We start from the raw sequence: 144,179 nt of genomic DNA on the forward strand, positions 1-144,179 counted from the left end.
TTCAAGCCAGCGACCTTTGGGCTCAAGCCAGAAACCATGAGGCCATGTGTATGATCCCACGCTCAAGCTCATGACTCTGTGCTCAGCTGGTGAACCATACTCAAGCTGGTGACCTCAGGTTTTGAATCTGGGTCCTCAGCATCCCAGGTCAATGCTGTATCCACTGCACCACCACCTGGTCAGGCTGAACTTGACAGTTTTGAAGAGGACGGATCAGGCAGGTATCTTATAGAATGTCCCTCAGTTTGTGTTAATGATATTTTTTATCATGATTGGAACACAGTTATTTTTAAAAAAACCTATAAAACACCATAGAAATGACATACACTTTTTGATTCATATCATACATAACATGAACATGACTTACCTCTGCCGATGTTAACCTTGATCACGTGGTTAATGATGTTTCAGTTTAATATTTTTTCCTTTCCAGTATGTATTCATTTTATAATAAAATAACTAATGACATATTTTTGAAGGTAGAGAAAATGATTCCAAGGACCAAATGGATCCCTGAAGATTCGTGGTTTCCTAACCTGTCCAGAGCCTTTTCCAGGAGGGTCAGACACTAAAAATGTTATTTTCCAGAGAACAGAGGAATATGGCTTACTGGAAATTTTTTTATTTACTTTTCTGACAAAATTAAATTTCACTATTTCACTTGTATCATTCCTGTACTTCTCAGGAATATAGGACTTGCTTTATTGTAGCAGTTTCAGTAGTAATGGAAAAAGAAAGTTTCCATTTTGTTTTATAGCAACCTAAAAGAGGATGACTTTAACTTAATTCTTGGAAGTTGCTTGAAAGTAGTGTTCTATTAGGATCCTAGACCACAGCTGGGCTGAATGTACCTTTACATTTAGGGTAGGGTATCATAGAATGTTCTGTTACCTCTACAACTGAAATGACATAACAAGGCCTTAAAGTAGTTGAAGGGTTTTTTTTGTTTTTTTTTGAAGTAGTTGAAGTTTTAATTTAAATAATTAATGGCTGTGTGTGGAAACTGCCCTGCTTTGCTAAAGAAATACAGAAAAGTAGCATTATTCCTTGAACACTGCAATTTTTAATCTCAATCACAAAGAGAAATGATCGGGGGGTTTTAACCTCCAAAATACTGTATAGTATTTAAAAATATAAGCTTGTTCTGGATACATTATTTATTATATGTGTAGGCCCATAATGTTACTGTGACTTAAATTTCTCATCTGTAAAAATAATAAAAACATAGCACCTACTTTATAGAATGAGGAATACTGTCTTCCTTTTGAAATGACCCTTTTATTATTATGAATGTGCCCCTTTATCTCCAGTAACACTTCCTGCCTTAGAGTACTTTGACATTTATATAACCATGACAACTTTGTTTTTATTGTTAGTGTTTGCATGGTATATTTTCCACCCTTTAAGTTTCAGTTTATCTGTATCCTTATATGTAAAATGTCCCTTGGAAATTTAGTTCATTTATATTAATGTAACTAATGATATAGTTGCATGTAAGCTTACCACTTTGTTATTGTGTTCATTTGTCCATTTGTCTATTGTTTCTATTCTTTTCCTTTCTTATTTTGGATTAATCAAATTTCTCATGATTATTACTCCATTTTGAGTCCTCAATTAGCATGTTTTTTATACAATTTTCTATTGTTTTAACAGGTTTTTCTAGAGCAATATTTCTCAACTAGATGCAATTTTGGTACTCAGGAACATCTGGAAATGTTCAAAGGTATTTTTGGTTCCCATAGCATAGAACGATGTGTCCTCTTTGCATCATATCATCATACTGGGAGTGGGTAATATCAACATGACTTATCTTTGCTGATGTTAACTGTCAAAGTTTGGGGGAAGAGCAGCTAGTGGTTACTGGCCAGGGATACTGTTAAACATCTTGTAACATATTAGAGCACCCCCCATAACAAGAGTTATCAAGTCTAAAAAGTCCTTAGTGACAAGGTTGAGAAATCATGCTCCAGAGGGTTAAATTAGTACTTTACCACTTCATGATAAATGCAAAAATTGTTCAAAAGTAAAGCTACATATAGCTCTGGCCAGATAGCTCAGTTGGTCAGGGCATTGTCCTGAAGTATAGAGGTTGCTGGTTCAATTCCTGGTTGGGGCACTTGCAGGAACAGAAAGATGTTCCTATATCTCTCTCTCTCTCCCTCTATTTCCCTTCCTATCTCTCTCTTTAAAATCAATAAAATAAACATTAAAAAAAGTAAACTCCAGTTATCAGCCTCTATCCTTGGTAATATTATTATATATTTCAATTCTATATACATTATAACTCCACAAGGCAATGATATTATTGCTAATTTAAATAACAAACTTTTATATTTACTCACATATGTACTTCTTTTGGTGCTCTTCATTGCTTTCTGCAGTTATGTTCTTCAGAGTAGTATCATTGTCTTTTCTCTTAAAAATTTTTTTTTAATTTATGGAGGTACAGATTTCAGGTGTGCAGCAACTCAATAAGACATCTGCAAATTGCATCATGTGCCCATCACCCTAAGCAAAGGCTCTTTCTGTCCTCATTTTTACCCCGTTTTTCACCTCCACCTACCCCCCTTCCCTCTGGGTATCACACAACAACAAAAATTATTGTCTGTGTTCATGTACACACACACACACACACACACACACACACACACACACACACACACGGGTTTATTTTGGCTTAATTCCTTCACCTTCTTTCATGCAGTATCTCAGGCACCTTCCCTTGACAGCTGTTAGTCTGTTCCATGTGCCCATATCTCTGTTTCTATTTTGTTTGTCAGTTTATTTTGTTCATTCGATTCCACATATAAGTGAGATCATATAGTATTTGTCTTTCTCTGACTAGCGTATTTCACAGCATAGTAATCTCCAGGTCCTTCTATTATGTTGCAAAACCTAAGATTTCCTTATTTTTTTTCAGCTGAGTAGTATTCCATTGTGTAAAGGTACCACAGCTTTTTTACCCACTCATCTACCGATAGGCACTTAGGCTGTTTCCAGATTTAGGCTATTGTAAGTAACACTGCAAAGAACATGGGAGTGCATATATTCTTACAAATAATGTTTTAGGATTCATAGAATAGATTTCCAGAAGTGGGATCACTGGGTCATAAGGCAGTTACATTTTTAATTTATTTATTTTTATTAAGTAAGAGGCAAGGAGGCAGATAGACTCCCCGACTGGAATCAACCTGGCAAGCCCCCTAACAGGAGATGCTCTGCCCATCTGGGTGCTGCTCCATTGCTTGACAACCAAGCTATTTTAGCACCTGAGGCTAGGCCATGGAGCCACCCTCAGTGCCCCAGGACAACTTGCTCTAACCACTTAAAGCAATGGCTGTGGGAGTGGAAAGGAGAGAGAAGGCAGAAAGGGGAGGGGTAGGGAAGCAAGTAGTAGCCTCTCCTGTGTGCCTTGAATGGGAGTTGAACCCGGGACTTCCACATGCCTGGCCGACACTGTACTGCTAAACCAACTGGCCAGGGCCCCATTGTTAAACTTTTGAGTAAACTCCATACTGTTTTCTTTCTTTTCTTTTCTTTTTTCTTTTTTTTTTTTTTTTTTTGTATTTTTCTGAAGCTGGAAACAGGGAGGCAGTCAGACAGACTCCCGCATACACCTGACTGGGATCCACCCGGCACGCCCACCAGTGGACCATGCTCTGCCCTTCCAGGGCGTCGCTCTGTCGCGACCAGAGCCACTCTAGCGCCTGGGGCAGAGGCCGAGGAGCCATCCCCAGCGCCCGGGCCATCTTTTCCTCCAATGGAGCCTTGGCTGCGGGAGGGGAAGAGAGAGACAGAGAGGAAGGAGAGGGGGAGGGGTGGAGAAGCAGATGGGTGCCTCTCCTGTGTGCCCTGGCCGGGAATTGAACCCGGGACCTCCACACGCCAGGCTGATGCTCTACTACTGAGCCAACCGGCCAGGGCTCCATACTGTTTTCAATCAGTGGCTGCACCAGTCTGCATTCCCACTAACAGTGCACGAGGGTTCCTTTTCTCTACATCCTCTCCAACATGTGTTGTTGATTTACTGATAAAAGCCATTTTGGCAGGTGTGAGGTGGTATCTCATTGTGGTTTTACTTTGCATTTCTTTGATTAGTGATGTTGAGCATTTTTTCATATGCCTCCACAGTAGTATCATTTTCTTTAGCCAAAAGGAATTAGTATTTTTTTTTTACATTGCAGTTCTTCTGGCTAGGAATTCTCACAACTCGTGTTTGTTTCAACATTTTATTTACCCTTAGTTTTTAAAGAATATTTCACTGATCATAGAATTATAGAGTGGCAGTTTTATAGTATTTTAAAGATGTGACTAGATTATATCTTGGCATCCATGGTCTGTGTTGTGTGGAAGGGTATGCTATTAGTTTTATTTTTTTGCTTCTGTGAAGACATTTTGCCTTTTTCACCCTCTGGCTGCTTTTGGATTTTTCCCTTTATCCTGGATTCATAAGTTGGACTATGGTGTACGTAGGTATGGTTTTGTAGTGTTTATCCTGCTTGTGATTCTTGGATCTATGGGTAGATATCTTTCATCACTTTTGAGAAATTATTAGCCATTACCTTCTTCAAAAACTTTCTCCCCCTCATTCTCTTGCTCTTCTCTTTCTGTGGTTCTAACTACATATATATTAAATCGACCAACAATGTACCAAGTATTTTTATGTTTTTTTCCTCTTCTTTTTATTATTGTTTTTCAGTCTCTGTTTCAGTTTGGATAGTCTCTCATTTTAGAGAGAGAGAGAGAGAGAGAGAGAGAGAGAGGGAGAGGGAAGCATCAATTCTTTGTTGTGGCACCTTAGTTGTTCACTGATTACTTTCTCATATGTGCCTTCACTGGGGGGACTCTACCTGAGCCAGTGACCCCTTGCTCAAGTCAGCCACCTTTGGGTCATGTCTATGATCCTACACTCAAGCTGGTGAGCCCTTGCTCAAGCTGGTGAGCCCTTGCTCAAGCTGGTGAGCCCTTGCTCAAGCTGACAACCTTAGGCTTTTGAACCTGGATCCTCAGCATCCCAAGCCAATATTCTATCCACTGTACCACTGCATGGTTAGGCTGGATAGTTTCTATTAAATGTCTTTGATTTTTACCTTCCCTCTCTTCTGCTGTGTTCAATCTCCAAGTAAACCCATTAAAAGAATTATTTTTTTAAAATTGAGGTGAAATTCACAAACATTAAAGTAATTAAAATGTAAACTTCAGTGGCATTTAGTACACTCACAATGTTGTACAACCAGCACCTCTTATTTCAAAACATGTTCATGACCTCAAAAGAAAACTCCATACCCATTAATAAACAACTCCCTATTTTTGCCTCCTCCTAGAACCTAGTAACCATCAATTTTCATTCTGTCACTATGGATTTACTTATTCTGGATATTTCATATAAGTGTAATCAAACAATATGACCTTTTGTGCCAGGCTTCTTTTAATTAGCACAATGTGTTCAGGTACAACCACATTGTGGCAGGTATGACTACATCCAACATCTAGATCACCAGTGGGTGTTTTTTTTACTATTTTTCCTTTTGCTTATACCTTGTATTTTCCTGTTTTTTTTTTTTATGTCTCCTAATTTTTTGTATGCTGAACATTGTGTATAATGTGACCACAGTCTGATGCCATGTTTTTTCTTCCTAGAGGAAACTGAGTAAGGAGCTAATCATCTCAAACCAATTAAGGATTGAACTAGGTTGGCACTGGGTTGTTCCTATAGTCCCACTCAGCTCTAACTAAAAGTCTGAAGGAAAAAATTTAAAAACAGATCTTTCCCTTTTAGTAAGGGACCTTTCTCTAACTAGACTTTGTTTCCTATAAATCTGGAGCAAAAAACAACAACAACAAAAAACAAATAAATAAAACAAAAATGCTAATCTTTGTAGACTGGCTCTAAGTTGGGGAACTTTGTCACTACTTAGCCAGGACATTTATGATTCTTCCTCAGTCTTTATTTCCTATTTGAAAAAAAAAAATCAGCTGAAATTGAAGACTTTGGGTCTCTGAAGTCTTTCCCGAACATGTGTTTAGCCCTCAGCATGCATATATCCTTCTAGGTCCCTCAATATGCAGAAGCTTCTCAGATTATTGTCCTCTAGTGCCTTCTTCCCAAGCCTCTTTGCAGTCTTTTCAGTTTGTTTGATAATTGTACTCTGTTTACCCTTACCTCAAGTAACTACAGCTACTATATGATTTTAAATGTTTCAAAAATTGCCACCCAATATAAAAATCACAATGAGATAAAATCTCACACCCTAGCCCTGGCCGGTTGGCTCAGTGGTAGAGCGTCGGCCTGGCGTGCAGAAGTCCCGGGTTCAATTCCTGGCCAGGGCACACAGGAGAAGCGCCCATTTGCTTCTCCACCCCTCCCCCTCTCCTTCCTCTCTGTCTCTCTCTTCCCCTCCCGCAGCGAGGCTCCATTGGAGCAAAGATGGCCCGGGCGCTGGGGATGGCTCCTTGGCCACTGCCCCGGGTGCTAGAGTGGCTCTGGTCGCAGCGGAGCGACGCCCCGGAGGGGCAGAGCGTCGCCCCCTGGTGGGCAGAGCGTCGCCCCCTGGTGGGCATGCCGGGTGGATCCCCGTCGGGCGCATGCGGGAGTCTGTCTGACTGTCTCTCCCCGTTTCCAGCTTCAGAAAAATACAAAAAAAAAAAAAAAAAAAAAAAAAAAAATCTCACACCCATTAGGTTGGCTCCTATTAAAAAAAGAAAAAAGTGTTGGCAAGGAAGTAGAGAAAATGGATCCATAATACACTGTCAGTGGGAATGTAAATGGTACAGCCATGATGGCAAATATTTTGTTGATTTCTCAAAAAAATTAAAAAATATCATTGTAAGCCCTGCCAGGTAGCTCTTAGAGCATTTTCCTGATACATCAAAGTTGTGGGTTCAATCCCAGGTCAGGGCATTTACAAGAATCAACCAATGAATGCATAAATGAGTGGAACAACAAATAAACGTTTCTCTTTCTCTCTAAAATCAATCAATCAATAAAAATGTTCTTATTTGAAAAAGAAAGTATTACCATATAATTCATGCCATTCCTCTTTTGGGAATATAACCATCAACATTTTAAACAGTGCCTAGAAGAGATATTTGTACACTTGTGTTCACAGCAGCATTATTCACAGTAGCTAAATAGCGGAAGCAGTGCAAGCATCCATTGATGAATGGATAAATATAATATGATATACACATACAATGGAATACTATTCAGTCTTTAGAAAGCAAGGGAATTCTGATATCTGCTAAACATTGGATGAACTTGAGGACATTATACTAATGAAATCAGCTAGTCAAAAAGTCACATACTGTATGATTCCACTTATAGGAGGTACATATAGTAGTCAAAATCATACAGATGGAAAGTAGAATGGTAGTTGCTAGTATTTATAGTCTCAGTCTTGCAAGAGAAAGAGATCTGAACATGGATGGTGGTAATGGTCCCACAACAGTATGAATGTACTTAATACCACTTAATTGTGTACTTAAAATGGTTAAGATGTCAAATTTTATATTATTTGTACTTTACCACAAAAAGAAAAAAAAATTTGGGGAAAAAATCACTGCCCAGGCCATTCAGTCTTGAGATAAGTTTGGGGTGGAAGAGCAAAACCAAGTCAAGTCCCTGCACTGACCCCGGAGGGAGCCAGCAGGCAGGTCCCATGCAGAACCATAACCATTCGAGAACAAGGTCTGTATTGCCTCCTCTGACACCAGTAAGCCGGCCGTTCCATGACTGTCACTGCCCCGTTGATTGGAGGATGGTGGGCAGAAAAGTAAAAATGCCGTAAAAAACTCAGCAGCCCCTTTCTTCATTAAGCACTACCTTGGTTATTATTTTTTTTTAACATTTTTAAGGCTTTACTTATTCATTTTAGAGAGAAGAGAGAGAGAGAGAAAGGGGGAGAAGCAGGAAGCATCGACTCCCACATGTGCCTTGACCTGACCAGGCAAGCCTGGGGTTTCAAACTGGTGACCTCAGTGTTCCAGGTCGACGCTTCATCCACTGTGCCACAGCAGGTCAGGCTTAAGTGTTTTTTTGTTTGTTTGTTTTTAAACTAGATTCCAGAGTTCCGACGGAGTTGATTTTGAGAGGCTTTGCCGGTTCATCATTGCATTAGTGGAGAGAACCTTTGACTTTCCCCACTCCTCCATTTTCAGTGACAGCACTCTCAGGGGTTTGCTTTTCTTTGTAACTAATATGGAAATTTATTAAAGGGTTTTGAACCAATTAGTTACAGAATAAAGTTAAAAATTTTAAAAGATGCCTTTCTATGATCTTTGGAGAATGGATTGTAGAGAGGCAAGAGTGGAAGAAAGGCCACCAGTTAGAAGGCTTATGTAGTAGTTAATTCAACTATGAACTGTTCTAGGGTAGACCGAATTAGTAGTCAAGTTGGGAGGAAAAAAGTGGGTGATTCTTGGTATACTGTTGAAGATTACTGCTACACAATCTCTGGGATTGTTTATGGGTATATGTAGAAATTAAGAAGGAGAGAGGAATAAAGACCATAATTAGAAATTGGGTAGTAGAGCCATTTACTGATGAGAAAAAGACTAGAAAACTGATGGGCTGAAGGAGGTAATTATTCGTCTTTTATTTTGAACATGTTTCACTCGAAAAGGACTTGGACATTCCGGGGGCTCTGGCAGGGAGTCAACTGGATGTAGAATCTGGAGCTCAGCAGAAAGGTCTGAGCTAGAAATAAACAGCAGGTTTAGTGATCATAAGCCTATAGATAGTAAAGTCGTGAAACTAGATGTGAGCTTTAAAGGAGAGTCAAGTGAGAAAAACCAGACTAGGGAGGGAGCCGTGGGGCACTGTGACATTTAAAGAAGCAGAGAAGCCATAAAGGACACTGGAAATTTATCAGTGAAGTAGAAAGAAAAGCAAAATTACAGTGTTACAGAAGTCAAGAAAATAGTGTTTCAGGAAAAAAAAAAAGCAGTAAACTGCACTGAATGCAGCTAAAGAATCGAGATATATGAGGACAGAGAAATTACCATTGCTTTGGCAAGATGGGGTGGGGGCTGTTCCAGAAGACCTTGTTATGAGCCTTACTGAAGTAGATTCAGGAGAAAACAGAGGTGGAGACAATGACAATAGAGAATTTTAAGAAATTGCGCTGTGGTGAATAGAGAAATGCAGCAATACTTTGATGGGAATATGAAGGTCATCAAGGTTTGTTTTTTTTTAATAAAAGGGACATACTAGGACATTTTTATCTACTAATGGAAATGACAGATTGGTGGTGAAAGGAGTACACTGCCTATGTCAAGTCTTTGAGAAAGTAGGGGACTAGAATCCAAAGCACAAATGAAGGGAATAGCCTTTGATAGGAAAAAGAACACTGCATTCATTGTAGTAATAATCTAATATTTATTGAGGTATTACAATGTGACAGATAATATTCAAAATGCCTTATAGGAATTTGTTTAATTCTTCGACAATCCTGTGAGTTAAATACTATTATTGTCCTATTCACATTAAAACAGGGAAAAATAAAACAAACAAATGAGAAACCCTACAAGGCATAGCAAGTTCATATAACCTACTCAAGGTCATACAGCTAGTGAATGGTCAAGTCAGGATTAGAGCACTGACAGTATGGCATTAGATCCCATACCCTTAACCACTCAGGATCGGTGCAGTAAATGGAGGAAGACAGAATGTAGGCACAAATGTAAGTAAATGGTAGATTTGGGGTTAAAAAGATGAGGAAGTTCTCATCTTATTGCTTTTATTATCTCAATTAAATGTGAAGCGCCTGACCAGGTGGTGGCACAGTGGATAGAGTGTCAGACTGGGATACAGAGAACCCAGATTCGAAACCCCTAGGTCAACAGCTTGAGCGTGGGCTCACCCAGCTTGAGCACGGGATCATACGCATGACTCCATGGTCGCTGGCTTAAAGCCCAAGGTCACTGGCTTGAGCCCAAGGTTACTGGCTTGAGCAAGGGGTCACTCGGTCTGCTGGAGCCCCCCTCCCCCAGTCAAGGCAATTTGAGAAAGCAATCAATGAGCAACTAAGGAGCCGCAACGAAGAATTGATGCTTCTCATCTCTCCCTTCTTGCCTTGTCTGTCCCTCACTCTGTCACAAAAATAAATAAACAAATAAATAAATGTGAAGCAAAGTCCTCATCAATATCTACAGATCAGTCCCATTTCCTTTTTTAATTGAATTTATTGGGGCACCTTTGGTTAATAAAATTATATAGGTTTCAAGTGTGCAATTCTATAATGAATTCTCTATATTGTATTGTGTTCACCATCCAAAGTCATCTCTTTCCCTCACCATTTATCCCTTTACCCTCTTCTACCTCTTCTCACACTCCTTTCCCTCTTGTAATCACCATATTGCTGTCTTTGTCCCTGAGTTGCTTTTGTTTTTTTGCTTAATGCCTTTACCCAGCTCCCCTCCACCTCCCTCTTCTCTAACAGCTGTCAGTCTGTTTTCTATATCTATGCATCTGTTTCTATTTTGTTCGTTTACTTTATTCATTAGATTCCACATATAAGTGAAATCGTATGGTATTTGTCTTTCTCTGACTGGCTTATTTCACTTAGCATAATATTCTCCAGGTCCATCCATGCTGTCACAATGTCTCATTTCCTTTAATGTGAACATATTTTTTGTATGGTTGTACCACAATTTAATTACTTAAATAACCAGTCCCTATTGATGAACTTTTCAGTCGTTTCTAGGTTTTTGCTATTACAATGCTGTAATGAATATTCCTGTGTATATTTCTTTGAGTATATCTGTATAATGAATTTCTGGAAGTAGATTTTTTAGACTTTACAATTAAATTTTTAATAGATATTGCCAAATTGTCCTACCAAAAGGTTATACTTACTTATACTCCCACCTACTTTGTCTGAATGTCTATCTTCCATATCCTTGGAAACATCTGGCATCATCAACCATTATACAGTGGTACCTTGAGATATGAACAGACCAACATACAATTTTTTTTTATATTTTTTTAAGATATGAGCTGCGACTCGGTCCATATTTTTGTTTGAGACCCAAGCAAAATTCCGAGATATGAGTCGTGAGGAAGTGATTTCTACAAGTAAAATTAAAGACATGCTGGCAATGTGGGAGAAGCTTTCAAGTTTCATTGAAAAGAAACACCCAGAAAAAGTTTCAACTGGGCGTGCTATAGCACTTTTCAATGACAGTTGTTTGTCACATATCTGTAACATTTTAAAAGGCAAGCAAAAGCAAACCTCTTTGGATAGATTTTTATTCAAAAGTCCTGCAAGTGAACGTGCCTAAAGTGCAGCCTAAAAGGCAAAAACAGGTGATGATTAAATGAAAAATATGTAATGTTAAGCTTAGGTTAAGTTTAAAGTTAAAAAAATGCATTTTTTTACAATTAAGTTTTTTTGGTTTTATTTTAAGTAAAGAAAATGCAATTTTAGTTTACATTTAGTGTTAAGAAAGTGAAATTTTAATTTATATGTCTACAGTGCCTGCATCCCTTCCTCCCTCCCTCCTCCTCCACCATTCACCTCCGTTAGCTGCACTCGTCTGTCTCCAAGGTAAGAATACAGTACTAAATAACACCTTTTTCTTTTATTTCATATATTTTTGTTATGCATTGGTAAAGTATACATGTGTGTTTCTTAATTAAAAACATGTCTTTTTTCATAATTTAGGATGGTTTGGGGATGTTTCACAGGGCTGGAATGTATTAAATCTATTTCAGTTATTTTAAATGGGACAAACGTGTTTGATATACAAGTGGACTGACTTACAAGCTTGGTTACAGAACGAATTAAACTCGTATCTCAAGGTACCACTGTATCTGATATTCTGTAAGGATATATAAAGGTAACACCTAGTGCCCAGACCTTGGTTTCTAAATACCATTTTCCAATAAAACGAACTAGAGGTCCATGTAGAATGACTGAGTCTAGCACCGGGGTAGGGAAAACATAAGATTATCCTGGAAGACCTTGTGGTACCAGAAAATAAGTAGCCAAAACATGGATAAGTCAAAATTACAGAGAATCTCCTAATGGGCAAAGGTGGAACAATTTGAACAACAAAATAGTGACGAAATTGGGTTATGTCATAGAATAGAAAATCATTATTAGGTAAATGCCATAGTAGTAACTGTCATGACAGAGAACCACTGATGAATGCCAAAATTAGCGGTTAAAAGTATGATTAGAAACAGAATATTTCAGTGGTCTCACTATCTTCCTACAAGATATTTATTATAAAGAAGAAAATTGTAACCTTACAGTGAAGAGACATAGCAGACAACCTTAAGAAAGTGACAATGAAGATTAACATCACCAGTATTAAGACGTATCAGCAAGTACCTCTTGATATTATGCACTAAAATGGCACATTGCTTCTGCAGTCTTCTTACCAAAAATGCGTAGCCTTAATCTAATTACAGCAAAACATTCGACAAACCCCAATTTTGCACATTCTACAAAATAAGATGGTACTCTTCAAGACTGACAGGGTCATCAAAGACATAGATTGAGAACCATCACAGATAGAGATGGAATAAGGACACATGATAACAAAATGCAGTGTGGGATCCTGGATCTGATCCTAAAAAGATCTAACCACTATACTATACACCTGAAATTAATACAAAAATACTGAATGTGAACTGTATTTATAAATAAATAGATAAATAGATTCCAAATTTAGATCATAAAAAGACATTAGTGGGGCAAATGGAAAAATCAAATAAGGTAAATTAGTTAACACTACTATATCAATATTATTTTCCTGGTTTTGATGATTGTACTATGGTTATGTAAGATGCTAACATTAGGTGAAGTTGGGTGAAGGACATATGTGAATGTTTTTACTATTTCTGTGACTTTTAAGAGGGCTAGTTGTCCTAATGTGTATTACTACTTTGAGCATTTTTTCTTAGCTTATCAGTCATGTATATTTCAGTTTCTATAAATGTTCATTTACCTATTTGCCTACTTTTTTTCTTTACACATGTCTATTGGCCATGTGTATGGTTTTTTGTTTTTTTTTTTTTTGTTGTTGTATTTTTCTGAAGTGAGAAGCTGGGAGGCAGACAGACTCCCACATGCACCTGACCAGGATCCACCCGGCATGCCCACCAGGGGGCGATGCTCTGTCCATCTGGGGTATTGCTCTGCTGTGACCAGAGCCATCCTCAGCACCAGAGGTGGAGTCCATGGAGCCATCCTTAGTGCCTGGGCCAACATTGCTCCAATGGAGCCTTGGCTGTGGGAAGGGAAGAGAGAGATAGAGAGAAAGGAGAGGGGGAAGTATGGAGAAGGAGATGGGAGCTTTTCCTGTGTGCCCTGACCAAGAATCTAACCTGGGACTTCCACACGCCGGGCCGATGCTCTACCACTGAGCCAACTGGCCAGGGCTTCATTTACCTACCTTTTTATTTGATTATTGACTTTTGTATACAGGGCTCCTCGGGTTAGGACAGTCTTAACATATGTTTCGAGTTTACAATGCTCACTCCCATAAAAACTTAAAAAAACTGAGACATGAGTGTTTTGTCTAATGCTGTTAGCATCGTACTTATGGACTACATGGGCAAACTAGTTTGGTTGTGTGTGGTGAAAGAATACACAGTATTCTTTTTCTGTGGCTTAGATGTGTTTTTATGCTCTAGATTATAATTTTACAACTGTACTAGGATAGGTAAGTGACTTAGGCTAGGGTGTATTTTGACTTACACCAAAATTCGGGTTACGTCACTGTTGTAGAAATGGAACTGTGTCATAACCTGAGGACCCCCTGTATTAAGAAGACTGTATACATTTTATGCTAAGGACACAATCTTGTGTGTAGCAAATTATTTTTCTGTTTCTGCTGATTTTTTTAAAACGTAGGTTTGTGTGCATATGTGCTTATAAGATGATTTTAACTGACAACTCCTGCTGACCTGTGGGCAGAAAGTAAGGAAGAGTAGCCATGTGGCTTTAAGTCTTCAAAAGTAATCAAAAGACCACTGAACAGGTACAATGCATTATGGAAATAACTTTGAGAAACTTTCTTTTCTCCAATAAAAATTACATTTATTTTAAATTTTATATACAGTAATTCATCCTTTTTGGTGTACAGTCATAGAAGTTTTGACAAATGCATACACTCAAGTAATTATAATCAAGATACAGAAAATTCCATTATTAGAACAAATTCCTTGTATTACCAATTTGTAATCAATCTCCCATTTTTCACTTCTGACATCCACTGATTTGTTGTGTTCCTATAGTTTTCATTTCCAGAATATATAAATGCAATCAAACATTGCATTTGAGTTTGGCTTCTTTTACTTAGCAAAATGCATCTGACATTCATTCAAGTTGTTGCATGTATCAGTGTTCATCATAGTTTTTATTGCTTAGTAGGATTCCATTGTAGGGTAATCCCACAGTTTATGCACCAATTGAGGACCACCCTTCATTTCTCTTTTCCTCTACTGTTAGTGGTCATAGAACTAGCAAAGGGCAGAGGTGAGAGTTTCTACCATACGGAATAAATTCCTTCTGAAAAGTCCAAGTTAGAAGTATGTCCTGGGTAACATGTATGAGAGGTTATAACAAGATAACTTATTTCTTGTCCCTTAAACTATATTTAAAATTGGAGATTTAATCGTAAGTGAGCAGTATATCAAAGGAATAGGATTGTCCTGAGTATAGTTAGATGATATCCTCAGAACAGGCCTGAAAAATATTCTGGAAGCTGTCATTGGCGGAATATTTTAAAAAAAGCCCAAAACAAACAAAAAAACTCCTTTCAATTAAAAAAAATGTTAAAATTAGTAAAAAAGATCACCCCAAACTACAACACTAAAAAAATTGCATAAAGCAAAAGTCTCCCGTCAACCCATCCAATTCCACCTCTAAAAGGAATACAATTTGGTATGTATATTTCCCAGCTTTTCCCTAAATTTATTTAGAAATATCTATATATACATATACCATATGTACAAATGTTTTTGTTTATAAATGTATTCACATTATACAGTTAACTTTTGAATAATGTGGGAGTTAAAGGCACCAACACCCCACAGTCAGAAATCCACATATAACTGATTCCCCAGAAACCCTGTTGCTCGCCATCTGTGAGGGACTGGTTCCAGAACCCCCTGCAAATACTAACATCCGTGGATACTTAAAATAAATAAATAAACAAACAAATAAATAAATAATCTGCAGATGCTCAAGTCCCATATATAAAATGATGCAGATCAATGCATATGTAGTCAGCCCTCTGCTTCCACAGACTCCCAACCACAGATCAAAACATTACATGTATTTATTGATAAAAAAAATCCATGTATAAATGAACCTGCAGAGTTCAAATCAAACCCATGTTGTTTAAGGATCAACTCTACATATTTCTTGCTTTTTAACTTGATATAAAATCCTGGACATCATACAGTTCAGAATGTATTCAGATATACCCCACCATTTTAATGGCTGTATAGTATTCCATTAAAATGGATATTTGAGAATTTATTCATCCATTCTCCTACTGATGGCATTTGGGTTATATTCGATTTCTTTTTTTGTGACTTTTAGATATAATTCATATACCTTAAATTTTACCCATTTAAAGTTTATAATCGTGGTTTGTAGTATATTCAGATTTGTACAATTATCACCAGTCAATTTTAGAACATTTTCATCAACCTCTGAAGAAGACACATTTCAGCTATCACTCCCAGCCCAAACAATCACAAATACATTCTCTGTCTCTATATTTGCCAATATTGGAAACTTCATATAAATGGAATCAAGTGATACATAGTCTTTTGTAAATGTTATTTAATTTAGCATGGTTTCAGGGTTTTTCCATGTTGTAGCATATACAATAAGTATTACCTCCTTTTAGTTTTTGGAAGTTTGTGAAGAATCTGTATTAATTATTCTTTAGTGTCTACTAGATTTGATCTGAGAAGTTATTTGAACCTGGGCTTTTCTCCATGGTATTTAAAAAAATTACTAATTAACCACTTTATTTCCTACAAGTCCTTTTATATTTTTTTCATTGGTTTCAGAAGTTTGTGTATTATATTTATTGGCATACAATTAATCACAATGTTCCTTCATAATCTTTTTTTATTTCTGTAAGGTTGGTAGTAATGTTCCTCCTCTATTTGTGATTCTAATAATTTGGGTTTTCATTTTTTCCTGGTCAAACTAGCAAAAGGTTTGTCACTTCGTTGAGCTTTTTATACAACCAATTTTGGTTTCATTGACTTTACTGTTTTTCTATTCTCCACATCTTTTAATCAAAAAATTTTTTTCCTTCTGTTTGCTCTATGTTTACTTTGTTCCTCTTTATCCAGTGTCGGAAGGTAAAGTGAGGTTACTGATATGTGATCTTTTTAAAATATAGGCAATTTTTTAACTATTACTTTAGGTGCAGCCCATAAGTCTTGTCATGTTGAATCTTCATTTATTATTTCAAAAGATTTCCTAATTTCCCTTGTGATTTCTTCTTTTAACTACTGGTCATTCAAAAGTTTGTTTAATTCATATTTGTATGTTTTCCAACTTTCTGTTATTGATTTCTAGTTTCAGTCCATGTGGTCAGAAAACATACTTTGCATGATTGCAGACCACTTAAATTCAATTCTGAAAATGTTACATGCACATTAGAGAAGAATGTGTATTCTGCTTTTGTTGGGTGAAGTTTTCTATACATCTCTTGAAGGTCTACATGAATTATGGCATTTTTCAAGTTTTCTAATTCCTTGTTTATCTTTTGTCCAGTTATTCTATTATTAAAAATTGGGTACGAAATTCCCCAACTCTTACTGTAGACTTGTATATTTCTCCCATTATTTAGTTCAGTTTCTGATTCATGTATTTTGGTGCTCTATTGTTAAGCGCATACATATTTATAATTGTTATATCTTTCTGATGTACTAATTCTTTTATCATAAGATGTCACTCTTTATCTCTAGTGGCAGTCTTTGTTTAAAGTCTATTTTGTCTGATATTAGTAGGGTCATTCCAGGTTTCTTAGTTTCCATTTGCCTGATATTTCTTTCTATCCTTTTACCTTTACTCTGTACCTTTAGCATAGAGGTAGATCTTGTTTATTTTTTTCTCCAGTTTGATAATCTCTACTTTTTTATTGCATTGTTTAACCCTTTGAGTAGTGAGGGTTTTTTTCATGCTCTCTAACCCCTGAGAGTTTTTTTTCAAAGAATGAAATTAGTTCCAGTTATAGTTTTATTAACTTAAAATCATGTTTGTTTGATAACCAATTTATGGAAACCAGAACATACATCTGCCTTTTTTTAATGTTGCCTTATACATTTTTAAAATAAATTTTTTGTACAATTGTACTCTGGATGGTCAGGAGGCACAAGGACGTACATGAACGTTTGTACTTCTCAAAAGGTTAATCCATTCATATTTTACTGTTACTATTCATTTAGGACTGCCGTTTTACTGTTTGTTTTCTATGTTACAGTTTTTGTTTTTGTTTCTCCATTTCTCATTAACATTTAAGTTTTTCTAATGCAACATTTAAATTTTTTTTCTCTTTTTTGTTTTTCAATTGAATTAATTGGAGTGACATTGGTTAATAAAATTGTATGTTTCAAGTGTACAATTCTATAATACACCATCCATACACTGTATCCTGTGTTCTCTACCCCAAACCAAGTATCCTTCCATCACCATTTATCCCGCTTGACTTTCTCCTACCTCCACCCTCACCTTTATAATCACCACACTGTTGTCTGTGTCTATGAGGCTTTTTCTTTGCTTAATCCCTTCACTTTTTTCACCCAGCCCCGAACCCACTACTTCCCCTCTGACAGCTGTCAGTCTGTTCTCTGTACCTGTGAGTCTGTTTCTATTTTGGCTGTTAGTTTATTTTGTTCATTAGATTCCACAAACAAATGAAATCGTATGGTTCTTGTCTTTTCTCTGACTGGCTTATTTCACTTAGCATAATACTCTGCAGGTTCATTCATACTGTCACAAAAGGTAAAATTTCCTTCCTTTTTACAACTGAGGAGTATTCCATTGTGTAAATGCACCATACCTTTTTTATCCACTCAGCTACTGATGGGTACTGCTGCTTTCAAATCTTGGTTGTTGTAAATAATGCTGCAATGAACATAGGGGTGCATATATTCCTCGAATTAATGTTTCAGGTTGCTTTGAATATATTCCCAGAAGTGGAATTGCTGGGTCATAAGGCAGTTCCATTTTTAAATTTTTGAGGAAACGCCACACTATTCTCCATGATGGCTGCACCAGTCTGCATTTTCACCAGCAGTACACGAGGGCTCCTTTTCCCTATATTCTCATCAACACTTGTTTGTTGATTTATTGATGCTAGCATTATGACAGGTGTTAGGTGATAGCTCATTGTGGTTTTAATTTACATTTGATGATTAGTGACATTAAACATGTTTCCATATGTCTATTGGCCATCTGTATGTCCTTTTTGGAGAACTGTCTATTCAGGTCCTTTGCCTATTTTTTAATTGGATTGTTGTTTTGTTTTTTGGTGGTGTTTTTTGGGGGGGGAGTGTTGAGTTTTATAAATTCTTTACAAATTTTTGATATTAAGCCCTTACCAGATGTATCAGTGAGTATGTTCTCCTAGTCAGTAGATTGTCTTCTCATTTTGTTGATGGTTTCCTTTGCTGTGCAAACTTTTTATTTTGATATAGTCCCATTTGGTTTTTTTGTTTGTTTGTTTTGTTTTCCTTGCCTGAGGTGATATATCATAAAAAATATTGCTACAAGAAATGTCTAAGATTTTACTGCCTATGTTTTCTCCTATGATTTTAAAGGTATTAAGTCTAACATTTAACTCTTTAATCCATCTTGAGTTTATTCTTGCATATGTAAGAGGGTGGTCTAGTTTCATTTAACATTTAAATTTCTTTAATAATATTTTAAATTATTTCCTTAGTGGTTACTTTAAGGCTTACCATGCATATCTAAACTGAATTGGCTTCATATATATTGTAATTCAAAAGAAATATAAAAACCTTATTCCTATATAAACCTATTCCATTCCCCACTTGTTTATGATATTATTGCTATATATATAATTTCTACATGCTATAAATCCAACAGTACATTGTTATGATTATCACTTAACATAATTTTATGTCTTTTAAAGAAGCTAGAGAGAAAGGCAGAGTAAGTATATATTTATAGCATTTTAGCATTAACTTTATTCTCATCTCTTCCAGTGGATTTGAGTTACCATATGGACTTACATCTTTAGTCCAATGCAATTTTGTTTCTACCCACCTTCTTTGTCCTGTTGTGGACAAATATATTAGTATCATATGTGGTAGGTTCCAAAATGCAACTATTATATACAAACTGTTTTATAAAATTTATTTTTAAATCAGTTTAAAAATGCATTTCAACTGTCTTTTATAATTAACTTGACCTGTGCTAGTTTTTTTTGGATGTGTAGATTCAAATTATTGTTTGAGATCACTTGCTTTCCACCTGAAGAACTTCCTTTATATTTCCTGTAAATCAGGTGTTCCAATAACAAATTCAGTTTTTTTGATTTTGTGTCAATATCCTTATATTCATTTTTGAAAAATAGCTTTAATGGATATGAGATTCTATACTGACGGGTATTTTTTTTTAACACTTTGGATATGTTATCCCCCTGCCATCTCCATTGTTTCTAATGAGAAGTTAGCTGTTAATCTTGTTGGGGGTCCACTGAAAGTAATGCTTCGTTTTTCTCATGTTGCTTCCAAGACCTTCTATCTTTGTATTTTAGCACTTTTACTATAATGTATCTGTGCATTTCTTCTTGTTTATCTTGCTTGGGGTTTACTGAGATTCTCGATGTGTAGATAATGTTTCTCAACAAATATGGGATGTATTAGAATACTTTTTCTGCTCTTTCTCATCTCTTTTTCTGGTACTCCCATGGCAAGTATGTTGGAGTACTTAATGGTTCCATAGACTGTTCAATTTTTTTCATTCTTTTTTTTTCTTTCTTTTTTCTTCTACCTGGATAATATCATCTCATTTAATTCTCACAACTCAATGAGGTAAGTAGTATTATTATCAGATTAAGTGACTTGCCAAGGTCATGGAGTGGTAAGTGTGACTGTGAAGTTCAAACATAGGCCTGAGTCCAAAGTTCATACTTCCTCCTCTATACCATATTGTCTTTCTGGTCTCTAGAAACTATAAACAAACAACTGGGGAAGTTGGGATTGGCTGCGTCTCTTCTAGAGAACCCTTTCTTCCAGTCTCCCCTTTAGTAATTTTGTCCTAGTATGTTCCTCTTCTAAAATACATACACCTAATACATAGCATATAGTGGATGCTTATTTGATTTTTATTGCTTTGAATTCAATGATTACTCAACAGTAGCTAAATTAAATGACCAGGTAAACATCACTAGTTATATCTAGATGCTTTCATTAGAAAAATATATGGCTTTTTGAAGACACGGATGACGCAACGAGATGTATTCATTCAATACATGTACTGACTTATGAAACTACCTACTGTTACTGCTGATAGTTCTCATTTAATAGCATTTGTTGATGTTTAGGCCTCAGATCCTGGGAATTTATTTATTACAGAAATAGAATTAAGGACAAATAGGCTCTAATAAATAAATATTTCAACACTTAGTTTTTTAGTTCTGTATATAGGAGAAAATCTTAGAAAGAATGTTATGTCTAGGGACAAGTATTTAAGACCACAGATAAACTATAAAAATTAAAAAAAAAATCCTTGGAAATAACCCTTTGTAATTTATCCTGAGAAAAATAATCTTCTTTGTACCCTACCCTTCAGACTCAGCATCTAGTCTTTCCTATATAGTGTTTGATTATAGAAAATGTTTTCTACCAATTCTTTCTAAAAGTTAAAGGGATTATCTTAACTAGATTTTTCTGTTCCTTAGTTTCTCTTCTTCAAGTCCAAACAAATTGCTATTGATACAGAAATCCTAGATCCAAGATTCTGATGCAAGAAAGATCTCCTGGGACTCACCATCTGTGTATCTTCTAGCTGTCACTGATTTCCATAGTGCTTTCTATAGCAGATGGCATGAGAGAAGAAGTCTGGAGATCTGACTGTTGCCTTTTATTCTTCCCAAATTCTATCACCAGTATTTTTTCATGGAGTTTATATCCATTAACTAGATGAAATGCTTGCCATGCTATCTCCTTATCTAAAAGAAAGGAAATATAAAATCAATTTACACAGGGTTTAAAAATTCAAGTCTATTCCAAGTTTAGTTTATGTTTGTGGGTTTTTTTCTTTTTTCTTTTCCTTTTTTTTATTTTTTTTATTTATTTATTTTTAAACATTTCTTTTTTTTTTTAATTTATTTATTCATTTTTAGAGAGGAAAGGGAGAGACAGAGAGAGCGAGAGAGGAGAGACAGAGAGAGAGAAGGGGGGGGGAGGAGCTGGAAGCATCAACTCCCATATGTGCCTTGACCAGGCAAGCCCAGGGTTTCGAACCGGCGACCTCAGCATTTCCAGGTCGATGCTTTATCCACTGCGCCACCACAGGTCAGGCATCTTTTTTCTTTTCTTTGCCTTGGAATTAAATGTAGGCTATAAGGCCCTACAGCTATTTGATACTATCTTCTCCATAATCTCAAATTTGTATAACTCAGCAAGATTAAAGAACTGGCTAATAAAATGGCAAGAAAAACTTAAATGGGTGTTTGAGAGTGCCCTCTAACTAAAAGATATAGGTAAAGAAACAAGAATATAGGCAGTGTGCTAAATAAGGCTAAGCTATAACTGCTAATACACAAGCCTCCATATTAGATAACAGATTATAGGTATTGTGAGAATGAATTCATTTTATTTCATTAAATGAACGAAATATTTAATGGCAACACAAATAAAAGAAGTTACCGTGCTATTAAGGACATTTTGCTATTTTTTCTTTTGATGGGAGAGTGATTGTGGGAGCCCACATGGAGCTAAATGAGTGTAATAATCCTTGTAAGCACGTAGAAACTTGAGGTGTGAGAGGACACAGTGCACAGCAGGAGTATCCTTGTTATGGGTTTCAGAGCCTTGATGTGAGAAATCAAAAAGGAGTGGAATTACTGCCCAGAGTCTGTGAAATCAAAAGTAGACAAGCAGTGTCTTTAGACTGAACCAATTTATATCATAATTTATATATGTACTATAAATTTTCAAATGTGGATAGATGCTATTATGGTTAGCAAAACAGCTTAGTTTATAAAATCTTTTTTAAAATATTTTTTCCGTTAATGGATCATATTAGGTGAAGGTCCATGAAATATTTTTTAAGTTTAAAAGGGTCCTCATACTTAAAAAGACTAAAAACCACTAGTGTAGATGATCCACAAACCTTCAATAAGATAAAAAAGATAGTACAAGACTATATGTAAAGAGTGGAGTACGGAACTGCTCAACCGGAAATCATTCGCCTATACATAGATTACTAGGTTGTTTACACGTGATGACAGTTTAGAAATAATGAAAGGTATAGCTCATACCCAGCCTCCACCAAAAAGTCTGGTCTGTCAGAGAAACTGAAATTCCTATATTCTTGCTTCCTTTGGATTAGGATACTGAAATCATGTATTAAGATGCAAACAACAGTTATAAGAATACATCATCATTCACTAATTATGAATTACTAGTGAATTAGCATATTAGCTTGCCATCTCTTAGTTCTAAAAGGACTGGGGCATTAAGCAAGTGCAAGTGTTCTGATCAGAATACCAATATATTAATGACATAAACTGGACTATAAATACTACTGTGAGCAAAGGTCAATTTTTTTGAGAGGGAGAGGAAGGGAGAGGAAGAAAGAGATGAAGAGAGAGATGAAGAGAGGAGAAGAGAGAGAGGAGAGAGAGAGGGAGGGAGAGAAAGAGAGAGAGGGAAAGGGAGTAGGAGAGAGAAGGGCGAAGGAGAGGGAGGGCGGGAGGGAGGCAGGATGGGAGAGAGAGAGAGAGAGAGAAAGAGAGAAGAGCGGAGACAGAAGCATCAACTTGTTATTCCACTTAGTTGTGCCATTGATTGCTTCTCATATGTGCCCTGACTGGGGCCTGAATTGGCAACCCTAGGGGTCAAGCCAGCGACCCCAGCGCTGCAGGACTACACACTATCCACTGTGCCACTGGCTAGGGCTAAAGTAAAATTTTTAAAGGTAAAGTTTGATAAGATGGGAAGAAAGTGTCACAGTTGGAGAAAATTGAGGACAATGACGTTAGGCAGTTATGTACAGTCAATAAATGAGAGGAAGCAGAAAAGGAAGGACAGAGGCACATTGAAAACATGTTTTGCTTATTTCTCTTCCCTTTTTTTCCATGTACTTAAGAACATGCTTCTCATATGTTGTAGAGAAATCAAAGGACTGTATCTAAATCAGAGCAGGTATATGTAGTCTCTAAGGCTGATGCTACAAACTGAGTAATTATCCAGATAAAGCTACTTACTGGAGTCTGACGGGGGGGGGGGGGGCGCAGTGGATAGAGTGTCAGACTGAGACATTGAGGACCCAGGTTCAAAAGCCCGAGGTCTCCGGCTTGAGCGTGGGCTCATCTGGTTTGAGCAAAGCTCACCAGTTTGAGCCCAAGGTCTCTGGCTTGAGCAAGGGGTCACTAGCTCTTCTGTAGCCCCCCAGTCAAGGCATATATGAGAAAGCAATCAATGGGCAACTAAGGTGCAGCAACAAAGAACTGATGCTTCTCATCTCTCTTCCTGTCTGTCTGTACTCATCTGTCCCTCTCTCTGTCTCTGTCACACACAAAAAAAATAAAAATAAAAAGCTACTTACTGGAAAAGGTGATAAAGGCTTGCCCCCTCATCCGTCCAGTCATCATTCGGAATTGAATCGGAGGTCCTTCTTTCTCCTGGAACCGAGCAAACAATGAGACTAGATCTCTTTCGGTCACCCGAGGGCTAAGGTTCTTCAGGTATAACACCTAGTATAAACCGAAGATCAACAGAAGTATCACATGAAAGAGGTAAAGCAATTGCTTCATTGTGGTTAGAATTCATTAGTTTCAGATAAATAGATGGTGGATTGAACACATGTACCTAATTTCACTCCCTCCAGAAAACTCTCAAAACCTGTAGGGTTTTTACTTATTTTTTAACAAACTGACAAGATACGAAAGAACAAGGACAAGCAGTAATAGCAACAATATTCTGGAAGTTGGAAAATACTGGATGAGCATACTCAAGAAAGCTGAATCTTCAACCAGCAGTGGGGAAAGCCAGGAACCAATCCAACCTATATGTAAGAATTCTAAAACAACTCAGGAACCAAAAGCTTCAGGTATCTCTGGAAGTAGATATAAAGGGATGGGGTTAAGATAAGGTGGGTAGTTTGAGAGCTGTTTAAAAGCCAACTAGATCTTAATATATCCTCCCTACAAGATGCTACTGGTTAAAGCCCACTCCCAATTGTGGTGAATACTGGAGGTTCACTCTCCGAATATGGGAATGTCATACACAGCTGAAGGTATGCATACTAGTTCTGAAAGCAAGAAAATTAAGATAAATAATGCATGTGAATACTGAAGATATCCCAGACAGTTTCTCCCATCTGGTTTCTACAGTGCTGGCAGGACCTCCTAGGGAAGTGTTTGTTAGTGTCTTCTCTGAAAAAACCTGATTAGCCCCCAGAGGAAAGATCTCAAAATACTAATTTGGGATTAGGAATTTCTACAACAAATGGACCACATTTTCCTGATCTAGTCATCCATAATAGAAATATAAGTTGTTTCTATCTCTTGGCTATTGTGAACAGTGCTGCAGTGAACGTGGGAATTCAGATATTTCTTTGAGGTCCTGATTTTAATTATTTTAAATTAGTACCTAGAAGTAGGACTGCAGGATCATATGGTAGCTCTAGTTTTAATTTTTTGAGGAACCGTCATACTGTTTTCCATAGAGGCTGCACCATTTTATTTTTCTAACAGTGCACAGGGATTCCAGTTTCTCTACATCCTCATCAATACTTATTTTGTGTATGTGTTCTTTGAGGTAATCTCTAGGTATTTTGCTCATATTTTTAAATTGGGTTAGAGTGTCCTCCCAATATGCCAAGGTTGCAACTTTAATCCTCCAATCAGGACACATACAAGAATCAACCAATAAATGCATGAATAAATAGAACAACAAATTGATGTTTCTCTCTCTATCCCCTTTCCTCACTCTCTAAAATCAATAAATTAGAAAAGAGCGAGAGAAAAGAAAATGTGGTATAACACATAATGGAATGTTATTCATCCAGAAAAAGGAAATCTTGTCATGTGCAACAACATGAACGAACCTTGAGGGCACTATGCTAAGTGAAATAAACCAGTGACAACACAACTAATTAGTGTATGATATCACTTGTGGTATCATACAGTAGTCAAACCCATGGAAGCAGAAACTTGAACTGCAGTTGTCTGGGGCTGTGGAAGGGGCTGTTCAATGGATGTGAAGTCCAGTCACGCAAGATGGCTACGTTCTAGAGATGTGCTGTACCGCACTGCGCCTGTAGTTAACAATACTATAATGTATACTTAAAATTTTAAGATGGTAGATCTCAGGTTACGTTTTTGTATATTTTACTACAATAAAAAAAAGATGAGAAAAAAGAAATCTCTACATTTACTGGTATAAGTTATATCCTTTAATATCTTAAGGAACCTGAGAATTCAGACAGAAGCAGCAAAAGCAAAGAACTAGAAAATGGAGCCCACTTAAACGACTTAACCTCTGAAACATATGAATAAGTATATCAGAATTGTAATAAGATTTTTTTTGTCTCAAAGTCTTCAGAAGATTAATATTCACATATTTAGCATTTAACTATACTTTCATCTCAAAGACAAGGATATAGAATAACTGATTTGTGGTTCACTTAAGTAATTTCAGGTGATCTAGAGTTTTGGTTCTAAAAGATTCATCATGAAAGCATCATTAAATTAAATGACCAAAGAAGAGGTATGTGCAACATCTGGCAAGTTTCTCACCAAGTAGAAAAGATCCACACTAAGACTGTTCCCTTTGATAGGAACATCTTTAAAATATCAAGAGAACTTCTGTTCAAGGTGGCTTGGTCACTTCTTGCTTGGATGCATCTTCTTTGCTCCAAAAACACAGATACATACTTACACACACATACACACACACACACACGTATGTACATATGTATATACCCACAACATAAATATATACTTGTATATAGAGATAAATACAAGGATACAGGAAGGCTTGAAAACAAGATGAAAATTTCTATAAAACAGAAAGACAAAACTCCATGTGATAACAGAGAATGAGTCTCTTTCTGGTATTCCTCTGCAATACACGACTGTTTTGTATTTTTAAAACTTTATATAAATGGCATGCTCTATGCATTTTCAGCTGCCAGTTTTAAATTTTATAAAAACAGACATACCGCACACCTAATTTCCTCTTATTAACACCTTTCATCACTATGGTACATCACTAAAATAAATGAATTAATACTGATACATTATTATTAACTCAAGTCCATCATTTATTTAGATTTCCCTAATTTTTCTGTAACATCCTTTTTCTGTTTCAGGATTCCATTCAGCACATTTAGTTTTCATGTCTTTGGCTCCTCCTGGCTGTGCTGCTTTAATCAGACTTTCTGTTTCCAATAATCTTGATAGTTTTGAGGAAAACTGATCAGATACTTTGTAGCATGCCCCACTACTAGAATTTTTCTGGTGTTTTCCTTGTGGTTAGATTGGGGCTATGGATTATTAGAAAAAAGACCACAGAAGAAAAGTGCAGTACTGAGCACACCATACCAACCATACATACTATCAACATGATTGATAACTGTTGATGTTGGCTTAGATAACAGGGCTGAGGCAGTTTTAGGTTTCTACGCTGTAATGTTATTTTTTCCTGCCTTTCCATACTGTACTCTTTGGAAAGAATTCATTATAAGTAGCTCAGAACAAAGGAGTAGGGAGGTATGCTCCCCACTCCTTGAAGTGGAGCTTCTACCTAAATTATTTAGAATTTTTCTGCATGGGATATTTATCTTCTATACCCCACTTATCAACTTACTCAACTGTTTCATTTATTATCAGTATGAATGCATAGATATTCACTCTATACTTTGGGTTACAGTCCAAAATTAATTTACTTAGTATTGCACAAATTGTTCCAACTTTGGAGCTTGGAAACTCAGTTGGCTCCTGTGCTCCTTTGACATAACCTCCAACAATGTTTCTATCACTTCCTTATTTTCTGGCACTATAAATGCCCCGGAAGGCTCGAATTGTATATTTCCAGCCCCCAGTACTTGAATCAGCCATTTCACTGAGGGGCTTGGTTACTTTTATTAAAGTATGGGATTAGAAACTAAGATCTGCGTGCTGAACAAGCCTGTTGCTACTGAACTGTCACTTCATGCAGACCCTCTTGACTAACAGAAAAAAATGTTTAATACTAACCTGTGTATATACACCTATCTATAAATATCTCCACATGTAATCATCCACATATTAAGTTAAGCATGAGTTCATACTGATGTCTCCAACTATAACCCATTACCACAGAATCACTCTCATTTCCGCCCTTTCTTATACATCAAGACCAAGGAGAAACCTGGCTCCCACCATCTGCCATCCACTTACTTAATTGCTCCCTTTAATTATACATGTGTATCAATTATCAGAATTGTTAACCTGTACCCCCATGTTACACAATCTGATCAACTAGGGTGCAGCAATTACGTGCAGTTCTGCCTGCCTCTCCGCTGCTCCACACTCCACACATTTCCAAAGATAACTTACGTCAGGACCTTTCCTCCACACCTTCCCTGAGGTCGCTTCACGTATTTGTAACAGATTCTCTTGGCACAGTCTGCATTCTTTCCTGGAGTTCCCCAACCTCCTAAATGATTTTTTAATATTTGTATACATCCAGGGTCATGCTTCACGCTGTAGTGTTAAGGGTTTTGACAAACACATGCCTTGTATCCATTAACACATTATCATTAATAATGATTTTACTGCCCTAAAAATCCTCCAAGCCTCATCTATTCCTTTCTCTCCCACTTCCTCCAAACTCCTGGCAACCTCTGATCATTTACAGTTGCTATAGTTTTGTGTTTACTGAAATGTCATATAATTGGAATCATACAATATGCAGTCTTTTCATATTAGCTTCTTTCACTTATTAAAATGCACTTATAGTCCCACTAAGTCTTTTTGTAGCTTGACAGCTCATTTCTTTATATTGCTGAATTCTAGTCCATTGTGTAGATATAGCACAGGTGAATGTTCCATTTATCTATAGAAGACCATGTTGATTGCAATTTTTTGGCAATTATGATAAGAGTGCTATGAACATTTCACATGCTAGGTTTTGTATGAATATAGATTTTCAAACAATGTTTAGCTTTGTAAGAGCTAAACTAACCTCCAAAGAGACTCTAAGATTTTGTATTCCTGCCAGTAATGAATAAGAATTCCTGTTGCTTAGCATCCTCAATAGCATTCCGTACTGGCAATTTTATTGTGCTTTTTAGCCATTCTAATTAGGTGTATAATGGCATCTCATTACTGCTTTATTTTGCAGTTCTCTAATGACACTTAATAGTGAACTCCTTTTTATATGCTTACTTTACACATAACTTCTTTGGGGAAGCGTCTGTCCTTTTGCCTATTTTTAATTGGGTGGTTCATTTTACTACTGTTGAGTTTTAGAAGTTCTTTGTGAATTTTGGTTACAAGTCGTTTATAAGACATGTGTTTTGAAAATATTTTCTTCTAGTCTGTGAGTTTATTTTAATTCTCTCAAAAATATCTTTCACATAGCAGAAATTTATATTAAAATCTGACTTATCAATTTTTCTCTCTCATAAATCACCCTTTTGGTGTTGTATCAATAAATGTATCATCAAATAAAAGGTCACTTAGATTTCCTCCTGTTTTTCTTTCTAGAAGTTTTTTGACATTATGCTTTACATTTTGATCTATAACCCATTTTGAGTTTTCTGAAGTTTGTAAAATCCGTGACTAGATTCATTTTTTGCATCCAGTTGTACCAGGACAATTTGATGAAAAGACTATCCTTTCTCCATTTAATTGCCTTTGCCCGCTTGTCAAAGATCATTTCACTATATATTTCTTCCTTCTCTCTTTTATTTTAAGTAAGAAGAGGGGTGATATAGAGACAGAGTCCCGCACGCACCCCAATAGGGATCCACCTGGCAAACTCCATCTAGAGCCGATGCTCAAATCAACTGAGTTATCCTGAGTACCTGAGGCTGACACTTGGACCAGTCGAACTATCCTTAGTGTCTGGGGCCAACGCTCGAACCAATCGAGCCCTGGCTGCAAGATGAGAAGAGAAAGAAGGGGGGAGAGGGAGGGGAAGAAAAGCAGATGGTCACTTCTCATGTGTGCCATGACCGAGGCCTGAACTTAGGACATCTGTACACTGGACCAATGCTCTGTCCACTGAGCCAACCAGCCAGGGTCAGTTCACTATATTTCTGTGAGCCTGTTTTGGAGTCTTTATTCTGCTCAATTGATATAAATCTCCTTTTTTCACCTACACCGAACTACTTGCTTATAGTAAATATTGAAGTTGAGTAGTGTCAGTCCTTCAAGTTTGCTGTTGTTCTTCAGTATCGTGGATCATCTGTCTTCCTAGAAACTTAGAATTAGTTTGGCTATATCCACAAAATAGCTTTTTCGGCGGGACTGTTTTAATCTACTGACACCTTAACAATATTGAGTCATCCAATCCATGAACACAGGACATTTCTGCATTTATTTACTATAGATCTTCTTTAATTCTTCAGCAGGGTTTTATAGTTTTCTGCATACAGATCTTGTACAAATATTGTTATATTTGTCCATTTCTTGGTATACAGGAAAACAATTGGCTTTTATACATAAACCTTGTATCCTCCAACCTTGCTATACTTATTAGTTCCAGAAGTTGTTTTAGGACGGGTTGATTGTTTGGGATTTTTCACGTAGACATACATGTCATCTATAAACAAAGACAGTTTTATATTTCCCTTTCTAATATGTGCACTTTTTATTTCCTTTTCTTGTTTTATTTTACTAGCTAGCATTTCTAGTACAATATTTTAAAGGGTAGGGAGGGGGGATGTCCTTGCCTTATTTCTGATCAAAGAGGAAAACATCCAGTTTCTCACCATTAAGTATGATGTTAGTTATAGAATTGGTAAATATTTTTTTATCAAGTTGAGGATGATTCCTTCTATTCCTAGTTTGTTGAGAGTTTTTGTCATTAATGGATGTTGAATTTTGCCAAGTACTTTTTCTATGTCAACTGAAAAATGATATGTTTTTCTTTTTTTCAGTCAGTTTAGCAAGAATCCCCCTTACCCTCATAGTAATTTTTTAAATTGATTAATTTTAGAGAGAAGATAGAGAGAAAGGGGGAGGAGGAGCGGGAAGCATCATCTCATTACTAGTTGCTTCCTGTATGTGCCTTGACCAGGCAGGCCCAGGATTTTGAACTAGCAACCTCAGCGTTCCAGATTGATGCTTTATCCACTGTGCCACCACAGGTCAGGCTTGATTTATTTATTTTTATTCTGCTGATGTGGTGGATTACATTAACTGAGTTTCAAATGTAGAACCAGCCTCGGATATCGGAATAAATCCCACTTGTTCATAATATAGATTTCCTTTGATACACTGTTAGGTTTCATTTTCTAATATTTGATTTTTAAACAAAATATTTCAATCAACTATTTGATTTTCCTAATATTTAGGATTTTTCATCTATACTCATGAAAGAGATAAGTCTATAGTTTTTCCTTGTCATAATATCATTTTCTGGTTTTAGTATTAAGCTAAGGCTGGTTCTCATAAAATGAGTCAAAAATGTTCCCTTTGCTTCTATTTTCTGGGAAATTATATTTATAGAGAATGTTTTTCAATTTATCTGATTTCATTTTTTACCCCTCTCTTAGCTTATCAATTATACTTCTTTTTATAATTTTCAGTGGTTTCCCTAGAGTTTGCAATATACATTTACAGCTAATCTAAGCCCACGCTCAATTAACACTATAGCACTTCACAGGTAGTACAGATACCTTATAATAGTTACATACACTAAACACTAATTCCTTTCTCCTATACCTTATAACATTCCTGCCATTCATTTCACTTATCTATATGCTATAATTACCTAACACATGGCTATTATTACTTTAAACAATTATCTTTTAGGTCACTTAAAAATAGATTCTATCTTCACATATTCCTTCTCTGATCTTTATTTATAGAGATCCAATTTTCTATATATCTATATATATTTTGGTAGTTATCCTGCTTGGTGTTCTCTGCTCAAATCCTGTATTTGTGGTCTAGTATCTATCATTAATTTTGGAAAATTCTCAGCCACCATGACTTCAAACATTTCTTCTGCTCTGTTCTCTCATATCCTTCTGGTAATAATGCGCATGCTACAACCTTTGAAATTATCCCATAGTTCTTGGATATTCTGTTCCATTTTCTTTTTTTTTTCTTTTTTCTTTTTTTTTTTTTTCTATTTGAAGCCGGAAACGGGGAGAGACAGTCAGACAGACTCCCGCATGCGCCCGACCAGGATCCACCCGGCACACCCACCAGGGGTGATGCTCTGCCCACCAGGGGGCGATGCTCTGCCCCTCCGGGGCGTCACTCTGCCGCGATCAGAGCCACTCTAGCGCCTGGGGCAGAGGCCAAGGAGCCATCCCAGCGCCCGGGCCATCTTTGCTCCAATGGAGCCTTGGCTGTGGGAGGGGAAGAGAGAGACAGAGAGGAAGGGGGGGTAGAGAAGCAAATGGGCGCTTCTCCTATGTGCCCTGGCCGGGAATCGAACCCGGGTCCCCCGCACGCCAGGCCGAGGCTCTACCGCTGAGCCAACCGGCCAGGGCTTGTTCCATTTTTTAGGCCTTTTTTCTCTGTGTTTCAGTTTGGAAAGTTTGTATGACATGTCTTCAATCTTACTGATTCATTCCTTGGCCATATCCAGTCTACTGATGAGCCTATCAAAGGCATCATCTCTACTACAGTGTGTTTTATTTCTAGCATCTCCTTTTAATTCTTTCTTAGTGTTTCTAGTTCTGTTTACATTACCTGTTTTTGCATGTTGTATACTATTTCTAATAGATTCTTTAGCATTTAATCATAGTTATTTTAAATTACATATATGTGATCATTCAAAACCCGAGTCATAGCTGACTTTGGTTCTAATACTTTTTTTTCTCTTGAGTCTGTTTTTTCTTTTAGCATGCCTTACAATTTCTTCTATGTTGAAAGCCAGACATGATGTATAACGGAATAGGAACTGAGGTCAACAGGCTGTCAGGTGTCACAGGTTTTAATTTCCGCTAATGTCCTTGTTTTTGTCTCCCATGTTTTCTTTGGGTTTCCCTAAAAACTTCTTAAATAGAGTCTGAACCTTGGGGGGTCTTTCTGTTGTAATCCAGTTATTGTACTGAAGTCTGGCTGATGTGGTGGTAAGGTGTAGGGTTAGGAGAAACATTCTGTAATCCATTAATTAAGCCTCATTCTTTCAGTGTGCCTGTGTTCCCAGCTTGTAAACTTCAGAAGTGTTTCACAGTGGTTTCTCTCTCTCTCTTAAAAGAGACAGGAAGGCTAGAGGGGCCTGAAGTCATATGACTTCTCTACTCTCACAGTGGAGAAGGCTTTGGTAAAGTTGTTTCACTTGCTGGATAGTCCGTTGTTAGGTCAAAGCTCTGAGTGTATTTCAAAATGATTATTTTTTTGCTCCTCATGCTAGGTATATATGTATTTTTTTCCCTCTTCAGCTTGAGAACTTAAAACACTTCTGGAGGTATTTAGTGACTAATTCCAGAGGCACTATGGCTATTATATATGGTGGTCCTATGAATACTACCTGATTTTTTACTAGCCAGGAACAGATTTTTTTCCTTGGCTTTTCAACTTGAGAACATGCTATGTTTAAACACTAATTTACACTTTGCCTTGAGCAATTTGTCAAAGTTACCACTTAAGTATTCCTATCTGCTTATGGGTCCCGTGGCTTTCTGTTCCTGGTAAATGTATCACAGCTGTGGTTCTGTGAAATGGCCTGTCTCTTCAGATTTCAGGGTTGCAGTTTGCTTGTGAATTCAATTCTCTGATGGGTCCAAGGAAAAGTCATTGATTTTTTGTTTGCTTGTCTGTTTTCCTTGTTGTAAGATAGGAGTAATGACTTCTAAGCACTTTATATATTGGAGCTGAAACCGAAAATCTGTAACTAGCTTTTTTCTTTCAACATTATGTTAGTGAGCTGCATCCACACTAATACTTGTGGTTGTATTTTATTCATTTTCTCTACTGTATAGTATTCTATTTTATGAATATATCATGCTTTATCCATTCGCCTGCAGATGAATATGTGTGTTGTTAACAAATGTTACAATGAGCATCCTTATAACATCACCTAATGTGCATGTGTAAGATTCCTCTAGGATAGATACCTAGGAGTGGGATTGCTGATTTATACTGAGCACCTTCCATTTTACTAGATATTGCCACAATGCTCTTGCAAGTGGTTGCACTCATTTATATTCAGTCAGAAGTATATTACAGTTCTTAGTGTTCCATATGTTCACCAATACTTGGCACTGTCATGTCTACGCCAACATCATGGGCATTAAATGGTATCTCATTATAATTTTATTTTGCATTTTCTTTGATTACTAATGAGACTTCATAAGTTAATTGGCCATTCATATTTTCTCCTCTGTGAATTGCCTATTCATATCTTCTGACCATTTTTATTACATTATTTGTGTTTTTCTTAGTGATTTGTAGGGAGAGATTTCTTTAAAATGACTCAAAAAGCACAAGCTATCAAGTAAATAGTGATTATATGATTACATTAAAATGAAAGGGTTCTGCTTGATATTAGACATCAGAAGCAATGTTAAAATAATAAGCCACTCACTAGGAGAATACATTTGCTAAATAAGCAGAAAGAGTTTGTATTCAGAATTTAAAATTAATCTCTATAAATAATATGAAAAAACTAAACCAAATAATGGGCAAAATGGAACAGGCAAATCAGAGGGTTCCTGAAAGGCTAATAAATATATAAATATACACAAAATTTCACTGGAAATCAAGAACATGCAAATTAAAATGATGAGATACCTTTAAAATATATCAGATTGGCAAAAATAAAGTCTAATACTATAAAGTCTTGGCAAGAATGTGGAAGAGATCTCTTAAACTCTGCTCATGGAGCTGAAGATATACCTGTCTTATATAGCAGAGTAATTTCACTGCTATGTATGTAATCTATAATAGTAATTCTTCAACTATCTCTCAGACCAGCAGCAATAAGCATCTCCTGGGAACCTGTTAGAAATGCAAGTTCTCAGGCCTTATTCCAGACCTCCTGAATACAAAATTTTAGGGGCCAAGCACAGCAATCTGTGTTTTAACAAGCCTACCTGGTGATTCTGGTGCACACTAACATTTGATAATCACTGAAACAAAGCAATATTTTCCCAACTTTTTTCACTAAAAGCTACAAGAAGTTCATTCTGGCCCATACACATCCATACCCCCTTCTCTTACGTACGTGTGCACACACGTCTAAAACAAACCCTCCAGGAAACAGTAATTGCTCTTACTCTATAAAATGTCCATTGATATTTTCAATTCTACTCTATTTCCTTTCATTAAAAAATTGCTGATTGTGACCTACTAATTGTACAATAACATTCATTGCAGAAGTCTCTGTAATAGAAAAAATCAAAGAAAATCTTCAGCAGAATGGATAAATTAATACTATATTTCTACAATGGAATACATAGTTCCTTATGGCATTAGAAATTAATTTGAAAAAGATTATGTATATCGAGTTTAAAAAGCAAGTTGTACAAAAAAAAGCAAGTTGTAGAAGAATATGCAAAGTATGATTTCATCTATATAGTTTTGACTATATAAAACTGTATGTTATTTATTAATATATGGCTATGTAGTAACAATATAAAAATAAAGATTATTTACAAGTTTAATGAGATACTTATCAGTTTCTCAAGACTTAGAGGCCCTGTGCCTTTACTCTTAACTACCAACAACTTAAGTCATATGTCATATGAAAGCCAGGTGGAACATTCTGAAGAGAAACCTCATGTGATAACAGTAAACCCTACTCGCAACCAGGAGGTCGATTATAACTAATTCCAGAGGCACCATGGTGACCAGACATGGTGGTCCTATGAACACTACCTGGTTTATTACTAGCCTAGGCCATTGGAAGTTACTTTTCTTTCAATTCATGTTTTCTAGTAGGTATGAACTAGAGTCTCTTCAAGATTTCTTTAAATTCTAAGGGTAGCTTAGGACCTTCGAAAACCACAAAGAACATCATAGGAAATGTACTACTTACATACTGTGTAGAGAAAGAATAGTCAAGGTCAAGGAAAAACACAAACACTATGTCTACGTCATAATCCTTTGGTAATAATCAAAGAGAATTTAAAGTATTACTCTACGTAGAGGTAAATTAAAATGAAAACAATCCACGTTTTTTTTCTTTTCTTGATTTAGCCTATACCTTGTTTGGCTCCCCTGGATTATATGAAGAAAACTTAGGAATTTTTCGGATTTCTTCCTCTGACAAACGATTTCTCTGGATCTCATCTTCTGGGACAAATCCTATGTGCTGCGTCAGCTTCTTAGGCCCAGTCCAACACTGCTCAGGTGAATTAGCAATAACTTTTGCCACATGGAGACTGGGACCTTTACCCTGTGCTGCCTGTTCTCCCTTGTCCTGGAGTAATGGCGGGTTCTCAGCTGTGCCACTATCTCCCACTGACGTAGCTGAGACCAGTGAGTGGGAAGCAAAGGGTTCACCTCTCATAAGTTGGAACTCTTCAAGACGTTTTTTCATTATCATCTCTTGATAAAAATTTTCCAGGTTGTTCATGGGATCACCTTTGTTCTTCTTTTGGGGTTCATCTGGATCAAGACAAAGAGATAGGGAAGTTCTACAAAGCCTACCAATACAACCTTTGACAAATTAATAAAAATTAAAGATTGGATCTCAGATACAGAAACTCTGCTGAGACAGGTGTTTACAACCCACAACAAATGACAATAATATACAGCTGCATATTTTAACACAGCACATCTCAAGCAAGGCTGGAACTCTGGGGAGGCAAGTGAGGCACTTGGGGCACAAAATGTAAGGGGGCGCCTGCTCACTCCCTCTCAGGGTCATGTGAGTACATGCATCTAACTCAAAAGGACATTTGAAAAATGTAACCAGCATGACATTATCACACTTCACAAAATTACTAATTCCTTTAATAACACCAAGTTCATGTTGAAATGGCCCTAACTATCTCAAAGATATCTTTTTACACTTGGTTGTTTGAACCAGCCTTTGGCCGCTATATCTCTTAAGTCTCTTTTATTTTAAAATTCTACCCCTTCTTTCCCACCCTCCAACCCATTTTCTCCCTATTCCATTGGTTTATTAGAAGAATCACAACATCTGTTCCCGGAATAAATGAATTTGACTGACTGTTTTTCACTGTACTATTTAACTTGTTTCTCAATCCCCTCCATTTATTACACACTGGCAGTTAAATCTAGAGCTATTCTCTCTAATACAGTATCCACTGGCCACACAAATCCATTTAAATTAATCTTTTAAATGTCAGTTCCTCAGTTAAATTAGTCACATTTCAAATGCTCAACCACCACCTGTAGCTAGTAACTACCATATTGGGCAGAAAAGATAAAGACCATTTATATCATTATAAAAGTTGCATTGGATAGTACTGATTTAGAGGTCTGATTAGATTCAGGTTCCATATTTTAGGCAAGAATCCTCCATAGATGGATGTGTGCTTCCTATTATATCGTTGGGCACATAATATTTGGTGAGTCCATTTTTTTGTGATGTTGAAATTGATTGGTAAATTCAGACGGTATTAGTCGGATCCCTTCATTATAAAGTTTTCCCATGACCTTTCACCTAATGGGTTTTACATCTATTGATGACTAGTACCTAGATCTATTAATCTATTAAGAGTTGTGAAATGAAGCTCCTCTAATTTCATTCTTTCTTTGTATGTATTATCTAGAATTCTAAAATAAACTTACCGTCATCAACTAAGTCTCCCTATATACCACACAATTCATACAGGAAAGGCAGGATAGATGACTGATTTTTCCATATACCAACTATGAGAGAAATGAATTTGCAACTTAGAAATGTCCTGTGATGGCTAATACTTATATTTGGTATATTGTGAGATCAAGGATTTTCATATATTTGATATGCTTCAATGAAATACAGACATTATTCTTTACTGGTCAAATTATCCTACTTAGGACCAGTAAGAGTCCCTTCAATCTGACTCCTATATTGCTTTTCAGTTTTCTGGCACAGCAAGATGTCCCCAGCTCATCTTGCACATTTCGTCACTTAAACCTGGAACACTTCTCCAAGGACTCCTGGCTCCTTTTAATGAGAAATGGTATTTATAAAGTATAATGTGTTGCTAGGTGTGTTCATTGTTACTGAGCTGTCATTACTTCTAGGCATTTTCAGTGAACAAAACCAGAATATTATTTAAAGAGGAAAATAAATCATAATGGTATTTCCGCTTTAAATTGAAGATTATAAGGGCTTTACTCTAATTCCTTGATTCTAGATTTGCCTATCTCTTTTCACATATGCTTAAAATATGGGGTCTCAATATTAACAAAATTACTTATTAGCCTTTTCCTACAATATAGTTATAGAATTCTAAACTGTCAGTAACAATATTAACATGACTATCAACATGAAACTACTAAACAATTATTTATTTGTAGTTACCTTTGTCCTTAAAATAGATCCCATAAGAATGTAAATATATTATTTTGAAGTCCTTTGAAATAGTTATTTCTTCTGTATTGTTATACTACCAACTTTATTTATAGTTAGGGGCATTTGTCTCAGGTTGTTTATGAATTTTAGGGATTGATGATTTCCCTTTTTGATTTTTAAGTTATGTAAAACATTTACATGGGTAAAGGAAAATTTGTGTTATATAATACCTTCATAGAAATCTCAAATCCTTCTCTGTCCCCTTAATCCCATTCCTTTTCTTCCCCGTAAATAATCATTTTTATTAGGTTTTGGCTTTATGGTTCTCATGATTCTCTTTAGAAAATATAACCAAATAGGCATACGCATACATATGTGTGTGTGTGTACAGAATGAATTATATATATATATATATATATATATATATATATATATACACACACACACATACACACACACACACACACATAATTCATTAGTTATACCTCTCTGTTACATCAACAGTAACTTACTATATACTGTTTAGAACCTACTTTTTTGCACTTAACTATACTTGAGATAACTCCATATTAATTTGTAGAGCTCTTTCCCTTTGTTCTGATATCTTCATAATACTCCACTGTGTGGATGTACCATAGTGTATTCAACTAGTCCCTCCTGATGCACACTGGTATTATAGCCAGTGTTTTTGCTATTATGAATAATGCTCTGACAAACAACTTTGTGCATATAGAATTTTGTATTTTTCTAGTGTATCTTTGAAATAGATTCCAAGAGGTGGCTTTGCTGAGACAAAAGTCAAATGTGTATGTATTTTTCCTCCATATTGCTAAATTCTACTTTGTAGAGTTGTACTATTCTGCATTTCCACCAGCAAGGTATAAGAATATATATGGAAGGAATTCTTAAGTCCCCAGAAACACTAACCATTAAAGAAAAATATTGCCCAATATAACTACATTAAAATTAAAAACTTATGCTTATCAAAAATATCATAAAGAGATAGAAAAGCCTTGGAATGGGAAAAAATATTTGCTGCATAAATAACTGATAGAGAACACAACCATTAGGAAAATGGGCAAAGGATTGAAAAGGCACCTCAAAAAGGATAAAATACACATGCCTAATAAATATTATATATAGAAAAGTATTCAACTATGTTAGAATTAAGGGAAATGCTAATGAAGAAAAAATACTAATTTTGAAACTACCACATTGGCAAAGAATGAAAAAGAATGCCAGTATCACATTATCAGTGAGATTGTAAAGCAGATGAAACTCTCATACATTGCTGGTAGGAATGTGTAACTACAGTGCAAACCACTATGACACTATTTACTAATGTTGAACGTGTGCTCATAATAGGATCCATCAATTCCACTCCTACATATATTCCCTAGAAAAATTTGGGTATATATGCACCAGGACACAATAATAAGAATGGTTAATTTTCCACTGATTTGAGAGAGAGAGAGAGAGAGAGAGAGAGAGAGAGAGACGCATCAACTTATTGTTCCTCTTAGTTGTTCCATTTAGTTGTGTACTCATTGGTAGCTTCTAATATGTGCTCTAACCAGAGATTAGATCTGCAACCTAGGCACACCTGGATGATGCTCTAGCTACTTAGCCACCTGCCTAGGGCAAGAATGGTTAGATCAGTGGTATTTATAGTAGCCTGAAACTAGCAAAAATACAACTGTTCACGCAAGAAGAGCCAGTTATAAAATTGTAGTAAGTTTATATAATGAAATAATTCCAATAAAAGTAAACAAATTTCAGCTCCATATGACCAAGTAGATGAATATCCTTATGTGTTCACTCAAAAGTATTTATTGACTACTATGATCCAGGCATTATTCTAGATTCTTGAGATAAATCAATAAATAAAATAGATATTTCTACCTTCATAGAGCTAATGAATTATATTAGAAGTTTATGAGTGCTTTGAAAAAGAAAAAATACGACAGAGTAAGGAATGATTGGCAGTGCGAAGGGCTGTAGCAGTAATGGTGGTTGCAATTTTAATATTGGTTTGGGTAGGTGTCATTGAAAAGGTGACATTTAAGAGAAGACTGAAAGAAAGTGAGTGGCCCAACGTGGGAGTATGTCTCAAAATTTTTAAAAAGTCTGAAATCATACAATGTATTTCTCTGACCACAGTGGAATCACATTAGAGATTCACTCCTGGAAGAAATCTGAGAAAACACAAATATATGAAAATTAGACAACAAACACACTTCAAAATAACTTATAGGTCAAAAAACTCACAAAGGAAAACTTTAATAAAATATTCTGTACTAAATGAATATGAAAACACAACATACCAAAATTTATGGAGATAGCTAAAAGAGTGCTCAGAAAGAAATTTGTAGCTTTAAACACCTACATAAAAAAAAAAAAAATTAAGGTTGCCTGATGAGGCAGTGGCACAGTGGACAGACCATCAGTCTGGGATGCAGAGGACCCAGGTTCAAAATCCCAAGATTGCTGGCTTGAGTGTGGGCTCACCAGCTTGAGCGTGGGGTCGCTGGCTTGACCAAGGGGTCACTCACTCTGCCGTAGCCCCCTCTTCAAGGCATATATGAGAAAGCAATCAATGAACAACTAAGGTGCCACAATAAAGAATTGATGCTTCTCATCTCTCTTCCTTCCTGCCTGCCTGTCCCTATCTGTCTCTCTCTGTTTCTGTCTCTGTTACAACAACAAAAAACTCCCCACAAAACAACAACAAAAAAAGAATTAAGGCTTCAAATCTATAACCTGAGCTTTCAACTTAGGAAACTAAAGAAAGCAAACTAAGCACAATGAAAGCAGAAGGAAGACAATAATAAGGAAGGAAGAAAATAAACCAGTACAACTAAAAATAGAGAATAATTAATGAAACGAAAAACTAGTTCTTTGAAAAGGTTAAGAAAATGGCAAACTCTGAGCTAGACTGATCAAGAAAGTAAGACAGAAGCCCTGGCCGGGTAGCTCAGTTGTTTAGTGTCATCCATATACACCAAGGTTGTGGGATCGATCCCCGCTCAGGGCATGTAAATTTTTTTTTTAATTAGAAAAGACAAAAATGACTAAAACAAAGAATTAAAGAAGAGGCATCATTACTGAACTTATAGAAATAGAAACAATTTTAAGGGAATAGTATAAATAACTTTAGGTCAACAAATTAGAAAGCTTGGATGAACAAATTCAAAGATAAAAATGACCAAAGCAGAATCATGAAGAATGAGAACAGTTGACTGAATCTATAATAAGGAGTTGATTTAGTAATCGACAAAGTGCCCATAAAGAAAAGTCTAGGTCTAGGGGGCTTCACTTGTGAATTCTACAAAACATTTAAAGAAATAATATCAATCCTGCACACTTTCAGAAAATACAGGAGAGAATATTTTCCAACTTACTCTATGAGATCAATATTAGATGGAAACCAAAGCTAAACAAAGACATCACAAGCAAAGAAAACTACAAACCAATATCCCTTATGAATATAGACACAAAAATCTTTAACAAAACATTAGGAAGCCTAATTCAGAAACATAAAAATTATTATATACATACAGGGTGGGGCAAAAGTAGGTTTACAGTTGTTCATATGGAAAATAATACAATAATAAATAATAACACAAGAATAAACTGTTTTACATACTCACACTTATAAACCTACTTTTTCCCCATCCTGTATAAGTAGGATTTATACCAGTAATTAAATATTGGTTTACCATCTGAAGATCAATCAACATCATGCATCATTTATAGATTAAGACCTTAAAACCACATGATCAACAAAATAGGTGCAAAAAAGCAATAAACAGAATGCAACACCTACTCATGGTTCAAACAACAACCCTCAATAACTAGAAACAGAAGGGAACATCCTCAATCTGCATGTGGTAGGGCTCTCCCCCCAAAGATGTCTACATCCTAAACCCTGGAATCTGTAAAAATGTTAATATTGCAAAACGGACTCTGAAGATGTAATTAAGATGTAGCTCTTGGGCCTGACCAGGCAGTGTGGTGCAATGAATAGAGCGTCAGACTGGGATGCGGAAGACCCAGGTTCGAGACCCCAAGGTCGCCAGTTTGAGCACGGGCTCATCTGGTTTGAGCAAAAGCTCACTGGCTTGAGCACAAGGTCGCTGGCTCCAGCAAGGGGTTACTCGGTCTGCTGAAGGCCTGCGGTCAAGGCATATATGAGAAAGCAATCAATGAACAACTAAGGTGTTGCAAAGCGCAACGAAAAACTAATGACTGATGCTTCTCATCTCTCCGTTCCTGTCTGTCTGTCCCTGTCTATCCCTCTCTCTGACTCTCTCTCTGTCTCTGAAAAAAAAAAAGATAGGGATAGGGATATTATTCTGCATTATATAGACAAGCCAACTATGGTCATAACAGTCCTTTTAAGAAGGAGGCATGAAAGTCAGGGACACAGTAGAAGATATACTGATGGAAGTAGAAGCTAGAATAATGTGAAGAAAGGGCCATGAGCTAATGCATGCTGGCGGATTCAAGAAGCTGGCAAAGGTTCCCCTAGAGAGTTCCAGAAGGAATGCAGCCCTGTGGACAACTTGACTTTAGGACTTCTGACCTCTCGAACCATGACAAAAAAAATCTGTGTTGCTTTAAGTCACTAAGTTTATGGTAACTAGTTACAGCACTAATAGGAAAGTAATATGCTGCTAAAAATTATATATATATATATATATATATATATATATATATATAGAGAGAGAGAGAGAGAGAGAGAGAGAGGAGAGAGAGAGACAGAGAGAGAGAGAGAGAGAGAAAGAGAGAGAGAGAGAGAGAGAGAAAGAGAGAAGAGAGAGCCCGCTAAGACTAGGAACAAGGCAAGGATGTCCGCTCTCACCACTTTCATTCAACATTGTTCTAGACAGTGCAAGTAGACAAAAAAGACTTCCAGATTGCAAAGGAAGGGTAAAGCGGTCTTTATTCATAGGTGACATGATTGTCTTTGTAGAAAATCCTAAGATATCTACAATAAAACTAATAGAACTAATAAAAGAGTTTAGTCACAAAATATAAGATTGATACACAATAATCAATTGTATTTCTATATACTTGCATGCAACAATCAGAAAATGAAATAAGAAAAGTTTTATTCACAAGAGCATAAAATGAATAAAACATTTAGAAATTAATAAAAGTATAATAGTTATAAACTGAAAACTATAAAACATTGCTGAAACAAATTATATAGGATCTAAAGAAACATTCCATGTTCATGGATTAGAATGTTCAATATTATTAAAATGTCAATTCTCCCCAAATTGAATTACAAAGTCAACATAATCCTTATCAAATTCCAACAGGCTTTTGTAGAAAAATTGACAGGCTGCTTCTAAAATTTACATGGGAATACAAAAGAACTAGAATAACCAAAACAATTTTGAAACAAAGGAACAAAGTTGAAGAATTTATACTACCCAATTTCAAAACTTACTATAAAGATAATGAGATTCAGGATATAAGGATAGGTATATAGATCAATATAACCAAAATGAATGTCCAGAAATAAACTGTTACCTTTACAGTCAACTGATTTTCCACAAAGGTGTCAAGACAATTCAATGGGGGAAATCATAGGCTTTACAATAAACAGTGCTAGGACAGCTGGATATCCATTTACAAAAATATGAACTTGGACCCTTTATCTAACATACAAAACTTAACCAAAATGGATAATATGTCTAATTGTAAGAGCTAAAGCTATAATCATTCTGGAAGAAAACAAAGGATTATCTTTCTGACCTCGAGTTCAACCAAGATTTCTTAGATATGATACCAAAAGCACAAATCATAAAAGGAACAAATTGATAAATTGAACATCATTAAAATTAGAAACCTCTGTGCTTTAAAAGACACCTTTAAGAACACAAAAGGACAAGCTACAGACTGAAAGAGAATATTTATAAATTATATTCCATCCTATAAAGGTCTTATATTCAGAACACACATATAAAGAACTCTTACCACTCAATTATAAGAAAACAAACAATCCAATAGAAACACTGGTAAAATACTTGACTAGAACATTTCATCGAAAAAAACATGAATGGCTAATAAAAAGTGAAAAGGTATTCAAGATTATATGTTAGTAGAGAAATTCAAATTAAAACCACAAGGAGATATCAGCTCATACATACTAAAATGGCTACAATAAAAAGAACAGGCTGTAACAATATTGACAAAGATACAGAGAAGTAGGAATGTTCATACATTGCTCAAGAGAAAGTAACACAGTAACCACATTGGAGAATAGTTTGGCAGTTCCTCAAAAGATTATATATAGTTACCACGTGACCCAGAAATTCAATTCACTCAAGAAAAAAGAAAACATATCCATACAAAAAAAACCTGGACATAAATATTCAGAGTACTATTCATTATAGCCAAATATTAGAAACAACCAAATTGGCATCAAGTGGTGAAGAGATAAACAAAGTGTTGGTATATCTATAAAATGGAAAACTATTTAGCAGTAAAAAGCAATGAATTGTTGATACATGCTAAAATATTAACAAACCTCAAACACATTATTCTACCTAAAAGAATTCATATTCCAAAGATCACATATTGGAAGATTCCATTTATAAGATATTTCTAGAAACAACCAATTTATAAAGACAGAAGGCTTGGGGTAGATGTGAGAGAGATTTACTATAGATAGGCTCAAGGATATTTTGCAGAGTGATGGAGATGTCTTACAATTGAATTGTGGTAATGATTGTGCAATTCAATAAATTAACCAAGACTCACCTAATTGAGCACTTACAACAGGTGAATTTCATCACATGTAAATTATATACCATAATAAAGCTGTTTAATAAAAAAAACTATTCAGTCTCAAAAAATGTTAGAATGGAAATATAGTAAAAGATATTAAATAATACTTAAATTAATAAAAATATATATCATATTCACATCTGAAGACTTAAAGATTCATATTGTAAATATGTTAATTGTCCTCAATTAATTTAAATGCTCAATGGAATCTTAATCAAAATATTAAGAGAGAGTAACTTGACAAGCTGATTCTAAAATTTCCATGGAAAAACAAAATGCTCAAAGTAGACAAAACACTTTTGAAGAACAAGATAGAATAAATTGTTCTTCTGCTGTACCAGATATAAAAATTTAAAAAGTTAAATTGTGTGATACTGATTTTGCAATAGCCAAAAATGATAAAAAAAAAAAACAAATAAAAGAAAGAACCCAGAAAAACATCCACGTTTATATGAACATATAATATGTGACAGAGCTGTCAATAGAATAACAGTGTAGGGGCAACAATTTTAATATATGGCATTGGGATAGAGGAATTATCTATATAAAAAATAAAGTGGAATCCCACTTCATAGCACATATATAAATCAATTCCAGGTGGATTAATGATTTAAATGTGAAAGAAAAAAACCATAAAGCTTTTAGAGAAAGAACAGTATCTTCCTGAGCTCCTGTAGGAAAGACTTTATTAATCAAACTACAAAGAGCACTTAGAAAAAAATTAATACATTTGTGACATAAAGATTAAGAACTTCTATTCTTCAAAAGGCACATTGGAGGCAGTGAAATGATTAGCCACACTAAGGGAATAGACATTTTCAACACATATAATCAGCAAAGAGAAAGTATCCACAATAATAAAGAACTTGTACAAATTTATAAGAAATGCATGTAAGATTAGAGATGAAATTTGAAGGCAGAATAGTCAGGACATAAAACCACAACACTTTCCGAGCTGCCTCTTCTCTGTAGCAATCACTGCGATCTGCCACATCCCAGAGCTCTGGCGCTGAGCTACTGTGTTGATCCTTGCCTAAGTGACCTCTGAACCAAGACTGCATCTGGGCACAGATACAAGCAGATGGAAAGACATTCAGGCAGGAAACAGATATTTCCACATTTGCTAATTGGGGAAAGAATTAAATAGCCATTTCATAAAGGAGGCTTCCCAAATGGTCAATAAATGTGTGAGAATATTTCCAACCACATTAGATACCAAGAAAATGAAATTAAAACCACAATGAAACAAACAACATAGACTTGGACTCCTTTAATATTAATGTCCTGAAAGACAGACAGACAGACACACACTGACCGGGGAATTGTTCTAAAGCAAACTAAATGCAATGTGTAATCCCTGGTTGCATCCAAGATGTAAAACTGAGAAATATAATTACAAACTATATTTTAGATAATATTAGTGTAACAACATTAAATACCTTATGTGTGATCATAATACTGTGATTATATAAAAGAATGTCCATATTCTTAAGAATACTAGAGTGTATAGGAACAAACCTCTTAATATTTAGCAATAAACCAACTACACACAGAGCTGTATTCTTATGTAGAGGGAGAGCTAAAGCAAACGTGGACAAATGCCAACAGTTGGGAAATGTAGATGAAGGATGTGGGTGTGCTAATCTTTGAATTTTTCTCCATGTTTGAAATTTGTCAAAATAGAAGGTTGAAGAAAATAGCACTTTCCACAAAAAATTAAGACTAGAACAACCATATGACTCAGCAATCCCTCTGCTGGGTATCTACCCAAAATACTAAAAACATTGGTGCGTAAAGACACATGCACCACCTTGTTCACTGCAGTATTATTCACAGTGGCCAAGACATGGAAACAACCAAAGTGTCCCTCAATAGAGGATTGGATAAAGAAGATGTGGTACAAACACACACACACACACACACACGCACGCACGCACGCACGCACGCACGCGCGCGCACATACAATGGAATACTGCTCAGCCACAAGAAGTGATGGCGTATTGCCACTTACGACAACATGGATGGATCCTGAGAACATGATACTGAGTGAAATAAGTAAATGAGAAAAAGCTAAGAACTGTATGATTTCACACATAGGTTAGATATAAAACTGAGATTCATGGACATAGATAAAAGTGAAGCAGTTACCCAGGGGAGGGAGATGTGGGGGAGGTGATTAGAGGGACAAATATTCGGTGAAGGAAAATGATTTGACTTTGGGTGATGGGTGCACAATACAATCAACAGTTCAAATGCTAAAGAAATACTTACCTATGTACTCTGATTATCAATGTCACCCCATTAAATTTTAACTTTTTAAATAAAATTTATAAAAAGAAGTAAAAGGGAAAAAAGAATACAATAAAACACAAGTAAAGACACATTAGACTGGAGTCTGACAATATCCAGTGTAGACAAGGATATGGAACAATATGAACATTGATACATGATCGGTGAGATTTTAACCTGGGACAATCCCTTCACAAAAGGGTTAACAACTATTAAAGATGAAAATGTGTGAAGTCTTCAGCCCTCAATTCCACTCCTAGGTATCTACGGTGAGACACTCCTGCGCGTGTTCCAGGATACACATATGAAAATGATCACAGTAGCAGGACTGATACTTTCAGCTCACTAAAAGGAAACAACCTACATTTCCAACTACAGTAGAATAGGTAAGTATGTTCATATAAAGGAATACTATACTGCAGAGAAAATAAATGAACTATGGTTACACATTGCAATATGGATGAATCTCACAAATATAATATTAAGTAGAAAAGAAAGACCTGGCAGAACACATATAGTACAATTCTTTGATATAACGCTTAAAAACAGGCAAAACTGGCCTGACCTGCGGTGGCGCAGTGAATAGAACGTGGACCTGGAACACTGAGGTCACTGGTTTGAAACCCTGGGCTTGCCTGGTCAGGGCACGTATGGGAGTTGATGCTTCCTGCTCCTCCCCCCTTCTCTCTTTCTCTCCCCTCTCTAAAATGAATAAATAGTCTTAAAAAAAACAACAGGCAAAACCAAACACTGTCTAGTGTTTTCCCTATGGGAGGAAGAAATACAAAGAAAAACGTTATTTTCACAAGACAGGACAGCAGTTATTTCTGGTAGGCAGGGGGTTGTGACTTCTGCAAGGCATACAGACTTTTGGAGTATTGGAAATATTTTACTTCTTGATCTAACTGAACACAAGTTTTACTCTTTAGCATGTTCCATTTCATTAAAAATATTGTTTTTTACAAGGGATGAAGAAGTAAGGGAAGGGAGATCAGTGAGTATACTGGGTTGAACAGTAGTATCCCCCACAATTCATTTCCACATGGAATGTAACCTTATTTGGAAATAAGGTATTTACAGATACCATTAGTTAAGATAAGGTCATACTGGATTAGAGTGGGCCTTAAATCCAATAACTGCTGTTTATTTAAAACCACATGAAGACATAGAGACATGGACACACAGGGAGAATGTCAAGTGATAACGGAAGAAGAGTTTGGAGTCGTCATGAATTTACAAGCCAAGGACTGCCAGCAACCGTTAGAAGCTAGGACAGAGGCATGGAAGCAGTTCCCCTCAGACCCTGCAGAAGGATCCAACCTTGCCAACACCCTCATTTGAACTTCTAGCCTCCATCACTGGGAGAGAAGTTTGGTTTTAAACCATCCTGTTTGTGGTACCTTGTTAAAGCAGCCCTAGTAAAGTAATACAGACTGTTTACTGGGAAACGGGGCGCCGCTGTACCAAATAACTGAAGATGAGGAAGTGGCTTTGGAATTGGGTAATGGATAGAAGCTGAAAAAATTTCTGAGTGGCTTGACAGCAGAAGAATGGTTGGTTGCCTTGAAGAGACTTGGTAGAAATATGGATGTTAATAGCAGTTCTGGTGAGTGCTGAGAAGGAAGTAGACAGGACAGGAGAGAAAGCTTCTGTCATCTTAGAGAATGCATATATCACCACAGACAGAATGCTGCTAGCGAGATGAACATTAAAACTGAACATGTTATTGGACACTGGAAGAAAGGCGATCGTTTTCAGAAAATGGCAGAAACTTGGCTGGACTGAGTTTTGCTGTTGGATGGAAAGTATAACTTATAATAAGTGATAGATCTGGATATTCAGCAGAAGGGATTTACAAGAAAAGTGTGGAAGATGTAGCCTGGTTTCTCCTTGATGCTTATAACAAAATGAGAGAATAAAGAGAGAAATTGAGAAAGGATCTGCTGAAAAAAAAGGAACCAGCACTTGGCGGTCTGGAGATTTCTCAGCCTATCTAAGGGAATGTGCTCTGGAAACAGGGCCAGGAGTGTGGCTGGACAAACCTCCACTGAAAAGATTAGGTGTGTGACTCACGGGTCCAATTAGCCATCTCAGCAGAAGCCAGAAATAGAGAGAGAAAGGGCTATCCAGAAAGGATCTGTGGAAAACACTCAAATCTAATGGTTTGAATCTCTTGACATACGTGACACCGACAAGGATTTAAGAATTTTATATGAGCAGAAACAGGGCCAGCCTGGTATGGAAGTGACAGCGACGGACAGAATGAAGGAAGGATGACTCTGAGGGCAAAGCCACCGATGCAAAAAACTATAAGATGCGAGGCTAAGAAGGAGGGTATTCCAGGGCGCTCGAGAGTGAGGCTGCCCCTGGGGCCGGCGGACAGAACACTGAGCCCGGAGCATGTTTCTTAGGCCCTGAAACCTAATGGAATTTGCTGTGCTGGCCTGCTAAATGGCCTTAGTTTAGACCACTAATCCCTTTATTACTTCCTATTTTGCCATTTCAGAATGGAGGTACCTATTCTATGCCAGTCTCACCACTGTATTTTGGAAACGGTTATCTTATCTAGTTACACAGGTCTCTGGACAGAGAGGGATTTTTCCTTAGGATGGAACACACTCAGATCCTCACAGATAAAGACTTGGGATTTTATGAGATGATATTTAGATGAGACTTGGAACTTAGATTTGATGGTGGCATAGGTTAAGACTTCTAGGGATGTTGTGAGGGGGTGAATGTGTTTTGCATGTGAGATGGATACAAACCGTTAGAGTTCAGAGGGAGATTTGTACTGGGTTGAATAGCATACCCTCAAAATTCATATCCATTCAGACTGAACAGGTGGTGGTGCAGTGGACTGAGCATCAGCCTGGGATGCTGAGGACCCAGGTTCGAAACCCAAAGATCACCAGCTTAAGAGCAGGCTCATCTGGCTTGAGTGTGGAGTTGCTGGCTTGAGCACGAGGTTGCTGACGAATGTGGGATCACAGACATGGCCCCATCATCACTGGCTCGAAGCCCAAGGTTGCTGGCTTGAGCAAGGGGTCACTCAGTCTGCTGTGCCCCCCCCCCAGTCAAGGCACATATGAAAAAGCAATCAATGAACAACTAAGGTGCCGCAACAAGAATTGATGCTTCTCATAGCTCTCCCTCCCTCTCTCTCCTTAAAAAAAAAAAAAAAAAAATCATATCCATCCAAAGCCTCATAATATGACTTTATAAGGTCTTTGCAGATGTAATTAGTTACTATGAGGTCATATGGGATTAGGGTAGGCCCTAAATTCAAGACTAGTATCCTTATAAGGCCATTTAGAGACACAGACCCACAAGAAGACTGCCACAGGATGACAAAGACAGAGACTGGAATGATGTAACTACAATACCAAGAAATGCTGGCAACAACTAGAAGCCTATAGAGACAAGGAATGATCTTCTAAAGCTTCCAAAAAGACCGTGGCTCTGCCAACACCTTGATTTCAGATTTTTAACCATTGGGAGAAGATAAACTTCTGTTGTTCTAAGCCACTAGATTTCTAGTAATTTGTTATGGCAGCTCTGGAAAAATAATACAGTGACTATAAAAAACTCGTCCAAGAAATTCTGCTGTAGAGAGAGGAAAAAAACTATTGATACACACCATATGAATGAATCTAAAAAAGATTATGGTGCGTTAAGGAAGCCTTACACAAAGAATAAATAGTGTATGGTTTCAGTCATTTAAGTTCTAAAATAGACAAAACTAATCTACAGTCAAAAAAATTAAAACACTGGTTGTTTCTGGAAGGGAATTACTGAGATGTATAATGGAACTTTCTGGGGTGATAGAAATCTTCTTTGTGTTGACAGGGGTTAGGTTACACAGATGGAGTCAAGAGCTGGAATGGGTCAATGATTTGCATATCTCCTCCCAACTCCATGTTCAATGATAACATCAGTAGCTTGACATCAGCCACAAAAAAGTATGTAAACCACAGAAATTGGCATACAAATTAGAGACTTTTTCTCTCTGAAGAGCTGGGTGTTAAACATTTACCAACACATCACTACGAAGTTGTACACATTGGTCAAAAGACAGCAAATAGGCCCTGGCCAGTTGGCTCAAAGGTAGAGCATCAACCCAGCATGTGGATGTCCTGGGTTCAATTCCTGGTCAGAGCACACAGGAGAAGTGACCACCTGCTTCTCCATCCCTCCCTCCCTCCCCTCTCTCTTCTCTTCCTACAGCCATAGCTCATTAGTTCAAGCACATTGCCCTAGGCGCTGAGGATGGCTCTATGGAGCCTCTGCCTCAGGTGGTAAAAATAGCTCAGCTGCCAGCATGGCCCCAGATGGGCAGAGAGAGCATTGGCCCCAGACGAGGGTTGCTGGGTGTATCCCGTTTGGGGTGCGTGCGGGAGTCTGTCTCTCTATCTCCCCTCCTCTCACATGGAAAAAAAGAAGAAGAAAAAAAGACAAGAAATAAACACTTAAGATTTATGCATTTTGTTGCAAACAAATTTTTTAAAAAATGTAAAATGCTTAATTTTAACAATATGCATATTGAAGTTATTTAGAGAGAACATATATTTCCACTATTTTAAATATATTAATAAAATAAGTGATAGAGGAAAAGACAGATATGTGATAAAGTAAAATATTAATGGTAGAATCTAGTCAGTGGTATAAGATGTTTGTGATAAAACTCTCAGCTTCTCTGTGTCTTTGAAAATTTTCATTAAAGATTCGAAAAAAACATTTTCCCATGTGGTTATCAAAAATATTAACATATGCACTTAATTCTATCTTCTTTAAAAGGGCTTCAAGTTTTACATTTCATTTTTAAAACCAATTGTTACTTATATAGTATACAGTAATGGGAGAGAATTTAAATGTATTATTTGCTCAGGTAGCTATAACAATTGAAGAGCATTTTTAAATATAACTTATTTTTTATTTATTTTTACTGACTGACTGATTTTAGCAAGAGAGGAAGAGAGTGAGAAAGAGAGTCAGGAACATCGAGCTGTTTCTGTATGTGCCCTGACTGGGGGTTAAACCTGCCACCTCTGCACTTCGGGATGATGCTCTAACAAACCGAACCATCTATAGCTAGGCCTGATAAACATCATTTTTAAAAGATAGCTCATGGTAGAAATATGTACACCATGGAACCTGGCAAATAATACAAATCACATTAAAATCTTGAAAGGGTAACTGATTGAGGTGCCAGTGGGAGAGAAGAGGAATGGGATCCAGCATAAAGGTATAAAGAAGGCAATTAGTTGGATTGATTCAGAGTTGATGTTTTGCTGGGTGGGTATGATTCATAGGCAAGAAAGCAAGGACAATGATTCATTGGCAAGAACATGGGTAAATAATGGGTGGTAGCAGCATCTAAGTGAGACGTGGGAAGGAAAAGGAGACAAGAAGGGAATGGCCTATCGGGAGAAAAGAAAAAGGTTAAGGAATTGGAGACTTGAGCAGAATTGAAGAAATTGTATAATGGTGTAAGAGAGTTCTGAGAGCCAGGATTAGAAAAAGGTTGCGGTCACATTAATATACTGGAGTTTAGGATTTCAGAGGATGTATATTTCTAGAGATAATATACCGGTACATTGTTTTCCCACTAATTTAAGGTTAGAAACAACAGTACATGTGTTACCACCCAAAAATAACTATCTCAAGATATAGTAAAATCACATTTAACCAACTGAAATACTTTACAAATCACATATACAAGTGCCATGACCAGTATCACAGATTTACACGTAAGAACAGACCCAGACTTAAGTTCTAGCATGGCCACTTAATAACTAGCTTTTAGAATGTTACTTATCCCCTCAGAAGCTTAATTTTGTTATCTGTAAAATAGGTATAATACTGCTACTATCTTGTCGGGCTATTGTAAGGTTTAAATAAGTTAATGTGCAAAATGCTTAGCACAAGGACTGGCACAAATAAGCCCTCAAAAATTATTAGCTATTAGGACTTCTGTTTCTGAGTAAGATGAAGTCAGTGCACCGTGCCCTGTGTATACTCTCACCGAATGCATGATAAAACCTAGAGACAATGTGTGGAGTATGCTAAGACCATGAAAACTACTTAGTAGCAGGTGAAATAGGTAAAAGCCCAGAATTTGAAATCACAAAGAACCCAAGCCCAGACACAGTATAATCAGACTGCTATAAAGTAAATAGAAAGAGTTAAAGGAAAAAATTTAATTGGAAAATAATAGTCTTTTCAACTAAAGGTGTCAGAACAATTGGACATCCAAATGCAGAAATTAATGTAACCCAAATCTCACACCATACATATCATGCAGAAAATGAAAATGGTTCATAGAACTAAATGTATGAGCTCAAAGTATAAACCTGCTTAGAAGAAGACATATGAGAAAAATCTTTCTGATCTTGAGTTAGAAAGAAATCTTTGTTAACAGGCCAAAAGCAGAAATCATAAAATAAATTAGAAATTTAGAAGACTTCATCAAAATCACAAAACTTTCAAGCTTCAAAAGATGCCATCAAAAGAGGTGACATCAGGGAAAATGGCAGGGCAAGGACCTCCCAAATTCTCTCCTCCATAAAAGCAATGATAATACTGGCAGAAACAAGCAGAATCAATGTTTTCAGAACTCTGGAACTTATTATCCAAAGGCTAGCAGCAACCTGGGGAACATTTACTCAAGAACATTTATTACTGAGCTGAATCTCAGTAAGAACAGTAAGATTTGTGGCATTTCAACATGTCCTTTCTCACCCCTTTCTCTCAGGTTTGTGGTAACCTTGAAAACCAACCACCCCAAATCCCAGTGAAAAGCAGCAGCATGGCAGACACTGAAGAAGGAAGAACAGGGTTGAAGCTCCCTCAATGTACTATTCTCAGAGTTTTCATTTTTTCACCTGTCAAATGACTCCAGAGGCAATGCTGTTTGTTTTTGTTTTTTAAATTATTATTACTAAGTGAGAGGCGGGGAGGCAGAGAGATAGATTCTCTGCCAACCAGGATCCATCTGGCAAGGTCCCTACCTGGCAATGCTCTGCCCATCTGGGGCCATGCTTGAACTGAGGCACTTCAGCGCCTGAGACGAGGCCATGGAGCCATCCTCAGTGCCCAGGGCCACTTGAACCAATCTTGAGCCATGGCTGTGGGAAGGGAAGAGGGAGAGAGGGAGAGAAGGAGGGAGGGACAGAGGGAGGGAGAGAGGGAGGAAGGGAGAGAAAGAGGGAGGGAGAGAAAGAGGGAGGGAGAGAAGGGGAGAGGGAGGGGTGGAAAAGCAGATGGTCGCTTCTCCTATGTGCCCTGACCAGGAACTGAACCCAGCTCTTCCACACAGTGGTGACACTCTACCACTGAGTCAACCGGCCAGGGCAAGGCAATACTGTTTTTATCTGACCTGACTTAAAGCTCACCCAGTGCCAACAGCCTTTCCCCCACAACTTTTGTCAAAAACAATCAGTGGCAGTTGAATTTTACAGCTATCTGAGGTGGCAAAGTTAGGGCAAACAATAGGTTAACCAAAAAGCTGAAAAAGAAATCGTGGAAAATTAAATATCCTTAGGGAGCTCTGAAAACCTCCAATATTATTTCTAGGAAACTAGAAGGCCACACACATGCATAACAGGGCTGTCCACATGGCCAGAGCTTTGTGAGTTCTCAGGAAAGACCTGAAAAAGCCCTAAGCTCTCACTCCTCACTAATCTTGAGTCTCTGAGCAAACAGGAAGTGAAGGCTAAGATGAAATTGTAAACTGGCTGGCTGACTGTTGAAGACATCCTCAGCTTGCACACAAAATCTCTCAGTCCTGGGAAATCCTTCAGTCACAGGACAAGTACTAGTTCTAAACATAATTAAAACATTGTGTTACATTAAAGAAGGGCACATATTACAGTATATGATTCCATTTATATGAAATGTCCAGAAGAGGCAAATCCATAAGGACAGATAGTAGATCGGTGGCTAACCAGGTTGGGAGAGGAAACAAGGACTGAGAACCATCTCTGGGGTGGTAGAAGTGTCCTAAAACTGGATTGTGGGAATGGTTGACTAACCCTGTACATTTACTACAAATCGCTGAATTGTACCTTTAAAATGAGTGAGCTTTATGGTATGTAAATGATAACTCAATAAAGAAGTGAGAAAAAATGACCCAGCTACATTCTATAAGAAACTTACTTCTTTTTCGGAAACTTACTTTTATTAAAATACAAAACCCACTTTCAAATATAATAATATAGATAGGATAAAAGTAAAAACGGAGAGAAAATAATTCTGAATGTTAAGTAAGGATCTAGGAAAATCTGCTGCTCCATAAAAGCATAACAAACACTTGCAAAAATTGTCAAAATCAAACTTCTGATAAATCTGGATATTACGTAAAGGCCTGCGACAACATGAGGAACAGTTAATCAACGGAAAAAACAGCTGAATCTTGGTAAGAATATGAAGATTTGTTGGATTTCAACTTTCCGTAATTTCCATAATCTCCAGCTTTGCAGTAGCTTTGTAAACCAATAATTCACAACTATGGCAGTTGCAAAAAAAAAAACAAACCAAAAAAACAAGAAAAACAAGCAAACAGAAAAACAAAGACCAGACTAACCAATGCTAGAGGACACAGAGCAGTTCTGGAGCTTCCCAAAGCCCCATCCTGAGAGAAAGGTCAATGTCTGACCTGCCTAGCACGTCCGTGCAAAGCTATATTCTGAAGGTTTGTTTTTGACTTGCTTCATAAATCACTCTGTGATAACATCCCATCCCTAGAGCATTTGTCAAAACCAAGCAATGGGGATTGCTTAGAATTGCAGCTGCTTGAGACGGCATTACCAGTTGTGGCTAATAAGCATCTGACAAAAAACTTAAAAGGAAACATAGGCGATGAGCATCATACTTTCTCATTTCAAAAAATACTATAAAGATGCAGCAATTAAAACAGATGACTACTGGCTTAAAGACAGACATAAAGATCAGCGGAAGAGAACAGAGTCCAGAAATGAAGCACACATATATGGTCAACTGATCTTTGACAAGGGTGCCAGGAATACACAATGGGGAAAGGCTAGTCCTTTCAACAAATGGTGCTGGGAAAACTGGGTAGCTACACATGAAAGAATACAATCGGATCCCTATCTTACACCACTAGGCAAAACCAATTCAAAATGGATGAAAGACTTCAAAATAAGACCTGAAACTCTAAAACTCCTGGACAAAAGCATAGGGGAAAGGCCTCTTGACACAGGTACTGACAGTGGTTTCTTGGATATAAGCCCCAAAGCACAGGCAACAGAAGCAAAAAGAGGTAAGACTAGATTAAACAAAAAAGCTTCTGGATAGCAAAAGAGACAAGTAATAGAGTAAAAAGGCAACCTACAGTACGGGGTAAAATATTTAGAAACCATTTACCTGATATAAGGGGTTAACATCCATAACATATAGGGAACTCCTACAATTCAATGGCATAAAAACAAAATCTGATTAAAAAATGGGCAAAGTATTTGAATGACATTTCTTCATAGAAGACATAAATAGTCACTAGCTACGTGAAAAGGTGTTCATCATCATTAATCATCAGGGAAATGCAAATCAAAATCACAATGAGATTATAGTATGACTATTAACAAAAGTGTTGGCAAGGGTCTGGAAAAATTGGAACATGTGTCCATTTCTGGCGGGAATGTCAAATGGAGTGGCCGCTACAGTAAACAGTATGGAAGTTCTACACAAGAGTGAAACTAGAAGTACCATGTGTTAAGCAATTAAATAAAGTCATTTATCTGAAAGACTTGAAATCAGAGACTCTTAAGAGAAATCTCATTCATATAATCATAATAGCCAAGATGTAGAAATAACCTAATGTCCATAGATGGATGAAGAAAGAAAATGTAGTATATACATGCACTGGATATTAATCAACCTTTAAAAAAGAAGCAAATCCAGCTATGTGACAACACAGATGAACCTTAAGGCCATTATGCTCAATGAAATAAGCCAGTCAAAAAGAAACTAGTATTGCATGATACAACTTACACGAGATAGATAATACAGAGACACAGAGTATAATGGTGGTTGCGAGGGGTTAGGGGAAGGGAAACATTGGGAGTTACTATTAAGTACTCATTAATTCTCAGTTATACAAGATGATGAAGTGCCAGAGATCTTCTGTACAACATTAATACCTACAGTTAAGAATACTGTATTGTACACTTAAAATTTGTTAACAGGTAAATCTCATATGAAGTTCTTACCACAATTTAAAAATGAAATAATAATAGATATTGAGATGCTCACAGCAAATTCTGAAAAGTTCAGACACATTCCTAAGACTCTAGAAGGTCATAAACACGTGCAGGACTATGTGAATGCCTAGGAAAGTTAGGGCCTGAGGACTCACTAATGTCTCACTTCTGCCTGACCTGAGGCTCTTCAGAAGCAAAAAGTGAAGTCTAAGGAACAGTTGCAAACTACCTGCCTGGGCACTGAAAGGGTAACCAAACACACAGACACAGACAGACAGACAGACAGACACACACACACACACACACACACCCCATTGGCAACGGCTGGTCGGTTTTCTGATTAAAGGCATTTAAGGAAAACTCTCTTTAGTCATTAGCAGACCACTATGATAGCTAAACAGACACTTTGGTGGCTGCACACGGGAAACAATTCAAAATTTAAAGAACTGGTCCAGTACAGTTATTAAATAAATAAATAGCAACCACAAAATACCCTGGGGTGGGTTGATTGATTTTCAGAGTTGTCACATTATATTATTTTAAAAATCTAATTTGCAATAAAAAATTACAAGACTGAAACAAACTAAATATTTGTATCTCCCCTCCAAATTTGTAATCCTATACTCAATGTGATAATATTATCGGGTGGGGTCCTTTGAGAAGTAATTAGGATTAGATGAGGTCATGAGGGTGAACCGTCATGAACGGGATTATTGCCCTTGTCAGTCATCAGAGAGCTTGCTACTTCTCTCTGCTCTCTGCCATGTGAGGATCCAACAAGAAGTCCGCAGGCTGCAATCCAGAAGACAGCTCTCACCAGACCCTGCTCATGCTCTAATCCTAATCTGAGACTGCTAGTCTCTAGAACTGTGAGAAATAAACCTGTGCTGTTTATAAGTTACTCAGTCTATGGTACTTGGCTACAGCAGCTTGAGCTAAGACGAAGATGTTGGAAAAGGGGGAAAGTATGGCCCATATACAGGAAATTGATGGAAACTATCCTGAGAGAGCACATTTGACTTCTCAGACAAAACTTTAAATCAGTTATTATAAGTTCTTCAAATAATTAAAGGAAATCATGTAAAAAGAACTAAAAGAAAGTTTCAAAATGCCTTACCAAAAAGGGAATAAAAATAAAGAGAGAAATTATAATAAAGAACCTAATAGAAATTCTGAAATTGAAAAGTACAATAACTGAAATTAAAAAAAAAATACACTGGAGGGGCTCAATAGAAGATCTGAGCTGACAGAAAAATCGGCAAACTTTGGGATATGTTGACTATCTCAGCAGAGGAGGACTAATCTGAGTAGCAGAAAGAAAAAAATAATGAAGAAAAAATAACAAGAGACTCAGAGACCTGTGGGAAACCATTGAGCATATCAGAAGGAGAGGGAGGGCCAAAGGAATATTTGAAGAATTAATGGCTGAAAGCTTCCCCAAATTGATGAAAAACATTGATCTACATATCACTGACCCTCTGAAGACTTCATGTAAGAAAAATTCAAAGAGGTCTACTTGGAGTCTGTCCAAAGAGACACTTAGCCATGTAGCCAAATTGTCAAAAGAGAAAGATGAAGAATGAATCCTGAAAGCAGCAAGAGAGATTCCTCATGGACAAGGGGTCCTAAGATTAACAGATGACTTAACAGAAACTACATGGACCAAAAGGTAGTGAGATGACATACTTGATGTGTTGAAAGAAAAAGATTTCCAACCAAAAATTCAGTGTCTGGCAAAAAACAAACACAACAACAACAACAAAAACCCCACTGTATTTTAAAACTAAAGAATAAATTAAAACATTGCAAGATAAACACACACTCAGAGATGTCATTACTAAAAGAGCTGACCTCTGAAAAAAACTACAGGGAGTTCTTCAAGCTGAAATAAAAGGACACTATACAGTAATCCAAATCCACAAAAAGAAAGAAAATGACTAAATTTGACTACATAGGTAAATATAAAATACAGTATAAATCTTTTCATTTTGGTGGCTCTTTTTCTGTTCCTATTTGACTTAATAAGATAACAGCATAAAGCAATAATTGTAAAACTGCTGAGGAGCTTAAGGTCTATAAAGACATAACTTGTATGACAATAATAGTACAAAGGAGGAAGAAGAGAACAGACCTAAACAGAAGCAAGGTTTTTGAATATTATTGAAATTAAGTTGGTATTAATAGAAACGAATTTGTTTAAGCTAAGATGTTAATTATAACCCTCAGGGCAACTATTAAGAGAATAACTTTAAAAATAGTAAAAGCAACAAGTTAATTAAAATGATATACTGAAAATACCTATTTAACATTAAAGAATAAATGGAGTAAGAGAGGAACAAAAAAGATACAACACACACAAAAAACAAATAGCAAAAGGGTAGATTTTGTAAAGCCTACTTTATCAACTAACTCCAATTAAAACAAATATAAAGGAACTAAGCACTCTACTCAACTAGAGAATGAATTCAAAAGAAAACATGGTCCATTTGCTGTCTACAATTTAGATTTTTTTAAAAAAATGTTAACACTGAAAGGATGGAAAAGAGATACTCAACGAAAAAAAGGAATTCAAGTAGAGCAGGGTATAAGAATTTTTTTTGAGTCTTCTCTCTTTTTTTCTTGGTAAGACTAACAAAGGATTATGAATTTTGCTGCTCTTTCCAAAGAACCAACTTTTGTTGTTTTTTTCTCTACTTTTTCAATTTTCTATTTCATTTACTCTGGCTCTAATCTTTATATCCTTCCTTCAGCTTGAGGTGGATTTAGTTTGCTCTTCCTTTTGTAGTTTCCTTTTTATTTTATTAAGACTTTACTTTCTTAGAGCATTTATACGTTCCCAGCACAACTGAAGGTGTAGAGATTTCCCACACAGTCCTCTGTCCCCACACATACAGAGCCCTCCCCATTATTAGTATCTCCCATCAGAATGGCACATTGTTACAAATAATGAATTTACATTGACACATCAGAATTACCCAGTCTATAATTTACAGTCCGGTTCACTCTTGGTATTGTATATTTTATGGGCTTGGACTAATCTTTTTAGTTTCTTTTTCTTTTTCACATTTTTTTAAGACAGAGACAGAGACAGAAAAAGACAGGGACAGACAGGAAGGGAGAGAGATAAGAAGCATTAACTTGTTGCAGTACTTTAGTTGTTCATTGATTGCTTCTCATACATGCCTTGATGGGGGGGAGGGCCAGCAGCTCCAGCTGAGCCAGTGACTCCTTGCTCAAGCCAAAGACCTTGGGCTCAAGCCAGCGACCTTGGGCTTTAAGCCAGTGACCATGGGATCATATCTACAATCCCACACTCAAGCCAGTGACCTCACGCTCAAGCAGGATGAGCTCACATTCAAACCAGTGACCTCAGGGTTTCAAACCTGAGTCCTCTGCGTCCCAGGCTGATGCGCTATCCACAGCAATGCCACCTGGTCAGACTATAGTTTCTTAATGTAAAAGTTCTGGTTACTAATTGAGATTTTTCTTCTTTATTAATATGGGCATTTACACCTTTAAATAACCCCTAAGTTCTGCTTTTACTGTATTTCATAAGTTATGATATGTTAAGTTTTGTTTTTATTCATCTCAAAGTATTTTCTAATGTCACCTGTGACATTTTTTGATGACTGGTTATTCAGTAGGAAAAGCCATCCTAAAATTCATATGGCATTTCAAGGACCACAAATAGTAAAAACATCTTGAAAAAGAAGAACAAAGTTGGAAGTCTTGCACATACTAATTTCAAAGTTTACTAATCTACAGTAATTAAAATAGTGTGGCAATGGCAAAAAGACAGACATACATACCAGTGGAATAGAATGGAGAACCTCTCACATTAATGATCAAATGATTCTCAGACAGGGTGCTAAGTCCATTCACTGGGGAAGGACAGTCTCTTCAACAAGTAGTACTGGAAAAACTAAATACCAACATTTAAAAAGTGAAGTTGGGCTCTGGCCAGATAGCTCAGTTGGTTAGAGTATCATTCCAATATGCCAAGGTGGCGGGTTCAATCCCCAGTCAAGGCAAAGAAGAACAGACTGATGTTTCTATCTCTCTGTCTTTCTGTCTCTCTCCTTTCCTCGCTCGAAAATCAATCAAAAAAAAAATTGGACCCTTTTCTTATATCATACACAAAAATTCAAAATGGACTCTAGACCTAAATATAAGAGCTAAAACTATAAAACTCTCAGAATATAGGACAAAGCTTTATGAAATTAGATTTGGCAGTGATTTATTGGATATAAGAGCAACAACACAGGTAAAAAGAGAAAAAATTGAGAAAATAGACTTCATCAAAAATAAAAACTTTTGTGCATCAAATGACACTATCAACAGAGTGAAAAGACAACTCAAGGAGTGGGAGAAAATACTGGCAAATCATATATCTAATAAGGGATCAATATCCAGAATATATAAAGAACTCCTACAACCCAACAACAAATAAACAAAACCCATTTAAAAATAGCAAAGGACTTAAATAGACATTTCTCCAAAGACATACAAATGGCCAAACAAGTACAAAAAAAGATGCTGAACATCACTAGTCATTAGGGAAACACAATCAAAATCACAAGGAAATACCACTTCACACACATTAGGATGGCTATTATAAAAAATAATAGAAGTGTTGGCAAGGGTATGGAGAAATTCAAATCCTTTTGCATTGCTGGTGGAAATGTAAAATGGAAACCAATATGGTGGTTACTCAAAAGATTAAACACAGAATTACCATATGATCCAGCAATTCTGCTTCTGGGTATACACTCAAAAGAGCTGAAAGCAGGAACTCAAACAGATACTTGTACATCCAGGTTCGTAGCAGCATTATTCACAACAGGTAATAGCTAAAAGGTAGAAGCAACACAGGGTCTACTGACAGATAAGTGGATTAGAAAAATATGGTGTCTCCATACAGTGGAATATTATTCAGCCTTAAAAAGGAAGAAAATTCCAACACATGTCACAACATGGATAACCTTGCAGACATTATGCTAAGTGAAATAAGCCAGACACAAAAGGACAAAGTAGTCAAATTCACAGACACAGAAAGTAGTATGGTGGTTACTAGGGGCCGAGGGAAGGGGGATGGGGAGTTAGTGTGGAACGGGGACAGAGTTTCAGTTTGGGAAGATGAAAAACTTGTGCATATGGATGACTGCACAACAATGTGAATGAATATACTCAACACCACAGACTGAACACTTAAAAAATGGTCAAAATAGTTCATTTTAGTTAGATAATATTTTACCACAATAAAAAATTTGTTCTACGAAAGATAGTGTTAAAAGAATGAAAAGACAAGCTACACACTGGAATAAAATATTTGCAAATCAGATAGCCAACAAATTGTGTTCAGAACATACAAAGAACTCTCAAAAATCATCAGGAAGAAAGCAAACAACCCAATTGGAAAAACAGCAAAAGATTTGAACAGACACTTCAGCAAACAGGATATAAGGATGGCAAATAAGCATATGAAAAGATGTTCAACACCATTAGCCACTAAAGAAATGCAAATTAAAACTGCAATGAGATACCACTTCACAGCTAATAGAGTAACTAAAATAAAGACCAACAATACCAAATGCCAACAAAGATGTAGAGCAACTGGAACTCTCATACATTGCTGGTGGGAATGCAAAATGATTCAGCCAGTCTGAAAAATGGTTTGGCAGTTTCTTAAAAGTTAAACAAACACTTACCATGTGACCCAGTAATCCCACTCCTAGATATTTACCTTAGAGAAATAAAAATTTTATGTTCATACAAAAACCTGTACAAGAATGTTCATATCAGTATTATTCATAATCACCATAACCTGAAAATAGCTCAAATATCCTTGAATGGGTGAATGGATAAACAAATGGGAACATCCGGTACAATGGATCTACTCAGCAAAATGAATGAGCTTCTGGTACACACAACTTGGATGAATCTCAAAGGAATTTATGCTGAATGAAAGAAGCCACTTTTAAAAGATTACACATCTTGTGATTCCACTTTTATGACTTTTTCTAAAAGACAAAACTATAGTGATGGAAAACAGATCAGTGAATGCCGGAGATCATGGGTGAAGTTGAAGATGACTATCAATGGACAGTATGAGGAAGTTTAAGGGTGATGGAGCTGTTCTCTATCCTGATTGTGGTGGTGATTACATAAATCTACCTGACTGACATGATTCACAATTCACAGAATTGTACACACACACACAAAAAAAAATCAGGCAATTTTATTGTAAGTTCATTTCAAAAATAAAATATAGCTATTATATCATCATCATCATCATTAATAGTTATACTTTACTGATTAATGAAAATATTCAGAATTACTTTTGAAATAGGATCTAAAAATCATTACGGTTGTTTTATGTCTTGTACAATAACTTAAAGGTATAGAGTAAAAACTCTACAACACTAAATGTAAAAAAGCTTTACAACTTGTACTAGCTCCTCTCTTTAATATTCTACATCAGGATAATACGCTCCCTCCGTATCATTTCCTAGAAACATTGTCATATACTGGATATGGAATTAAATAAGCACTCAACTTAGAAGGCTGGGACCCTACGTGACATTCCTAAATCTAACACTGTAAGAAAACTCTCGACTTGCCTTTTGTGCCTAATTTTATCTTCCTCTTCATTGAGGTCATGTACTTGTCTGCACTTGTCTTTTTGTGGTATGCTGTGAAGGTTTAAAGCAAGCAGTTTCAAAGATAGGAAACAGAACAGATTCATACACCACCCGCCCACCCCCAAATACAGGCACTGCTCTAAGGGATTTACATGTATTAATCCTCCTAACAATCCTACCACATAGCTACTATTAATATTCTCATTTTACAAACGAAGAAACTGAAGCATAGCATGGTAACTTGCCCACAATCTTTACAGTTAGTAAGTGGGAAGCCAGAGTTTTCCCAGGAGTCTGCCTCCAGAACCCACGTTCTTATGTCTCTCTACAAAAGGCTTTTTTCATTTCCTTCCCGCATTACTGCTCTTTGGTGTCTATGGTCTCCAACAAATCATTCATTCGTTCTCACGGCTTTCCCTCTCCTTAAAGCAGAGAAAATTCCCGGTTCTATAGATCTAGCTCTGACCTCTCTCCTGAGCTTCACTGGTGCCTTTCTAACCACCTCCTCAGCATCTGCACTAATGATCACGCCAGTCTCACAAATTCAACATGTTCAAAGTCAAACTCATCGCTTTCCTCAAAATTTCCCAGAAAGAAATGAAGCTTTCTTCATTTTGACCATTAAGTCACATGGCCTTAAAACATCTGGATGACCTGTGACACATTCCTCTCCATGGACCCTCCTCCTTCAATCTCAGTCAACAGGTTTTATCAATTCTCCCTCTGATCTCTCATACAACATGCCCACCTCTTCCCAATTCCACTGCCAGTGCTCTAGTCCACAGCTTCACATCTAAAGGGCTGGATTACCCCCTAAATCACTTCCCTTATTCTACCTCTGCCTCTCCCACCATACAGAGTGGGGCAAAAGTAGGTTTACACTTGCGGGTAAGCAAAAGTTTATTCTTGTATTATTAGTCATTGTATTATTTTCTATATAAACAACTGTAAACCTACTTTTGCCCCACCCTGTTTTTCTTGGTCTCCAGATTAATCCTTTTTAAATACTGCTTTTCTTATGTTACTCCCTTAACCATGAACACACTCACTGACTGAATAAACAACTAACTGTGTATAGGTCTATACTGCCCACCAAAGAAAGGTAAAAAATTTAAGCTACTTTGTCTCTCACAACAACCCCAAACACGTCATAATGCTCACATCATCTGCTGAAACAAAAGCCTTTTCCTCTCGTTCCTAAAGAATAGATAACATAAAAGAATATTTAACGCTTACCCTCCTCTAGGAGGCCTTCTTCAGTCATGCTAAGCATAGCGGCCTTTCCCTCCGAACTCCTACAGCACTTAACTGCAGCATCTAGCAATGTTACGAAAATGTCGTTTCTCACAAACCAGACTATAGTTGGTGCAAAGTCAGGAACCATATCTTCAACTTCTGTGCACTTTCCACGGTGTCTAGCAAAACGTATCTGCTAAATTCATTCTTTCCGGTTAAGACACAGATCACTTCTCTATATATTTTGCTCTAATTTATAGTGTAGTCTAAAGACCTTTTACAATCTAGCCTCATCTTCCTTTCCGCTGTCATTCCCTGTAGTTCCCTTCCAGTCCTACACTGCCTGCCACACTGAACCTGTCACTGTTCCCTAGACACACCAGGTCCTTTCACAATCCTACTCCTAGTCCCCTATCATCTGTAATGCCCTCTTCCCCTTGTTAACCTGACAAATGCCCTTTAATCCATCAAGACTTAGTACACATGTCAACTCCCGACTCCTCCAACTAGACTTAGATGCTCTATGTTCTGTGTTCCCTCAGCATTTTATTCACATATAGCAATGAAATTGCAACTAACTCTGAACATATTGCTCTCTCACACGACTACACACTCCTCAAGAGTAGCGACAGTTTGTCTTTCCCCAACCCCTTCGCTAACTTCATATTCAATGCGCTGATGGTAAATCTCTCTCTCAGTGAAAGAACGTATCAAAGTCAGGGGTGATCACAAACCTTGGTAATAAAGAGCCTTCAGGAAGGAGTGACGATCAGCTCCCTGAAATAAAGACTTTTCTATTTCCATTTCTCGCCGGGTCAGCTGTTTGCTCTTCGAAAATCTCTGTGGCAGGCAAAGAATGCGTTGACGCTCTGAGATCTTTTCTTCAATATCTTGAAGACAGTTCTGTATTGCTTCAGGGGTTGCCCTCAGTCTCGACCTCTGAAACCAGACAAATGAAAGGACATATATCATACAGGACACACCCTGAAAGGGATGGTCTGATGCCTCCAGTTAAGAAAAAAGATGATCAGGGACCAGAAATGAACATTTATCAATGCAGTGGACAATAAGTCAAGGGATAGCCTCTCTTTTCCCAGGGTCCCTGTCATAGAAACCAAAGAAGATTCAGACACAAAGCTCAGTTTTGTGAGAACTAAAAATAAAAAGGTTCTTGGTGCCAAATGTAGAGATATTGCTCTTCACTGTCCAGGAAAAAAATTGCCCCGCTCACCTTTTCACCTGAAACATGGCTTTTCCAGATCAAGATTTCTGTTTCATTGAGCCCCAGTTCCCTGAGAGAAGCAGTTTCCTGGTCCTTCTCATGCAGTGTTTGGAACTGGGACAAAGTCATAGTCCCGGCCGCTTCGTTCCCAAAGGGCTTGTACAGAGTACCAGGAGCAAAGCTCTCTTTCTTTGAAACACACCTGCAAACCGAGAAGGAAGACAGTGAGAACATCCTCAAGGTACCGCAGTTCACAGAAACGGGGCTAACCGGGAAAAGAGGCTCAAGAAAACTCATCAGCAATTTCTCTCTCACGTCCTATTTCTAGGCTGAAGCGCCATTCCAACAATGTGGAACCATGCCGAGAGTGCCCTCATCCAGGACCAATAAATGACTGAATCAAGTATGTAGCCACTGGGCATCAGACAGTGTGTGGGTACTGAGAATTGACAAAGATAAAGACGGTTTCTGCTTTTGTGGAGGAACAGTGGAAGGAACGGCAAGTAAATGGGCAATGGACTATTGGGCTGTAAGTGCATGTATGTTACGGAAGACACCGGAAAGGTACTTAGCCTAGATGTAGTGAAATATGGGAGGATTTGTAGAGGAAGAGACACAGAAGCAAAACCCTGCCTGATACATAGACATGTGGCAAGGAAAGAGTGGTGGGAGACGAGTGTTCCAGCCAGGCTTTAAGGGTCACCTGGAGGTGAGGGTCTATGATATTCTACCTGTTTGCAAAATCAATACTTACTCCTCAATGGAGACAGAGGTGTCAAGTTGATGCTGAAGGAGGCTTTTCAGCTGCCTCTCCCCTTCTGTTTCCAACTCTTCCAGGACATGCTCATCACTCTTCACACAGCTGTTTATCCTAGAGTAGATATACGGGTATATACAGAGAGTAGAAGGGATAGTGAAATCGCAAAATAGGCCCTGGCCGGTTGGCTCACCAGAAAAGTGTCAGACTGCTGTGTGGAAGTCTCAGGTTCGATTCCTGGTCAGGGCATACAGGAGAAGCAACCATCTGCTTTTCACCCCTCTCCCCTTCCCCTCCCACAGCCATGGCTCAAATGATTTGAGCAAAGTTGACCCCAGGCACTGAGGATGGCTCCATGGCCTTGTGCTCAGGCTCTAAAATAGCTTGGTTCCCAAGCAACAGAGCTGCGGCCCAGCCTGGCAGCATTGCCTGGTAGGGGCTTGCTGGGTGGATCCCAGTGGGGGCATATTCAGGAGTCTGGCTCTCTGCTTCCCTGCCTCTCACTTAATAAAAAAAATCTCAAAATATTAGCTACCTTTATTGACCCCATTTATTCAAAGACCCTTCTCTAACAATTCCTTGCCCTTTATGATTCATTCTACAAACATTTATTAAATAACTATTTATACACAACACACTGTACGATATTCAAGACATGGTCCCTATCCTCAAGGAGTTTGCAATTCATTTAGGAAAATGAAATATGTGTGTCTGTATGTGTTGTGTGCATGTGCCTAGCAGGAAGGGAAATAGGAGTGGGAGAAAAGGGAGGAAAGAGGAGAAGGGGAAGAAGAGGGGAAGGGGAAGAGGCGACGGGAAAAGGAGCTGTGAAAGAGGAGCTCTCCAAAGGAGAAAGTATAGAAACAAATGTGAAAAGGGTTATAACATTTTATAGCCTGGGAACTACTGTGTAGAAATCTAGGTGATGCTAATATGAGCCACGTAACCATAAATAACTGAAAACACTTATTATAGTGTCAAGAAATAGCAGAACCATTTAAGTAGGCAACAACAGATCATAAAAGACAATAACAGAAAAATGGAGCTAACTCCATGAGGAAAATAAATTGTAAATACCTTCTTTATGAAATGGCCTTTTACTATTGGGGCCTAGGAAGGCATCCCTCATAATTATATGCAAAAATTTTCATGCTCTAGAAAGACTTTCATTATTCATTCATTCATTCATTTATGTATGTATTATAAGTGAGAGGAGGTGAGATAGTGAGACAGATTCCTGCATGTGCCCTCACCGGGATCCACCCCAGCACCATCTAGTGCCAATGCTCAAATCAACCGAGCTATCCTCAGTGCCTGGGGCCAACGCTCAAACCAATGTAGCCACTGGCTGCAGGAGGGAAAAGAGAGAATAGGGAGAGAAGGAGGGGAAGAGAAGCAGATGTTTGTTTCTCATGTGTGCCCTTACCAAGGACTGAACCCAGGATGCATGCACACCAGACTGACACTCTATCCACTGAACTAACTGGCCAGAGGCCCAGGGTTTTCAAAAAATTCCTTTTAAGTATCTTAATTTTTATTTATTATTTAGAATTCAGAAAGTTCTTGCTAAGTTTAAAATGGCTTTGAAATGAATAAACCATAGGTAAATACATCAGTATATATGAATCTTAAAAAGAAATATTGAGGATAAAAAGCAAACCCAAGGCCCTGGCCGGTTGGCTCAGTGGTGGAGTGTCGGCCTGGCGTGCGGGGGTCCCGGGTTCGATTCCCGGCCAGGGCACACAGGAGAGGCGCTCATCTGCTTCTCCACCCCTCCCCCTCTCCTTCCTCTCTGTCTCTCTCTTCCCCTCCCGCAGCCGAGGGTCCATTGGAGCAAAGATGGCCCGGGCGCTGGGGATGGCTCCTCGGCCTCTGCCCCCAGGTGCTGGAGTGGCTCTGGTCGCAACAGAGCGACACCCCGGAGGGGCAGAGCATCGCCCCCTGGTGGGCAGAGCGTCGCCCCCTGGTGGGCGTGCCGGGTGGATCCCGGTGGGGCGCATGCGGGAGTCTGTCTGACTGTCTGTTTCTGGCTTCAGAAAAATACAGAAAAAAAAAAAAAAAAAGCAAATCCAAGGAAAATGTATATGATATGTGTCCATTTATATAAAGTTGAAAAACCCAAAAATCTATGGGACACAGTGAAAGCAGTCCTAAGAGGGAAGTTCATAGCATTACAGGCCCATCTCAAAAAACAAGAAAAATCTTAAATAAACAATCTAATAGTACACATAAAGGACCATAAAAAACAACAACAAACAAAGCCCAAAGTTAATAGAAGGAAATAATAAAGATAACAGCAGAAATAAAAGAAATAGAGTATAAAAAAAATACAAAAGGTCAATAAAACCAAGAGATGGTTCCTTGAAAAGATAAACCAGACTACCAAGAAAAAAAAAAAAGAGATAAGACTCAAAGAGGCCCTGGCCGGATGGCTCAGTGGTAGAGCGTCGGCCTGACGTATGGAAGTCCCGGGTTCGATTCCCAGCCAGGGCACACAGGAGAAGTGCCCATCTGCTTCTCCACCCCTCCCCCTCTCCTTCCTCTCTGTCTCTCTCTTCCCCTCCCGCAGCCGAGGCTCCATTGGAGCAAAGATGGCCCGGGCGCTGGGGATGGCTCCTTGGCCTCTGCCCCAGGTGCTAGAGTGGCTCTGGTCACAACAAGCGACGTCCCGGAGGGGCAAAGCGTCGTCCCCTGGTGGGCGTGCCGGGTGGATCCCGGTCGGGCGCATACGGGAGTCTGTCTGACTGTCTCTCCCCGTTTCTAGCTTCAGAAAAATACCAAAAAAAAAAAAAAAAAAAAAGACTCAAAGAAATAAAATCAGAAATTAAAGTGGAGAAGTAACCCGAGTTGTAAGAAAATATTATGAACAATTGTATGCCAACAAATTGGACATTAAGTAAAAACAATTGGATAAATTCTTAGAAACATACAATCTTCCAAAACTGAATCACAACGAATCAGAGACTCTGAATAGACATATTGCAAGTAGTGAAATTGAAGCTGTAATCAAAACACTTTCAACAAACAAAAGTCCTGAACTAGATGGCTTCACAGGTGAATTTTACCAAACATTCAAAAAACTATCCTTCTCAAACTATTTCAAAAAATTCAAGGAGGGAAGACTTATAAGCTCATTTTACAAGGCCAACATTATCCTAATTCCAAAACCAGATAAAGACACTACAAAGAAAATTATAGGCCATCATCCCTGAGGAACACAGATGCTAAAAATCCTTAACAAAATATTAGCAAACTGGATCCAGCAAGACATTGGAAAGATCATACACCATGATTGAGTGGGATGCAAGGAAGTACAATATCTGCAAATCAATAAATGTGATATATCACATAAATAAAATACAGGGGGTTCCCGGGATATGACAGACTTGATATATGACATTTCTAATTTACGCTGTTCACTCCCATAAAAACTTTAAAAACATTGAGACGTGAGTGTTTCGGTGTTATAGATGCCTGGCAATGCTATCGGCACAGTTTAGAACAAAAGAAGTCACCAACCTTCCAGACTCGCCTGGAACAATTCTTTAAGGTAGAGAGGCCTGCAACAGATCCTGTACCCTCCATATCAGCTGCTTCTTGAGATGAAACACCTGTAGTACAGGTAGAATCATCTCCAGCGTCTCCTGCATGTTCCTTAGGCAATCCTGATTCACCTGACCCAGTATCTCCAGCACCTTCTGCAGGTTCTCCTGTCTCTCCAGCTTCCTCCTCCCAATAGCTCACTCCTTCCCACCTTGCAATGCCCCTTCCAGTGTGCAAGCCAACCACAGGAATAAAGGTAAGAAAAATTTTTTTACACTCATTTTTTGTCATTTTTTTCTGTCACTACAGTACAGTGTACAGTACAGTATATTTATGTCCTTTTCCTTTTTCTGGGCTTAGTTGTGTTTTTATGTTCTAGATTAGGATTTTATAACTATGTTATAATAGGTGACTTAGGCTAGGGTGTGTTTCACCTTACTCCAAAATTCAGGTTATGTCATTGTCAAAGGAACAGAGCTGTGTCATAACCCGAGGACCCCTTATAAAGGATTAAAACCACACGATCCTATCAATAGATTCAGAGAAAGTATTTGATAAAATCCAGAACTCATTTGTAATAAAAACTCTCCACAAAGTGGGAATATATTTCAACATAATATAATGCATATATGACAAACCCACAGCCAACATCATACTCAATGGGCAAAAAACTGTAAGAGATTTTCTTAAGATAGGGAACAAAACAAGGATGTCTACTTTCATCACTTTTATTCAACATTAATACTGGAAGTCCTAGCCACAGCAATCAGACAAGAAGAAATAAAAGGCATTCAAACTGGAAAGGAAGAAGTAAAACTGTCATTATTTGCAGATACTATTATCATACTGTACATAGAGAACTCTAAAGATTTCACCAAAAACCACTAGAACTGATAAATGAATTCAGTAAAGTAGCAGGATACAAAATAAATATCCAGAAATCAGTTGCATTTTTTTAAGTGAGAGAGAGAGCGATAGACAGACAGGAAGGAAGATGAGAAGCATCAACTCTTCGTTGCAGCCCCTTAGTTATTCATTTATTGCTTTTTCATATATTTCTTGACTGGAGGGGTACAGCAGAGCGAGTGACCCTTTGCTCAAGCCAGCAACCTTGGGCTTCAAACCAGAGACATTTGGACTCAAGCCAGTGACCATGGGGTCATGTCTATGACCCCACGTTCAAGACGACAACCCTGTGCTCAAGCCTAGTCCTCTGGATCCCAGGCCGATGCTCTATCCACTGCACCACCGTCAGTTGCATTTTTATACACCAATAGTGAACTATCAGAAAGGGAAACTAAGAAAACAATCCCATTCACAATGGCTTCAAAAAAATTAAAATATTTATGAATAAATGTAACCAAGGACGTAAAAGACCTGTACTCCGAAAATTATAAGACACTGAAGAAAGAAACTGAAGAAGATACAAATAGTGGAAGCATATACCATGTTCACAGATAGGAAGAATTAACAAAAGTAAACTGTCCACATTAGCCTGACCAGGCGGTGGCACAGTGAATAAAGCGTTGGACTGGGATGTGGAGGACCCAGGTCCAAGACACCAAGGTCGCCAGCTTGAGCACGGGCTCATCTGGTTTGAGCAAGGCTCACCAGGTCTGTTGTAGTCCCCTGGTCAAGGCACATATGAGAGAGCAATCAATGGACAACTAAGGAACCAAAACGAAGAATTGATGCTTCTCATCTCTCTCCCTTCCTGTCTGTCTGTCCCTATCTGTCCCTCTCTCTGACTCTCTCTGTCTCTGCCACACACACACACAAATAAATAAATAAATAAATAATTTAAAAACATACCAATGGCATATTTCACAGAACTTGAGCAAATACTCCACAAATTTATATGGAACTGCAAAAGATCCCACATAGCAACAGCAATCTTGAAAAAGATGAATAAAGTTGGAGAAATCATGCTACTCGATACCAAATTATACTACAAGGCCATTGTAATTGAAACAGCATGGTACTGGGATAAAAATAAACAGACCAATGAAACAGAATATAGAGCCCAGAAATAAATCCATGACTTTAGTTAATTAATATTTGACAAAGGAGGCAAACACATAATGGGATAAAATAGTCTATTCAACAAATGCTGGTGGAAAAATTAGAAAAATACAGGCAAAAACACGAAAACTAGACCTTTGTCTTACAAGATATGCAAGAATAAACACAAATGCATTAAAGGTTTAAATATTAGAGTTGAAATTATAAAAACCCTAGAAGAAAACACAGGCAGTAAAATCTCGGACATGTGTCATAGCAACATATTTTCAGCTATATCTCCTGTAGCAAGAGAAACAAACAAAAAATAATAAAACAAATGGTACTAGCCTGACCAGGCAGTGCAGCGGTGGATAGAGCATCAGACTGGGATGCAGAGGACCTAGGTTTGAAACCTCGAGGTTGCCAGCTTGAGCATGGGCTCACCAGCTTGGGCGCAGGGTCACTGGCTTGAGCGTGGGATCACAGACATGACCCCATGGTCGCTGGCTTGAGCCCAAAGGTCGCTGGCTTGAGCAGGGGGTCACTCACTCTGCTGTAGTCCCCCAGGTCAAGGCACATATGAGAAAGCAATCAATGAACAACTAAGGTGACAAAAGAGCCGCAATGAAGAACTGATGCTTCTCATCTCCCTTCCTGCCTATCTGTCCCTCTCTCTGTCTCTATGTTTGTCAAAAAAATAAGTAAATAAAAATAAATAAAATAAAAGAAATGGTACTACATCAAACTAAAAGGCTTTTGGACAGCAAAGAAAATCATCAACAAAATGAAAAGACAACCCACTGAATGGGAGAATATATTCACCACTGCATCTGATAAAGGGTTAATATCCAAAATGTATAAAGAACTTATAAAACACCAAAAAAACAAACAATTCAATTAAAAAATGGGCAAAGGACCTGAATAGATACTTCTCCAAAGAGGATAAGCTGATGACCAATAGATGTATGAAAAGATGCTGAATGTCAATAATCATCAGAGAAATGTTAATTAAAACCACCATGAAATATCATTATACACCTGTCAGAATGGCTGTCATCAATAAACACAAACAACAAGTGCTGGTGAGGGTGTGGAGAAAAGGGAACCCTTGTGCACTGTTGGTGGGGATGAAAAGCAGTTTGGAATTATCTCAAAAATTAAAAAATGGAACTGCCTTATGACCTAGCCATTCCACTTCTTGTAATTTATCAGAATAAACCTGAAACAAATTAGAAAATATATATGCACCCCTATGTTCATTGCAGCATTATTTACAATAGACAAGATTTGGTTGCAGCCCTAGTGTTCATCAGTAGGTAAGTGGATAAAAAAGCTGTGATCCACTTATACAATGAATAATACTACTTGGCCATAAAAAAGAAGGGAATCTTACCTTTTGCCACAGCATGGTTGGAACTGGAGGTTATTATGCTAAATGAACTAATCCAGTCAGAGAAAGACAAATGATTTCAGTTATACGTACAATGTAATGAAGATGTAAAATAGAGACAGACTCATAGAGAACAGACTGCCGTGTGTGTGTGTGTGTGTGTGTGTGTGTGTGTGTGTGTGTGTGTGTGTGTGTAGGGGGGTCCTGGGTGAAAGGGATGAAGGGATTGAGCAAAAAGGGGGAAAAAAAAACTAAACAGGAACAACAGTGTGGTGACTACCGAGAGGTGGGGGGTCGGGGAAGGTGAAGGAGAGAACAGGGGGCATGAATGGTGATGGATGGAGGCCTGACTTGGAGGGGGCGGTGAACACACAACACAGTGTACAAAGATGTGTTGTAGAACTGTAAAATTTTGTTAAGTAGTGTCACCCAAATACATTTAATAAAAAAATACTTTTGAAAGAGATAATTTACATTGGAAATACAGCCTTTTAAAGTGTATATTTACAGAGCTGTGTAACCACCAGCACTATCTAATTTTAGAATATTTGATTAGCCTAAAGAGAAAGCCCATGTCCATTAGCTATTCTCTCCATTCTCCCCTACCTGACAGCTCCTGGCAACCATTAATCTATTTTCAGTCTGTATGGATTTATTTGTGCCGTATATTTAATATAAATGAAATCATACCATGGAAAAAGAAAAATGGATAAAACAAGCAACATTTTGTTTAGGGATAAATTCCCAAGTGGTAAAACAATTTTTTTTTTTTTAAAGCAAGGGAATGATTAGCACCAAACTTTGGATAGCGGTCTCTTCCCGAGGGAGAGAAGCAGTCAGGGAGGCGGCACTCGGGGGACTTCTAAGGTCCTGGTATTGTTTCAGGTATAAAGCTTGTAGTGGGTATGTGAGTCTATGTCAAGTCTTTAAACTTCATATACACATTACTTTACATGTATGAGATATAACATAATAATCATTTTTTAAAGTCATTTTGAGGCAGGGAAAATCAGAATCAGTTCTATAAAAGATGCTGAACCCGATAGTGCAGAAAAGCACAGTATCAGTAAGAATTTTAAACACAAAGCGCTATACCAGAGCACTTGTACTAAGTGGGTGGGAAGCTCAGGCTTTCACCAGGCTGTCATTTCCTGCATTTCCTGCAGAGCCAGCAGGGGGAACTGCTCGCGGCTGTGCCTTTCTTTTCCTGTGACATTGAATCGGTTTTGTACTTGCCTTCGAAATTTGCAGAAAGAGTGTGACTTAACTTTAAGATTTGAAAACGCTGCATGCCCACGGGGCTCGAGCGAGTCCTTAATCCAAAAACACTGCAAATAAAGGCGCCCAGCCCTGGGTGCTGGGAGGCTGGGAGGGGGTCGGGGAAGGGGGGCCTCGGTGTGTCCCGCGCTAGGCTTCGGTCGGGCTAAAGCCTTGCCCTGGGTGGGTCCGTCTGCAATAGGAAGAGGCCACAGCAGCCGCCCGGCCCCCGGGGCCCGCGCCGCGGCTTGGATGCCTGGGCTCGAAGGGCATGCCTGCGGGAACCGGCGGCGGCGGCCGCCCTTCCTGAACTTCGCCCCGCAGGCCGGCCTAGCCCTGCTCCCTCGCTCCCTCCTCCTTTGTCTTCCCTCTCCCATGAAATTGCATCCCGAGAACGAGAAATACCCCAAACACAAAGTAATGAAAGTCAGTTTAAGTTAAAAGGTAAAACAAAGCTACTTGCGCCGCCTGCTTTCACACAACCACTTACCTCTTCATGTTTCCACAGGCCCTTTGCTCCAACTTGGGTAAATAGGCCGCGGACTTCCAGTCCCAGAATTCTCTGCGCGGCCGACTCTAAGGGGATTGTGGTGGAGTGAGGGGCTCTGGGAATTGTAGTAGCGCAGAGCTAAAGAAACGGAAAGGGAAAGTATGCACTGAGTAACTGGTATGTTGTGTAAATTGTTCAAATATTTCTCTCGAATTTCTTTTAGAGGTTAAAGACAACACCCAAAATATTCAGCTCATAAACCAGGAGTCACCTTTGACTTCTTGACCTTCTATCAAACCCTGGTGCCTCCAATTTCCCTTAAATGTGTCCCTATTATCCCTGCTTCTGCTTCCAAGGACTTATTATCAGGCCTACCTGCTGTTTGCAGTGGAGCCTCTGGTCAATCCTCCAGTGTATCCAGAATGATCAGACACAAGTTTGACATATCACTTGCATTAATGGTTCTTCTCTGTCTGTAATGGACTTATGAGACATTTACTTTCTGAGAATCAGAAATCCACATGTACTCAGACCCGTGAACGTTTTATGAATTACAGTGAATCATGAGAGGGATATAGCATAGTGTTTGGTTTTTTTTTTAAAAAAAGGATATGTCAATGTAAAAAAAAGTCCAAACCTGTAAGAATTTTTATGAATTTATTGGAGTCAAACCATCAGCAGTTGACTGGAAGCAAAATCTCAAGGTATTGAGAAAATGGCAGTTTCACCACTTATTTTATACATCAGAATCAAAGAAGAAGACATAATGGGGTTATAAGAAATCCATTGGTGATTAGGGAGGTGGGAGAAGGTAAAGCAGGGAAATCTTTGGGATTGGATAAAAAGTAAAATGTATAGACACATACTTCTATGTATGCAAGCATAAGATAGTTAACAGTTAACATGATAATATTTAGTAACAAGGAGAGGGTTGTTGGTTTCTTCTCTGGTTGGGAAGATGCCCTAAGGTGTCTGGAGAAGATTACTCTTATATGTCAAAGGCATGTTATTAGGTACCTTGTGTAGACGAAAAAAAGAAGAAGAAGACAACTGACAGGCCCTATTAAAGTAAGGATGGACCTTTGTTAGAGAAAAATACCACCTTAAGACATAACTACCCACCATGAACTGCTTTCATTTAGTAAGTTTTAATTTGATACTGTCCTTGGTTACTTTATGCCTCTGAGTTTGCAAGGCCACAATGCAGGCCTCTCCTGAGCTTCTCAGTTTCATCATGTGGCCCCTTTTCCATCCACAGATGTTTAATATCACAGATGAGATAGAAATTTCAAAGTTCAGTGACTTTAAAACACCTGACCTGTAATCCTCAAAATGGTCAAGTTCATCAAAAATATGGAAAGTCTGAGAAACTGTCACATCCAAAGGAACCAAAAGAGATACTGTGATGATTAATTGTAACAGTGGTATCCTGGATGGGATCCAGGAACAGAAAAAGGGCCCTAGGTAAAAGTTAAGGAAATATGAATAAACTTGCACTTTAGTTAATCATGATTCATGAGCTGTGACAAATATACCAGTTATGTTAAGTTGTTGACACTATTGGAAACCAAGTGGAAGTATGTGGAATTATATACTGTTCAACTTCTCTATAAACCTAAGACTGTTCTAAAAAATAAAGTTTATTTTTGAAAATCACACTAAAGTAGCATTTTTTACCTACCAGATTAGTAAACATCCACAAGTTTGAGAACACACTTGTTTTGTTGAGACTGTGGAGAAATAGGCCCTCTCAATACATTGCTAGTAGGAACATAAATTAGTACCTCTGTGGGAGACAAGTGAAATCATAAATGCGCATTCCCTTTAGCACAGCAATTGAACATGTATGAATGGTATCCTATATACTATGTAAGCTCATGTTATAACAACAAAATACTGAAAACTACTTAAATATCCACAAATGTGATACATCCATTTGAAAGGAAAACTATGCAGCTGTTTCCCAAAGATGACCAAGTTCTCTACCTACTGCTACTGAACAATCCCAAAATGTATTGCATGCAATGGCAAGGTGCAGAACAATGTATATAGTATGCTTACATTTGAGTTAAAAAGGGGGAAAATAGATGTATCTGTTTGCTTATATGTGCATAAAGTACCTCTGGGAAAATAAATACACAAGTAGTAAGTGAATGCCTTCAGGTAAGGAAACTGGATGCTGAGGAACAAAGGTGGGAAAAACTTCACTCAGTATCTTTTTATACCCTTTAAATATTGATCTACATGATAATATTACCTAGTCAATCATTTTAAAAAATTAAATGGAACCCTTTTTATATCACAAAAATCCAAAGAAGAAAAAGATCACGGGTTTGCGAGGTGAGGGCTCACAATATTTTTAAATTTCTCAGTTTCCATGTATTGACAATATAACATAGTAGGCAATCTGGGCTTGAACTTTTGTTTTGGTAAATTACAAGACTGTGCGGGTTTCAGTATGTTTCTTTAACTGGGATAGGAGAGTTTCCTCACCTATAAAATGAAGATGATACCTTAGAATAGAGTGACTATAAAGTACTTTACAAAAGTATGGTTTTAAAGTCACTTGACAGGGTGCTAATCTATGACTAAATATTCCAAGGTTATCCAGTAGGTTCAAACGTATTCAAACTGGCTATATTGCCATGCTCAAGTTACAGGATTCAGGAAAACCAAAGAGCAGTTAACCTGAAGACATTGACCTTAGTATCCTGAAAACTTCTAACTGATCAAAAATCTCACGGGAAGTATTAGTCTGGGTGATACCATAGCCTTTACCAGGTGAATCCTATGTGGTGGTGGGGATGAACTGTGTTGCTCAACCAAAATATCCAGATGACACATTAATCAATAAGTAGATGGAAAAATACAATAAGGTTGCTAGTGTGTTTACCCCTTGGGAAGGTGGCAAAGGGGAAAACAAAACTACACTGACCATAAAACATACAGCCCCTTGGTACTGAATTGGTACCCACTACATTACAAACCCACTGAGTAGGATGAGTGGAGAATAGCTAAAAAGATACACAAACATAGGCTGAGATTGCAATTGGATAGCAAGGTCATAAAGAAGCACTCTGTGTACCTGTGTATGATTTTAGCCAGCCTGAGTGGTAGGTATCAAGGGAAAAACATTCAGAAAATTGCACTAGAAGGAAAACCAGGCTATTTCTAGCTCTGCCAAACTATTAACTGGAATAATAGCTATTCTGTTTCCTATGGCATCCCTCTCCCCACTTTAAAAGGATATCAGACAGTATATAAAAAGCTTTGGGAATTCTAGATGTTATTCAGGGGCACAGAGATATTAGCATGAGGTAATTTCACCCCTAGAAGAATTTATGACAAACTGAAAAATATGCCTCATTTGTCTTTCTGACAATTTAACAAGGTTAGTTTAATTAAGCCAGAAGCTCCTTCTTAACATAGACATATTTTCAGGATTTGTTCTTTTGGGGCACTTTGTTCACAGCACACTTATGATGAATGCATTATGAAGCAATTGTAATTTCCAGATATGGAAAAAGATGCTAAAACCAAAAATCTTCTCTTTAAGAGGGATAGCATCACTTGTCTAATATTATGTGTAAACAACTGCATGTCTTTCATACTCCTCAAATGAGCTAGCATAAATGCTGTTGTAGAGAACAAATATAACATCTTTTTAAAAAAAACAAAAATGTAGTCAAGTATTGGGAAAGTAGAAAAATCGCAAATTAAAAGATTCTCCTTCAGCTAATCTTACCTGACCTTTAACAATGGGGGTGAGGGTGGGGCAAAATTCTAGCACCTTACAGAAATGTCTTAAAATTACTGGCAAAAATAGGTTATGTCTCATCTTTTAATTAATATTTGTTCAAAAATGTATGTTGAACCGAAGTCAGAGGAACCTTAGAGATGATTTAGTCTAAGGCTCCAGATCACAGGCAGTACACTGAAATCTACCGGGAAACTGTGCGGTGTTACTGTACTGATCTGGAAGCCACCTGCCATCCACTGGCCCCTTCTATGTCCTGGAAAAAAAACACACTAGAACTCCCACTGCAAAGTCAATAGGAGTACTGTAGCCCTATGGACAAACAGGAGGAGACAAACAGGAGGGGAGAGAGAGGGAGAGAGATGAGAAGCATCAACTCATAATGGGCTCCAGCTGAGCCAGTGAACCCTTGCGTGAGCCAGAAACCATGGGATCATTTTAGTAATCTCATGCTGAAGTCAGCGACCCTGTGCTCAGACTGGCAACCTTGGGGTTTCGAACCTGGGACGTCAGCGTCCCATGTCAATGGTCCATCCACTGTACCACCACCAGTGAGGCATTATTAAGGAACTTTGTAATAAGCACTTACTAGTAGTGAAATGATATCAAAGAGTAACAAAACTTCAAAGAAATGAAAAACTCGTTTCCTTCAGTTGGGCAAAACTTAACACGGTTCAACTTATTCATGCTACAGACAAAATATAATGTTCAAATGAAATTGTCTAGTTAATTAAGTACAGACAAAATCCAGTGTTTCCTCCTATACTGAATGTGGAACTTAATTTATGAACAGACTACTTAACTGAGTTGGATCTCCAAAAACAATAAGGAAAATGTTTTTATCTAGAGTATAATAATAGTAATAACACTGGACTCAAAAATAAAGATTACTCAAGATTATACTCAAAAGCTCTTTACCTACAGAAATCATCCACAAAATTAAATGGTCTCTGGATTATTTTCATATTTTATAATTTTGAGTGGTAATAAAAACTTACCTAATAAGAAGCAGCTACTTTGGGAAGTTTGGGTAGGGAAAAAGAGGCCATGTAAGTTCTGATATTTAATTTACTCAAAGGGTGGTGAAAATCATTGATACTCATTTGAAAAACATTTTCTTCCATTAGTATGTACTCCTCAAGATGGTCATATGCACCCAGTACAACAGGATTTCAGCTCAGTAGTTATAGGAAACTAAGCACTACTCACTAAAAAAACTTGCAAATAGTTTATTTTGGTGTTATAATTATATTTTTTAGAACATCACCTTTATTTGTGACTTAGGTGAAACTTGAAACATGAGAGATCAGATTGTTCTCAAGCTAAGAACAAGGCTTTTTCTTGAAAAACAAATGAACAAATACAAAAAAAAACACACCACACCTCAAATGACTTTAAGTCATATACTAAAACCAAGTTAAATACCAGAATAATTGTACATAAAAAATAAACAAATTGTCTGAACCTTACTTACCCTTTCAAAAATAACTTAATTCAAGTCCCAAGCTTACCCTAACTTTTCTTTCCACCTCTGAATTTTTATAACACACTTTCAATAATTCACAGCGCACTTCCTTGTATTGTCTATATTGCTGTGATACAGATGGGCATTAATTATATCCCAAGCTAGACAGTAAGTTCCTTGAGGAGAGAGACTTTACAGAACCTACTACTACTACTAACTAACAGGCGTCCATCAAAGACTAGTTGGCATTTATTTTTTGGCAAGCATATCTCTAGGATCCAATTGAATTGAGAAGGAAGATGTGTGCTGGTGGTAGGATATGGAATCTAGGTGAGTAAGATACAAATTACAAAACAGAGTCAATATCTAAGAGGCTGCTTCCTAGATGAAAAAGCTAATGTAGTTTTGATTTGCTAATACTAAAAGCCAAACTACAGTATAATTCTCAATAGTACAATATTTAAAGGGAAAAAATTCCTAAACATATACACACTTTTTTTGCAACTAATGATTATATACCAACTATAACTACTACTCTAGTGTCATCAAAATTTGAAGATAATATTTAAACCAAAAACAACATGCCGAAGTTGTGGTCATTCAATGGAAAGCAGTCCTTATGTTACAGTCTTGTTTTCAAGATGATGCTGGAAAACCTGTGCTATCTCTTCCATCTTGCTTTGCAGCAATCCTATAGGGAGAAAGCATCACACATCATTAATCTGAGACCAAAAAATACAAGGAACATAATAACTTATATTCTCTCTTCAACATACGATTTATGAAACTTTACATATTAATTTTTACAGATTTAAGTATTATAAAATATAGAATATAGAAAAGCATTCATCAATCTGTTTGGAAACTATAAAAACAGTAGACAAGACTATTCTTGACTTGATCTCCCTAGCTTTCAAGCAAATAGTAATGTACTTGACATTTGTGTTTTGTTAAAGAGAAGTGTTAACTGCTTTTTACACGTCACAGCATAAAAGTGCCATACAAGGTGGTCATTAAATTGAGGACATATGTTTTTGTAGGTGTTCACTGGCCTCTAGGCAAATTGGTACATTGAATATATTCACATTTCTGTTCCTTTCTAATGACTTCTTTAACTTGGTCTTCCTTGAATTTGCTCAGAGCAGAACAACACAAATACTATTACTCTTACCATATAAAACAGAAACTTCCTATAGTAAAAATAAACTTTTGACATAAGTGTGATAATCTAAGTTTTTCTTTTAACATGCAGAAATAAATTGATTATTTGTTCTAGTATTCACCAATGCTCACTAACTGAGAAGCAATAACTGCTGACAAAGATTTAAGAAAAACTTTAGGCCCTGGCCGGTTGGCTCAGCGGTAGAACGTCGGCCTGGTGTGCCGGGGACCCGGGTTCGATTCCCGGCCAGGGCACATAGGAGAAGCGCCCATTTGCTTCTCCACCCCCCCCCTCCTTCCTCTCTGTCTCTCTCTTCCCCTCCCGCAGCGAGGCTCCATTGGAGCAAAGATGGCCCGGGCGCTGGGGATGGCTCCTTGGCCTCTGCCCCAGGCGCTAGAGTGGCTCTGGTCACAGCAGAGCGACGCTCCGGAGGGGCAGAGCATCGCCCCCTGGTGGGCAGAGCGTCGCCCCTGGTGGGCATGCTGGGTGGATCCCGGTTGGGCGCATGCAGGAGTCTGTCTGACTGTCTCTCCCCGTTTCCAGCTTCAGAAAAATACAAAAAAATAATAATAATAATAATAAAAAAGAAAAACTTTATAAGGGAAAAACTAAAAATTTGAAACAATATACTTTAATTTTATTCAGCCAATTGGTAATGCCCAAATATTATTCAGTTTTCAAAGTATAATACCTCATCCTATCTTAGAGGCACTGAAAGATCATACCTATGAACAAGTGATTTAAATAATGGTTGTTTCCTGAAAGGCTAGAAAAACAGTATACATTGAGCCTGGAAAAATACATCTCCTTTTTGTTGTAATAACTAATTACAGGGTACAGTTTTCCTCTTTAAATAACATTTTTCAATGTGATAGAAACATAAATGAACAGTGCAACAAGCCATTAACTTGAGGCCAGAAGAATCAGCATAAGCATAATCTACTTAATTTACTGATTGATACATATTAAATGCAAAGCAATACTTTTACAAAAAACTTTAAGAATCAATAAAATGTCAAGAAACACAAGTCAGCATTATTAAGAGAGCCTTACTATAAACATTTTGTCATGTCTTTAAATTAAATTCCAGAGGGACAGAAAGGGGCGGGGGGGAGGGAGAGAGATGAGAAGCATCAATCCACAGTCGAGGCACTTTAGTTATTCATTGATTGCTTCTCATACATGCCTTGACCAGGGCTCAAGCTGAGCTAGTGACCCCTTGCTCAAGCCAGCAATCTTGGGCTTCAAGGCAGTTACCTTTGGGCTTAAATCAGTGACCTTAGTATCATGTCAATGATCCCACACTCAAGCTGGTAAGCCTGCTCTCAAGCCGGATAAGCCCGTGCTCAACTCAGGTTCAGGGTTTAAAACTTGGGATCTCAGAATCTCAGGTCGAACTCTATTCACTGCACTACCACCAGTCAGGTGAGAATTTCATTCTGTATGGGCAAAAACTTCACCTACAGTAATAATTAACTACCTTGAGGTCTTGTCCCATGATATGTTTCAGTGATTGGTTCCTTTAAGCCTACTAAATTATATATCGTACTAGAAGTTGAATGCTAGTAAATAGTCAAAATTTGGGAGGAAATACACCATACATATTTTGAATTATTAAAAAATAATTATACTGAATAGTATAAAAATTAAATTAAGAAAATTCCATTTATAATAACATTAGAAATATTAAAACACTTAGGAATAAATGTACTAAATAAAGTATAAGACTCCTGAAAACTACAGAATATTGCTAAGAGAAACTAAAGAACTAAAAAAATAGATATTCCAGATTCATAGATTGAAAAGACTCAATAGTGTTAAGATGGCAGTTTTCCACAAATTGATCTACAAATTCAGTGTGATCCTATGAAAATTCCAGCAGGCTATTTTGTAGAAAGAGACAGCTTTAAAATTTACATGGGACCCTGGCCAGTTAACTTAGTGGATAGAGCATTGGCCTGGCCTACAGACGTCCCTGTTCAATCCCTGGTCAGGGCACACATGAGAAGCCACCATCTGCTTCTCTTCCCCTCCCTTTCCTCCTTCTCTCTCTCAGCCAGTGGCTCGGTTGGTTTGAGCATTGGCCCCGGCGCTGAGGATAGCTCAGTTGGTCCAAGCGTTACCCTCAGGCACTGAGGATAGCTTGGTTGATTTGAGCATCAGTCTCAGACAGGAGTTGCTGGGTGGATCACAGTCAGGGTGCATACAGAAGTCTATCTTTCTATGTCCCCTCCTCTCACTTAAAAAAAGTGTACATTGACAAGCAAATGACTCAGAATAGTCAAACAATCTTGAAGAGGAATAAAAATTACAGGAATTGCATTACCCATTTTTAAAACATACTATTAAATTTACTCTTAAAGCTATAGTGATCGAGACAGTGTGGTATTGACATAGGCTAGCCATAGAGATCAATGGGACAGAAAGAAAATCTATAAGTAAAAACTTTGTATTTATGATCAGTTTATTTTGACAAAGATGGCAAGGCAATTCAATGGGAGAAAGTATAGTCTTTTTCAACAAATGGTGTGTGGAAAACTGGATATCTACATGTAAAAGAAGTTGAATTCCTGCCTCTGTGCACAAAAATCAAGTCAGGGTGGATTACTGATCTAAAAGTTGAGAGCTTCAATTATATGTGGAAAATAAAACATATGTCAATCAACTGATGAGTGGATAAACAAAATGTAGTCCAGTCCATACAATGAAATACTACACAGCAATAAAATGTATCAAGTACTGAAACATGTTCCAGCAGAGATAAACCTTGAAAATATTAAACAAAACACAAAAGGCCACATATCATATGATTCCATTTATATCATCTCTCCAGAAAAGGCTAATCTATAATGACAGAAAATAGATTCGTGGTGCCTGGGGTTAGGAGTAAGAATGGGAAATTAACCACCAACAGGCAAAAAGGAACTTTGGAAATGCTCTAGAAGTGGATTGTGTGATGTCTGCATAGCTCTATAGCTTGAATTAAACTGCTGTTGGTTCAGATGGCATATTTGTGTAAAGTAAGTCCTCTAGTTACAAACATCTCACTTACGTACAGCTAGTACTTATGAATGGAGCGCCTTAAGGACTATTGGTAAGCAACTGCAGTTGGACATCAGTGAACATGATATCATAGAGTTACTCGACTTCCATGGTAAAGAACTAACCAATGAAGACCTTATGGAACTAGAGAAGCAGATGACAGCATCTAGGGAAGAAAACAGGGATCCAGAAACTTCAGAACCAAAAGTGTTTTCTACAAAAAGTTAGCTGATGCTCTTTGTCTCACTGAAGCAAGAATGGCAAAGTTAGAGAAGCAAGATTCTGATACAGAGAAATTCACCATAGTCTACTATACAGTTACCAAAGGCCTGAGATGCTACATGACCATTTATGATGAAAAAAAGAAAAGCTCTGGGCCCTGGCCAGTTGGCTCAGTGGTAGAGCGTCGGCCTGGCGTGCAGGAGTCCCGGGTTCGATTCCCAGCCAGGGCACACAGGAGAAGCGCCCATCTGCTTCTCCACCTCTCCCCCTCTCCTTCCTCTCTGTCTCTCTCTTTCCCTCCTGAAGCCAAGGCTCCATTGGAGCAAAGTTGGCCCGGGCACTGAGGATGGCTCTGTGGCCTCTGCCACAGGCGCTAGGATGGCTCTGGATGCAACAGAGCGACACCCCAGAGGGGTAGAGCATCGCCCCCTGGTGGGCATGCCGGTGGATCCCGGTCGGGTGCATGCGGGAGTCTGTCTGCCTGCCTCCCCGTTTCCAGCTTCGGAAAAAAAGAAAAAAAAAAAAAAAAAAAAGAAAAGCTCTGTCCAAACCCCCCTTGATGCCGACTTCAGGAAAACTGACTCCAGCAGCAGCAGCAGAAGCAAACCCTGACTCTCTAACACCAGTCCTATCCTCTCCAACAAGTCCATCATCTTCTGAATCATACAAGATTGTTTAAGGTTGTACTTGAAAATGTATAAGTATTTAGCCTGCCTGTGGTGGTGCAATGGATGGAGCATCAACGTAGAACTCTGAGGTCAGTGGTTCAAACCCCTGGGCTTGCCTGGTCGGTCAAGGCACATACACCAAGCAAGAAATGAACAGCTAAAATGAAACAACTATGAATTGATAATTTTTGCTCCCTCCCTCCTTTCTTTGTAAAATAAATAAATAAAATCTTAAAAAGAAAATATTTAAGTATTTATATGCACAGAAAGGTAAACATAAATACTATGTAAAGACAAACATCTGTTTAAGTTGCATGTATTAGGTAAATGTACTTGTTCCAACTTACATGCAAATTTAACATAAGAACAAACCTACAGAACCTATATAGCTCGTAACCTAGGGACTGCTTGTATTTAAAATACATGGTGGGGCAAATGCAGCTTTACAGTTGTGAATATGCAAAACAAAAAATTCATTCCTGTATTATTATTTATTAATTACTGAATTATTTTCCATATGGACAACTATAAATCTACTTTTGCCCCACCCTATATTTCTTTGTATGTGTGCGTGTGTGTGTGTGTGTGTGTGTGACAGAGAGAGAGACAGAGACAGAGAGAGGGACAGATAGGGACAGACAGGAAGGGAGAGAGATGAGAAGCATCAATTCTTTGTTGTGGCACCTTAGTTGTTCATTGTTTGCTTTCTTGTATGTGCCTTGACTGAGGGGCTACAGCAGAGCGAGTGACCCGACCCCTTGCTCAAGCCAGCGACCTTGGGCTCAAGCTGGTGAGCCTTGCTCAAACCAGATGAGCCCATGCTCAACCTGGCAACCTTGGAGCCTCGAACCTGGGTCCTCTATGTCCCAGTCCGATCCTCTATCCACTGTGCCACTGCCTGGTCAGACTGCCCCATCCTATATTTCTTAAAAATTACTCCCCTTCTTCCGCCCACAAAAAAAGGCTCCAGTAACACTGCTTACAGCCACCCCATTCTGTTTAGAGAAGAGATGTTTTTGTCACCTTAGCCTATTTGAAAATATTTCGGGTAAAGATTAAAAGACTTTCACAGAAAGTTATAAAAATAACTTTGGTCATTAAAGCCAAACATAGCTTTCTAGTATAATTATTTTTAAGTTATAAATATTAGATGATATTAAATCCACTTTCAAGGAAACAATGTAGCCTAACCTGTGGTTGTGCAGTGGATAAAGTGTCAACCTGGAACTCTGAAGTCACCAGTTTGAAACCCTGGGCTTGCGTGGTCAAGGTACACATGGGAGTTGATACTTCTTGCTCCTCTCTCTCTCTCCCCCCCCACCTCCGTCCTTTCTCTCTAAAAATGAATAAATAAAATCTAAAAAAAAATGAAACAATGTACTTAAATTTTTTTTTAAAATTTATTGATTTTAGGGAGAGAAATGGAGAAACGGAGAGAGAGGAACATCACTCTGCTCCTGTATGTGCCCTGACTGGGTGGACCCAGAAACGTCTGCACTTCAGGAAGATGCTCTAACCAACCAAGCTATCCAGCCAGGGAACAATGTACTTTTTTTAAAAAAAATTGATTTTAGTGAGAGAGGAAGAAGTAGAGAGAGAGAGAGACAAGAACACTGATCTGTTCCTGTATGTGCCCCAACAGTGAATCAAACCTCCAACCCCTGTGCTTCGGGATGACTCTAACTAACTGAGCTATCTGGTCAGGGAAAAAATGTCCTTTCATAAACACTTCTATAGAACACCTCTTATTCTCCTAGAAAAACAACTGGAGCAGTAAGAAAAAAATATCTTGGCAAAAATGATTAAAGTGTACAAATAGGCAACTTAGAAAATAAAATATGAACTGTTTATAAACATTTTTAAAATACCCAACATCATTAGTAACCACAAGAATGAAATTAAACAGGGAAACATTATTTTCACTTGTAAACTTTAGCAAGGAATGATAAAGATAGTGGTGGTGGTGGTAGTGATGATTATAGTGGAAGAAATGCAGAAAAATGGGCATCCTAATGAACTGGTGGTGAAAACATAAAGTGGTACAACTTACTTGAAGAAATTATAAATCAAAAGCCTTTAAAAATGACATTACTCTTAATTCAGCATTTGAACCCCTAAAACTTTTATCTATGTCCAACAACCATACATTTACCCTAAAATGTAGCTACATCTACACTCAGTGCAGCACAATTTAAGATAGCAAAAAGTTGGGAACCAATACCTAATAATGAGATAATAGTTAAATAAACTATGGTATATTCATATAGTAAAAAATATAGCAGCCATGAAAGTGTAGAATATTCAATAGCATGGAAAGAGATTCATATATACTTTTCTGTTAGTTGTGTATCTCTTTTACTATCAAAAGCTTAGTACAATATACGTTTTTGAAAAAAATTGGCTCCCAAATTCATGTAAGATATTAAGTTCTGAAGGTACAGAAATAACTAAGACATTATCTCTATCATCAAGGAGCTCAAATTCCAGTAAAGAAGAGAGACATGTAAGTACATAATGGGAATATTGTATGATAAATGTTGACAGGCCCCTATTTCTAATGCAGATCAACAGGCTACGGTGTCAAGTCCCAGAACTTTGTGCGGCAGATTCTTAAGCGATTGTAGTGGAATGTGTGGCTCTGGGAACTGTAGTAGGTCAAAGCAAAAGAATATATTGAGTAATAAGTATGTTGTAAGTTGTTAATTGTTCCAAGTTTTTTTTTTTTAATTTTGAATAAAGGTTAAAGGCAATGACCAAAATATTCATAAACCTAGGCATCACCTTTGACTTCTTGACTCTCATCCATTACCACCAAAAGCCAAAACTAAGACTAGTACCTTTAGACTCCCATTGAAGAGTACTTTGTCTATTACAGTGCACCTATTTGTCAAATGTTGTGAAAATTTTTAATAGAAAGTATTATACTGAGCTAATAATTGGCACCATAGCATAATGCTATTTCTTGTCCCTTCAAACAATAAAGTGCTCAAATAAGGTAAGCATCTGAATCCCATTTGGGGAGATTTCATTGGTGAAATCCTGTCAGGCCATTTTGTCTATGAGGTGGCCATAGAGTATTGGGTTTAAAAACAGCATTATAGCAAGGCTCCAGTATATTTAGAGTTTTTAGTTACTAACAGGAAGGAAATTGCTTTGCATAAAAATCTGTATATCTCACAAACAATATACATTCCACTTTTTGGGAGTGATTCAAATCATGTTACATATAATTCATCTGAGAGGCTCTCCAGCTTGAGGAAATTCACTTGGGCACAAAATGTACATCAGCAGGATTAGTGAGAAATCTAATTTTGCAGATATATTGAGTGTGTTTCAAATATGGATTTACATACAGAAAAGGAAGTTTGGGAAGTAGAGCTTTGTGAATGTTAAGTATCACGTACTATTTCTTTTCTTTTTTTTATTTTTCTGAAGTTAGAAGCAGGGTGGCAGTCAGCAGACTCCCACATGTGCCTGACTGGGAACCACCCAGCATGTCCAACAGGGGGCAATGCTTGGCCCATCTGGGGCATTTCTCTGCTGCAACTGGAGTCATTCTAGTGCCTGAGGTGGAGGCCATGGAGCCATCCTCAGCACCTGGGCCAACTTTGCTCCAGTGGAGCTTTGGTTGGGGGAAGGGAAGAGAGAGACAGAGAGAAAGGTCAGAGGGAGGGGTGGAGAAGCAGATGGGTGCTCCTCCTGTGTGCCCTGGCCAGGAATTGAACACAGGACTTCCACACACTGGGCCAACGTTCTACCACTGAGCCCACCGGCCAAGGCCACGTACTCTTTCTTAATAGGAGCTGAAGACTTGATCATTTTTAATCTTAGTGCCCTAATCTAACCCACACGATATATATTTTTTATAGAATCAAGAAACAATGATCTGACACTGAATCTATTTTATAAAGGGAAGCAGAGATGAGCAGGTAGCACATCAAACAATGGAAAGACATAAAAATACCTTTCCATTAACTACAATGGGCAGAAGCAAGTGAGTACTTGTCTCTGTTAAGCTTAAGAGACCCTTAATGTGAATCTTTGTGCATCACCACTGCCTCTGACAGATCAAAAGAATTTGCCTTTCAAGTGTCTGAAGTGGAACATTATACTCCAGAACACAAAAGATGACCTCACCAATCAACCAATGTCACCAAAGTTTTCTAAACAATTTAGGGAAAAGAAGAGGTAAAAGAAAGCACCTCAATCAGTAAATCAGATTCTATTCTTGAAGATGAAAGAGGAAGAAAACACTTTAATTGGAATTCAAAGGCATCTTTTGGCATCTCAGAATTTGATAGTCTTCAGATATTAGAGGGCTAAAAATGATTACCGGTAATAAAATATTTTTAAAGCATTTCTTATTTGAGTGGACCAAAGCTACTTAAAAAATGTAGCATGGGGACTACCTTAACTGTAGTTCCCACGTAATGCATATTTGAAAATTGCTAAGAGAATAGATCTTGAAAGTCCTCATCACAAGAAAACAAAATTGCAGCTGCATAAGGTGACATGTTAACTAGACTTATTCTGGTGATTATTTTGCAATGTATACAAATATTGAATTGTGTTGTATACCTGAAACTAATGTTCTATGTGAAGTATACCTCAATTTAAGAAAAATTAAAAATACCCACTCTTGAAAAATCAAATTTAAAATAATTCCCTCAAACAACAAATATTGACATGGGGAAAAAGGAAATTAGATGATGACATATCACAAAAAGTTGCTTCTCTAAAATGATACTGAAGGCATTTTAACCAAAAGTTAGTTATATCAGGCTGGATGACCAAGAATGTTTTACATCAAAATAATAATAACAACAATAATAGTAATAATGTGTTCATAGACCAGTAATAATGGGACTATATTTTGGAAATATCACATAAATTCCTTAAGGAGTTTTAGTTGCTCTAAGAATTCTTTTCTGCCCTGAATAGCAGTTAAAATGTTGTGAGCAGCTATTAAATAATTATGAGGTTTTAACTCATTAGAGACTGCAATGATTATAGATGAAATATATTTATTTGTGAAGCTTTGGGACATTTCATGAAAGAAGCAAAACGCCATGAAAACACTTAAGGAATTTTTTTTTTTTTTTTTTACAGAGACAGAGAGAGAGTCAGAGAGAGGGATAGACAGGGACAGACAGACAGAAAGGGAGAGAGATGAGAAGCATCAATCACTAGTTTTTCGTTGTGCGTTGCAACACCTTAATTTTTCATTGATTGCTTTCTCATACGTGCCTTGACTGCGGGCCTTCAGCAGACCAAGTAACACCTTGCTTGAGCCAGCGACCTTGGGCTCAAGCTGGTGAGCTTTTGCTCAAACCAGATGAGTCCTCGCTCAAGCTGGAGACCTTGGGGTCTCGAACCTGGATCCTCCGCATCCCAGTCCGACACTCTACCCACTGCGCCACCGCCCAGTCAGGGCAAGGAACTTTCAAATAATGGCAAGCATAAGATTTTCCACTGCCCATCCCTTTGCTGTGATGTTTGATAAATATTAATCAACACAACAATGGTTTGGTATATGAACTAACAAAAAATGCTTATCCTTCACTCCTACCTCCCCTCTAAAAAAGTAGCTCCATATATTTAAAATGAGTAACAGATTGGCTCAGATCAATTGCCAACTCCCTCATAAGTGGTCCCAGAAGAGCTAGAGTTGCTGCAGTTTCAGTGACTGCCAACTCAGAAGACAGATGTGTGACAGCAGTGTTGCCATTAAGCCAACCTCGAAATAATGCTGTAAATTTTTACAAAGAGAAAAACAAGAGAGGGAACTGGCATTTGACTAGAGTTACTGTTAATTCTCAATTATCCATACTAATAATGAGGAAAAGAGGCATAGATTATGTTAAACAATGGATAAGTATCAAGTTTGAAAACTGGTCAACACAGGCACATGTTCAGATTCTCACTAATTTAATTCTCATCTCTGACCCCTTCCTAGTTCAGTTCAATCACAGTCAGTTCTATGTAGGTTAGAGGAGAAAAGGGACTGGTTCTCTATAACTTACTCACGGATATTGACAAGTGGATTGGACAGTGTAATATTTTAACATTTAAATTATAATGCAAGATTTCCAAGTCGCTTTTAAAGATAAGTTGACTTTTGCCTGGCCTGCGGTGGTGCAGTGAATAAAGCATTGACCTGGAATGCTGAGGTCACTGGTTCAAAACCCTGGGCTTGGCCAGTCCAGGCACATGTGACAAGCAATCAATGAACAACTAAAATGAGGCTACTATGAGTTGATACTTCTCGCTCTGCCCATCTCTCTCTGTAAAATCAATAAATAATTTTTTTTTTGTATTTTTCTGAAGCTGGAAACAGGGAGAGACAGTCAGACAGGCTCCCGCATGCGCCTGACCGAGATCCACCCAGCACGCCCACCTGGGGCAATGCTCTGCCCACCAGGGGGCGATGTTCTGCCCCTCGGGGGGGGGGGGTCGCTCTGCTGCGACCAGAGCCACTCTAGTGCCTGGGGCAGAGGCCAAGGAGCCATCCCCAGCGCCCGGGCCATCTTTGCTCCAATGGAGCCTTGGCTGCGGGAGGGGAAGAGAAAGACAGAGAGGAAGGAGGGGGGTGGATGGAGAAGCAAATGGGCGCTTCTCCTATGTGCCCTGGCTGGGAATCAAACCCGGGTCCCCCGCATGTCAGGCCGACGCTCTACCGCTGAGCCAACCGGCCAGGGCTCAATAAATAATTTTTTAAAAAGATAAATTGATTTTAAATTAAATACAGCATTCTATTTGCATAATAGTTGCAATATTTTATAATAGAAAATAAGTTGTAGCAATGTAAAAAATATTAAATCATAAAAAACTTCCTAAAAACCTTTTAAAATACAGTTTTCAACTTTAGAATCATATTTTAAAAATATACAAGTTAGAGATTTCTCTTTAGTTAAAAATATATTATTTGTATTATTAAAGTAGCACATCTAAATTTATTATTTGGATGTGAATAAATGGACTCAGTAATTATTTTATTTTTTAAATTTTATTTATTGATTTCAGCAAGAGAGGAAGGAAGAGAGAGAGAGAGAGAGAGAGAGAGAGAGAGAGAGAGAAACATTGAGCTGTTCCTGTATGTGCCCTGCTCGGGAATTACATTAGCAACCTCTGTGCTTCGGGATGATGCTCTAACCAACTGAGCAATCCAGCCAAGGCTCATTGATAATTTTTTTTTTTTGTATTTTTCTGAAGCTGGAAATGGGGAGAGACAGTCAGACAGACTCCCGCATGCGCACGACCGGGATCCACCCGGCACGCCCACCAGGGGGCGACGCTCTGCCCACCAGGGGGCGATGCTCTGCCCCTCTGGAACGTTGCTCTGTCGCGATCAGAGCCACTCCAGCGCCTGGGGCAGAGGCCAAGGAGCCATCCCCAGCGCCCGGGCTATCTTTGCTCCAATGGAGCCTCCGCTGCGGGAGGGGAAGAGAGAGACAGAGAGGAAGGAAAGGGGGAGGGGTGGAGAAGCAGATGGGCGCTTCTCCTGTGTGCCCTGGCCGGGAATCGAACCCGGGACTTCTGCATGCCAGGCCGACGCTCTACTACTGAGCCAACCGGCCAGGGCCTCATTGATAATTTTAACCTTAAAACTACAGACTGTTTTTGCAGACCTGATCCCATCATCTATTAAAAAATAAAATAAACTACCAACAATCAGCAAACAAAAGAACACTCTTAGACAGCATAATTAAACACTGCCACTCTCTAGTATTTGCTCATGTCATTTCCTCAAATGAAAAGGAAAGGTTCCCTGTGTGGAAACAGCAAAAAGGGGCCCACAGTATTAAGAACTACCAGGCCTTTCCCCATTCTTCATCATGGCCTCCTTGTCTCAGTTGAGAACCTAGAATAGATCTCACTGCCTTTCCAGCTCACTTAATTTTTAGCAAAAAGGTCACTCCCAGTAATTACTCTCCATTGTCTTATTCTTTTTAACCTGTGTTGATGGAGAACTTTACTCAGATACCTAGAACTTATATACCACCCAATATACAACTATTATCATACCCTCATCCTGTACAGGTAGGTACATGATTAAAATTTGTTCTTCTATCCAGTAATGCCTACATTACAATTCTTTTAAGAACATACCAGTAGAAAAAATACTGTTTTGGTAATAAGGAAATTTGGATTCAGGCCTAGCTCTGCCACTAATTAGTTGTGTGTTCTTAGAGAAGTCACTTAACCTCTCTGGAATACGTTTTTAAAATTTATATAAAGTAAGTTCTTTGCAGAACTAATTATCTTAATTTTATAAATAAGTGAACATTGCTTGAGAGCCTTGAGATTTCATTTATGACAAAAAGGATCCCAGCCAAGGGCTGGGGGAATAACTATAATCTTTCTTTATAGCCCTAATTACATTTTGACAAACCTCCAGCTTCACCAAAGAAGCATTGCTCATTGTAAGAAAATATGTGACAGTAAGACAACTGAGTCAAACTTTGTATAATCTCATTTTTCAGTGTTTCTAGCTACTGACATTCTCCCATATTGCTGCTGTTCTTATAGTTCCTCTAAGTGAGTGAGTGGTTTGCAGTAATAATCTACCTGAAATTGCCTTCTCTACAACCAATTTAAGACCCACCTTTGAACCAAATAATATCTCTTTCTCTCGTACAAAGTAAACTGATAACCAGTTCTGCCATATCATTTATTGACTATCAACCATGAGCCAGGCATTTCTCAAAGAAAGTTCAAGTTGATTGTTTTAATCTTTACAAAAACCCTCCAAGGTAAATGTTATCTCTCATTTTTAAAATTAGGATTCAGACTCAGATTAAGTAACAGTTAAAATCACAAAACTATTAAGAGGTGATGCCTTGACTTGAACCCCTATCTATCTGACTTAGAAACCTCTCCCTATTAGGTAATTAGTACTAAAGCAATATAGAATTTAGCATCCCTCTAATGATTCAAAAACACAGTTTAGAAAGGGACAGGACAGCCTGACCAGGTGGTGGTGCAATGGATAGAGCATCGGACTGGGATGCGGAGGACCCAGGTTCGAGACCCCGATGTCTCCAGCTTGAGTGCAGGCTCATCTGGTTTGAGCAAAGCTCACCAGCTGGAACCCAAGGTCGCTAGCTCGAGCAAGGGGTCACTCGGTCTGCTGAAGGCCCACGGTCAAGGCACATATGAGAAAACAATCAATGAACAACTAAGGTATCGCAATGAAAAACTGATGATTGATACTTCTCATCTCTCTCCATTCCTGCCTGTCTGTCCCTATCTATCCCTCTCTCTGACTCTCTCTGTCTCTGAAAAAGAAAAGGGACAGGACAATTCTTACTCTGACACAGAAGAGAAGAAAGTCAAGATGGTATGAAGGGAAAGAAGGTGAAGAAGTTTATGGTTGATCTTTATTAATGCAGAAAATGAAGACTAGAATGCCAAATAAGAAAATTTGTATTATTTTCATGCTATCTCTTTAAAAATAATAACTCTGAATCGCTAACCAGCTCCCATTTGTTTCAATTACTGAAGCCTCATTATATTGTATATTTAGGCAAAAATTTATAAATACGAAAACCTGAGAGAACAATTAAAATCACAAGCACGTATACCCTTTATCTAGCTAGATTAACCAACTGTTACCATTTAGCCACAAATGCTCAGTCTCTTTCTATTCACAATGGTTTTGGCTGAACCACTTGAAAGAAAAATACCATTGTGACAGTGTTTTAAACATTGTAGCATGCAGCTTCTAGTAATGAAAATATTTTTCTACATAATCACAATAACACACATAGGAAAATCTTAGTATCATTTAATATGTGGTCCATATTCAGTTTCTCCAATCGTTCTAAATAATGTTTTCTTGGTTTTTGACCCCATATCTAATCAAACTTAATATGGTAGGCTTGATTATTATGTTTCTTTTAATCTAAAACAATCCCCTTAATATTTTTATGTCTTGAATTTTTTTTTCTATGATTGCTTTTTGAATAGTCCATATTTTCCTATGATTAGATTCAGGTTAAACAATTTTGATAAGATACTACATGTGTCAAGTTATCCCACTATTGCTGATATTAAATTTCATTGCTTGATTAAAATGATGTTTGTCAGATAGTTCTGTTGTAAAGATACTTTTTTTTATCCTTTTAAGTAATATGTGGAGAGATATTTCTATTACCATGTAAATATACTGTTCCCCAACAATCTTAAACTCGATGATGTTAGTATTCAGTGGTGACCATTACCTGAATCAGTCATTATGCTGGGGCTGCAAAATGGTGGCTTTCCCATTAAAATGTACAATCAAAATGGGTAAAATCAGTGGTATGTATAATCTTCCTCAATAAAACATTTTTGCAGTATATATTTGGTCCATTCCCTGCTAGCATATTTTTTCCTGCCAAGAAATGACTGACAGTTGAAACATTTTATAAATGAGGCAAAGTATTCAAGATAAGCTTAATAAAAGCGTTCTGTTGTAATAAAACCACGTGTATATGGGTAAATGATTTTTGACAAAAGAGCCTAAAACACACAGTGGAGAAAAGAAAGCTATTTCAATAAATGGTGCTGGGAAAATTGGAAAGCCACATGCTTTCCAAAGATGAATAAAACTTGATTACAGTTTGTCCCCATGTGTCGCAGCAACAATGAACTACTCAGAGACCAAATGGAATGCTCTGAGGGGCTGAGAGGAGGCAACAGCCCTGGTCAGCAGACTGAAGGACTGAAGCTCCTTCCCCAGCCTTACTCAGATATTTATTAGGCAGTAGAAATAACTCAAGGAAGCAGAGAGCAGAAGTTTTCAGGGGATAAAGTATCAATACAAGGTACATGCTGACTTCTAATCTCTATTCTGAGAGCCTAAACATTTCTGTGTTGCCAAATCTTATCCTACTGTTTTGCTGTTTCCAGCATGCACTGTTTCCAGTATGGGTCAGAGACCCCCCCCCCCTGGACTCTCATCTACTTAAGGCTTTTGCCCTAGGACACCTCACGGTCTCTAATTTTCATCCTAACTCTGCATATTTTCATAGCATATTCCTACACCCAGGCACAAAAATTAATTCAAAATGGATTAAAGACCTAACTATAACATCTGAAACAATAAATTACATAGAAGAAAACATAGGAACTAAACTTACAGACCTTGGTTGTAGAGATCATTTATGAATATAACCCCAAAGGCAAGGGGAAAAAAGCAAAAATAAATGAATGGGACAATGTCAAACTAAAAAGCTCCTGCATAGCAAAAGAAACTGACAACAAAACAAAAAGGCAGCCAACCAAAAAGAAGATGATATTCAAAAACAACAGCTCCAACAAGGGGTTGATATCCAAAATATGTAAAGAACTCACAAAGGTCAGCAACAAACAAACAATCCAATTTAAAAAACGGGGAGAGGATCTGAACAGACATTTCTGTCATGAAAACACACACACAACAAATAGATACATGAAAAGATGCTCATCATCACTATTAGAGAAATGTATATCAAAAGTACAATGAGACACCACCTCACAACTGTTAGATTGGCTATTATCAACAAGATAAGTAATAACAAGTGTTGAGGAGGTTGTGGAGAAAAAGGAACCTTCATTCACTGCTCGTGGGAATGTAAAGTAGTACAGTCATTATGGAAGATAGTATGGTGGTTCCTCAAAAAATTAAGAATATAATTACCATATGACCCAGGAATTATTCTACTCGTTATCTACCCCAAAATACTAGAAAACATTTGTACACAAAGACATAAGCATCCTTATGTTCATTGTAGCAATATTCACGGTGGTCAAGATATGGTCAAGACACCAAAGTGTCCCTCGATGGAGGATTGGATAACGAAGAAGGGCTGCATATATACAATGGAATACTACTCAGCCATAAGAAATGATGACACAGTGTGATTTACGACAACCTGGATGGACCTTGAAAACATTATACTAAGTGAAATAAGAAAATCAGAAAAAGCTAAGAACTATATGATTTCACACATAGCCAGGATATAAAAATAAAACTTATGGACATAATAGACAAAAACAAAGTGGTTACCAGAGAAAGGATGGCAAGAGAGAGGTGTAAAGGGGGCCAAATACATGATGACAGAAAGTAATTTCACTCTAAATGATGGGCACACACGCAACGAATAGTTTGCATGCTATGGAGATGTACACCTGAAACCTATGTGTTCCCATGGGCCAATATCACACTGTTAAATTTAATTTCTAAATAAAAAAAATGTTTTTGTGAAATTGTTTTAATGGTGGTTCTCCAACTCTAACATTCCCTCTACAAGTATTAGCTGACATGCTCCTTTAAAGACTTTTCTTTGCACCTCATGTTTCTCTTTTTTTTACTGGAATATCACTGGGAACTCATAGTCCTCCGCCCCATCCAGTGTACTAGAATCCATTACTATCATTAGTCTTTTTGATGTTCAAACCATCCTAATTTGACCAGTAGGAGCCCATTCAAGCACAATCTTGTGTCCTGCTATAACTTCATTAGTTTTTGAACATGTATTGTTTGCTGGCATACATGTCCAAAACTCACCCTGCATTTTCCTTGTCTGAGTCCTGAGCTCAAATATTTCCCCCAAAAGTCTTGAGTCCCTTTAATGGGAATGACATTCAGAAACCAACATCCAGGCACTGCATGTGCTTATGGCTACTAGGGTATCTGTCATTGCTTCTTAGCCCTCTCCATGTATGGAACAAGGGAATAAGAATTTATACTGCCATATAAATTATAACAAATATAAAAGGAGGAAAGGAAAAATATATCTCTTATCTTTCAGTGAAAATCTTGGTTTCTGTTATCACTAATATACATGTGCATTTGCTTTATCCTAAAATATATAAAATAGTAGTAATATTATAATATATACACTGTATTATAATATTATATATATAGCCTGATCAGGCAGTGGTGCAGTGGATAAAGTGTCAGACTGGGATGCGAAGGACCCAGGTTCGAAACTCCAAGCTCACCAGCTTGAGCACGGGCTCATCTGGTTTGAGCCCAGCTCACCAGCTTGAGCCCAAGGTCACTGGCTTGAGCAAGGGGTCACTCGGTCTGCTGGAGCCCCCCGGTCAAGGCACATATGAGAAAGCAATCAATAAACAACTAAAGAGCTGCAATGAAGAATTGATGTTTGTCATCTCTTTCCCTTCCTGTCTGTCTGTCCCTATCTGTCCCTCTCTCTGACTCTCTGTCTCTGTAAAAAAATTATGTATATATTTATATTATAATTCTGAAACCAACAATAAACCTATTAAGAGAATTTAGACTTTCTTTGCAGTTTTTTTATCCTTAAGATTACATCGTATAGCCTTGGCCAGATGGCTATGCTGGTTAGAGCATTGTCCCGAAGCACAGAGGTTGCAGGTTCAATACCCAGTAAGGACACATACAGGAACAGATCTCTTCCTCTCTCCCTCCCTCCCTCTCTCACTAAAATCAATAAATAAAATTAAAGAAAAAAAGATTACATCCTATAAAGATGCATCATCAGAAATACTATGTTCAGAACTGTACGTTATAAATTAGTTACACAGGTCTATTTGTCTCAGTTGGTATCCAGTTTTAGTATTTGTTTTTCTTCCCATTAATTTTGGTTTAATTAGATGCTTGAGTATTTAAACTTTTACATAGCCGAAACATCAAAACTATATAAAAAGGTATACTCAGAGAAGTTCTTCTTCTGTCTGTACCTTCTTCACCACATTACTATACATCCCCTATGTTTATTAGGTCTAGTTTATTGATTTTTTTTTCATTTTTATAAAAATAAGCAATTATAATTATTTTTGGTGCTCCAGAACTAATTAGTTTTAGAACTACTGTAGACATATCATGAATTAAGCAATTCTCCTTTAAGTGAGCTCTTATTTGAGTGTGCTTATGGTGCACTAAACCTGACTTTTATCACATTTTCTATTTTCAATGCAGATAGCTTTGTTTACAAATAAACTTGTACCTGAATTCTGGTTAATCCAGTGTAGAGAGTCCATATGAGCAGTCAGTATTCTGCAGATCTGCTGGAGCTAAAAACAAGCAGAAAAATTTTAGATTATACTTTCTATGTGATAAATAAAAAACAAACACAATTTTGAAATTAGAAAGCAACTTAATCTCTTCTGGTAAGAAATGCACCACAAATGTACTAAATATTAACAGCTTCTTTTGCTATTTCATATTTGTAATGTCATTGCATCTATATATTAGTTTAATCTATTTACTTTGCAACTGTCAAGAATCTGTTTCTTACAATTCAACAAGAAACTGACTACTGCAGTGCAAATACAAGTAAAGAACATTAAGAGACATTTCACAAGACCAAAAATTCATATAAAAATTTAACATATTACTTTTATTCAATCAAACCAGCATTTTTTTATTGAGGTATAACTGACATAACATTATATTAGTTTCAGGTTACAACATAATTTGCTATCTGTATATATGGTGAAAAGATTACCAGAATAAGTCTAGTTAACATCTGTCACCATACATAGTTACAAAAATGATTTTTTTATTTAGACAATTAAAATTAACAGAGTGACATTGGTCAACCAGAGTACATAGATTTAGAGAAAACATCTCCACATCATTTGGACAGTAGATTATGCTGTATACCCATCACCCAAAGTCAAATCATCCTCCATCACCCTATATTTGTTTCTCTAAAAAATATTTTTGTGATAAGGATTTTTAAATTTATAATCTTAGCAATTTTCAAATATGCAATATAGTATTGTTGACGATAGTCACCATGATGTACATTATATTTCCATGACTTATTTATTTTATAATTGGAAGTTTGTACCTTTTGTACCCCTTCACTCGTTTTGCCCATCCCCGCCTTTGACATCCACCAGTTTCTTTTCTGTATGTATTATCTTGGTTTGTTTTTGTTTTAAATTATACATATAAGTGAGATCATGCTGCATTTGTCTTTCTCTTTTTTCACTTATTTCACTTAGCATAATACCTTCAAAGTCCATCCAGGTGGTCACAAATGACAGGATTTCTAAATCAGCAGTCTTAATAATGGTAGTATTCAGTTGTCAAGTGTGTGGGGAAAATATATAGGTACATTCACTTATAGCCAACAGTAATACAAATTGACTGAACCCTTCAAAATGTAAAATTTTACAATATATATCAAAAGTCTTAAAATAGTCATACTTTTTAACTTAGTATATTCTACTTCTAGTAATCCATCCAGAGGAAATAATCAAATCTAAACATAACTAGTCGGCCCTGGTTGGTTGGCTCAGTGGTAGAGTGTTGGCCCCAGCACGTGGATGTCCTGGGTTCAATGTCCTGACAGGGCACGCAAGAGAAGCGACCATCAGCTTCTCTACACCTCCCCCTTTCCCTTTTCTCTCTCTCTCTCCCCCACCCCAATCCGCAGTCATGGCTTGATTGGTTTGAGTGCATAGGTCCCGGGTGCTAAGGATCGCTCCGTGGATCCTCTGCCTCAGGCACTAAAAATAGCTCAGTTGCGAGCATGGCAGATGGGCAGAGCATCAGCCTCAGATGAGGGTTGCCAGGTGCCAGGGTGCATGTAGGAGAAGTTTCTCTATCTCCCCTCCTTTCACTTGGAAAAGAAGAAAAAAAAAGTAACTAGTCATTATAGAGCAATTTTGTAATGGAAAAAAATTAGAAACAATATCTCCATCAATAAAAAATGATTATGGTCAAGTTATCACTGATAAAATATTAAAGAGCCACTAAAATCATGTTTTTCAAAACAGAAACAGACTCATAGATACAGAGATGGGAGAAAGGTGAGGGGTATGGGTGAAAAAGGTGAAGGGAGTAATAAGTTACAAAATAGTCACCCGAATTAGGTAAAGCATACAGAATATAGTCAATAATATTTTAATAACTCTGTATGGTGCGCCAGGTGGATACTAGAATTATCGGGGGTCAGTTAATAAATTATAAAATTGTCTGACCATTATACTGTATACCTGAAACAAATATAAAATCAAAACATGTTTTCAAAGAATTACTACAATTTTGAGAAAACACCGTGAAAGAATATTAAATGAAGATAGAATAAAAGATTTATATAGGTATGTTTCCAATGCTGTCCAAGACAAAAATGATTTTTATCAGCATAATAAAAAATGACTTGAAAGAAATAAACCAATATAATAGCAGAGTACTGGTAATATAGGTGATTTAATTTTCTTTACAGACTTCCATATTTTTGAACTTAATACATTGAACAAGTATATTTATATTACCATTGTAATAAAAAACACTAAACATTTTAAAAATTTAGAACACTTGATGAATTTTCTAGCAAATTCCAGGATAATACTGAAAATAGGAGGAAATGAAAATGTTTCCACACTTAAAAGAACAGTTTATATAATGACAAGAGCAAAGTTAGCATATTCTGGTATAACAAATAGAAATATAATTTGTAGTATGAACAATGAGTTTTTGTAAGAAAGTGTGACTATCACACACCAAAATATGGACTAGCTTAATAAAAAATTTAGCTATTAGATGGTCTCTCATCTTCCCCTAAAAAAGATCAAAATAAAATAAATCTTACCATTGTGAATACTTTTAAAAATAATTGTTATTGCCCTGGCCGGTTGGCTCAGCGGTAGAGAGTCGGCCTGGCGTGCGGGGGACCCGGGTTCGATTCCCCGCCAGGGCACATAGGAGAAGCGCCCATTTGCTTCTCCACCCCCCCCCCCCTTCCTCTCGGTCTCTCTCTTCCCCTCCCGCAGCCAAGGCTCCATTGGAGCAAAGATGGCCCGGGCGCTGGGGATGGCTCCTTGGCCTCTGCCCCAGGCGCTAGAGTGGCTCTGGTGGTGGCAGAGCGACGCCCTGGAGGGGTAGAGCATCGCCCCCTGGTGGGCAGAGCGTTGCCCCTGGGGGGCGTGCCGGGTGGATCCCGGTCGGGCGCATGTGGGAATCTGTCTGACTGTCTCTCCCCGTTTCCAGCTTCAGAAAAATACCAAAATTGTTATTTTTCTACTCTGGTGTATGGCCCACAGTAATGAAGCTTTGTTGATCTGGTTAGAATAAATTATCTACACAATATTATTGTTTGGCAAATGTGTTCTCTGCTTATGCTGCCTGAGAAAAGAAATGAATTGTTGCTGGTCTCTCACTCCCTTTGTCCTGCTTTCAAGCAGCAATCATCTTTTAATTCTCTCATCTTAAACATCTCAATCTTACTGGCCAGGAAAAACAAAAACAAAAGAATCAAACCACTTACTCCCCACTACTAAAATAAAATTTAAAAAAACAAGGCTAAGTGGAGAAAAAGAATAAGATTACAGTCTCCTTTTACTTACTATATTCAAACACATATTAATTCCAAACAGACACTAGATATCAGCTCTGTTTCATATCTAAATCTGCATATATTTATCTGTGCATTAAAATTCTATTATAGCAAAACAATTTTGAATTTGGAATCACAATGGTGATCTAATACTTCATTAAAAAGAAAATCTATATTCTGTCAACTCTTGATGATCTATGTGGACACAGGGAAATGGTAGTCCGGATAATACCAGATTAATTTGTATTTGCCTTTGTTCAACTTTAGATTCATCTAAAGTAGAGAATGGCATAATTTTTATAGCTGGAGGGTACTTCAAGATCATTTTGTCCATCCTTGACATTTTGCAAAACCAAGACCCAGAGTGATTAAGTGACTTAAATGAAATTCTTGTGCTTTCTCAATACACCATGCTGTCTCTTAATAATTAAAAAGGCTAGTAATATGTATGCAGATAAAGAACTGTCTGTATATAACTGGACAAAGAGCTTACTAAAGAAATATATACATATATTTATGATATATATTTATGATATATATATATATATATATATATATATATATATATATATATATATATATATATCATTCAGCATTACTTACCCAAACCCTGGGTCTACTCCTAATAATAATAATCAACTGATAGAAAATATAATGGGAGTTCCCACAATGAGTGATGTCTCTTACTATTACTGCCTTGGGGAGGGAAAAAAGAAAAAGGAGGATTCCGTTTAGCTGCTAAGACACTAGGGACAGGTAGAGGAAATAAGCTCTTTAGAGTGTAGATAAAGAAAAAAATCCTTTTACCATCAAATTAATCCAAAACTGCTCAGCTAATTAGAGCTTTGGCTGTATTTTCCTATGCTATAAATATTTACATTATAATTTAAGTAGGAACCGGTGGAAACCTAATGACCATATTTAGCTAAGTTTCTACGGAAAAATATATTTTAAGTCTCAAATAGTTGACTTATCAAATTTTTAAGATATAACCTAATTATAAATTAAGGATTACCCGATATACTTAAGAGATTGAAACATCTATACCACATTTATACAAATATGTAGGTAAATAAATAAAAGGTAGAATAAACTAGCTAATGAGTAAGTGGACAGAAATATAAGTACAAGAAAATGATTTAGTTATGTGAAGAAAAGGGAGAAAACCCTGAAAATTTAAGGAGGAATGTCATTGTTTTACCCACCTTGGAATAATCACAAAAACTCACAACCTTATCTGCCCCTAAATATTTCCTGCCCCACTAACTACACCCAAGAGTTTCATATCTTTAGAGGCAAATAAGGAGAACTAGAAAGGGCAGGAGAAGGTAGTTAAAGGAACCATAGAATGCTAATTTCATACTAAATCTTAGTTATCTAAGTAGATAAAGCGGTTAACACACCGGCTCAGTAGTGTCAGCAGGTTTTTCAAATATATTCAGTTGCTCAGTAATGTCCTTGAGATCCTGGGCCATTTGTTTCATCTGAACATCTATATTTTCTGCTAATTTGTAACTAGAAAGACAAGTAAAATAAAAGGATTAACAAGAAATGTTTTCTCCATTGATGTATCATTACTGACATACAACAATGATACTGTCAACTGGATTTGCCCCAATTTCTTTACCTTTTCACAGGGTCTCAGTTATGACTAATGGTGCATATTTATGGATGAAGCATTCATGACCTTATTATTACCATATTCTAAAAAGCTCCATAGGTGAAGGTTTTTACCCTCCTTGCCATTTTTGCAGTCACCCATTTACCTCTTACTAATGTTCTGATGCAAAGGAGCTCTGAAATGAAGGAAATCTTTTTGATGTCAAAATAAACCTATGGGACATATCGAGAGTTATTCGGTATTTAGCAGTATTCAGTAAGTGCAGAGATGTCTTCAATGACTTTGAATACACAAATTTTCAAAGTAAAACTTTATATAAATATATTCCATTATCCAACAAAAGATGTTTTGAGAAATGATAAATTCACAATAATCAAAGACTGATAAGTCTGCTAAGTTCACAACAGGTTGATTAGTTGGGTAAATTCTCAAGATTTTCACCCAAACTATTTACGCGCGCGCACACACACACACACACACACACACACACACAGTCAATAGATATATTTATGAGAAAAGTGACCAGAGGGTTTTTCAGCCTTAATGTCTATAAAGATTAAGTAATTTAATCAGATTTATTGATAACTATCACTGTCTTTCTGTTCTAAAGTACTTATCGGTTGCCTAGATTGTTGAAGATTCTAGTACAGATTCCATCACATTATAAATCTGACAACATAAAACAATTGGGAAAAAATAATGTTTCAATCATTTCTTCAAACTGTAGTTAGGATCTCACTGCCAAAAATACAACTCTGTATGTTTCAAAGAAAAAATGACAGCCCTGGATGGGCAGCTCAGTTGGTTAAAGCATTGTTCCAAATACACCAAGGTTACAGTTTGATCCCCAGTCAGGGCACATACAAGAATCAACCAAGGAATGCATAAGTGAGTGGAACAACAAATCAATGTTTCTCTCCCTTCTTCTCTCTCTAAAATCAATAAATAAAAATATTTAAAAAAGGAAAAATATGACAGCATAGAATGACATGCAAACAAAAGATTCACAAAAGGTGAAATACAAAAGTAGAAACAGAATATAGGTCCGTCCAGATTAGCTGCACTTGCCACATTTACTGCACCTACAAAAATGTTAAGTTGCAAACATCTTAAAAGTAAGCCCAGTCTTAACTCACTAATAAGTCATTGATAAAATGAGTCCAATTTCATCTCAATCTATTTTACATAGTTCTATTCATACAAGTTCTCAAGAACACTTTATAATTTCGCCTCATTACCAAATCTGAGATCCACAGAGATAAAGTCACTGTGGGAACATTGGCAATGTAGTGACTGAAGGTAAAAACTGAATTGTAGACAAATATAATATATTCATCCCAAGACTTTGACAAAAGCATCCAATTTTTAAAAGCTATGCAGTTTTCCCCCAGATCAAAAATTGTATTTAAAATAGCAAATAATTTATCACTGAAGCAACTGCATGAACATTAGGTTTAAGAGTCAATAAAAAGAACCAGAGGGAAAGAGAGGAGATGGAAGAGGGTAGAGGGGGGATAGGTGGTGATGGAAGGAGACTTGACTTGGGTGGTGAACACACAATACAATATACAGATGATGTATTATAGAATTGTATACCTGAAACCTGTGTAATTTTATTTATTTACCATTTATTTATTGCAGAGATGTGCAAGATGTTTTATTTTAATTTTTATTGAATTATTCAGGTGACGTTCGTTAACAAAATTACACAGGTAAAACTTATATGTTTTTATTAATGAATGCTATCTTAATAAATTCAATAAAAAAGTAAAATAAGAGTCACATAAATAGGACCATAAATGTCCTAAAATACTGTGACACTAAAGATATAAAGTTTGTTTTTCTAATTTAAGAACAAACTTCACAAATATAAAAACTTTACAAGGATCATGTAATAAGCTTGAAATAAATAAAAGTCTTTAAAATGCCATAAAACAAAATTGCCAGAATGATTACTTTATATTTAAGCATCCTGAAAAGAGAAACAGAAAATAGTCAAATAAGTTGATAAATGACAACTTCAAGAACTTGTCTCTTTTTATGAATCTTTATTTCTGGCCTTTCAATTACATTTCCTCCCTTTTCTAGTAGTTAAGTCCTGCCTCATTCTTTGATCTATACTCAGTTACTTACAGCTTCTCACACTCGTTATCTGCATACTTCAGATAAACAGACCCACTCTGGTCATTCAAAGACTCCTCTAAAGGGATCAAGAGAGATTTTAGTTCCTTTTGCTGCAATAGGACAAAATCCAAATCTTGTTCCAGGCTGAAAAAAACAGTCAACAGAAGGGCCAAGGAAAGGGATTTGGAGTGACAAAGTAAGTGGCAATCAACTACAATTATAACAAAGAAACAAACAAACAAAACTAAGAAATAGATCTTTAATCTTTCAATTAGGGAATCTAAGGTTATACCTTTTTTGATATAGTTTCACTTCTTCCACTTCTCCATGTAAAATAGTAATCTATAAAGGAAAATAAGAATACAATAATATAAGTATTAGAATTAATATTGTAATTTTGAAGCAATATTAATTTTCTTATATATACTTCAAATATGAAAGAGTTTCTAATTCAGAACACTTAATACCTAAGAAAATATTTTGAAGTTGATTATCAATAATGGAATAGACAATGAACCACTAAACACATGTCTGTTCTCTTGTATTCATCTGAAAATATTTTTACAATGCAGATAGATTAATGAGAATATCTTCTAACCTCATCATTCTCAGTCAATGCATGGTCCCAAGCACTGATATGAGTGGCCTGGTACAAAAAGTGTGTCTCTTTATCCTCCTCTAACACAAGGTTCCATTTGTTTATGATATCATCCAGCTGATAACATGTCATCACAGGAGTTAGGATCGAACTAAAAAAAAAAGAATACAGTATGATAATATTTTTAGAAGCATGATCAGATTTTTTAAAATGGATAACAACATAAGAGGACTTAATGAAGAAAATAGCACATGAAGAGTTTCTCAGACCTGCTTCTGCCCCCCAAATCCATCATAAATGGTAAAGATTATTTTACAAACAGCTATTCAAAGTGTCTGGAAATTATCCTAAAGAAATACGGTAAATATAGATTTATTCCAAAAATCTACTAAATCTCATTAAGAACAGCTAAAATCTGCGCTGTAACCTGCTCTTTTCTGTTCCCCTCAGATCAACATAATGATAACTCCATTCTGCATGTGTGTGGCAAAAGAGATAGGACTCCCTCTCTCCCCATCTCTTAGTCAAGGTGATCCATTTCAGGTCTAAGCACTACCCTTTAAACTGAGTAGGTAGCTTATCTTCCATCTCTAACAAGCAAAATTCCCTTTCCTCTTCCAGTTGGTATCAGAAAGGCTGAGCAGGTAGCTGATCTTTGATCCTCTGACCAGTGAAACCAGGCAATGTTCTGATTTCTGTGCTGGGGCAAGTGTCAGCAGGGCGGTTTGGAGAGGTAATCATCACTTCCATCCCCAGCAGAAGCAGACACTGTTTAATTCCCCTACAAGGGCACTGTCATCTCAGTCCAGTGACAAACTGAACCTAAATCCCTACCTAGCAGCATCAAAGCTTAATAAGGTAGAGTGAAGCATGATTAGGTATCATTAGTCTTCAACCTTGTTTTCAGTGTCAGTAGGACCCAACAGGGAGCTAACCTTTATACCCACTTGGCATTATTGACTCTGAAAAAGGTAATGCATTTAGGGACTAGTAAGGACCCTAGTTGTCACTACCCTTGGTGTCAGCAAAGCTCACTGGAAAGCTTAACCTTTGTATTCACTTAAAACCAAGACTGAATGAGGCAGGGCTAGTCAGTATCTGTCCCCCTTGTTCCCAGAGCCTGTGTCAGTGAGTCCCAGTAGGGAGCTAAGCTTCCACACCAACCCAGCATCAACTAGGCTGAATAAAGTGATATAAGACAGAATGGTTGACATTTTGCTTCTTCCCTCTTGTGTAGGTGGAGCCCAGTAGGAAGCTGAAATATTCTACCTCTACCCTGCAGTAACTAAGCAGTATGAGTTAGTCATCCACTTTCCCTTGTTTTGGGCATCTGGTGGCTCAGCTGGAAGCTGAGCTTACATTCCCACTTAAAGGCAATGAAGAGGTATGACACAATGTTCCTCTTACATGGGGAAGGAGTCAGCAAGGAAGAGGGTGGAGCTAAACTTCCATATCAGTCATCTGCACTGAGGCAGTGTGAGTCAGTGCTCCACTTTTGCTGGGGTGCTAAGAGCAGGGTCTAGTGGAAAGCTGAACATAGAAATGCACCCAACCCTTGCAATCCACCTCAACAAAAAGACTGCCTGATGAATAAGGAAGATTTAAATAGGACTCAGACTCTTCCAACATAATAGACAAAATGTCCAGGATACAAAAGAAAATTTCCCATCATATCAAGAACCAGGAAAGTTGCAAACCACAAGAGAAAAGACAATTTACAGATGCCAACACTGAGAGGTATCAGATATTGGAATTATCTGAAAAGAATTTTAAGTCAATCTTTAACAAAATGCTCTAACAGCAATTATAAATCTTGCAGAAACAAATGAAAACTAGAAAAATCTCATCAAAGAAATAAAAGTTATGAAAAACAATCAAATGGAAATCAAAGAACTGAAAAATAAAATAACTGGAAAAGCTCACATGAAGAGTTTGATACTAGAGAGGAGATGACAAAGGATAGAATCAGTCACCTTGAGGATAAATAAATAGAATTTACAGAGCAGCAGAGAGAATATGCACAAAAATGAAAAAAAAATCTCAAGGGCTCTGGAGGACAGTAATAAAAAAGAGGTAACAATTGTAACATCAGAGGATGATACATTAGAGATGAAAACAGAGAATTGATTGAAAAAGTATTATGAAAAATGAAGGTTGAAAACTTTCCAAATTTTACAAAAGATATAAACCATTCAAGAAGCTGAGCAAACCCCAAACAGAATAATACATACAACATTTAATTTCTGAAAATTTAAGATAAAGAAAAAATCTGAAAAGCAGATCTGAAAATGTAATGAAGAAACAGGATCTAATTACCATTTATAGTACACTTCTCTCAATAGCAGAAAACACAAATTGCAGGTGCCCGAGCAATATTCACCAAGACCATATATTCATTCATAAAACAAACCTGAACACATGTAAAAGAACTAAAATCATACAGAGCATGTTCTCCAACCATAATGGAATCAAACTAGAAATCAACATAGAAAAAACACAAGAAAAATATCCAAACATTTGGAAATTAAACAACACAATTCTAAATAATCTATAGGTCAAAAAGGAATTTCTAAAAAAATTGTTAAACTACAGTTGACCCTTGAACAACATGGGGGTTAAAAATGCCAACACTCCATGCAGTTGAAAATCAGTGTATAAGTTTTTTTTAATTATAGTTGACAGTCAATATTATTTTATATTAGTTTCAAGTGGAAAATCCATGTATAACTTTTGACTCCCTAAAAACTTAACTATTAACAGCTTGCAGTTGATCAGAAGCTTAAACAATAACATAAATAGTCAATTAATGCATATTTTGTATGTTATATGTATTATATACTATAGTCTAATAATAAAGTAATCTAGAGTAAAAGATGTTATTGAGAAAATCATAAGGAAAAGAAATACATTTACAGTTTTTATTGAAAAAAATCCATATAGAAGTGGACAAATGAAATTCAAATTCAGATTTTCAAATGGTGAACTGTACTTAGAATTGAATGAAAATGAAAATACAACATAACTAAATAGGTACACAGCTAATGCAGTTCTGATAAGGATACTTATAGTACTAAACACTTATATTAGGAAAGAAGAAATGTTTCAAATCAATAATCAAAATTCAAACCTCAAATTATTAGAAAAAAAAGAGTAAAATGAACCCAACATAGTCAGAAGGGAAGAAATAAAAATGAGTAGATATTAATAAAATTAAAAATGAAAATAATAGAGACTAGTCAATGAAACAAAAATTACTTCTTTGGGAAAGGATCAATAAAATTGATTTTAAAAAGGTACAAACTACCCATATCAGAAATGTAACAGAAATAATCCTTACAGCTACTAAAAGGAAAAAAAGGAATACTACAAACAACTTTACACTAATAACTTTGATAACTTAGAAGAAACAGACCTATTCTCTAAAAACTACATACTACTAAAATGCATCAAAGATGAAACAGATAACCTGAATAATCCTAGAACCACTAAAGGAATAGATTTGCAACTTAAAAGCTCCCAAAAATAATAGGCCCAGAAGTTTCAGTGGATAAGTCTGTCAAACTCCAATGAATTAGCACCAATTTTACACAATTTCTTCTATAAAACAGAAGAAAAGGAAATAATTCCTTATCATTTTGTGAAGCAAGTAATATCTGGATATCAAAACCAGAAATAGAATAAAAAAAGATAAAAACAAAACTGCAGACCAATAATTTTCATGAATTTAGATACAACAGTCCTCAAACAAACAAACAAAAAATCTTAGAAAATGGATCCAAAAATGTATTAAAAATTATACACCAAGTGGTATTTACTCCACATATGTAAGATTTGTTTAACATTTGAAAATCAACCAATGTAATTCACCATACCATCAAGCTAAGGAAGGAAAATAATTTTCTTTTTGCATGAGAGAGAGAGCGAGAGAGAGAGAGAGAGAGAGAGATAGAGAGAGAGAGAGATAGGAGGAGAGAGAGATGAGAAGCATCAACTCTTAGTTGAGGCACTTTAGTTGTTCATTGATTGCTTCTCATATGTGCCTTGACTGGGGAGCTCCAGCTGAGCCACTGATCCCTTGCTCAAGCCAGAAAACTTAGGCTCATGCCAGTGACTTTGGGATCATGTTGATGATCCCACACTCAAGCTGATGACCCAACACTTAAGCTGGTGAGCCTGCGCTCAAGTCAGCGACCTTGTGGTTTTGAACCCAGGACCTAGTGTCAGGTCAATGCTCTACCCAATGTACCTCCACCAGTCAAGCAGGAAGAAAAATCTTATATGATCATATCAATCAAGTCAGAACACAAATAATGTCCCATTGATTTTTGAGAAAGGTGCAAAAGCAATTCAATGGAAGAAGATGACCTTTCAACAAATGGTGATGGAAAAATTGAACATCACTAGATGAAAAAAAAAAAATAGACCTCAATATAAAACTCATACCTTATACAAAAATTCACTCAAAATAGATCATGAGCTTAAGTGTGAAATATAAAACTATAAAACTTAGAAAACAAATAGGAGAAAAATCTTACGGATCTAGAATTAGACAAAAAACTTTTATATTTGATGCTAAAAGAATACTCCATTGAAGGAAAAACTGGTAAATTAGACCTCATCAATCAAAAGTTTTTGTTTGGCAAAATAGCAGGTTGAAAATACAAAAAGACAAGTTATAGAGTTAGAGAAAATATTGATAAACTTTATCTGGTAAAGAACTGCTATTGCCTTGGCTGGTTGGCTCAGTGGTAGAGTGTTGGCCCAGCGTGTGGAGGTCCTGGGTCTGATTCCCAGCCAAGGCACACAGGAGAAGCGACCACCTGCTTCTCTACCCCTTCCCCCACTTCTCTCTTTCTCTCTTCCCCTCCCGCAGCCATAACTTGATTGATTTGAGCTCATTGGCCCTGGGCACTGAGAATGGCTCCCTGGAGCCTCTATCAGGAGCTAAAGATAGCTCAGTTGCAAGCATGGCCCCAGATAGGCAGAGCATCAGCCCTAGACAGGAGTCGCCGGATGGATCCTGGTGGGGGTGCATGCAGGAATCTGTCTCTCTATCTCTCCTCCTCTCACTTGAAAAGAAGGAAGAAAAAAAAGAACTGCTACTAATAATATATAAAACTTAGTAAAAAAAACAAATTCAAGTAGAAAAGGGACAAAAGACATTTTAAAAAGGGACCAAAGTAGATAGGCTAATGGCAGATAAACACATGAAAATGTTCAAGCATCACTGATCAGCAGAAAAATAAAAATATAAACCATAATGAGATTTCTTTATATCTATTAGAAGGACTAAAAATAAAAAAAAAATACTGACAACACTAAATCCTGGCAAGTATGTGGTTAAACTGGATCCCTCATACATTGCTGCTAGGCATGTTATATGGCACAGCTATTCTGAAAAAGAACTTGGCAGTTTCTTTAAAAAAAACAAACATACACCTCCCATCCCACCCAGAAAATATACTCCTGGGCATTTTTATCCCGGAAATGGGACTAGATTTACAAAAAACTGTACAAAATTTTCATAGAAGCTTTATTCATAATAGTAAAAAACTGGAAACAACCTAGATGACCATCAACAGGTAAATAGGTATACAAACTATGGTACATCCACAACACCATGGAATACTGCTGAGAAATAAAAAAGAACAAATTATCGATGCATGTGACAACTTTATCTCAAGGAATTATGCCCAGTAAAAAAGAAATCTAATATCCTAAAATTGCACACTGTATGATTCCAATTAAATAACAGTTCTAAATATGTCAAGATTATATGAATGGAAAACAGATTAATTTTTGCCTGGGGTCAGGGAAAGAAGGGTAATGAGTGTGGCTATAAAGGAGGAACAAGAAGGATCCTTGTACATACCTATAGAACTATTTTGTATCTTTGTATCTTGACTGTATCAATGTCAACATCCTGCATGTGACATTGTACTAGAGTTATTATTGGGAAAATGGGTACAAAGACACAGAATTTTTTGTTATTATTTCTTAGAACTACATGTGAATCTACAATTATCCCAAAATAAAAAATTTAATTAAAAAAAGAAACAATTAAAGAGGATCATGGCATAGACCAAGAGAATATAGGCTCTGGAATTTGACTGCCTGAATTTTAATCCTGGCTCAACCATTACAAATGTGTGACCAGGGGCAAATTATAAAATCTCTATGTGCTCCAGTTTTCTCATCTATAAAATAGAAACAAAATACTTGCCTATCTCATAGGGTTATTGTAAGGATTAAATTATATTATATTTGTAAAGCATTGTCAAACTGCTAAACATATAGTAGTTATGCAATAAATGTTAGCTACTATTAGTGATAGTAATAATTTTATTATAATGGTATTCAGAAAACAAAAGTATCCTGTTAGTTGTTCAATTTCCTAAGATATAGAACTTCTTTTTCTAACTGGCCCTTCAACTTTTGAGACATCTATTTAATTTTCAAACACTGTTCTGAAGCTATATGAGCAAATTATGCCTGTGCATGAAAAATAAAATGAAACACAAATTTTCAAATAAATAGGCTTACTTAACAGTCGAAGTAAAAGGTGTAGAGGCAAACCCAACTGGAACAGTCTTATTAATACAAGTTGATGTCAGCTCTTGACTGAAGATCAGGTCATTAATGGCTGTGTTAGTGGTGGTGGTTGTGTCAGTGGTGATGGTGGTAGTGGTACTTGTTGATGGTGTAGCTGGGAAATAAAATGTATAATGTCAGTAAGAAATGAGAAACTTTTATTTAGTCCTTGATGATTCAGGATGAAAACTATAGAAGCATTATTTTTTAAAATTTGAATTAAACTTAAAGTTGTATAGATTTGAACTCAACGTTGTTCTAATATGAAGTGATATACGGCAGACCAGGTATCTGGATTTACTTCCTGCTGAAAACTAAAACTCCTGGATAGATTCACAGAAAATTAAAATTTACAACCTATGACAATTAAAGAAATTGAATCAATTCTCAACATTCTCCCATAAAGAAAACTCCAGACCCAGATGACCTCATCAGTAAGTTCTACTAAACTTTCGAAGAAAGAATAATTGCAGCCATACACAAATTCTCTGTACACCATCTTTGCAATACTTACATGAACACATCTGTGTAATTAATTCCTAGAAGTGAAATTGCTGGATCAAATGATGAGCATGGTATAGATTTTAATGTATCTTGCCAAATTGCCCTACAAAAAAGATTTGCCAATTTCTATTCCTATTAATAGAAAAGAGTACCTGTTTCTTTACATCATAGCCCATACGAGGCATACATTTTTTTCCAGTCCAATAGATAAAAGCTTCTCACAGTTTTATGTAGAGCACAGAGCTCTCTCCTATGTATCTTTTTCTATTGCATCTCTACTAGAATGCTCTGCCCTCTGTAGATTAACTCCTCAATATACTTTGTGGCCTAACTCAAATATCTTCTTCGCCCTGTTTTTTGCCCACAACTCCTCTAGTCATTGTTATCTCTTGGTTTTCCTAACTTCTGTAGCACTTTTGCTTTTTCCTAAACACTGAGCAGTTAAAGAACAATGTTCAGAACATTTGTGGTTGGGGAGACTGGCGTGTTTTCTTTTCTTCCTTTTGGTTCTCTGTATTTTTCAAATGTTTTTTATAATTAATGAATGCTGCATCTATAACAAAAATGTTATAAAATATCCCATAACATGTACACAGTTGCTTTACATTAGTTTTTTTTTTTTTTTCATTTTTCTGAAACTTGGAAACAGGGAGAGACAGTCAGACAGACTCCCGCATGCGCCCGACCGGGATCCACCCGGCACGCCCACCAGGGGCGACGCTCTGCCCACCAGGGGGCGATGCTCTGCCCCTCCGGGGCATCGCTCTGCTGGGACCAGAGCCACTCTAGCGCCTGGGGCAGAGGCCAAGGAGCCATCCCCAGCGCCCGGGCCATCTTTGCTCCAATGGAGCCTTGGCTGCGGGAGGGGAAGAGAGAGACAGAGAGGAAAGCGCGGCGGAGGGGTGGAGAAGCAAATGGGCGCTTCTCCTGTGTGCCCTGGCCGGGAATCGAACCTGGGTCCTCCGCACGCTAGGCCGACACTCTACCGCTGAGCCAACCGGCCAGGGCGCTTTACATTAGTTTTGATTTCCCAGTTAACAATATTTTCAAATTAACAGCTGCAATAGATAAATGCATATATCATGGACCCTACCAATGTACACTGACTATTCTAAGGGAAACCAGCCTGCTCAATTCCTGCTGAGGGATTAGGCTCAGACACCCATATTTTATTCCAGCAGCTCTGCCCTTTGAGCCCGGTTCACAGTTGATTGGGACAAAGATGGACATCTGAAGTATGGAAAGCTATACTTTTTTAATTTATTTACTTTTTTACAGGGTGACATTGATCAATAAGGTTTCCGGTAAACATTTCTGTAGCATTTGAACTGTTGATTATGTTGTGTGTCCATCACCCAAAGTCAAATCATTTTCCATCACCTTATATTTGTTGCTCTTTATAGCCTTCCCCCATCCCTTTTTCTGTCCTCCTCTCCTATATCCCCCTCCCTCTGGTACCCACTTCACTTTTTTTATTATTATTATTATTTTTTTACAGAGACAGAGAGAAAGTCAGAGAGAGGGATAGACAGGGACAGACAGACAGGAATGGAGAGATGAGAAGCATCAATCATTAGTTTTTTTGTTGCGCATTGCAACACTTTAATTGTTCATTGATTGCTTTCTCATACGTGCCTTGACCGCGGGCCTTCACAGACCAAGTAACCCCCTGCTGGAGCCAGCGACCTTGGGCTCAAGCTGGTGAGCTTTTGCTCAAACCAGATGAGCCCTCGCTCAAGCTGGCAACCTCAGGGTCTCGAACCTGGGTCTTCCGCATCCCAGTCCGACGCTCTATCCACTGCGCCACCACCCAGTCAGGCCCCACTTCACTTTTATCTATGTCCATGAACCTCAGTTTTATATCCCACCTATGTCTGAAATCATACAGTTCTTAGCTTTCACTGATCTACTTATTTTACTCAGTATAATACTACTCAGCCATAAAAAATGATGATGTAGTGATATTTATGACAATATGGATGGACCTCGAAGCAGCTATCCTATATGTGACTGGCAGTCAGTGAGAAGATCTGGCAGAAAAAGTTGTAGCCAAACAGGGATAATATGGGTCAGAATCTTGTATTAAAAAGTTCAGAACTATAGAAAGAATTAGACTTTAGAGAGCAATATGAAAATATTTCCAGAAATACAGTATGGAAAGAATCAGACGTTAGTAGAAATTTGGAAATAGTTCCAAAAGTGTGGAAAGAATTAGACCTATAGTCAGAGGGAGTTGAAAGGACTGACAGAGGAAGAACATGAAGAAGAATTAAAGGGCCACGAGTAGGTTAAAATTAAGAATAAGCTAAAACAGTAAGGCAGAAAAAGAGACAAGGAAACCAATGGGAAGTTACAAAAAAGTAGACAAAGGACAAGAACTGAAGCCTGCCTTTAGAACAACTCTTAAATTCTAATTTCCTTGAACTTCAGTGCCTCAGTAATACCTGTATTATATTTCCACAAGGTTCCATTTCCATTTTTGGCCACTAGCATCCTTATAATAATTCTCCCATTTTTCATGTTAGCTTTTGGGAGGATGGAATGAGTGCCACAGAAGAACACCATCCCTGTCACAAAGGATCCATGTGAGCACTATCCACCAAAAACACTGGAGAGACTACAGATTGGATCCTGTGTGGCATTCTTTGTAGTCATATGTCATTGTGTTCTTTACCTGAGAATAACAATCTTATATAAAAGAAATCCTTCCCTAGAAATGCTCAAAATTAATGATGTTATCAAGAGATCTTCCCTCTATTGATTAATTTATTCAAACACATGGTATCTGCCACATTCAAACAGAAGAACAATTAAGGAAAAAAATGAGTCTTATGCTTAAAACTATTATAGTATTGTATACCAACTGTATTAAAGTAAAATTTTTAAATAATAAAAAAAGAAAAAATGAGTTCTTATAAAGGAGCTTATCTTTACCCAAAGAAGATGTTTTAAAAAGTAATCTAGATTCATCAGGGCAATCACTTTGTAAATTATATAAACACTTAATCACTATGTTATACACCTGAAACTAATATAATATTGTATGTACACTGTAATTTAAAAATAAAAACATTTAAAATAAAAAAATTAAAAATGTAATATTGGGAAATTTTCTATAGGAAAAAATGTAATCTGCATTTCCTGACATGGACAGATGTCCAAAGAGAAAACAGTAAATTTTAAGATTTTGTGTGTGTGTGTGTGTGTGTGTGTGTGTGTGTATCCCATTTTTGTAAAACAAATACATTTAATGTATGTTTGTATGTCTTTGGAAAAGATTGTAAACATAAAAAGCAAACTGTTCTCTCTATAGGGAGTAATGTATTTTTATATGTGTATAATTACGTGTATATGGTTTTTATAATAAAAAAGTAACTACATCCCTACCACTAAAGAAACAGTTATACAGGCAAATAAAATACTTTCCAGAGATGTTAAGTGATACCCTTCAGGAAATTAATACCTGTCAGCCTAAACATAAAAGAGTCTTGAGTCATAAAAAATGGTATGATTATTTAAACTTTTTTATACAGTATTTAATCTTTGTTTCTTTTTTATGCTATTTTTAAAAAGTATAAATTAACTCTGGCATGACATAACATTTAAATAATAATATTACAATTAATATCAAAAGAAGCAATGGATTTGAGAATGAAAGTTCTATCACAGTCTGATTTTCCAAGTTACAACTTTGGTCTAAATTAAATATAGTCAACTCTACATATCTGTGTAGTAAAAAGAAAACACAGTTCTTTAAATAACAAAATAATTGCATACCAAACTTGGATTTACAGCTAAATAAATCTCATTCTGATGGCCTTAAAATTATTATATAACACAGTACAAACATCCTTTCAAAGATTCCACTATCCAATTTTCCTATCTTGTCCTCAGTCAACAATTGTGTACCTTACTCCATGCTGGGACTGGACATCATTACCTTCTCAAACTCAAATAAAATATGAGAGTAATAACAAAATTCTCTTAAAACTTGCTGATCATACCTAAGGTAGAGAATAATCCCAAATGGTTATAAATTTGCAGACACAGACACTTGAAAGTTGCTTTACAAGGTTGATTTGTGAGGTACATACAGTATTAGAGCAAATAAATATACTTGGATAGAAGAAACAACTCAGAGTTGTTGGTGTGGAGTTGAGACATATCTGATGAGGAGATGGACAAGTACCTAGGGTAAGGTTGAATGAAATGTCAATAAGGGATAAGCTAGTAACAAAGGTACAGTTTGAAAAAAAAAATGAGACTTAGGTAAGGGGTAGGTAATGGTAGCATCACCAAAAAGCCTACCAATTCATATTTCTATGACCCAACATGATTGAAATAATCAGTTCTTTGTTCAGCGTTTTATGAGGGAAATATGTGCTATGTGTCTTGTAAATATGGTAACTTGAAAAGTTCTCAAGATATACCCTTTTATAACTCTCATAAGTTGGTCAGTTAGTATAGTACACAGTACAAACTCAGTTAAGTGTTGATTGTACAAAAGAATATATAGATGGTGTGCATCTTTGTTTAGGAATAATTACTTTAAGTTTAAAAGGGATTGACTTTTAGTTTATGCGAGATTTGAAGAAAGATTAATTTCAGCAAACGTTTTAAAGTAAAAACAAACAAGACTTCCTTAAAATAAAGTTTGATTTAAAATAGTACATTTAAGTAGCAACTGTTCTCAACCACCCAGCTCACCATAACTATAAGGCAATAGGTAACCAAGTGTTCATCAACCTACAACCTAACTAGTTCCTAACTGCCAAAAACAAATTTAAGATAAGTCGAAAGAAACTGTTGTAATCAGCTTTAAGAGAGAGTCAACTTTAACACAGATCAAAAATTAACGTTTATTTTCAGTTTTTTGAGGAACCACCATACTTTCTTCCATAGTGGTTGTACTACTTTACATTCCCACCAACAGTGTATGAGGGTTCCTTTTTCTCCACAGCCTCTCCAACATTTGCTATTACCTGTCTTGTTAATAATAGCTAATCTAACAGGTGTGAAGTGGTATCTCATTGCAGTTTTGATTTGCATTTCTCTAATAACTAAAGAAGATGAGCATCTTTTCATATATCTGTTGGCCATTTGTACTTCCTCCTGGGAGAAGTGTCTGTTCATGTCTTCTTCCCATTTTTTTATTGGATTGTTTTTTTGTTTGTTGTTGACCCAGCAATCCCTCTACTGGGTATATACCCCAAAAACTCAGAAACATTGATACGTAAAGACACATGCAGCCCCATGTTCATTGCAGCATTGTTCACAGTGGCCAGGACATGGAAACAACCAAAAAGCCCGTCAATAGACGACTGGATAAAGAAGATGTGGCACATATACACTATAGAATACTACTCAGCCATAAGAAATGATGACATCGGATCATTTACAGCAAAATGGTGGGATCTTGATAACATTATACGAAGTGAAATAAGTAAATCAGAAAAAACCAGGAACTGCATTATTCCATACGTAGGTGGGACATAAAAGTGAAACTAAGAGACATTGATAAGAGTGTGGTGGTTATGGGGGGAGGGGGGAAAGGGAGAGGGAAAGGGGGAGGGGGAGGGGCACAAAGAAAACTAGATAGAAGGTGACAGAGGACAATCTGACTTTGGGTGATGGGTATGCAACATAATTGAACGACAAGATAACCTGGACTTGTTGATCTTTGAATATATGTAACCTGATTTATTGATGTCGCCCCATTAAAAAATAAAATTATAATAAAAAAAATTAACGTTTAGAGAAAAAAAACTCTACAATCATAATATATTGGGTCAATTTACACACTATATTCAATAACCAAAAAAATAAGTTTAAAAGTTGAGCCTGACCAGGCAGTGGTGCAGTGGATAGAGCATTGGCCTGGGATGCTAAGGACTCAGGTTTGAAACTCTGAGGTCGCTGGCTTGAGCATGGGCTCATCCAGCTTGAGTGTGGACTCACCAGCTTGATTCAGAGTAGCTGGCTTGATCATAGACATGACCCTATGGTCACTGGCTTGAGCTCAGGGTCACAGCTTGAGCCCAAAGGTTGCTGGCTTGAAGCCCAAGGTCGTTGGCTTGAAGTTCAAGGTCACTGGCTTGAAGCCCAAGGTCACTGTCTTGAAGCCCAAGGTTGCTGGCTTAAGCCCAAATGTCACTGGCTTGAAGCCCAAGGTTGCTGGCTTGAAGTCCAAGGTCACTGGCTTGAGCCCAAGGTTGCTGACTTAAGCAAGGGGTCACTGGCTCTGGTATAGCCCACAGGTAAATGCACATGTAAGAAAGCAATCTATGAACAACTGAAGTACTGCAACAAAGAATTGATGTTTCCTATATCTCTCTCTTCCTCTCTGTCTGTCCCTATCTGTCCCTCTCTCTGTCTCTGACTCTCCCCCCCCTGCTAAAAAAAGTTGACAAGAACTTGATAGCAGCTTTGGTTGTAGTCAACTCAAAGAAGTAATGTCATTGATATCAATTGTCTCCTTCTATTCTTTGGTAAATGTCAATATTAGCATACTTTTGGAATATTCCTATGAGATGATCAGAACCTACTTAGAAAGTCCCAGAGCTATAGAATACAACCTACTTATTGCTTGTTATATAGTCTATTTCTAATGAACAGCGAAACACATCTCAATAATTCTAAAATCTTACTAGATGCTGCTCCACCCACTCCAGGGAATTTTAATCCAAATCCCAAAATTATACCACCAAGCATTGCAGCTGAAGTTGTTAGGGTGCCAACTACAAAGAATAACATATTACCTATTATCCTTTTAATAAAAAACAGTGAGAAATTTATGTAGTCTTTTTTATCTGAAGCGACCTTTAGAAACTTTTGGCTAGACTTCAAAAAACTACAGTCAATCCATTTATATGAAATGTCCAGAAAAGGCAAATCTATGAAGAAAGAAAATAGATTAGCAGTTGTCAGGGGATAAGCGAACTTATTGGGGTGATAGAAATGTTCTAAACTGGATTATAGTAATGCACACTTCAATAAACATTAAAAACACTGAATTGTACATTTAAAATAATTTGATGATATGTAGTTATACTTCATTAAAGCTAATTTTAAAAAATATTGTGAAAAAATTACTGTGGTCAAAATATCATTTTGTAGGCAAGGACATCAAAGATAAGAAGGGAAAAAAAGCCTGTCAAAGGTAAGAGGGCAAGTCTTTGATTGAAAATAGAATTCATTTAAAAATTTTAACTCCCAACCTTTGACATGGTCATATTCACAAAATCTATCGTACTTAAGAAAGGTATGGCTTACGTATATCAAAAGCTTTCCAGAGTCTCAGTCATGACTCAAAACTAGAAGTCTACTTGGTAGAAAATACTACTCAAGTGGTAACCAGCAATTTTAACTAATGTGTGTCTATGCCAACTGTACAAGAGAATGGGGATGGTAAGTTACTTTTTCATGCTCTGCTAGGCATCACCAATTCCCGGCAGGTTTTATTCTTAGGAATGGTGACAATCTTGCTATAATAGTGTTTTAGTAGAATCATATTACAGCTAGGATTACAATAACAAAAACTAATGATGAGCCTGACCAGGCTGCGGTGCATTGTTTAGAGCATCGGACTGGGTCGCAAAGGACCCGGGTTTGAAACCCCAAGGTCTCCGGTTTGAGCGCAAGCTCATCTGGTTTAAGCAAGGCTCACCAGATTGAGCCTAAGGTCGCTTGCTGGTTTGAGCCAAGGGTCACTTGGTCTGCTGAACCCCCACCCCGGGTCAAGGCACATATGAGAAAGCAATCAATTAACAGCTAAGGTGATGCAAGGAAGAATTGATGCTTCTCATCTCTCTCCCTTCCTGTCTGTCTGTCCCTGTCTCCGTCTCTCTCTGTCTCTGTCACAAAGAAAAAACAAAAACAAAAACAAAACCTAATGATGAACATCACAGCCTTGAGAAGATGCCTTGAAAGCACAGTCAGCTTATAGCCCTGTAAAAAAGAACTGCCTAACACATATACAGAATTCAACATTCTCAACATTTGCTATTTCTCTACTAATGGAAAATATGTAGCTAAAAAGTTGGAGTTACAAGATGATTAATGTCTTACTTCTTAGCTTAAGAGTCCAGATGTTCTCTTCCAGGGGAGAGTCCATGAGACATCACACAGTGTAGATTAAAACCCCAAACTAAAGCTGATCCTTTTAACATGTAAGACTTCTGATAGGTAAAATGCCAGGACTACAAACCTGGTATATATAGAAGAATATGCTATAGCAAGGCTCCAACATTTATTTCTTTATGTTATCTTATTCATGTGGACAATAAGACTTCTTCCCTTCAGACATACTTGGCAAAACTCCCACGCTTCTTATTCACATTAGCTTCAAGAAGTTGTCTCAAAACATTATAATGTTAATGAATTCTACACTTAAAATGATCACTTTAAGCTATAAAAATCATGTTAATATAAAATTCACAGCTAAAGTCATGACAGTTAGGTTATTTAACAAAGCTACTATTGATGTCAGCAGTTATAGATGGGTCCAAGCATAATGATAATTTATGAGAGATACGGGAGATCCATAGTTTATACTGGAAAATTGAGTTAAGTGGCCTGATGCAAAATAATAGTATTTTATTTGCAACCAGTGACTTACGTGAGCACCAAGTAGCAGCAGTGGAGACAGATACATTTGATATTGATGTAAACATCATGGCACTTGAACTAATAGCAATGGCAACAGTAGATGCTGGAGTCAAACCTAAAAATAAAAATAAAAAGCATAAAAATATGCCACACTGAAAATTATAAGACATTGTTAAAAGAAATTGAAGAAGACACAAAGAAATGAAAAGATATTCCATGTTTATGGATTGGAAGAATTAACATTGTTAAAATGTCCATATTACCTAAAAAAATCTATAGAGTCAATGCAATCTCTATCAAAATCCCAATGGCATTTTTCAAAGAACTAGAACAAAAAAGTTCTCAAATTTGTATGGAACCACAAAAGACCCCAAATTGCCAAAGCAATCCTGAGAAAAAAGAACAAAACTAGAGGTATCATACTCCCTAGAATGATACTGGCATAAAAACAGACACACAGACCAATGGTACATAACTGAGAATCCAGAGATAAACCCACACATAAATAAGCAACTAATTTATGACAAAGAAGCTATGAATATGCAATGAAGAAAGGAAAGTCTCTTCAATAAATGACCGTGGGAAAACTGAAGAGCCAGATGCAAAAGAATGAAACTAGACCACTATCTTAGACCATACATAAAAAGTAATTTATAAAACACCATTTTAATAAGGTTCATTTATATGCAGAAATAAGAAGAAAGCAAGGAAATCAGCTACTCTGAAATCTAATATGACATAGTAAAAACTTGATTAAAAAATAATTCATCAGTACTGTTTAGTATAGCCATCCTTCCAGCACCATTGTAAGAAAGAAATTCTACTTTACTAAAAAGGTAAACACAAGAGAGGGATCCACTTCCAGAATTGTGACATAATTCCTGGGGACTCACCGCCCAATAAAAAACCATAACTTGTAAAATAAATGTATTTAAAAAAACATTAGAAGTCTCTAGAAGTTACATTAAAGGTATACAGCAAATGAAGAACATTTACTCAAAAAAGTCTACTAAAACTCAGTAATACCAATGAGAGGCTATGGTATATGAATCACAACCCACTTCTTTCTTCCCTCCAACTCCCTGCTTACTTTGATGAGCTACTCTCGCTCACCTGCTCACCTGAAGCTATACTTCAGGCAGGAGTAGCCAAGAATACTGGACTCCCTCTTCCCCCAGCCCTCAAATAAAGAATAGAGTATTTCATTGGGAGGGGCAAGCAGCCAGCATTTTTCATCACTTCCAATACAATTACAGCTGAAATTCCTGATGAATACAGCCAAGAGTTGAGGAATTGCCTTCCTCAAGTCAGCCTCCACTCAAAGGGCAGAGGCTCTGCGCCAAGTATGGCAGGCTGAGAATACTTGAGTGCCATCATCCTCATCCTGACTGCCTTGCTTTAATTCACTTACAGGGCTGAGTTTCCATGCCTGAAGAGGTAAGCAAGAAAACCGGAGGTAACTGGCACTGCCCAGAGCCCAAAGCACTGGTTCAAATATTTTGCCTAGGGATAAAGGCAGTCCATAAGAATGGAGTTCTCCCCTCTCAAAAAAGAACTGACTTTATTAAAAACAGAGTGAGGAATTTCAAACCAAAGAAATCTCTCAAAAAAAAAAATTGGAGATTTTGATGGTAAGCAAGGAAGAGGAGGCAAGTAGCTTCATGAGACCAGCTTAAGCTGTAAGCCTAAGAGTTTATCAGAGATAACCAGGGGAAGAGAAGGTGAAAAGAGCCTTCCTCTTGAGATCAAAAGAATTAAGTACTCATACATGCTATACCATGGATAAATCTTGAACGTATTGTGATAAATGAAAAAAGAAAAACCAAACACAAATGGTCGCTTATTGTATGATTTCAATTACATGAAATGTCCAAAAGAGGCATATCCATAGACAGAAAGTGTTAGTGGTTGCAAGGACATAGTGGTGATGATTTTATGCTCTGTGAATATATTAAAAACCACTGAATTATACACTTTAAAGGAGTGGTTTTTAATATATGTGAATGATACCTCAATTATCCTGTTACTTTAAAAAAATACAGATAATTTCAAAGGAAGTGGAAAAAAAATTGATACTATCCAACACCCTTTCATGGTGAAATCACTCAAATTTGGAAGAGAAGGGAAATCCCCAACATGATAAAGAGCATTTACAAAAGCTCCACAAGTAACATACTAATGTTGAAAGACTGAATATTTTCCTGTTACCATCAAGAGTGAAACAAAATTTTGTTTGTTTGTTTTGTGTTTCTGTGTGTGTGTGTGTGTGTGTGTATGTGTGTGTGTGTGTGTGACAGAGACAAAGAGAAAGGGAAAGACAGGAAGGGAGAGAGATGAGAAGCATCAATTCTTTGTTGCAGCACCTTAGTTATTCATTGATTGCTTTTTCATATGTGCCTTGACCGGGGGGGGGGGGGGGGGCTTCAGCATATCGATTGACCCCTTGTTCAAGCCAGCGACCTTGGGCTCAAGCTAGTGAGACTTGCTCAAACCAAATGAGCCCGTGCTCAAGCCGGCGACCTCAAGGTTTTGAACTGGGTCCTCCAAGTCCCAGTGCAACACTGTATTCACTGCGCCACCCTCTGGGCAGGCAAGAGTGAAAGTTGTACGCTCTATTTCAATTCTACAATACATTGTAAGCATAGTCAGCATAATTAAGTAAGAAAACAAAATAAATGGCAGCCAGATTGAAAGGAAGGAATAAAACTATCTCTATTCAGACATGATCATGAATACAGAAGATTCTAAGGAACAAATCTATTACAATAAACAAGTTCAGCACAGTTGCAGGACACAAGATCAATGTATAAAAATATTATTGCATTTATGATTGCTCACAAAGAATAAAATACTTACGAACAAATCTAACAAAAGGAGTATAAGACTTGTTACCCAGAAAAATACAAAATATCATTGAAAGAAATTAAAGACATCCTAAATAAATAAAAATTTCATATTTGTGGATTAAAAAACTTAATATACTTAAGATGGTATGGTAGACAGAAAAAATGGTTCCCCCAAATGGTCACATCCTAATACTCAGAGCCTTATATATAATATTGCTTGACGAAATGCACTTTTTAAGGATGTGATTAGGTTAAGTAAATTTTTTTTAGTAAATATTTGTTTCATTTCTACTGGAGGAAAAAGGAGGATAAGTAGAACTGTTTTCCTATGTATTCCACTTTATACACACACATACCCACATACATACATAAACACATACACGTGCGCACATCAAAAATACTCCACAGAAAACACACACGCACACAGAAAAACAACAACCAAGAATCAAAAATCAAAACACCCTCAATCTGCATCAATATTTTATATTTTGACCAAAAGAATAGATCTTGGAAGGAAGTACAAAATGCAAAATTAAGGGACCAAAAAATGCTAAACAAACAGCATTATTAATATACAAAATATTTATATTACTGAACTAGTAACAGTTGACATTCTGTGTGTCTGTAAAACTTTGGAATCACATAGCTGATTTGTTAAATCTAGTCCATGCCAGCTTCCAAAAACAGGAAAAGATTTTAGTTAGCTTCATTCTTTGATGCCTCATCAGAATTTTCTATGAGATATGGAACATCCTCCTCTTCCTCTGGTTTTGGTGGTTTGCTGTTCTACATTTGCCAAGGGAAATGTCCAGCTAACTTTCTAAAACTTGTTAAACTGTCAGCATTAAGCTGACTTAGTATTTCAGGAAGCATTTCTGTGATTGGTTTGGCTTCTGTATGACCAGCAATTGCAAAGATGTTAGCAGAAAGGGAAGCTTGAATTTTTGGATTGTTGAAATGAATAACCGTTCCATTATCTACAATCATGTTCACCTCTTTAATACCAGCTATATTATTCACAACCAGTTTTTAAAGAGAATTCTGAAATTTTTTTTTGTGACCATCTGTAGCTGTTCTATGTATCATTCTCTTTCTGCGAGTTGTATCCTTGCTCCTTATCCGGACCTGAGCTTGAAATTGCCTAACCTTTCTCAATTCAGCTGTTGGCAAATCTGAAGCAGGGAGGGTCCTCCAACAAAAGCATGTGTCAAGAACCAAGGTTAAGTACCTTGAGATAGGAAGAATACCCTGGACTCCCAGGTAAACAAAATCCAATGACATGAATCTTTAAAAGTAAAGATCCTTTCCAGGCTGTGGTCAGAGGGTTATGTGAGTACAAAAGAATGGTCAGAAAGATGTAAAGTTGCTGATATAAATGGCCATCTAACACATAAAAATATATTCAATGTGATTAGTCATTAAGAAATTGCAAAGAACCATATGATTTCACTCATATGTGGAATATAAAACTGAAAGCAACAAATGAAGAAACAAGAAAAACAAACAAAAATTCACAGACACAACAGCATGGTGGTTCCAAGATGGAAGGGGTGTGGGGAAGTATACTACTCACAAAAATGAGAGGATATTTAAAAATGAATATGAAGCGATAAAATATCCCCTAATGTTTGTGAGTAGTGTAGTAAAAGCTAAAAGGGGTCAAATATATGGTGGCAGAAGATTTGACTTTGGGTGGTGGACAGACACACAATGCAATATGAAGATCATGTATCATAGAGATGTACACTTGAATCCTATATAATCTTACTAATAAATGTCACCCCAGTAAATTAAATTTTATAAAACAACAATGAGATACCACTTCATAGCGAATGGGATGGTCATATTAAAAAATACAGCTATCAAGTATTAGTGAGTATGTGGAGAAACTGGAAACCAAATACAATGCTGATAGAAATGTAAAATGGTGTAGCCTCTTTGGAAATCTTTCTGGCACTTCCTCAAAGTGTTAAACATATAGTTACATATGAATGAGTAATTCCATCCTAGGTATCTACACAAGAGAAATGAAAACATATATCCACACAAGTACATGTACACAAATGATCACAGCAACACTATTCATAATAGACAAAAGGTGGAAACAACTCAATTAAACATTAACTAATGAATGGATGAATAAAATAAGGTACATCCACAAAATGGAATTTTATTAGGCCATAGGAAGGAAAAGTATGGATACATGCTAAAACACGGATGAGCCTTAAAAGCATCATGCTAAGAAAAAGAAGCTTATCACAAAAGTTGGATAATTCAACTTAAGGAAAATGTCGAGAATAGAAATACAGAGAAAGCAGATTAGTGTTTGCCAGGAATGGGAGTGGGCAGTAACTACTAATGGGTATAGAGTTTCTTTTGGGGGTGATGAAAGTATTCTAAAATCAACTACAGTATTGGCCGCACAACTCTGTGAATATAATAAAAAACAAGTGTACACTTCAAATGGGTATATTATATAGTATATGAATCATGTAATGATAAAATTGTGAGAAAGTCGGGAATAAAGTTTCAGAAAAGATTATCTGGCTCTTTCTTTAAAATTTAAAATAAAAACTATAAAAGAAATAAAGCTAGAGGAACTAAGTACATAAAATACAAGTAAGATGAACTCATTAACTGAAAACAAGGTTCATCTTTTCATTCTCACAGTAGATTATTATATATGACATATAGTAGTAAGTGCTCAATAAATGTTCCTGCTTAATTTTTTAATTGAATTTGTCGGGGTGACACTGCTTAACAAAATTATAAAGGTTTCAGCTGCCCAAGTCTACATCACATCTCTGTACACCATATTGTGTGTTCACCCCCTGCCCTAACTCAAGACTGTTCCTGTTGAATTGAAGCAATATTTTCCGGACACAAATACATAATAACAGATGGTCTACTTCCTCTTCAAAAGAAAAAACTGCTTAATAAATAACTGCATTTGAATCTATTGCTGCCCACATCCAACTGTTAAACAGCTCATGGCAGTATATGGCGTAAGACTCTCCTACCCAAAACATCTAGGGCCATTGGGTGAAGAGATTAAGAAAGAGATGCTGAGAAAGAATTTGGAAAATTACCACACATTTAAAACGTGTATTGTGGATTATTCCTATGTTTTATTTAGGAGAAGCACCACATATATACTTTTATTTTATTTTATTTTATTTTATTATTTTATTTTATTTTATTTTATTTTATTTAGTTTAGTTTAGTTTTCTGAAGTGAGAAGGGGGGGAGGCAGTCAGACTCCTGCATGCGCCCGACCGGGATCCACCCGGCATGCCCACCAGGGGGCGATCTCTGCCCATCTGGGGCGTTGCTCCGCTGCACCAGAGCCATTTTAGGGCCTGAGGTGAAAGCCTTGGAGACATCCTCACCGCCCGGGGCCAACTTTGCTCCAGTGGAGCCTTGGCTTTGGGAGGGGAAGAGAGAGATAGAGAGGAAGGAGAGGGGAGGGGTAGAAAAGCAGATGGGCACTTCTTCTGTGTGCCCTGGCCAGGAATTGAACCCAGGACTTCCACATGCCTGGCCAGTGCTCTACCGCTGAGCTAGCCGGCCAGGGCCTACATATATACTTTTAAAGAAATCACTAATTTCATAGCAAAGGTGTTTTAACATTTATAACTTATTATGCACCAGTGGAGCTAAATTTTAATTATGAGTTTATTTTAATTTCCAAAATTGCCTGTTCATATCATCTGCCTATTTTTTCTCATAGAAGCATGGTCCTCTTATTACTACTGGTTTTTAATAAAAGTTTATATCAAGACTATTTAGTCAATTGTTGCAAAAATTTCCCAAGCCGTTTTTCATTTTAAAGTTTTTTGTTTATGTAGTCAAATCTCTCCATCATTCTTCCTTTATGGTTTATATTTCTACATCATGTTTCAAAAGGTTTTCCCTCTTAAACAATAAAAAGTGTTCAACCTCATTTTTGAAGAAAATCACACATTATAACTAAATTGAGAACAATTTCACCTAACAGATGGTAAGAAATAAAAAGCTAGTAACACACTTTGTTAAGGACACTGTGAAGAAACAGGCTCCAAGCTTCCTAATGGGATTGTAAATTGATATAACCCCTATTGAAAACAAGTGGACAATGTTTTCAAAATTACAAATGTATTTATCATTTGAACCAGCAATACTTTTTCTAAAAGTTTATCCACAAAGATGTACTTGTACACTTGTGAAATGACAGGTAAATGATATCCACTGCATTACTGTTTCTATTAATAAGAGAGGAGATAGCACAAATTCCCATCAGCAAGAGACTAGTCAGGGGACCCCAAACTTTTTACATAGGGGGCCAGTTCACTGTCTCTCAGACCATTGAAGGGCCGCCACATACAGTGATCCTCTCACTGACCACCAATGAAAGAGATGCCCCTTCCAGAAGTGCGGTGGGGGGCTGGATAAATGGCCTCAGGGGGCTGCATGTGGTCCGCGGGTGGTAGTTTGGGGACGCCTGGACTTGATGAATAAATTATAGCAATCCAGACCATAGAATTATATGATGCTATAAAAAATACTAGGAAATTCTCTATATACTGACTGATGTGAAAAGATCTCTAAAATGTTTAAAATAAGTATATAAAGTATAAAAAGCAAGGTATAAAATTGTGGTTAGAGTACACTATAATTTATATTAAAAATAAGGTAGAGGACTGAAAATATTTATTTTTATTTTTTAGCAAATCCATGAAGACATTCTGTAGAATACATACAATTACAGTGAGGTCACCAGTTCAAAACCTTGGACTTGCCCAGTCAAGGTACATATGACAAGTAATCAATCAATGAACAACTAAAGTGAAGCAATTACAAGTTGACACTTTTCGCTACCTATCCCTGTCTTTTCTCTCTCTGTAAAATCAATAAATAAAATCTTTAAAAAAGATGACAGAATTATTTAATCAGAATTATCTGTCAAAGACTTTAAAGTGTTCATACTAAAAATGCATCAACAAGTAATTACAACTACACATGAAATAAATAAAAAAATTTCTTTAGCCTCCCCAAAATTAAAAAAACACATCAACAGCAAAATAGAAGATACAAAGAATAACCAAATGGAAACTTCAAAACTGAAATGTACCATAATCAAAATGCAAAGCTAAGTGGAAGGACCCAGCAAACAGAGGGGGTAGAAATAAGAATTAATTAACTAGATAACAGAATAAGAGAGATCCAAATAAAGACATAATAATTAAACTTATAAAAATTAGACAAAGAAAAAAATTTGAAGGCTTCAGGAGAAAAATGGCATCTAACCTATAGGGGGAAATATTTGAATGGCAGATTTCTCATCAGAAATTATGGAGGCAAGAAGTAAGGGTCACAACATTTTTCAAGTGCTGAAAGAAAAAAACCTGCCAACCCAGAATCCTATATTTAGTAAAAAATATCATCCAGGAATAAAAAGGAAACCAACACATTGAGAAGAATACTCAGAATTTGTTGCCAGTACACCACCCTAAAAGAATGGCTAAAGTTCTCTAAACAAAAACTTAACAATAAAAGAAGGAATCTTGGAACCTTAAAAAAGAAGAAACAACAAATAGAAGAGCAAAAATATGCATAAGTACAATAGGCTTTCCTTCTTGAGTTTTTATTTTTTTAATTGAGAGTGAGAGAAAGAGAGAGAGAGACAGACAGGGACAGACAGAAAGGGAGAAAGATGAGAAGCATCAATTCTTCATTGTGGCACTTGAATTGTTATTGATTGCTTTCTCATATGTGCCTTGACCAGGGGGCTCTTGCTGGACTTGTGACCCCTAGCTCAAGCCAGTGACCTTGGGCTCAAGCCAGTGACTATAGGGTCAAGTTTGTGATACCAGTTCAAGCCGGCTGAGCCCGCAGTCAAATTGGTGACCCTGGGGTTTCTAACCTGGGTCCTCTGCATCCCAGGTTGATGTTTTATCCACTGTGCCACCTCCTGGTCAGGCTTGAGTTTTGAAATTATATTTGATGGTTGAAAGAAATACTAACCTTCTCTGATGTGGTTTTAAATGTATATAGATGGAATATTTAAGAGAATTATATACAAATGGGGAAGGGTTATGGGACATACAGAGGGAGAGTTTTCTACTTCACTCAAAATGGTAAAATGACATCAGTAGAGTATAATGTTGTATATATAGAATACCTAGAGCAACTACCAAGAAAGCTATATGGTGAGATATGCACAAAATCACTATAGATAAGCCAAAATGAAATCTGAAAATGTTCAAGTAATCAATAGGAAGGCAGGAAACAAGAAACTGACAAATGAAAAACATAACAAAAAAAAATCAAAAATAAAATGGCAGACTTAAGCCCAAATGCAGCAATAATTATAGTATCAATAAATGTAAATGGCCTAAATACACAAATTAAAAAAATTGGAGAGCATATTAAAAAAAAACAAAACACAAGCCACCTATATGCTGTCTATAAGAAACCTGATTCAAAAATAATGATAGAGGCAGGTTGAGTGTTAAAACTTGTTAAAATATACTATGCCTCAGTGGCAGGAATGAGGAGTACTCCTGCAAATGCTTTTTTGGAGCTTACTTTCTTGTAGAGAGATTGGTGGTCCCAGTCTGAGGTGCACTCCCGCCATTAACGAGAGACCTGTGGCAGTTCCAGACTGAATAGCAAAGGTGGTAGCAGAGCCAGAAGCAAAAGGGGCAGAGGCTGTGACCTAGTGTGATGGGGCAATGCCTGCTACAGCATTAGTGCCCAGCCCCAAAGCCTCCATAATCACTGTAGGCTGTGTAAAAGCACTATTGCCAAAGTTTAATTTTGTTGCATTTATTCTAAGTAAAAAGAAAGGAAAAATATCAATATAATAGTACTCTGACACATTAAATGGCAGCTAGGTTACATAGCTCCTGTCAATTAGTTTTTAAAAATACTAACAGTTTATGTCTATCACCACTTATCTCACTATACCCTCCTCCACCTCCCCCAACCCCCCTTCCCCATGACAATCACCACACTGTTGTCAGGACAGAAACTTGACTTGGGGTGATGACCACACAATACAACGTACAAATGAAATGTTGTGAAATTGTGCACCTGAAACCTGTATACATTTATTAATCAGTGTCATCCCAGTAAATTCAATAAAAGAAATATTAACAGTTTTCAAAGTTTTGTTCTATATATTATTTCACGTCAATACAGAACAAAAGATAACGAGATGTCACAATTACAAGTTATTAGATAACTAAAAGAATAGGGGAGAATTCCCAAAAAAAATGCTCCGGCTTTCATGAGGCTATCTGGTGCTACAGAAAGAAATGGCTGGGTCCAACTAGATTTGCATTGACAGGCATTAAAAGAGTGCTCCCTTTAAAATTCTGAGATGCAGGAGGGAAGAATGTATATTCAAGGTCATTATAATGATCAATAGATAAAGACCTCTCTAGAGAGAGACACTTAATAAGCAAGCAGCCTAATTCCAAGATGATAAATGGCCAAAACTCAGTGAGTACTTTTCCTATGGCTCACATAAAATGAAGGGAGATCACAAATCAGTATTCAATGTGCCTTGTGCCTCAAATCTGAGATGGCTTCAATTTATAAGACTATACGGGGGTCCTTGGGTCATGACAGTTTTGACATACAATGTTTCGAATTTATGACATTCACTCCCATAAAAACTTTAAAAAATGGAGACGTGAGTGTTTCAGCTTACACCGTTAGTGTCATACTTACAGACTACGTGGGCAAACTATATAGTCTGGTTGCATGCAGTGGAAGAATATGAAGTATTCTTTTCCTGTGGCTTAGTTGTGCTTTTATGTTCTAGATTATGGTTTTACAACTGTGTTAGGATAGGTAAGTGACTTAGGTTAGGGTATGTTTCAATTTTCACCAAAATTCAAGTTAAATCACTGTTGTACGATAGGAACTGTGTTGTATGTAACCCGAGGACCCCTTGTATTGGAAATGAGTGTCACACTTCCAAAGAGTTGACTTAGAAATACTAGACCATGTCTTTACCCTTTCCATACTCTAAATTGAAAGTTTGTCTTTGAGAGATGATTAGTTCTGTAGGCACCAAAAAAATCAGTGTTTTAGTTGTACTCTAAGGAAAATCTAGTTCTTACTGGGACAGGTGTTGAACTGGTGTTCCAAAGCTGAATCCTGTAGTCTGTGTAGCTGAAACTCTGTACTGAATGAGAACAGGCCATTAGAAGATGTATTGTACTTGTAACTGATTGGGATGAAATCCCAGAATGAAATGCTCCTATAACAGGTGTAGAGAGTGTATACCCGTAGCTGAAATGGTGGTTGTTCCCTTTACAAAGCCAAAAGTGAACCCACTTGTAGGGATACTAGTTCCTCCCAAATTAAGCCTGTTTATGACTCCAAACCTTAAATGTGGGTAAAAGAGGGAATGAAAGAAAAAAATACTTTAGGTATCTCAATGAGACCTCCAAGATGGTGGATCAAGCCATGCTGGAATCACTCTCTCTTCCTCCAAACTCCTAGAAATATCAGTTTAAACACACTTAAGAAAAACACAAAGCAGAGTTGTAGTTGTTGTTTGTTTGTTTGTTTTTTTGAGAAAGAAGATAATTTTTCAGGTGCCAGAAAGAGAGGGAATTTATACTGATCAGCAGAAGTTGAAACTATTTCATCCAAGGGGTGACTTAAATGAGATATATATCTTAATAGATCAAAATCTGCTGGGTTGTGGGTATGAGTTGAGTCCACCGGGTAAGGCCACAAGTTCCTCAATCAGTAGAAATGCTTAAGTCTGGGAAACGTCTACAGAAGAATGGAAAAAACAATGGAAACATGCAGGAACCCTGAACTTGTACAGAAAATATGCATAAATGGCTAAAAGTCAATTTACCTTTGTGGAGTAGGAACTTCAGGCTAAGATGCTAACATAAAAACTGATTTGGAGCTCGTGAAACCTTCAGGACCCAAGCAGTTTGCCTGCTTCTTAGATTACACATGGTCGAAGAAGATGAACGCATAAACAAGAATTACAAAACATCTAAGTAAGTAGTTTAAAAACCTCCAAAACATGAGAGAAATCTTATCTATGGGGTTAGAGATAATAGAACAATATTAATGGCACATTAAAATTTGTTTAATACATTCAAAGAGCTCAAAAAAGAAAAAAAACCATAAAGCAAACAAGTGAATGTGAAAAACAACCAAGAAGAAATCCAAGAAATGGATATCAGTATTAGAAATAAAAAGGCTCAAGAGATAAATTTAAATAGTAGACTAGACACACTTGAAGAGAAAAAAAAATCAGTAAAAGAGAATAGAAGAAATCTGCCAGAACACGAGACAGATAAAGTGATGGGAAAGAAGAGAGAAATTAAGATAAGAAGAAGAAAAAAAAAGTTTCAATATTTATCTAGAATGAATGTCAGAAGGAAAAACTAGAATGGTAGAAACAATATTCAAAGAGTTACTGAAAGAGGTTGATAGAACTGAAGAAAAATGAGTCCTTATACAGTATTTAAAAAGCCAACAGTGCAGAAAGGCAACTCCTCCCCTCTACCATATACACACTCATATCTTTTGTACACAATATACTGAAACCGTAGAATGTTAAGTATAGGGGAAAAATCTGAATGTTACCAGAGAGAAAAAAACATATTTATCTAATAAGGAGTAATAACCAGAATTATAGCAGGCTCTTCCTTGAGCAATAATAAATGTTAAAAGATGATGGAATAATACCTTTAAAATGTTAAGGGTAAATCACTGTGTATTTATGATTCTATCCTAATCAAGATTTATTCAATGGGATGTAACTAAAGATCATTTTTTTTACACAATAGTTCTGAAAGGCAATTCTAAGAAATCAGTTTCAAAAATATGTCTTCAATTTAAGAGCCCCATTACTTTCATGCACCAGTAAGAAAAGAAAAAAAAAGCCCAACCTGTCACAATTCCTTCCTATCATCTAAATTTTTTATACTTTTCAAAAGAGCTCTTTTCAGTGTATATTTTAATCAAACATGCATACATTAAGAAAAAATATTCCAAATCCAATTTTCAGGTCAAATTCCTTGACATTTTCTGTGCCACCAGGAGCATTGTTGATGCAGTATTTCTTTAAAGAAGTCATAAAGGAACTAAAAGCCGTTTTCACTATCTTTCAAGCCAGCTTTGCAAATGTGTAGACTAGCCTCCTTTTGTCTCCCTCTTCAGCATAATCAATAATTAAATCTGATTCACTATCTCCTCCATTCTCTCCCCTCAATCATTGGTTTCTATGAGTTAAAAGGACCCCTTCTTGTTTCAGAGATTTTCACTCAAGCCACCTACTACACAAATTTTAATTCTAGACATTGTGATAGTGATATTACATGTTCAGGAACAACAATGATGTGACAATTGTCACCTGGCCAAAAGGGATTGGAAGACCCCATCAACAATTATGACTCATTTCAATTTTAGAGATGTTAAAATACAAAAACTGTACCTCTCAAAAATTGAAATACAGTATAGTGGAGTCAGTGTCGTGAGTATAAGTGAACACCTTCCTAAGGGTAACTCGGAAGGACAATATTTATCTGAATGTGTTAGTTATGACATGCTTATTGTTAAGTCATATACAGATCTTAAAACTTTGAACATGTAAGCTCCAAATGGTTATTTCAAGAGTTATAACTCAGTCCTTGAAAGCACAGAAAGGGAGACATTCTGAGCAGAATAAGAGTACTTGCTATATTTAGTCTTACATTCCCAAGGGAACCACTCTCCTGAGATTGCTGTTATAAATGATAACAATAGTAATATTTGTACATAAGTTATGTAATATATAGTTATATACAGTATTATATTTTTATTATATATTTATATAATATTATACATGTTGGCAGAAAAGCTCATTGTTGTTGGAGAACCATGGATGGATACTCTAATAGAAATGAACATTTTCAGATTTAGGAATTGTCAATGTCATATTGTAGGCCAAAGGAAAATATTCTGGGAGCCATCAAAAGGTGGAATTTTTTTTTCCTGTGCCTTTGCATGCATGGACTTTCTACTTTTTTGGAAATAACTTAAGAAATTCCTTAAGTATAGCATGAACCTTTAAATTTTTTCTGCCTTAGAAATGTGAGAAAATCACTTTTGGAAAAAAACCGCACTTTTTTTTTTTATAAATTTTTATTAATGTTAATGGGATGACATTAATAATTCAGGGTACATATATTCAAAGAAAACATGTCTAGGTTATCTTGTCATTAAATTATGTTGCATACCCCTCGCCCAGAGTCAGATTGTCCTCCGTCACCCTCTATCTAGTTTTCTCTGTGCCCCTCCCCCTCCCCCTAACTCTCTCCCTCCCTCCCTCCTGCGTCCTCCCTCCCCCCACCCCTGGTAACCACCACACTCTTGTCCATGTCTCTTAGTCTCGTTTTTATGTTCCACCAATGTATGGAATCATGTAGTTCTTGTTTTTTTCTGATTTACTTATTTCACTCCGTATAATGTTATCAAGATCCCACCATTTTGCTGTAAATGATCTGATGTCATCATTTCTTATGGCTGAGTAGTATTCCATAGTGTATATGTGCCACATCTTCTTTATCCAGTCTTCTATTGAAGGGCTTTTTGGTTGTTTCCATGTCTTGGCCACTGTGAACAGTGCTGCAATGAACATGGGGCTACATGTGTCTTTACGTATCAATGATTCTGAGGTTTTGGGGTATATACCCAGTAGAGGGATTGCTGGGTCATAAGGTAGTTCTATTTGCAGTTTTTTGAGGAACCACCATACTTTCCTCCATAGTAGTTGTACTACTTTACATTCCCACCAACAGTGTATGAGGGTTCCTTTTTCTCCACAGCCTCTCCAACATTTTTATTACCCGTCTTGTTGATAATAGCTAATCTAACAGGTGTGAGGTGGTATCTCATTGTAGTTTTGATTTGCATTTCTCTAATAACTAATGAAGCTGAGCATCTTTTCATATATCTGTTGGCCATTTGTATTTCTTCCTGGGAGAAGTGTCTGTTCATGTCCTCTTCCCATTTTTTTATTGGATTGTTTGTTTTTTTGTTGTTGAGTTTTATGAGTTCTTTGTAAATTTTGGATATTAGGCCCTTATCTGAGCTGTTGTTTGAAAATATCAGTTCCCATTTAGTTGGCTGTCTGAAAAACCGCACTTTTATCACTAACAATTTGAAAATAAAGATCCTCTCCCTTCCACCTCATTTATATCTTAAATCTTTCATATCCTTATGCTTTTTTTTTTTTTTCTGAAGCTGGAAACGGGAAGGCAGTCAGACAGACTCCCGCATGCGCCCGACCGGGATCCACCCAGCACGCCCACCAGTGGGCAATGCTCTGCCCATCCGAGGCGTCGCTCTGTCGCAACCAGAGCCACTCTAACGCCTGAGGCAGAGGCCATGGGGCCATCCCCAGCGCCTGGGCCATCTTTTGCTCCAATGGAGCTTCGGCTGCGGGAGGAGAAGAGAGAGACAGAGAGGAAGGAGAGGGGGAGGGGTGGAGAAGCAGATGGGCGCTTCTCCTGTGTTCCCTGGCCGGGAATCGAACCTGGGACTCCTGCACGCCAGGCTGACGCTCTACCACTGAGCCAGCCGGCCAGGGCCCTTATGCTTTTTAAAAGTCTATTTTGCTTAGCAATTTCTGACAGAGAAGTTTAATATTACCAGGCATCAGCACTTTCTCTTTACAATCTTATTGTTTTTGGATTTATATACTTCAAGACTATGTTGTTAGGGGTATAAATTCACGGTTGACAGTCTCTTAGCAGATTTCCTACCTTTTATTAGTATAAATTGTCTGTTTATTACTAAATTGCCTTAAATTATATTTTGTTTGACATTGATGTTGTTTTAGAATTTTTCTTTTGGTTGGTATCTGCCTTGTGTATTGTTTTCCATCCTTTGTTTTCAATCTCATTGTGTTATTTTATGTATTATTTTTTAAATAGCAAAGCTGAACATTTTTAAATTCAATCATCAAGATTCTTTTAATGAGTTTAATTTTTTCACTTTTTTTTTTACAGGGACAGAGAGAGAGAGTCAAAGAGAGGGATAGCTAGGGACAGACAGACAGGAGCGGAGAGAGATGAGAAGCATCAGTCATCAGTTTTTCGTGGCGACACCTTAGTTGTTCATTGATTGTTTTCTCATATGTGCCTTGACCGTGGGCCTTCAGCAGGCCGAGTAACCCCTTGCTCGAGCCAGTGACCTTGAGTCCAAGCTGGTGAGCTTTTTGCTTAAGCCAGATGAGCCTGTGTTCAAGCTGGAGACCTTGGGGTCTCGGACCTGGGTCCTTCCGCATCCCAGTCTGACGCTCTATACACTGCGCCACTGCCTGGTCAGGCAATTTCTTCACATTTATAGTGATTACTGATACAATAGGATTCTTTCATTTTATTATGTCATTTTAATTTTTCATGTTGTATATCTCTTTTATCTTTTCTAGCATATTTGGATTAATGTAATTTACTTTAGTTTTCCCATCCTTTAAAACTCCATATTCTAATTATATTAATTTGTATGACTTTCTCTTAAATTCTCTGTTTTAACATAGGGACAAATCCATATTTTTCTAACAAAGCCTGATTTAATCAGTTTTCCTCATCCTTTTTAACCTCAACACAATTTAATCTTATGCAGAATAGCACTGCTTTACTAAAAATGAAAACCAAATCTATACACCCTATGTGTGGCTATGGGTAGGAATATTCGCCTGTTATTGTTGAGTTCCCCCAGCCAACCTCTATTTCTCTTCAAAGTGATCTTTCCTTATCCACTCTGCTTGACTAGAAGAGCTTAAAGTTGACAAAACTACAGCTTTTTATGTTGGCCTCAATTTACAGTTCTATTTTGGATGCCTTCATGTAAGCACACATGTTCAAAGAAAGCAATACTACATGGTAAAGGGCTTTTGCAGAAAACCCACCACACCCAAAGAAATCATCAGAGCTCACTGAAAGGCTCTTGGAAATGGGAAGATAGGTGTACCCTGCCTGGCAGTCCAATCTAAATAGGGCTTACAGAATTAAACAACTGGATAGAAAGTAAACAATTTAATGAGTGCTACTGCCATTAATGTTGCTTCATCATTTTCCTTTTGGTGATTAGACTGTGATAGTAACTTAAATACATTGGAGCTTCAGTTTCCTTACCTCTAAGATTCTTGCAGTTCAGTTGAGTAAGTAAAATATATTTTAAATATTTTATTTATTCATTTGAGAGGAGAGAGAGAGAGAGAGAGAGAGAGAGAGAGAGAAGAGGGAGAAGAGTGGGAAGCATCAACTCCCATATGTACCTTGAGGGGGCAAGCTTGGGGTTTCCAACAAGGACCTCAGCATTCCAGGTGGTTGCTTTATTCACTGCACCACCACAGGTCAGGCCTAAAATATTTTAAATAAGTTTACATAAGGTCCTCGATATAGTATATATATTACTTTGTCTAATTTTATTTAATGTAAGGCACTATATGAGATCTTTCCAAAATATAAAGTCAGTGTTCTCCTTGCTATCAGTGGAAGATCAACAAATTAAGGATCCTTAAGGAGCACTCTCTTACTTGGCCCAGAGAGTGAACATAAAATGTATTCAAAATTATAATTTAAAAAAGCCTACTACATATTTATGTCATTTATCAGCATGCAAATAAATGATCTTATCTCTTTACTACATATTGTCATTTATTAACCTGAGTAGTGTTCTGGGTAGTAGGAAATTTGACTTAAAATGGTAAGTCATTTCAAGACACACCACTTTACCACTTAAATTCTTTTTATTTGGAAGGGGGAGAAGGGGAGATAGTGAGGCAGACTCCTGCATGTGCCTCCATCAGGATCCACTGAGCAGCCCTGTCTTAGACTGATGCTCGAATACTGAGCTATTTTTAGTGCCTGAGGCTAATTTGCTCTAATGGAGCTATCCTCAGCACCCGGGGCCACACTCAAACCAGTCGAACCACTTGCTGCAGGATGGGTAGAGGGAAGCAAGGGGAGGGGGGAGAAGCATACGGTCATTTCTCTTATGTGCCCGACCAGAACCTGAGACATTCATATGCCAGGTCTATGCTCTATCCATTGAGCCACATGCTAGGGCTACCACTTAAATTCTTGAATCCCTTACATAATATAAAGGGGGAAAAGATAAAAGATAAAACTTACTGAATCTGAAACCCCTTATTCACCCTCAAATCCAAAAAGGTTTTTGGACGCTGCTGGTGGCTCAGTGAATAGAGTGTTGGCCCAGTATATGACGTCCCTGGTTCCATCCTGATCAGGGACCACAGGAGAAGTGTCCATCTGCTTCTCTCCCTGCCCTTCTTTCCCTCTTCTTCTCCCACAGCCAGTGGTTCAATTGGTTCAAGCGTGGCCCTGGGCACTGAGATAGCTTCGTTGGAGCACATCAGCTCCAGGCACTAAGCTTCAAACTCAAGCATCAGTCCCAGATGGGGGTCGCTGGGTGGATCCCAGTCAGGGTGCAAGCAGGAATCTGCTTCATTATCTCTTCTCACCTAAAAAAACAAACAAACAAAAACAAAACAAAACAAAAAAACAACAACTCCATTCTATATTTAAAGAAACTGAGGTTCTGAGATACTAAATAACATTCCCAAGGTCCAGCAACTAGTTAAGTGAAGGAACTAGAAACAATACTTCCATTTTAATATTTGCTTAAGTAACACATTATTAGGAAAATGAATCTGCATCTTAAAAAGCAGAAAAAAGGTAAGTTTAAGCCAGTATACCTATTCTAAGGCATTTCAACATAAATGTTTAGAAGTTTCTGTCTCACAAGTATAAGTGATTTGGGGGTGACCACTCATGATAATATACTCCATTACTTTGAGAAATGACTGTCAAGAGGTGATTAACATAGAATCTCAGCTATATAATTTATTAACATTTTTCTTACCTTTTTGGAAGCATATAGACTATTCTTCCTTAGAGGCAACAGTCTCCCTAAACTGCCCAGTTACTTGACAACCATCAAGTTCCATGAATTTACTTCATTTCCTTAGGAACATTATGACTAACTGATCTGGCCTGAAAATTCATGCAACGTGATTAGTCATGTTATAAAATCATTCTGATAAATAACTTCTGAGAACACATATGGCTCTTTAATATATCATTAATTATCCAACTAAAGAAAGAGGCAGAAAGGCTAAGGAAAGGTACAAATTCATTGAACAAACCCCTTGTTCCATGAAGAAAGCCTTCCAGAAATGTCATTAAAGAATAAAATAGAAAAGCATTAGCCTTGAAGTACAATAGTTCTTTATTTGCACTGACAGTTATGAATGCCAGCTTTGGAAATTAAAACTGAATTACTAATGTTTTATTCTAAATGTTTGAGCCCCAGAGACATATTGACAGAAAGAGGTGAAATTAGCACAGCCATTTTTAAGGAAATTGGAAGGGATCAAACTTCTAATGTGCATTTTATTTTATGCCGAAATAAAATACAGGGCTACTGAAAATGGCATGTTAGTTTGAGTTCATATCAAACATCTTAAGCAGTGAAATTCACTGATTACTTTTCACTTTAAGTGCCGTTCTCCCCCCTTCATACTATAACATGTCGAAGCCATAAGGTCAGAAACTTATTTTAAGGGGAAAAAATCCCAAATTAAAACCAACTTTCTAAACATTAGAAGTATGATATTGCAAAACACTGTAAATTGCCATAAAACAGTTCTCATTTTCAGTGAAGGGCTTTAGAGTTACAAAAATTGGAAAAGGAAAGACTAGGGGTGGGACCAAAGGGAAGGGTGGGTAGAAGGATGCAAGAGAGGGAGAATCTCACAGATACACAGAACAAACTGTTGGTTACTAAATGGGAGAGGGTTGGAGGCCCTGGCCAGTTGGCTCAGTGGTAGAGCATCAGCCCAGTATGTGGATGTCCTGGGTTCGATTTCCATTCAGGGCACACAGGAGAAGCAACTATCTGCTTTACCACCCCTTCCACTTCTCTCTGTCTGTCGGTCTCTCTCTCTCTTCTCTCTCTTCCTCTGCTGCAGCCATGGCTCAATTGGTTTGAGCGCATCAGCCCAGGCGCTGAGGATGGCTCCCTGGAGCCTCTGCTTCAGGTAATAAAAATAGCTCAGTTGCAAGCATAACCCCAGGCAGGCAGAGCATCAGCCCCAGATGGAGGTTTTTGCGTGGGCCCCGGGCAGGGCAAATGTGAGAGCCTGTCTCTCTATCTCCCCTCCTTTCACTTGGAAAAGAAGAACAAACAAAAAAACAAACAAACAAATGGGAGAGTGGTTGGGAGACTGGGTGAAAAAGTTGAAAAGATGAAGCAGTACAAATTGGCAGTTACAAAATAGTCACGAGGATGTAAAAATACAACATAGGGAATATAAACAATAATATTATAATAACTGTGAAAGGTGAAGGGGGGTATCAGGCTTATTGGGAGATCATTTTGTAAGTTATATAAATGTCTATGCTACTATGCTGTACACCTGAATCTAATATAATATTGAATGTCAACTGTAATTGAAAATAAAATAATTTTAAAATCTAAATAAAAAATAACAGAAAATAACAAGTGTTAGCAAGAATATGGAGAAATGAGAATCCTCATACATTTCTCATAAAAATGTAAAATGAAATAAAAAAGAGGGCGAACCTTGGAGGAACTGAGAAGTACCCAAGAAAGGATGGTGTGTGTGCCAGAGAGAGGGAGATTCATGACAGTGTGGGTGTGGAGTGCAGAGAGATGCAAAGAGAAGGCATGATGGTGTGGAAAGGCGGCAGAAGCACCCAAGAGAGCAGAAAGGTGGAGAAAAGGGTTATGTGCAGTGGTGGGATTCAGCTGGTTCGCACTGTTCAGCAGAACCAATACCTATTTTTTTTTGTTAAGTTCAGCCAACTGGTTGTTAAATTGTCACTTGTCATCAGGGTTCTCTCTAAAGTAGGCAGCTGGGCAGCCGCCCAATGTGAAAATCACAAATTGACATTCCTCACTCTTTTTTAACGTTCATCTGCACAACAGTGTATTCTAAGCGCCTGTAGT

The 144,179-nt window shown here is 37.2% G+C and overlaps 2 protein-coding genes and 1 pseudogene across 4 annotated transcripts in view; all 3 read right to left on the reverse strand.

Moving 5' to 3' along the window:
- Positions 1–14,094: 14,094 nt before the first annotated feature.
- Positions 14,095–75,720, reverse strand: RBM41 (RNA binding motif protein 41). 3 transcript variants are annotated; one of them, XM_066357712.1, is made up of 9 exons: positions 75,667–75,684; positions 72,341–72,422; positions 66,983–67,099; positions 66,238–66,430; positions 65,741–65,945; positions 63,750–63,821; positions 35,558–35,961; positions 23,784–23,931; positions 14,095–21,180 (listed from the first exon to the last, which is right to left on the reverse strand). In XM_066357712.1, exons 4-9 carry the CDS (start codon positions 66,355–66,357, stop codon positions 21,014–21,016), a joined length of 1,116 nt encoding a protein of 371 aa, XP_066213809.1. In that variant the 5' UTR covers positions 66,358–66,430; positions 66,983–67,099; positions 72,341–72,422; positions 75,667–75,684; the 3' UTR covers positions 14,095–21,013. The 3 variants fall into 3 exon arrangements, with proteins under 3 accessions (XP_066213809.1, XP_066213807.1, XP_066213808.1); XM_066357710.1 differs by lacking the exon at positions 72,341–72,422 and having other exon boundaries at positions 75,667–75,720; XM_066357711.1 differs by lacking the exons at positions 63,750–63,821; positions 72,341–72,422 and having other exon boundaries at positions 75,667–75,720.
- Positions 75,721–80,729: 5,009 nt separating this feature from the next.
- NUP62CL (nucleoporin 62 C-terminal like) overlaps positions 80,730–144,179 on the reverse strand; it is a 77,673-nt gene continuing 14,223 nt past the window's right edge. The window contains exons 3-10 of the mRNA XM_066357855.1: positions 123,338–123,442; positions 114,169–114,331; positions 107,626–107,776; positions 107,320–107,369; positions 107,037–107,171; positions 104,686–104,797; positions 99,941–100,007; positions 80,730–81,579 (exon numbers count right to left, since the gene is read on the reverse strand). Coding sequence (XP_066213952.1) covers positions 81,506–81,579; positions 99,941–100,007; positions 104,686–104,797; positions 107,037–107,171; positions 107,320–107,369; positions 107,626–107,776; positions 114,169–114,331; positions 123,338–123,442 — 857 coding nt within the window. The 3' untranslated portion in view covers positions 80,730–81,505. The remainder of the gene's footprint in view (positions 81,580–99,940; positions 100,008–104,685; positions 104,798–107,036; positions 107,172–107,319; positions 107,370–107,625; positions 107,777–114,168; positions 114,332–123,337; positions 123,443–144,179) is intronic.
- Positions 126,870–127,160, reverse strand: LOC136385753 (transcription factor BTF3 homolog 4 pseudogene; annotated as a pseudogene).

Source organism: Saccopteryx leptura, chromosome X, assembly GCF_036850995.1.
Source record: "Saccopteryx leptura isolate mSacLep1 chromosome X, mSacLep1_pri_phased_curated, whole genome shotgun sequence".
NCBI lineage: Eukaryota > Metazoa > Chordata > Mammalia > Chiroptera > Emballonuridae > Saccopteryx > Saccopteryx leptura.

Excerpts from the sequence above, each read along its gene's own strand:
- RBM41 (XM_066357710.1), bottom strand. Across the intron at positions 66,431-66,982 it reads ACCTCTGTCTCCATTGAGGA|GTGTGTTTCAAAGAAAGAGA; the intron begins GTAAGTATTGAT and ends CTCGGTTTGCAG. Across the intron at positions 23,932-35,557 it reads ATCCAGGGGAGCCAAACAAG|GTGTTATACCTGAAGAACCT; the intron begins GTATAGGCTAAA and ends GGTTTATACTAG.